At 38.9% G+C, this 144,179-nt stretch overlaps 5 protein-coding genes, 2 long non-coding RNA genes and 1 other non-coding gene across 10 annotated transcripts in view; 2 read left to right on the forward strand and 6 right to left on the reverse strand.

The window, feature by feature from the left end:
* urad (ureidoimidazoline (2-oxo-4-hydroxy-4-carboxy-5-) decarboxylase) overlaps positions 1–7,771 on the reverse strand; it is an 8,390-nt gene extending 619 nt beyond the window's left edge. The window contains exon 1 of the mRNA XM_061896190.1: positions 7,501–7,771. Coding sequence (XP_061752174.1) covers positions 7,501–7,675 — 175 coding nt within the window. The 5' untranslated portion in view covers positions 7,676–7,771. The remainder of the gene's footprint in view (positions 1–7,500) is intronic.
* A 16,504-nt stretch (positions 7,772–24,275) lies between these two features.
* On the reverse strand, positions 24,276–48,614 carry im:7150988 (Golgi-associated plant pathogenesis-related protein 1). Of its 2 annotated transcripts, XM_061896203.1 has the most exons (7): positions 48,459–48,614; positions 46,199–46,540; positions 39,464–39,619; positions 39,190–39,399; positions 37,889–37,966; positions 37,608–37,757; positions 24,276–24,789 (listed from the first exon to the last, which is right to left on the reverse strand). In XM_061896203.1, the coding sequence occupies exons 3-7, from the start codon at positions 39,468–39,470 to the stop codon at positions 24,683–24,685; spliced, it is 552 nt and encodes a 183-aa protein (XP_061752187.1). In that variant the 5' UTR covers positions 39,471–39,619; positions 46,199–46,540; positions 48,459–48,614; the 3' UTR covers positions 24,276–24,682. The 2 variants fall into 2 exon arrangements, with proteins under 2 accessions (XP_061752187.1, XP_061752196.1); XM_061896212.1 differs by lacking the exons at positions 46,199–46,540; positions 48,459–48,614 and having other exon boundaries at positions 39,464–40,062.
* A 374-nt stretch (positions 48,615–48,988) lies between these two features.
* LOC133550130 (uncharacterized) lies at positions 48,989–57,961 on the reverse strand. Its single transcript, XR_009806242.1, has 2 exons — positions 57,546–57,961; positions 48,989–50,801 (listed from the first exon to the last, which is right to left on the reverse strand). It is a non-coding gene; the product is annotated as an uncharacterized LOC133550130 (long non-coding RNA).
* Positions 57,962–66,144: 8,183 nt separating this feature from the next.
* LOC133550135 (early estrogen-induced gene 1 protein-like) lies at positions 66,145–106,170 on the reverse strand. The gene is made up of 12 exons (XM_061896232.1): positions 106,019–106,170; positions 105,708–105,903; positions 84,436–84,556; positions 80,861–80,890; positions 77,059–77,175; positions 76,715–76,761; positions 76,442–76,593; positions 73,947–74,051; positions 73,569–73,761; positions 70,723–70,844; positions 70,539–70,608; positions 66,145–70,478 (listed from the first exon to the last, which is right to left on the reverse strand). Exons 2-12 carry the CDS (start codon positions 105,848–105,850, stop codon positions 70,433–70,435), a joined length of 1,146 nt encoding a protein of 381 aa, XP_061752216.1. The 5' UTR covers positions 105,851–105,903; positions 106,019–106,170; the 3' UTR covers positions 66,145–70,432.
* LOC133550144 (uncharacterized) lies at positions 70,073–76,998 on the forward strand. Its single transcript, XR_009806243.1, has 3 exons — positions 70,073–70,624; positions 73,869–74,072; positions 76,310–76,998. It is a non-coding gene; the product is annotated as an uncharacterized LOC133550144 (long non-coding RNA).
* Positions 106,171–106,604: 434 nt separating the features above from the next.
* Positions 106,605–106,676, forward strand: trnae-cuc (transfer RNA glutamic acid (anticodon CUC)). Its single transcript has one exon. It is a non-coding gene; the product is annotated as a tRNA-Glu (tRNA).
* A 5,469-nt stretch (positions 106,677–112,145) lies between these two features.
* On the reverse strand, positions 112,146–140,170 carry p2rx7 (purinergic receptor P2X, ligand-gated ion channel, 7). 2 transcript variants are annotated; one of them, XM_061896250.1, is made up of 13 exons: positions 139,970–140,170; positions 139,702–139,849; positions 133,687–133,758; positions 133,389–133,461; positions 129,290–129,410; positions 126,379–126,459; positions 124,151–124,286; positions 123,803–123,939; positions 118,988–119,078; positions 117,196–117,261; positions 112,919–113,023; positions 112,733–112,840; positions 112,146–112,667 (listed from the first exon to the last, which is right to left on the reverse strand). In XM_061896250.1, exons 1-13 carry the CDS (start codon positions 140,077–140,079, stop codon positions 112,182–112,184), a joined length of 1,734 nt encoding a protein of 577 aa, XP_061752234.1. In that variant the 5' UTR covers positions 140,080–140,170; the 3' UTR covers positions 112,146–112,181. The 2 variants fall into 2 exon arrangements, with proteins under 2 accessions (XP_061752234.1, XP_061752241.1); XM_061896257.1 differs by having other exon boundaries at positions 129,290–129,386; positions 139,970–140,168.
* A 2,966-nt stretch (positions 140,171–143,136) lies between these two features.
* The window catches only part of gstt1a (glutathione S-transferase theta 1a), a 32,202-nt gene continuing 31,159 nt past the window's right edge, over positions 143,137–144,179 (reverse strand). Inside the window, exon 5 of the mRNA XM_061896269.1 lies at positions 143,137–143,434. Coding sequence (XP_061752253.1) covers positions 143,234–143,434 — 201 coding nt within the window. The 3' untranslated portion in view covers positions 143,137–143,233. The remainder of the gene's footprint in view (positions 143,435–144,179) is intronic.

Consider the following 144,179-nt stretch of genomic DNA (forward strand, 5'->3'; position numbering starts at 1 on the left):
AATGTCTCAAAGGACTGTACAAACCATTACGACTACGACATCCTCGGAAGAACCCACATAAGGGCAAGGAAAACTCACACCCAGTGGGCAGGGAGAATTCACACCCAGTGGGACGCCAGTGACAATGATGACTATGAGAAACCTTGGAGAGGACCTCATATGTGGGCAACCCCCCCCCTCCAGGGGACCGAGCGGGTCTAACATGATACCGTGAAAGTTCAATCCATAGTGGCAATGGTAAATAAAAACAGAATACAATGAATTGCAAATCCTTTTCAACTTATAGTCAATTGAATGGACTGCAAAGACAAGATATTTAATGTTCCAACTGAGAAACTTATTTTTTTCAAAATTTTACCCATCCCGGAATATCCCGAAAAAAGGCTTTAAAGTGACTGATTTTCGCTATCTGCGAAGCCCCCGTCCATTTTCCTGTGAGGTCATCCAGTGATGCCAATACAAACAACATGGCGGATACCACAGCAAGATATAGCGACATTAGCTCGGATTCAGACTCAGATTTCAGCGGCTTAAGCGATTCAACAGATTACGCATGTATTGAAACAGATGGTTGGAGTATGGAGGCAGATAGCGAAAACGAAATTGAAGAAGAAACTGAAGCTATTGAGCGAATAGCTATTGACGCTATTCGGCCATGTCTGCCTTAGCATCGCCGGTAAAATGTGCGGACCAAACGATCGGGACTTTCGCATTGACACTGGAGAAACTTAAATCTGTCGATTGGTAAGTGTTTGTTTGGCATTAAATGTGGGTGGAGGGAAACGCTGGATGCAAATACAGCTACAAATGTACATACAGCTAGCCTAAATAGCATGTTAGCATCGATTAGCTGGCAGTCATGCTGCGACCAAATATGTCTGATTAGCACATAGGTCAATAACATCAACAAAAGTCACCTTTGTGATTTCGTTGACTTTATCGTTGGAAATAAATCTGCTTTGAGTATTTGCAAATAATCATTAACTTAGAATTGAATGGCAGCAACACATTGCAAAAATGTTGTCACAGGGGGCATTTTTACCACTGTGTTACATGGCCTTTTTTTTTAACAACACTCAGTAAAGGTTTGGGAACTGAGGAGACACAATTTTGAAGTGGAATTCTTTCCCATTCTTGCTTAATGTACAGCTTAAGTTGTTCAAAAGTCTCCTTCGGCTATTTTATGCTTCATATTGCACCACACATTTTCAATGGGGGACAGGTCTGGACTGCAGGCGGGCCAGGAAAGTACCCGCACTATTTTACTACGAAGCCACGCTGTTGTATCATGTGGTTTGGCATTGTCTTGCTGAAATAAGCAGGGGCGTCAATGAAAAAGAGCTTGCTTGGATGGCAACATATGTTGCTCCAAATGCTGTATGTACCGTTCAGCATTAATGGTGCCTTCACAGATGTGTAAGTTTACCCCTGCCTTGGGCACTAATACACCCCCATACCATCACAGATGCTGCCTTTTACACTTTGCGCCTAGAACAATCCGGATGGTTCTTTTCCTCTTTGGTCTGGAGGACACAACGTCCACAGTTTCCAAAAACGATATGAAATGTGGACTCGTCAGACCACAAAACACTTTTCCGCTTGGCATCAGTCCATCTTAGATGAGTAAAGGTTTGGGAACTGAGGAGACACATTTTTTGAAGTGGAATGATTTCCCATTCTTGCTTGATGTACAGCTTAAGTTGTTCAACAGTCTCCTTCTGGTATCACAGAGATGGCCGAAAACTTATTTTTAAACATGTAATCTTGGAAAAAAAAATACATATGTACACATATATATGTATATATGTATATATATATACATATATATATATATATGTATATATGTATATATATATATATATATATATATATATATATATATATATATATATATATATATATATATATATATACAAATGTGTGTGTGGGAAAAATCACAAGACTACTTCATCTCTACAGAACTGTTTCATGAGGGGTTCCCTCAATCATCAGGAGATTTTTCTCCTGATGATTGAAACTTTTCTCCTGATGATTGAGGGAACCCCTCATGAAACAGTTCTGTAGAGATGAAGTAGTCTTGTGATTTTTCCCACATACATATTGCGCTCTACCACGGTATCGAGCACTATTCTCTGGATAATCCAATCAAGACATATATATATATCCATCCATCCATCTTCTTCCGCTTCTCCGAGGTCGGGTCGCGGGGGCAGTAGCCTAAGCAGGGAAGCCCAGACTTCCCTCTCCCCAGCCACTTCGTCTAGCTCTTCCCGGGGGATCCCGAGGCGTTCCCAGGCCAGCCGGGAGACATAGTCTTCCCAACGTGTCCTGGGTCTTCCCCGTGGTCTCCTGCTGGTTGGACGTGCCCTAAACACCTCCCTCGGGAGCCGTTCGGGCGGCATCCTGACCAGATGCCCGAACCACCTCATCTGGCTCCTCTCGATGTGGAGGAGCAGCGGCTATATATATATATGTATATATATATATATATATATATATATATATAGCTACACACATTCATGATAAATCTTTATTTATAATTGAATCACTTGTTTATTTTTCAACAAGTTTTTAGTTACTTTTATATCTTTTTTTCCAACTAGTTCAAGAAAGACCACTACAAATGAGCAATAGTTTGCACTGTTATACAATTTAATAAATCAGAAACTGATGACATAGTGCTGTATTTTACTGCTTTATCTCTTTTTTTCAACCAACAATGCTTTGCTCTGATTGATTGATTGAAACTTTTATTAGTAGATTGCACAGTACAGTACATATTCCGTACAATTGACCACTAAATGGCAACACCCGAATAAGTTTTTCAACTTGTCTAAGTCGCGGTCCATGTAAATCAATTCATGGTAATGCATTAGAGCATGGGTGTCAAACTCTGGCCGGCGGGCCAAATTTGGCCCGCCGTGTAATTTCATTTGGCCCTTGAGGCAATATCGAATTAACATTAGAGCTGACTCGCCGCTGTAACACCGCATTCACCGCTAATACTCATACTCGTCAACCCTCCCGATTTTCCCGGGAGACTCCCGAAGTTCAGTGCCCCTCCCGAATTTCTCCCGATTTCCACCCGGACAATAATATTGGGGGCGGGCCGTAAAAGCTCTGCTTTTGGCATTCTCTACATGTCGCCACGTCCGATTTTCTTCCATAAAAACAGCATGCCGGCCCACTCACATAATATGTGCGGCTCATACACACACACAAGTGAATGCAAGGCATACTTGGTCAACAGCCATACAGGTCACACTGAGGGTGGCCGTATAAACAACTTTAACACTGTTACAAATATACGCCACACTGTGAACCCACAGCAAACAAGAATGACAAACACATTTCGGGAGAACATCCACACCGTAACACAACCGAACAAATACCCAGAACCCCTTGCATCATTAACTCTTCCGGGACGCTACAATATACACCCCCGCTACCAACAAACCCCGCCCCAACTCAAACCCGCCGCCGAAAAGAGGCTTTCAATTTGTATTTTTATTTTATTTGATATGCCATTGATATTTTTTAATTATTATTATTTAAAACTCGATTTTGCATGCACTATAAAGTTATATAAGCCTTGCTTGGTCAATATTAGATGCAAAACTTGTTTGGGTCCCTTCGTTCAGTTTTAAATGTTGGCCCACTCTGTATTTGAGTTTGACACCCCTGGATTAGAGGGTACTTGAATTAAAAAAATGTTCACAGGGGTGACATCACTGAAAAAAGGTTGAGAACCACTGTTCTAGAGGAAAGTTCTGTGGTCAGATACTACAATAAATTAGCTGTTTGACCATAATACCCAGCAATATGTTTAGAGGAGAAAAGATCCACTATGGACTGGATTCTCACTATTATGTTAGATTCACTATGGACTGGACTCTCACTATTATGTTAGATCCACTATCGACTGGACTTCCATTATTATGTTAGATCCACTATGGACTGGACTTCCATTATTATGTTAGATCCACTATGGACTGGACTCCCACTATTATGTTAGATCCACTATGGACTGGACTCTTACTATTATGTTAGAGCCACTATGGACTGGACTCTCACACTATTATGTTAGATCCACTGTGGACTGGACTCTCACTTTTATGTTAGATCCACTGTGGACTGGACTCTCACTATTATGTTAGATCCACTATGGACTGGACTTCCATTATTATGTTAGATCCACTATGGACTGGACTTCCATTATTATGTTAGATCCACTATGGACTGGACTCCCACTATTATGTTAGATCCACTATGGACTGGACTCTTACTATTATGTTAGATCCACTATGGACTGGACTCTCACTATTATGTTAGATCCAGTATGGACTGGACTCTCACTATTATGTTAGCTCCACTATGGACTGGACTCTCACTATTATGTTAGATCCACTATGGACTGGACTCCCACTATTATGTTAGATCCACTATGGACTGGACTCTCACTATTATGTTAGATCCACTATGGACTGGACTCTCACACTATTATGTTAGATCCACTATGGACTGGACTCTCACTTTTATGTTAGATCCACTATGGACTGGACTCTCACTAAATTATGTTAGATCCACTATTGACTGGACTCTCACACCATTATGTCAGATCCACTATGGACTGGACTCTCCCTATTATGTTATATCCACTATGGACTGGACTCTCACTATTATGTTAGATCCACTATGGACTGGACTCTCACTAAATTATGTTAGATCCACTATTGACTGGACTCTCACACTATTATGTCAGATCCACTATGGACTGGACTCTCCCTATTATGTTATATCCACTATGGACTGGACTCTCACTATTATGTTAGATCCACTATGGACTGGACTCTCACTATTATGTTAGATCCACTATGGACTGGACTCTCACACTATTATGTTAGATCCACTATGGACTGGACTCTCACACTATTATTTTAGATCCACTATTGACTGGACTCTCACTATTATGTTAGATCCACTATGGACTGGACTCTCACTATTATGTTAGATCCACTATGGACTGGACCCCCCCTATTATGTTAGATAATAGGACAATGACCCCAAACACACATCAAAAGTGATAAAGAAATGGCTAAATCGGGCTAGGATTAAGGTTTTAGAATGGCCTTCCCAATGTCCTGACTTAAACGTGTGGACAATGCCGAAGAAACAAGTCCATGTCAGAAAATCAACACATTTAGCCGAACTGCACCAATTTTGTCAAGAGGAGTGGACAAAAAAATTCAAGCAGAAGCCTGTGGATGGCTACCAAAAGTGAAATTTGCCAAGGGACATGTAACTTATTCACTATGGTTATATATGTGATCGCGTCCAATGGTTCTGGACTTGACCATGGTATGTGAATTTTAGCCAAGTAGTAGTCTTATTTGTAAATGGGACATTGAAACTGTCGTTCGAAGGCTCACCAAAGTGGAGATGTGTTTGGCTTCATCGGCATGGAAACGATAGTCTGCCATGGCGATTTATATCAATTATATATATATATATGACATCTCATGGACAAAAATAAGACCTTCTGGAGGAAACAAAACAAAAAATTCAGCTGTTTGGCCACAATAGCCAGCAATATGTTTGGAGGAGAAAAGAAGAGGCCTTTAATCCCAGGAACACCAAACCTACTGTCAAGCATGGTGGTGGTAGTAGTATTATGCTCTGGGCTTGTTTTGCTGCCAATGTAACTGGTACTTTACAGAGAGTAAATGGGACAATAAAAAACCAGGATTACCTCCAAATTCTTCAGGACCACCTAAAATCATCAGCCCGAAAGGTTGGGTCTTGGGCGCAGTTGGGTGTTCCAACAGGACAATGACACCAAACACACATCAAAAGAGGTAAAGGAATGGCTAAATCGGGCTAGAATTAAGGTTTTAGAATGGCCTACCCAATGTCCTGACTTAAACGTGTGGACAATGCTGAAGAAACAAGTCCATGTCAGATTTAGCTGAACTGCACCAATTTTGTCAAGAGGAGTGGACAAAAAATTTCAAGCAGAAGCTTATGGATGGCTACCAAAAGTGAAATTTGCCAAGGGACATGTAAGCAAATATCAACATTGCTGTATTTATACTTTTGACCCAGCAAATTTTCAGTAGAGCCATAGTAAATTCAAGACGCTGAGATCATTATCCATGCGTTTGTTACGTCTCGCCTCGATTACTGTAACGTATTATTTTCGGGTCTCCCCATGTCTAGCATTAAAAGATTACAGTTGGTACAAAATGCGGCTGCTAGACTTTTGACAAGAACAAGAAAGTTTGATCACATTACGCCTGTACTGGCTCACCTGCACTGGCTTCCTGTGCACTTAAGATGTGACTTTAAGGTTTTACTACTTACGTATAAAATACTACACGGTCTAGCTCCAGCCTATCTTGCCGATTGTATTGTACCATATGTCCCGGCAAGAAATCTGCGTTCAAAGGACTCCGGCTTATTAGTGATTCCCAAAGCCCAAAAAAAGTCTGCGGGCTATAGAGCGTTTTCATTTCGGGCTCCAGTACTCTGGAATGCCCTCCCGGTAACAGTTCGAGATGCTACCTCAGTAGAAGCATTTAAGTCTCACCTTAAAACTCATTTGTATACTCTAGCCTTTAAATAGACTCCCTTTTTAGACCAGTTGATCTGCCGTTTCTTTTCTTTTTCCACTATGTCCCACTCTCGGTCCGATCCGGTGGCCATGTACTGCTTGCCTGTGTATCGGCTGGGGACATCTCTGCGCTGCTGATCCGCCTCCGCTTGGGATGGTTTCCTGCTGGCTCCGCTGTGAACGGGACTCTCGCTGCTGTGTTGGATCCGCTTTGGACTGGACTCTCGCGACTGTGTTGGATCCATTGTGGATTGAACTTTCACAGTATCATGTTAGACCCGCTCGACATCCATTGCTTTCCTCCTCTCTAAGGTTCTCATAGTCATCATTGTCACCGACGTCCCACTGGGTGTGAGTTTTCCTTGCCCTTATGTGGGCCTACCGAGGATGTCGTGGTGGTTTGTGCAGCCCTTTGAGACACTAGTGATTTAGGGCTATATAAGTAAACATTGATTGATTGATAAAAGAACCAAACTTCATGAATGTTTTTTGTGACCAACAAGTATGTGCACCTGGGGATAGGTTGATTGGCAACACTAAATTGGCCCTAGTGTGTGAATGTGAGTGTGAAAGTTGTCTGTCTATCTGTGTCCGCCCTGCGATGAGGTGGTGACTTGTCCAGGGTGTACCCCACCTTCCGCCCGATTGTAGCTGAGATAGGCGCCAGCGCCCCCCGCGACCCCGAAAGGGAATAAGCGGTAGAAAATGGATGGAAGTATGTGCTCCAATCACTCTATCACAAAAAAGTAAGAGTTGTGGAAATTATTGGAAACTTAAGACAGCTTTGACATTACGTTCTTTACAAGTGTATGTAAACGTTTCGACTAAAAGTGGAGAAGGGGTGAAAGAAGTGGTTTGATCAGGTGACCAGGTAGAAGTGTGCCACTCACCTGACTCGGGCAAAGCGTCAATGAAGTCCCCGATGGCGTCCTCCAAGGCGTCGATGCTGCCGAAGGGTCGCCGGGCCCACACAGCTGCGGCCACGATGGGACATTTCTCCACCACGTTGCCGAAGGTGGCGACAAAGTCCTCGTAGGAGAGTTGGTTGACCCTGGAGAGTTCCATGTTGTTCTCCGGGAGAGAACCGTGCAAGGCTGGGAGGTCAACGCACTTAGGACACGCCTCCTGTGTGGGTTCATGTTGGCCCCAAAAAAACAGACTTTAGAATGTTGACTCAGTCATGTTTTTAGAGGCAAATTGGAGAAGTGGCATGCATGTGCATGTTTTATCTACATGGTAAATATAAAGAGAATACAATGATTTGCAAATCTTTTTCAACTTATATTTAATTGAATAGACTGCAATGACAAGATATGTAATGTTTTGCAAAAAATCATAAAGTTAGTATTCAATGGCAGCAACAAATTGCAAAAAAGTTGTCAGAGGGGCATTTTTACCACTGTGTTAGATGGCCTTTCCTTTTAACAACACTCAGTAAAGGTTTGGGAACTGAGGAGACACATTTTTGAAGTTGAATTATTTCCCAATCTTGCTTAATGTACAACTTAAGTTGTTCAACAGTCTCCTTCTGCTATTTTAAGCTTCATATTGCATCACACATTATCAATGGGGGACAGGTCTGGACAAGGACTGGAATGCTAGAATTCTCACAATATTATGTTAGATCCACTACGGACTGGACTCTCACTATTATGTTAGATCCACTATAGACTGGACTCTCACTATTATGTTAGATCCACTATGGACTGGACTCTCACAATATTATGTTAGATCCACTATGGACTGGAGTCTCACAATATTATGATGGATCGACTACGGACTGACTGGACTCCCACTTTTATGTTAGATCCACTATGGACTGGACTCTTACACTATTATGTTAGATCCACTATGGACTGGACTCTTACACTATTATGTTAGATCCATTATGGACTGGACTCCCACTATTATGTTAAATCCACTATGGACTGAACTCTCCCTATTATGTTAGATCCACTATGGACTGGACTCTCACTATTATGTAAGATCCACTATGGACTGGACTTCCACTATTATGTTAGATCCAGTATGGACTGGACTCTCACTATTATGTTAGATCCACTATGGACTGGACAGTCACAATTATGTTAGATCCACTATGGACTGGACTCTCACTATTATGTTAGATCCACTATGGACTGGACTCTCACTATTATGTTAGATGCACTATGGACTGGACTCTCACTATTATGTTGGATCCACTATGGACTGGACTCTCACACTATTATGTAAGATCCACTGTGGACTGGACTTCCACTATTATGTTAGATCCACTATGGACTGGACTCTCACAATATTATGTGAGATCCGCTATGGACTGGACTCTCACTATAATGTTAGATCCACTATGGACTGGACTCTTACTATTATGTTAGATCCACTATGGACTGGACTCTAACTATCATGTTAGATCCACTATGGACTGGACTCTTACTATTATGTTAGATCCACTATGGACTGGACTCTCACACTATTATGTTAGATCCACTGTGGACTGGACTCTCACACTATTATGTTAGATCCACTATGGACTGGACTCTCCCTATTATGTTAGATCCACTATGGACTGGACTCTTACTATTATGTTAGATCCACTATGGACTGGACTCTTACTATTATGTTAGATCCACTATGGACTGGACTCTCCCTATTATGTTGGATCCACTATGGACTGGACTCTTACTATGATGTTAGATCCACTATGGACTGGACTGTCCCACTATTATGTTAGATCCACAATGGACTGGACTCTCACACTATTATATTAGATCCACTATGGACTGGACTGTCCCACTATTATGTTAGATCCACAATGGACTGGACTCTCACACTATTATGTTAGATCCACTATGGACTGGACTCTCACTATTATGTTAGATCCACTATGGACTGGACTCTCCCTATTATGTTAGATCCACTATGGACTGGACTCTTACTATGATGTTAGATCCACTATGGACTGGACTCCCACTATTATGTTAGATCCACTATGGACTGGACTCTTACTATTATGTTAGATCCACTATGGACTGGACTCTCACTATTATGTTAGATCCAGTATGGACTGGACTCTCACTATTATGTTAGATCCACTATGGACTGGACTCTCACACTATTATGTTAGCTCCACTATGGACTGGACTCTCACACTATTATGTTAGATCCACTATGGACTGGACTCCCCCTATTATGTTAGATCCACTATGGACTGGACTCTCACTATTATGTTAGATCCACTATGGACTGGACTCCCACTATTATGTTAGATCCACTATGGACTGGACTCTTACTATTATGTTAGATCCACTATGGACTGGACTCTCACACTATTATGTTAGATCCACTATGGACTGGACTCTCACTTTTATGTTAGATCCACTATGGACTGGACTCTCACTATTATGTTAGATCCACTATGGACTGGACTCCCACTATTATGTTAGATCCACTATGGACTGGACTCTTACTATTATGTTAGAGCCACTATGGACTGGACTCTCACACTATTATGTTAGATCCACTATGGACTGGACTCTCACTTTTATGTTAGATCCACTATGGACTGGACTCTCACTATTATGTTAGATCCACTATGGACTGGACTTCCATTATTATGTTAGATCCACTATGGACTGGACTCCCACTATTATGTTAGATCCACTATGGACTGGACTCTTACTATTATGTTTGATCCAGTATGGACTGGACTCTCACTATTATGTTAGATCCACTATGGACTGGACTCCCACTATTATGTTAGATCCACTATGGACTGGACTCTCACACTATTATGTTAGAGCCACTATGGACTGGACTCTCACACTATTATGTTAGATCCACTATGGACTGGACTCTCACTTTTATGTTAGATCCACTATGGAGTGGACTCTCACTATTATGTTAGATCCACTATGGACTGGATTCTCACACTATTATGTTAGATCCACTATGGACTGGACTCTCACTATTATGTTAGATCCACTATGGACTGGACTCTCACACTATTATGTTAGATCCACTATGGACTGGACTCTCACACTATTATGTTAGATCCACTATTGACTGGACTCTCACTATTATGTTGGATCCACTATGGACTGGACTCTCACTTTTATGTTAGATCCACTATGGACTGGACTCTCACTTTTATGTTAGATCCAGTATGGACTGGACTCTCACTTTTATGTTAGATCCAGTATGGACTGGACTCTCACTATTATGTCGGATCCACTATGGACTGGACTGTCACTAAATTATGTTAGATCCACTATTGACTGGACTCTCACTATTATGTTAGATCCACTATGGACTGGACTCTCACTATTATGTTAGATCCACTATGGACTGGACTCCCCCTATTATGTTAGATAATAGGACAATGACCCCAAACACACATCAAAAGTGGTAAAGAAATGGCTAAATCGGGCTAGAATGAAGGTTTTAGAATGGCCTTCCCAATGTCCTGACTTAAACATGTGGACAATGCTGAAGAAACAAGTCAATGTCAGAAAAGCAACAAATTTAGCCGAACTGCACCAATTTTGTCAAGAGGAGTGGACAAAAAAATTCAAGCAGAAGCCTGTGCATGGCTACCAAAAGTGAAATTTGCCAAGGGACATGTAACTTATTCACTATGGTTATATATGTGATCGTGTCCAATGGTTCTGGACTTGACCATGGTATGTGAATTTTAGCCAAGTAGTAGTCTTATTTGTAAATGGGACATTGAAACTGTCGTTCGAAGGCTCACCAAAGTGGAGATGTGTTTGGCTTCATCGGCATGGAAACGATAGTCTGCCATGGCGATTTATATCAATTATATTTATATATATATATATATGACATCTCATGGACAAAAATAAGACCTTCTGGAGGAAACAAAACAAAAAATTCAGCTGTTTGGCCACAATAGCCAGCAATATGTTTGGAGGAGAAAAGGTGAGGCCTTTAATCCCAGGAACACCAAACCTACTGTCAAGCATGGTGGTCGTAGTAGTATTATGCTCTGGGCTTGTTTTGCTGCCAATGTAACTGGTACTTTACAGAGAGTAAATGGGACAATAAAAAACCAGGATTACCTCCAAATTCTTCAGGACCACCTAAAATCATCAGCCCGAAAGGTTGGGTCTTGGGCGCAGTTGGGTGTTCCAACACGACAATGACACCAAACACACATCAAAAGTGGTAAAGGAATGGCTAAATCGGGCTAGAATTAAGGTTTTAGAATGGCCTACCCAATGTCCTGACTTAAACGTGTGGACAATGCTGAAGAAACAAGTCCATGTCAGATTTAGCTGAACTGCACCAATTTTGTCAAGAGGAGTGGACAAAAAATTTCAAGCAGAAGCTTATGGATGGCTACCAAAAGTGAAATTTGCCAAGGGACATGTAAGCAAATATCAACATTGCTGTATTTATACTTTTGACCCAGCAAATTTTCAGTAGAGCCATAGTAAATTCATAAAAGAACCAAACTTCATGAATGTTTTTTATGTGCTCCAATCACTCTATCACAAAAAAGTAAGAGTTATGGAAATTATTGGAAACTCAAGACAGCTTTGACATTATGTTCTTTACAAGTGTATGTAAACGTTTTGACTAAAAGTGGAGAAGGGGTGAAAGAAGTGGTTTGATCAGGTGACCAGGTAGAAGTGTGCCACTCACCTGACTCGGGCAAAGCGTCAATGAAGTCCCCGATGGCGTCCTCCAAGGCGTCGATGCTGCCGAAGGGTCGCCGGGCCCACACAGCTGCGGCCACGATGGGACATTTCTCCACCACGTTGCCGAAGGTGGCGACAAAGTCCTCGTAGGAGAGTTGGTTGACCCTGGAGAGTTCCATGTTGTTCTCCGGGAGAGAACCGTGCAAGGCTGGGAGGTCAACGCACTTAGGACACGCCTCCTGTGTGGGTTCATGTTGGCCCCAAAAAAACAGACTTTAGAATGTTGACTCAGTTATGTTTTTAGAGGCAAATTGGAGAAGTGGCATGCATGTGCATGTTTTATCTACATGGTAAATATAAAGAGAATACAATGATTTGCAAATCTTTTTCAACTTATATTTAATTGAATAGACTGCAAAGACAAGATATGTAATGTTTTGAAAAAAATCATGAAGTTAGTATTCAATGGCAGCAAAAAATTGCAAAAAAGTTGTCAGAGGGGCATTTTTACCACTGTGTTAGATGGCCTTTCCTTTTAACAACACTCAGTAAAGGTTTGGGAACTGAGGAGACACATTTTTGAAGTTGAATTATTTCCCAATCTTGCTTAATGTACAACTTAAGTTGTTCAACAGTCTCCTTCTGCTATTTTAAGCTTCATATTGCATCACACATTATCAATGGGAGACAGGTCTGGACAAGGACTGGAATGCTAGAATTCTCACAATATTATGTTAGATCCACTACGGACTGGACTCTCACTATTATGTTAGATCCACTATAGACTGGACTCTCACAATATTATGTTAGATCCGCTATGGACTGGAGTCTCACAATATTATGATGGATCGACTACGGACTGACTGGACTCCCACTTTTATGTTAGATCCACTATGGACTGGACTCTTACACTATTATGTTAGATCCACTATGGACTGGACTCTTACACTATTATGTTAGATCCATTATGGACTGGACTCCCACTATTATGTTAAATCCACTATGGACTGAACTCTCCCTATTATGTTAGATCCACTATGGACTGGACTCTCACTATTATGTAAGATCCACTATGGACTGGACTTCCACTATTATGTTAGATCCAGTATGGACTGGACTCTCACTATTATGTTAGATCCACTATGGACTGGACAGTCACAATTATGTTAGATCCACTATGGACTGGACTCTCACTATTATGTTAGATCCACTATGGACTGGACTCTCACTATTATGTTAGATGCACTATGGACTGGACTCTCACTATTATGTTGGATCCACTATGGACTGGACTCTCACACTATTATGTAAGATCCACTGTGGACTGGACTTCCACTATTATGTTAGATCCACTATGGACTGGACTCTCACAATATTATGTGAGATCCGCTATGGACTGGACTCTCACTATAATGTTAGATCCACTATGGACTGGACTCGCACTATTATGTTAGATCCACTATGGACTGGACTCTAACTATCATGTTGGATCCACTATGGACTGGACTCTTACTATTATGTTAGATCCACTATGGACTGGACTCTCACACTATTATGTTAGATCCACTATGGACTGGACTCTCACACTATTATGTTAGATCCACTATGGACTGGACTCTCCCTATTATGTTAGATCCACTATGGACTGGACTCTTACTATTATGTTGGATCCACTATGGACTGGACTCTCCCTATTATGTTAGATCCACTATGGACTGGACTCTTACTATGATGTTAGATCCACTATGGACTGGACTGTCCCACTATTATGTTAGATCCAAAATGGACTGGACTCTCACACTATTATATTAGATCCACTATGGAATGGACTGTCCCACTATTATGTTAGATCCACAATGGACTGGACTCTCACACTATTATGTTAGATCCACTATGGACTGGACTCTCACTATTATGTTAGATCCACTATGGACTGGACTCTCATTATTATGTTAGAGCCATTATGGACTGGACTCTCACTATTATGTTAGATCCACTATGGACTGGACTCTCACTAGTATGTTAGATCCACTATGGACTGGACTCTCACTATTATGTTAGATCGACTATGGACTGGACCCTCACACTATTATGTTAGATCCACTATGGACTGGACTCTCACAATATTATGCTGGATCCACTATGGACTGGACTGTCACTATTATGTTAGATCCACTATGGACTGGACTCTCACTATTATGTTAGATCCAGTATGGACTGGACTCTCACTATTATGTTAGATCCACTATGGACTGGACTCACACTATTATGTTAGATCCACTATGGACTGGACTCTCACTATTATGTTACAAACCCTGTTTCCATCTGAGTTGGGAAATTGTGTTAGATGTAAATATAAACAGAATACAATGATTTGCAAATCCTTTTCAACCCATATTCAGTTGAATGCACTACAAAGACAACATATTTGATGTTCAAACTCATCAATTTTTTTTTATTTTTTTTTGCAAATAATAATTACCTTAGAATTTCATGGCTGCAACACGTGCCAAAGTAGTTGGGAAAGGGCATGTTCACCACTGTGTTACATCACATTTTCTTTTAACAACACTCAATAAATGTTTGAGAACTGAGGAAACTAATTGTTGAAGCTTTGAAAGTGCAATTCTTTCCCATTTTTGTTTCATGTAGCGCTTCAGTCGTTCAACATTCCGGAGTCTCTGCTGTCCTATTTTACGCTTCATAATGCGGCACACATTTTCAATCGTACACAGGTCTGGACTGCAGGCAGGTCAGGAAAGTACCCGCACTCTTTTTTTTACGAAGCCACGCTGTTGTAACACGTGCTGAACGTGGCTTGGCATTGTCTTGCTGAAATAAGCAGGGGCGTCCATGAAAAAGACGGCGTTTGGATGGCAGCATATGTTGTTCCAAAACCTGTATGTACCTTTCAGCATTAATGGTGCCTTCACAGATGCGTAAGTTACCCATGCCTTGGGCACTAAGACACTTTTGCGGACAAAATACTTTTTAAAAAACAATTTGACAGACTTTATTTGTTTAAATTATATTGTTTTGTATAATATTGCTTTGTGTTTAATTTACTTAATAAATAACCATGACCTCATATTGTATGCCCTGTAGATTAAATATAGTAAACCACTCCTCAATACGTCATCAGCCTGATTTGCATAAGTGAAGTGAAGTGAATTATATTTATATAGCGCTTTTCTCTAGTGACTCAAAGCGCTTTACATAGTGAAACCCAATATCTAAGTTACATTTAAACCAGTGTGGGTGGCACTGGGAGAAAGTGGGTAAAGTGTCTTGCCCAAGGACACAACGCCAGTGACTAGGATGGCGGAAGCGGGAATCGAACCTGCAACCCTCAAGTTGCTGGCACGGCCACACTACCAACCGAGCTATACCGCCCACAAAGTACCTGAAGGGTGAATGGTGGTGGAAACACAAACCACCCACTTCTTTCAACTTTTGGTGAAAAAAGTCATATTGTCTCAAACAAACGGGACAAGCGGTAAAAAAAAAAAAAAAAATGGTTGGAAGGAAGTTAAAAGAAGAAAACAATACAAAAATATAGAACTGCGTGGGTAGGGAAGTTAGATGCACATTTTACCAGAAAATGGAGTAAATATCACGTTAATTCCTTCTGACGCTTCCGACGTGAATAAAACTTGACATTTTCCCGACTGCGTAATGTGGTCACGTGACCGCTTCGAAGAACTCCCGCCAAACGAGTGTCACGCGATAAAAGGCCCGAGGCGCTCAAAGTAGCGGCGAGAACAACACAAAAACACTCGCTATCTTATCAAATATCAAAATATACAGATGTAAACAGTTAGTCTTAGTCACAAAACGCCACACATTTTGGACACAACTAACCTCTCAAAGTTGCGAGGAGCAGCGACGGGGAAAAGGGGGAGGAGCTACGGAAACGGAAATTACGGAAACCTGGCAGGGAATGCTGTTACCGGAAGTAGTAATATAAACAAAACAGTAAATCGACATAAATAAAGATGTCTTTGGGATCAAAGTCACATAAATGCAATATAACACAATAAAGACATTTACAAGTAATAATATTGATCATTTTAACTCCGTTGGTAAATGTGCGTCTCTTTTGCAAAGGTGGTGTTATTTCTATGTGTTTTATGTATTTATTTACCAATCCATGTTGCCCGGAAGGTAGTTATTATTATATTTTACATATTTTTGTTGATACTAAAACTAATAATAATTATTACATATGACTGTGCAATGACATATGACTACACTGGTTCGATTTGTATCTAAAATTATTTTTATTTGTCTGCTAGTTTTGCGAAACACTCTCTTGATGACGTCACTTCCGGCATTTGCTTGCCAGACAAATCGGATTTTTTTTTTTTTTTTTTTTTACGGGATTAATCTGTCGCTGTCCTACACAACGCAGCGTATGAGCGATGCTGCAAGTTGTTTATAGCAAGTTAAGTTGATGTCAGATATGTTAAAAAGTACAAATGGCGCTGATTTGTAAAAAAAAAAAAAAAAAAAAAATGTACCGTCAGATTCGATTCTACGTGTACAAGGCGGACTGGTGTCGCCCTCTGCTGGACATTTTTTGCCACTACAGCTCAATTGTGGATGACATGGAATCAAATATTTGTACTATTTATTTGAGAAAATGTGAGTTATAATGCAAATACTGTATATACAAACACGTTAAGTATATTTTTGTATATTTATTTTTTTCTCAGTTTTTACTGGCATGTCTTCTAAGAAATGTTACGCTCATCCAAAGACGGTTCTAGGCAGGCAGAGAGGAGGGCACGGAGGGGGCTTTCAGGCACTCTTTAATTTGGTAGTTGTGTGTGTGTGTGTGTGTGTGTGTGTGTGTGTGTGTGTGTGTGTGTGTGTGTGTGTGTGTGTGTGTGTGTGTGTGTGTGTGTGTGTGTGTGTGTGCTCTTGTGTTTCTACCCTTCTTGAGACATGAAGAAGGAAAAACAGCTTCCATATGAGGAGGTGTGAACAAGTGATGATATATATGGTCCCAATAACCTTGCATCTAGTACAGAATGTCTCATTTGCACCCCTGCTCAAAATGAGGGTGGTCCCAAAAAGGAGGGATTTTTCAAATTGACTGTGTGTTGCTTTTAAAAGTGCTCCCCATTTGGTCAATATATGAAATAACAAGTGTGTGTAAAAAATGTGAAGTTCTTCCCCTCTGGTCAACATATGTAATAATAAGTGTTTGTAAGAAATTTAATTACGCCCCCTTTGGACAGAATTAATAAATGAAGGTGGCGATTTGTTCAGGGTGTACACCGCCTTCTGCCCGAATGCAGCTGAGATAGGCTCCCCCCATCCCCCAACCCCCCTCCAGCGACCCCAAAAGAGACAAGCGGTAGGAAATGGATGGCTGGGATGGATATATAAATATGTATATAGAGACATACTGTAAACTTGAAGTAAATAATGAAGATTAAAAAACAATTATGAAAAAAAAAAATAAAAAAATTATAATAAAAACTTTTTCTCACAAAACTTTTTTGTTAAATGGGAACAATTTCTCATATTCTTTCTGTTTCTGTAATATTGCAATATTTTCCCGTAAAATTATGACTTTTTTATGTATAAGTATTACTTTTTAATGCAAAATGATGACATTTGTCATATAAAATTCAGACTTTTATTACAATATTGCCAATTCGTATGTTGTACTTGTAAAACAGTGACAATTTTTTTATAAAAATATGACTTTTGTCATAATTTTGCATAGTAGAATTCCCATTATTACTATAATATTGCCCAAATGTTAAAGTTTTTTCATACATATTGTGACTTTTGCCGAGTAAAATTGCGACACATAGCTGTTGTCTACAACTACTATTTGTGTTACTGCCCTCTGTTGGCTGGATAATGAACTGCAACAACCTACCCGGTCCAACACCGGCACTGAGTTGAAAATCTCTCCAGTGTGTATCCACATGTGTACTTTCAAATAGTAATTTTGGGGGGGAAAAAACTTTACCACAGACTGAACACATATAAGGTTTCCCCCAGTGTTTGTTCTCATGTCTTTTCAAATCACCATTTTTTTTGTTAAACCTTTCCCACAGACTAAACATATATAAGGTTTCCCCCCCAGTGTGTGTCCGTGTGTGCAATCTCAAATCTTGACTTCGCATGAAACATTTCCCACAGACTGAACATATACAAGGTTTTTCCCCAGTGTGTGTTCTCGTTGCTTTTAAATCACCAATTTTTGCTAAACCTTTACCACAGAATGAAGATATATAATGTCGTCGTCCCCCCCCCCCCCCCCTGATAATTTTCCTCAAATGTTGACTTCCATGAAACATTTCCCACAAACCGAACATATATAAGGTTTTTCACCAGTGTGCATTCTTATGTGTCTTATCAAACCTGTTTTCTGGGGGAATCATGAATTGATTAACGTGGACCCCGACTTAAACAAGTTGAAAAACTTATTGGGGTCTTACCATTTAGTGGTCAATTGTACGGAATATGTACTGAACTGTGCAATCTACTAATAAAAGTATCAAAATCTTTTACTACAAACTGAGCACATGAATAGTTTCTCATGTGTCTTTTCAAAACACCATATTTTGTTAAACCTTTACCACAGACTGAACATATTTATTTTTTCCCCCAGTGTGTGCAATCTAAAATGTAGACTTCGCATGCAACATTTCCCACGGACTGAACATATATAAGGTTTTTCCCCAGTGTATGATCTCGTGTCTTTTCAAATGATCATTTTTTGTTAAACCTTTACCACAGACTGAACATATACAGGGCATTTCACCGACGTGTATTGTTGTGTGCTTTATCAAATGTTCCTTCCGATAGAATCTTCTACTAAAAAATAAACACTCAAATGTTTTCCTACAGAGTGTGTTCTTCTGTAATATCAGAACTCTATTTCGCACAAAACTTTTACCACATTTTCTCCAGTGTGTATTATTGTGTGTGTTGCCAAACAATCCTTCCGAGAGAATCTTTTAGGACAAACTGAGCACATGAATGGTTTTTCTCCAGTGTGTGTGTCTTTTCAGTTTACATGGGTATTTAAAGGTTTTGTTACAGTGACGACATTTCAAGTGTGTGTTGTCAGTGTGACATGTCCCCTTTTAACGTGGGGTGACTGCGGCTCCTCCACCTGCTCAGGGTGAAGGTATTTTTTCACAGGTGTCTGCCAGACACAAGAAGACAAACGCGTTGCTCAGTCAAAAAAGACATTGTCTTGCACCTGCATATGTTTTGATCATGTGTAAGGATCTGATCAGTCCCCACGTTGACATTCAAGATGTTGTAACCGTGCATCAGGGAATGACCGAAGCAATACAACAAAACCTTACATACAAACAAGACTGCTGCTCTTACACCCAAAGGACAAAACCGAACAGGACAAACAAATACAAGGCTCGAATTTAACCACGGCAATTCCCGCGACAAGATGGGCGACACGGCAGTGAGGCTGGATCAAAAGAGATGTCGGAGACGCTTTACTCAACCAAAAGTTACTTTATTACAAGCGAGCATCATTATACAGGACTGCAGTACCTGGAGTAGATCAAGTCGAAAAAAATGAGGCACTCCTATCTTGGAGGAGCCGAACCACAGTCTTATATTCCTTCTTGCTTTGTCTGGGTGTGTGTTCATTCAGGAGCGTACAACCTGACCATGTAAGGAGATGTTCATGTGCAAGGGACCGGAAAACAACCTCTGTATGTTGTGACTTAAAAGTTGACGTGAAGATAGACAAGGTGCAACTGTTGCGACTAATAATTACTCTAAAAACAGAATAAGTTAAGTTAATAAAAGGGAATTTAAATCAAAATGTATAAAAGTTCATAAGAAGGCTTTATTTATGTGGTTAAAAATTTAATTTCATGCCTTTTTGTTGGGTTTGTGGGCATGCTTTTGTTTTGAAGTGTCTCGATTGGTCTGTGAACGGATATAAGGAAGCTACTTCCGGGTATGAGTGAACATTTGTTTGATGCAATGAGAAGGGATAAAGAGAGAGACTGATGGTAACAAGGACGAAAAAGTGTCACAGGGACTTTCAGCGAGCCAGAAGATCACAATTTCCTCCTAAAAGAAGCATGCAGGCCAACGAGGTATTTGTCATTTCTGTGTGTGTTTTACTTCGGTGAGATGTTTGATTCACATTTTATTTTATTTCAGTTTTCACGGTGAATTGAAGGGAAAGAAAGCCTATTTGGAGGGAGTTACACAAGGAGTCTCTCCTCCAGGATAGCGCTATCACTTTTGCATTCCGAAGTCTGAATGTATCGCCTCTCCTCGTGAGACAGTTATGGTGAATGGGTTATACTCGTATGGCGCTTTTCTACCTTCACCCTTTGACACTATTTCCGCATTCATCCATACACACACACATTCACACACTGATGGCGGGAGCTGCCACGCAAGGCCCTAACCACGACCCATCAGGAGCAAGGGTGAAGTGTCTTGCTCAAGGACACAATGTGACTTGGTTGGTAGAAGGTGGGGATCGAACCAGGAACCCTCAGGTTGTTAGCAAGGCCACTCTCCAAACCGCACCAAGCCATCCCTAACTAACCCAGTCCACGTGTGAGAGTCCAACTAAGGCTCCTTAATTTATTATGAGCTCAAACATTATTTACTTAAGCCTGGTGGTTCGCTTTCTTTAAGTCGAATATAACATTCAACATATGTAGGACACAATATGAGTTCATTAATAATTCACTTCAATACCAACCTTTGTTTAAAACGGGTAAATATTTTGAGTTCGGAGTTACGCGTGAAGTTTCGAAAAAAATTATCGAACCAATCCGTTTACGAGGCTTCATCTGACCATTGAAAGAGTGCGATATTGTTTACATGTTTTAGTGGTTTTCAACTCGCGGCGCCATTCGTAGTTTTCGAGTGAAGAAGCCGGCGCAAAATGAATGTTTCCGAAACACTTAAACTTATTTAGGTAGCCCTTTTTGACTTGTTTTTTTTCTCATATTTTTAAGTATTATTACTATATTTTCTTTCCTTGATGTTGAAAGTGCCATGACTTTTGTGTCAGTTATAAAATGTATGTTTCTTGTTCAATAAAATTAAAAAACACCAAAAAAAAACATTAACCCAAAAATAAAAATAATAATAAAAAAATAAAACAAAGGTTTCCGGTCACGTGGAAACACTGCCCCCTAGTGACCACTTGGTGTAACTGCGTAATGATATTCATTAATTTGACATGTTTAACAACTGACGATTTTATCTGAGATAGGCACCAGCGCCCACCGCGACCCCAAAAAGGGACAAGCGGTAGGAAATGGATGGATGGATTTTGTTTTAGTAATCAAAGAAAGTTTCGCGGATAATCATATTTGTGTATTGGTGCAATATAACATGTTTTAAGTACAGTTTAGTACTCGTTTGGTGTCACTGCGTAATGATAGTCGTTAATTTGACATGTTTAACAACTGACAATTATACTTTAGTAATCAATTAAAGGTTCTTTGAATAATCATCTGATTATTAAAAGAGTTTGATAATGTTTACATGTTTTTTAATGTATTTTTTGAATGAAGCTAGCGCAAAAGGAACAAGTTTCCAGTCCCAGCCTGAATTTCCTAAGGGGGTTGCTCACGTGAAAACACTGCCCCCAAGCGACCACTTGGGGTAACTGCGCGATAGTCATTAATTTGACATGTTTAAAGGGGAACATTATCACCAGACCTATGTAAGCGTCAATATATACCTTGATGGTGCAGAAAAAAGACCATCTATTTTTTTAACCGATTTCCGAACTCTAAATGGGTGAATTTTGGCGAATTAAACGCCTTTCTGTTTATCGCGCTGGAAGCGATGACATCAGGATGTGACGTCGCCGAGGTAACACACCCACCATTTTCATTTTCAACACATTACAAACACCGGGTCTCAGCTCTGTTATTTTCCGTTTTTTTGACTATTTTTTGGAACCTTGGAGACATCATGCCTCGACGGTGTGTTGTCGGAGGGTGTAACAACACTAACAGGGAGGGATTCAAGTTGCACCACTGGCCCAAAGATGCCAAAGTGTCTGCCGCCAGACCCCCATTGAATGTGCCAGAGTGTCTCCACATTTGACCGGCGATGCTAAGGCAGACATGGCACAGAGATGTATGGATAACCTGCAGATGCATTTGCAACGATAGTCAACGAAATCACAAAGGTGAGTTTTGTTGATGTTGACTGCCAGCTAATCAATGCTAACATGCTACGCTAATCGATGCTAACATGCTATTTACCGGCGGTGCTAAAGCACACATGGTACATAGATGTATGGATAACCTGCAGATGCATTTGCAACTATATTACGTTTGCTTCCACCCACATTTAATGCGAAACAAACACTTACCAATCGACGGATTTAAGTTGCTCCAGTGTCAAAAGATGCGAAAGTCCTGATCGTTTGGTCCGCACATTTTACCGGCGATGCTAACGCAGCTATTCGGCCATGCTATGGCTATGAATAGCGTCAATAGCTATTCGCTCAATAGCTTCAGTTTCTTCTTCAATACTTTCATACTCCAACCATCTGTGTCAATACATGCGTAATCTGTTGAATCGCTTAAGTCGCTGAAATCCGAGTTTGAATCCGAGCTAATGTCACTATATCTTGCTGTGGTATTCCCATTGTTTGTTTACATTGGCAGCACTGTGTGACGTCACAGGGAAATGGCCAGTGTCTTCGCAGAGAGCGAAAATAAGGCACTTTAAAGCTTTATTTAGGGATATTCCGAGACCGGTAAAATTTTGAAAAAAACTTCAAAAAATACAACAAGCCACTGGGAACTGATTTTTATTGTTTTTAACCCTTTTGAAATTGTGATAATGTTCCCCTTTAACAACTGACAATTTTATTTTTAGCAATTAAAGAAAGTTTTTTTGAATAATCATCTGACCATTAAAATGATATGATAATGTTTACATCTTTTAATGTTTTTTTTTTGTATTTTGTGAGTGAAGAAGCCGGCGCAAAAGGAATGTTTCCGGTCCCAGCCGGGATTTCCTCAGGTGGTTGCTCACGTGGAAACACTGCCCCCAAGCGACCACTTGGTGTAACTGCGTAATGATAGTCATTAATTTGACATGTTTAACAACTGACAATTTAATTAAATACATTTTCTTTGAATAATCATCTGACCATTAAAAGAGTATGATAATGTGTACATGTTTTAATGTTTTTTTTTTTACTTTTTGAGTGAAGAAGCTGGCGCAAAAGTAATGTTTTTCGGGTCCCAGCCGGGATTTCCTCAAGTGGAAACATTGCCCCCAAGCGACCACTTGGTGTAACTGCGTAATGATAGTTATTAATTTGACATGTTTAACAACTGACAATTTTATTTTTTAGTAATTAAATACATTTTATTTGAATAATCATCTGACCATTAAAAGAGTATGATAATGTGTACATGTTTTAATGTTTTTTTTTTACTTTTTGAGTGAAGAAGCCGGCGCAAAAGGAATGTGTTTCCAGTCCCAGCCGGGATTTCCTCAGGGGGTTGCTCAGGTGGAAACACTGCCTCCAAGTGACCTTTTGTTGTAACTGCGTAATGATAGTCATTAATTTGACATGTTTAACAACTGACAATTTTCTTTTTAATATCCATCCATCCATTTTTTTACCGCTTATTCTCTATGGGGTCGCGGGGGGCGCTGGTGCCTACCTCAGCTACAAGCGGGCGGAAGGCAGGGTACACCCTGGACAAGTCACCACCTCATCGCAGGGCCAACACAGATAGACGGGGAACATTCACTCTCACATTCACACAATTTTATTTATAATAATTAAATAAATCTTTTTAAATAATCATCTGACCATTAAAAAAGTATGATAATGTTTCCATGTTTTAATGTTTTTTTGTATTTTTGGAGTGAAGAAACCGGCGCAAAAGTAATGTGATTTTGTAATTTTTTTTTTAGGTCATTAAAGGAAGTTTATTTTAATAACCATCTGACCATTAAAAGGGTGTGATAATGTTTACATGTTTTTTTGTGTGTGTGTTAAGAACCCGGCGCAAAAGGAATGTGTTTCCGGTCTCAGCCGGGATTTCCTCAGGTGGAAACACTGCCCCCAAGCGACCATTTGGTGTAACTGCGTGATGATTGTCATCATTTTGACATGTTTACAAACTGACAATTATATTTTAGTAATCAAAGAAAGGTTCTTTGAATAATCATAGTTGTGTAAAAGTGCAATATAGCATGTTTTAGGTACAGTTTGGTGCATTAAAGCTCATTTATAATATTTATGTAATATAAGGACTATTGCAGCTGAGTTTGTCTTTGTTGGTTTTTTTTTTACTTTTTTGTCCACCAGCCTAATGTGGAACTAGTGTAATGTCAATAATAGTTGTTTTTCTTTGACACATTTGTCACAGGCGTACAAAAAGTTGTTCCAGGTTTTCTACTGCTGTGTGCAGGTCTGTGCTGGCTGTCCTGCTGCCGTCTTGCAGGGAGTGTCATCTCCACTCACTTTGCAGGGAGTGTCATCTCCACTAGCTCCTCCCTCAACTGGAAAATGCAACACAATATCACAACATTTTATTCATTTAAAAAATATACCTAAAAAAAAAATATATATATATATATTTTGTTTTTTTTTACTGCTGCTATCCACAAAGAAAATACAGGTATATGAACATCTATTGAGAAGTAGTCCATTCAGGACAGGGGCGCTCACACTTTTTCTGCAGGCGAGCTACTTTTCAATTGACCAAGTCGAGGAGATCTACCTCATTCCTATTTATAATTTATATTTATTTATTTATGAAAGAGACATTTTTGTTAACAAGTTAATGGTGTTTAATGATAATACAAGCATGTTTAACACACATAGATTCCTTTCTTTCATGAAGACAAGAATATAAGTTGGTGTATTACCTGATTCTGATGACTTGCATTGATTGGAATTAGACAGTGGTGCTGATAACGTCCGCATTTTCAAATGGAGGAAAAAAAAAAGTCCTCCTTTCTGTCCAATACCACATGAAAGTGGTTGGATTTGGCATCTCATTTGTCCAACTTGCATACTCGTTTTTAAACACTTTGTTATGAGAGTAGCATATGTGTGTGGCCCTTTAATGTCTGGCAGCAGGTGAGTGACGTCAGTGACTGTGCGGGTGGGCAAGCAAGTGAGAAAGCGGTCGCTGAGGGCGGGGGAGAAATACATTGGCATCAAACTCCGTAGCTTGCTAGCTCGTGCACGCTAGCTTTCTGAGACTCTTATTTTGTTAGCACAGGCAGGATGAAGCAGGTCTTTTATGGTGAAGACAGGAACTGTGCAGTCGGTCTTTAGAGTTTTGACAGTAGGTACGGAGTCTCTAGAAATAAAATGTGTTTCTCTGCGTCCGCCCTGTTAGTGATTTTTTTCTTAAAAATGAGCTCGCAGCAGCCAGCTGTCATCTCACAAGATCCTCGGGTGCCGAGAATGTCAAACATCTGACGAAAGTGAAGTCTTGGTATGATTGATGATTGCTCATTTTTATGTATATTTTTTAATGCCTGGCTTGAGATCGACTGACACACCCTCCGAGATCGACCAGTCGATCGCGATCGACGTAATGGGCACCCCTGATTCAGGACAATGGACCTTGGATCAAAGAGGTTTTATAGAAACATTGCTATGGATTTTATTCAGAATCAGAATCAGAATCAGAAATACTTGAATAATGAAGAATTAATAATGTGTTTCTAGTTGTGATGCCGCAATCTGCAATGTTTGTTTAGCCCACAGCACATTCTACAAATACTGTTACAGGAAAAACACTACAGTGTAATGAAAGAGCAAAAATTGTGAAACGGAAGGAGGAAAAGTTGCAATATTTACACTAGGGTTTCATCTCCGTAATATCGCTAAAATTCGCTCCATTCCGTCCACTAAAGACGTTGAGATCATTATCCATGCGTTTGTTACGTCTCGCCTCGATTACTGTAACGTATTATTTTCGGGTCTCCCCATGTCTAGCATTAAAAGATTACAGTTGGTACAAAATGCGGCTGCTAGACTTTTGACAAGAACAAGAAAGTTTGATCACATTACGCCTGTACTGGCTCACCTGCACTGGCTTCCTGTGCACTTAAGATGTGACTTTAAGGTTTTACTACTTACGTATAAAATACTACACGGTCTAGCTCCAGCCTATCTTGCCGATTGTATTGTACCATATGTCCCGGCAAGAAATCTGCGTTCAAAGGACTCCGGCTTATTAGTGATTCCTAAAGCCCAAAAAAAGTCTGCGGGCTATAGAGTGTTTTCATTTCGGGCTCCAGTACTCTGGAATGCCCTCCCGGTAAAAGTTCGCAATGCCACCTCAGTAGAAGCATTTAAGTCTCACCTTAAAACTCATTTGTATACTCTAGCCTTTAAATAGACTCCCTTTTTAGACCAGTTGATCTGCCGTTTCTTTTCTTTTTCCACTATGTCCCACTCTCCCTTGTGGAGGGGGTCCGGTCCGATCCGGTGGCCATGTACTGCTTGCCTGTGTATCGGCTGGGGACATCTGTGCGCTGCTGATCCGCCTCCGCTTGGGATGGTTTCCTGCTGGCTCCGCTGTGAACGGGACTCTCGCTGCTGTGTTGGATCCGCTTTGGACTGGACTCTCGCGACTGTGTTGGATCCATTATAGATTGAACTTTCACAGTATCATGTTAGACCCGCTCGACATCCATTGCTTTCCTCCTCTCCAAGGTTCTCATAATCATCATTGTCACCGACGTCCCACTGGGTGTGAGTTTTCCTTGCCCTTATGTGGGCCTACCGAGGATGTCGTAGTGGTTTGTGCAGCCCTTTGAGACACTAGTGATTTAGGGCTATATAAGTAAACATTGATTGATTGATATACCGGTATTAGTATAGTACGCTGTACTAATGAATCAAACAAACGGTACAATACTCTGTTTGAAAAGTACCGGTTCGCCATATTTTTTATTTTATTTTTTAACAGGCATGACGGCGCGTCGTCGTCACGTGATGACAATGCCGGTTTTACGAGCAGAGGAGCATGTTCGGCAGTGCACGCACACTGAGTACTTACAAGCAGACACAGTGTGTGGACAAAAAAAGGGAGAACGGATGTATTTTGGTGCAAAAAGTAAAGATAAAGGTGAAGTCATAACACTGGAACGCCCTCCGGAAGAGGTGCTTTAAGACATGGCTAGCTAGCTAGCGGCTAACATCCATCCACAGTGTTTTAGCTGCTTCTAAATCACTAATCCTCGTCTCCATAACGACAAATAAACTGCGTTTTTTTAATACACGTATCGTTATCACTGGAGGACGACGAATAGCTAAACAAGCTTCACTACAAACCGTAGGAGGATACAATAGCTCACCGGCGTCACAATGTAAACAAACACCATGGGTGGTTCTACACCTGACATCCACTGTAATGATACCAAGTACAATAGCGTATCTAGTCGATACTACTATGATTACATCAATATTTATCATTGTCACAAAATCTTTTTTTTTTTTATTAACTGGCAACACTAAATTGGCCCTAGTGTTTGAATGTGAGTGTGAATGTTGTCTGTCTATCTGTGTTAGCCCTGCGATGAGGTGGCGACTTGTCCAGGGTGTACCCCGCCTTCCGCCCGATTGTAGCTGAGATAGGCGCCAGCGCCCCCCACGACCCCAAAAGGGAATAAGCGGTAGAAAATGGATGGATGGATGATATTATATTTATAAACTCAGGAAATATGTCCATGGACACATGATAACTTATGACCAATGTATGACCCTGTAACTACTTGGTATCGGGTTGATACCTAAATGTGTGGTATCATCCAAAACTAATGTAAAGTATCAAAAAAGAGAAGAATGAGTGATTATTAAATTTGAACAGAAATGCGGATAAAACATGTTAAAACAGAAAGTAAGCAGATAGTAACAGTAAAGAATTTTCTACCGCTTGTCCCTCATAATGTAGACAAAATAATAGGTAGATAATAGCTCGTCGGGACCCAGGATGGACCGCTCGCCTGTATCGGTTGGGGACATCTCTACGCTGCTGATCCGCTTGAGATGGTTTCCTGTGGACGGGACTCTCACTGCTGTCTTGGAGCCACTATGGATTGAACTTTCACAGTATCATGTTAGACCCGCTCGACATCCATTGCTTTCGGTCCCCTAGAGGGGGGGGGTTGCCCACATCTGAGGTCCTCTCCAAGGTTTCTCATAGTCAGCATTGTCACTGGCGTCCCACTGAATGTGAATTCTCCCTGCCCACTGGGTGTGAGTTTTCCTTGCCCTTTTGTGGGTTCTTCCGAGGATGTTGTAGTCGTAATGATTTGTGCAGTCCTTTGAGACATTTGTGATTTGGGGCTATATAAATAAACTTTGATTGATGATTGATTGATAAAAGACACAATATTTTACTGCATAAGTCAGCAGACTAATTAGGAGTCTTTGTTTGCTTACTTACTACTAAAAGACAAGTTGTCTGGTATGTTCACTATTTTATTTAAGGACTAAATTGCAATAATAAACATATGTTTAATGTACCCTAGGATTTTTTTGTTAAAATAAAGCCAATAGTCACATATTTGTGGTCCCCTTTATTTAGAAAAGTATCAAAAAGAATCAATAATATTTCTCCCATCACGACAATTAAAATGGTAGTGATGGAAAACATTTACATGCCATCGTATAACATTTTATATCTATATATAGTGTCCTTTTGTTATTTGCTCAGTCTCATTCCGAAAGTGTAAGTTGCTGAGAAAACACATTCTGTTAGTAAAAGCACATTCTGGCCAGGTCGCTGTATCTCTTCCTCCTCCACTCTACTCCCTTGAAACTAGCGACTCCCTAAGCCACGGGTGTCAAACTCTGGCCCGAGGGCCACATTTGGCCCGCCGTGTAATTTCCTCTGGCCCTTGAGGCAATATCAAATTAACATTAGAGCTGGCCGGCCGGTATTAAACAGCGGACATCGCATTCACCTCAATACTCATACTTGCCAACCCTCCCGATTTTCCTGGGAGATTCTCAAATTTCAGTGCCCTTCCCAAAAATTTCCAGGTGGGAACCATTCTCCCGAATTTCTCCCGATTTTCACCCGAACGACAATATTAGGGGCGCGCCTTAAAGGGGAACATTATCACCAAACCTATGTAAGCGTCAATATATACCTTGATGTTGCAGGAAAAAGACCATGTATTTTTTTAACCGATTTCCGAACTCTAAATGGGTGAATTTTGGCAAATTAAACGCCTTTCTGTTTATCGGTCTTTTAGCGATGACGTCAGAACGTGACGTCACCGAGGTAACACACCCGCCATATTCATTTCCACATTACAAACACCGGGTCTCAGATCTGTTATTTTTCGTTTTTTTCGACTATTTTTTAGAACCTTGGAGACATCATGCCTCGTCGGTGTGTTGTCGGAGGGTGTAACAACACTAACAGGGAGGGATTCAAGTTGCACCACTGGCAAGAAATCTGCCGCCAGACCCCCATTGAATGTACCAGAGTGTCTGTACCAGAGTGTCTTCACATTTGACGGGCGATGCTAAGACAGACATGGCACAGAGATGTATGGATAACCTGCAGATGCGTTTGCAACGATAAAGTCAACGAAACCACAAAGGTGAGTTTTGTTGATGTTGTTGACTTATGTGCTGATCAGACATATTTGGTCACGGCATGACTGCCAGCTAATTGATGCTAACATGCTACGCTAATCGATGCTAACATGCTATTTACGCTAGCTGTATGTACATTTGAAAATAGATACCCACATTTAATGCGAAACAAACACTTACCAATCGACGGATTTAAGTTGCTCCAGTGTCACAAGATGCGAAAGTCCTGATCGTTTGGGTGGTCCGCACATTTTACCGGCGATGCTAATAAGGCAGCCATGCTATGGGCCACTTCATTAGGTACACCCAAGCTATGGCTGAATAGCGTCAATAGCTATTCGCTCAATAGCTTCAATTTCTTCTTCAATTTCGTTTTCGCTATCTGCCTCCATACTCCGACCATCTGTTTCAATACATGCGTAATCTGTTGAATCGATTAAGCCGCCGAAATCCGAGTCTGAATCCGAGCTAATGTCGCTATATCTTGCTGTGGTAACCGCCATGTTGTTTGTATTGGCAGCCCTGTATGACATCACAGGGAAATGGATAGTGGTTTCGAAGATAGCGAAAATAAGGCACTTTAAAGCTTTATTTAGGGATATTCCGGGACCGGTAAAATTTTGAAAAAAAACTTCAAAAAAAATACAACAAGCCACTGGGAACTGATTTTTATTGTTTTTAACCCTTTTGAAATTGTGATAATGTTCCCCTTTAAAGACACTCTCTTTAACGTCCTCTACTACCTTTCGTCACGTCCGCTTTTCCTACATAGAGACAGCGTGCCGACCCAGTCACATAATATATGCGGCTTGTACACACACATACACACACGTGAATGCAAGGCATACTTGGTCAACAGCCATACAGGTCACACTACCATGAATTGGTTAACGTGGACCCCGACTTAAACAAGTTAAAAAACGTATTCGCGTGTTACCATTTAGTGGTCATATGTACGGAATATGTACTGAACTGTGCAATCTACTAATAAAATTTTCAATCAATCAAAAAACTGAGGATGGTCGTATAAACAACTTTGACACAGTTACAAATAGGCGCCACACTGTGAACCCACACCAAACAAGAATGACAAAACACATTTCGAGAGAACATCCGCACCGTTACACAACATAAGCACAACTGAACAAATACCCAGAACCACTTGCAGCACTAACTCTTCCAGGACGCTACAATACACCCCCCTGCTACTACCAAACCCCGCCCACCTCAGCTCAAAGCTTGAGCCCCAACATTAATGAACTAGCATCCAAGAAAAGATGCCAGGTACCTGGCTTGGGCACATCAGATTACATGAGTATGTCGCAAACTGAGCAGTAAAAAGGCCTAAATGGTTGTTTTATTCATTGTTATTTTATTTTCAAATGTATTAGCCTGTGGAAAAAGGTCATGTTGATATTTATCTCAAAAGGCTGTAAATAGAAAAGAGGCATTCAATTTTTTATTAATATTTTAATTCAATATGCCATTGATGTTTTTTGAAAGTTGATTTTGCACTATTGAGTTGCTTGTTCCTGATTCATTGTTAAAGCAAATCAGTGCAGCAAACTGAGCAATAATTAACGTTTTATTCATGCACTTTCTCTTGCTACCTCAAGGCTTGAATGTTTGATTCATTCATGATTATTTTATTTTCAAATGTATTATTAGCCTGTGGGAAAAAAAAGTTTATTTTGATATTTACCTCAGAAAAGAGGCATTCGATTTTTATTAAAATTGTATTTGCTATGACATTGATATTTTTGAATTATTATTATTATTATTTAAACCTCGATTTTGCATGTCACTATAAAGTTATATAAGCCTTGCTTGTTCAATATTCAATGCAAAACTTGTTTGGGTCCCTATTAAAAGGTTTATTTGTTCAACCTGGTCCCGAGGCTTTGTTCAGTTTTAAATTTTGGCCCACTTTGTATTTGAGTTTGACACCCCTGGTTTAAGCAGCCAGGTGCCTTTGTTGTATATTGCTGGTCTTATCATCCTCGTCCGGACCTGAGGACGACCAGGTGGTGTGAATGGACCAAACATGACGTCAGTGAGGATTTGTTGAACAAAAGCTATTATTGATCAAACGAACCTCGTCTCAGGTCCTGCAGGGAACTGTGAAGAAAGCCTGTCCGAATGATAACTCTCCTCCTGTACAACCCTAACTCTTTAAAGGGGAACATTATCACAATTTCAAAAGGGTTAAAAACAATAAAAATCAGTTCCCAGTGGCTTGTTTTATTTTTTGAAGTTTTTTTCAGAATTTTACACCTCCCAGAATATCCCTAAAAAAAGCTTTAAAGTTCTTGATTTTCCCTATTTGCGATGCGACTGTCCATTTCCCTGTGACATCATACAGGGCTGCCAATACAAACAACATGGCGGTTACCACAGCAAGATATAGCGACATTAGCTCGGATTCAGACTCGGATTTCAGCGGCTTAAGCGATTCAACAGATTTCGCATGTATTGAAACAGATGGTCGGAGTATGGAGGCAGATAGCGAAAACGAAATTGAAGAAGAAATTGAAGCTATTGAGCGAATAGCTATTGACGCTACTCGGCCATAGCATGGGTGTACCTAATGAAGTGGCCCATAGCATGGCTGCTTTATTAGCATCGCCCGTAAAATGTGCAGACCAAACGATCAGGACTTTCGCATCTTGTGACACTGGAGCAACTTAAATCCGTCGATTGGTAAGTGTTTGTTTCGCATTAAATGTGGGTATCTAGTTTCAAATGTACATACATCTAGCATAAATAGCATGTTAGCATCAATTAGCTGGCAGTCATGCTGCGACCAAATATATCTGATTAGCACATAAGTCAACAACATCAACAAAACTCACCTTTGTGATTTTGTTGACTTAATCGTTGAAAATGCATCTGCAGGTTATCCATACATTTTTGTGCCATGTCTGCCTTAGCATCGCCGGTCAAATGTGCAGACACTCTGGCAAATTCATTGGGGGTCTGGCGGTAGATTTGTAGCCAGTGGTGCAACTTGAATCCCTCCCTGTTAGTGTTGTTACGCCCTCCGACAACACACCGACGAGGCATGATGTCTCCAAGGTTCCAAAAAATAGTCGAAAAAACGGAAAATAACAGAGCTGAGACCCGGTGTTTGTAATGTGAAAATGAAAATGGCGGCTGTGTTACCTCGGTGACGTCATGTTCTGACGTCATCGCTAAAAGACCGATAGACAGAAAGGCGTTTAATTTGCCAAAATTCACCCATTTAGTGTTCGGAAATCGGTTAAAAAAATACATGGTCTTTTTTCTGCACCATCAAGGTATATATTGACGCTTACATAGGTTTGGTGATAATGTTCCCCTTTAAACCTCTAATCCTAACCCAAAAACCCTAACCCAACACTATATCCCTTGTGCAAATAGTCCCATCATCTTGTTTGATCTTAGCCAGGGTGCCAGCCTGTCTGGACTAAGCTGCGGCGTATTTGTGCCGGTGACGAGTCTAATATGTGCGTGAGCTAGGGCTTCGATATATCGCGGGTTTGTCTCAGTGCGATATAGAAATGACTATATTCTGGTATTCGAGTGAGGCTTTCCTCACTCGTTCTTGTCTCCTTCTCACTGAGCCATAAAACAAGCGCACCTTCTTACATATTTCACATTTCCTCTATGGCTTCTGGTGGGACGTCAAGAAAGAAGTGAAAGAGGCACTCAAGACCTCACCCGCTCTGTTGCTTGTCCCCCACGTCGACTATTTGTGGGTCCGAACCTATAGTCCAAAACTTTTTCCTGGGCCCAAAGCTATAAAGTGGCCTGCCATCCTGTCAATCGGACTATTTTCCTGCTGGCGCAACGATTTTGGTGGCCATCCATGAGAACCGATGCCAAGGAGTTCATCGCCACCTGCTTCGTGATTTTACCCTGATTTTACATGGGTTTGGACTTTATTAAAAGACTTCCGCCATCTCAAGGTTATTCTGTCATTTTTGTCGCTCTGCCCAAGCTTCCTTTTGCTTTAGACGCCGTCGACCTGATCCAGCATGTGTTCTGGCTGCACGACATTCCTGTGGATGTGGTTTACGGCCGGGGCCCCGCCTTACATGTCTGGAAGGAACTCTACAAAGCATTGTGGGGGGTAGCTGGCTGCCCAGCCTTAGGCTACCATTTACAAACCAACAGAAAAAATGTGGAGGCAACGATCTGCTGCGTGTGTCTCAGCTCCGGATGCCCTCGATCAGCACGATCCCGTAGTGAAATTCTGGAAGTGATAGACTTGTCCCTGGATCACGACCTACGGGATGTATTTAGCAAGGACTGACCTTTGTCAATACCTCCAAACAGACCATATGATTGCCGCATTAATCTCTGACCACAACACTCTGGAAGGTATTCTGTAGGTTCCTGGGGGCATCGCAAAACCTCTCCTCGGGCTTCCACGCTCAGACCTATGATCATACTGACCGGGCAAATCAGGATCTGGAGGGCGCTATTTGCTGCATTTGCCACCAGCAGCCAGTCTGCTGGGCTATCAACCTACCATGGATTGGTTACGGCCATAATACCCTGGTTAGCGCATCCGCTGGCATGTCACCGTCTCACTATGCCTATGGATCCCTACCGCCCGCCTTCCCTTCACTGGAGACGGAAGTTGCCGCTCCATCTGTGGCTGTCCACCTGCGCCGAGCATGCCAAACACGGTGTAATACTCTGACTGCTCTGTCACGCAACCAGTGCCTTGCCTAACGCCACCGAAGCACAGTACCGGAACACAAGCCTGATCAAAAGGTGGGTTTATCATCACGGGATATACCTCTTCATGTGGAATCTAAAATGCTTCAGCAAAGATTCATAGGTCCTTATCCCTTTGAGAGTCATCAAAACCGCTTCCCTTTACGTCTTCCAGATTGCCCCAGGTTACATCCCCTTGTCTTATTGTGGCGGTCCGCTCCCTGTACGATCAGTGCCAGAGCTTGGTCCGCATTGACGGCAGTAAGTCGAACACATTTTCAGTGAGGGTTGGACTCCGCCAAGGCTGTCCTTTGTCACCGATTCTGTTCATAACTTTTATGGACAGAATTTCTAGGCGCAGTCAAGGCGTTGAGGGGTTCCGGTTTGGTGACCGCAGGATTAGGTCTCTGCTTTTTGCAGATGATGTGGTCCTGATGGCTTCATCTGACCGGGATCTTCAGCTCTCGCTGGATCGGTTTGCAGCCGAGTGTGAAGCGACCGGAATGAGAATCAGCACCTCCAAGTCCGAGTCCATGGTTCTCGCCCGGAATGCAATGATCTGATATGGCTGATTTTAAGATTTCATGCCCAGCACCTCCAAGTCTGAGTCCATGGTTCTCGGTTCAGGGTGGAATGCCATCTCCGGGTTGGGGAGGAGACCCTGCCCCAAGTGGAGGAGTTCAAGTACCTAGGAGTCTTGTTCACGAGTGGGGGAAGAGTGGATCGTGAGATCGACAGGCGGATCGGTGCGGCGTCTTCAGTAATGCGGACGTTGTACCGATCCGTTGTGGTGAAGAAGGAGCTGAGCCGGAAGGCAAAGCTCTCAATTTACCGGTCGATCTACGTTCCCATCCTCACCTATAATCATGAGCTTTGGGTCATGACCGAAAGGATAAGATCACGGGTACAAGCGGCCGAAATGAGTTTCCTCCGCCGTGTGGCGGGGCTCTCCCTTAGAGATAGGGTGAGAAGCTCTGCCATCCGGGAGGAACTCAAAGTAGAGCCGCTGCTCCTTCACATCGAGAGGAGCCAGATGAGGTGGTTCGGGCATCTGGTCAGGATGCCACCCAAACGCCTCCCTAGGGAGGTGTTTAGGGCACGTCCGACCGGTAGGAGGCCACGGGGAAGACCCAGGACACGTTGGGAAGACTATGTCTCCCGGCTGGCCTGGGAACGCCTTGGGATCCCCCGGGAAGAGCTAGACGAAGTGGCTGGGGAGAGGGAAGTCTGGGTTTCCCTGCTTAGGCTGTTGCCCCCGCGACCCGACCTCGGATAAGCGGGAGAAGATGGATGGATGGATGGATAGATCCCCTTCCCAAGCCCGTTGCCGCAAGGCTGCACAAGCTCTGAAGATCTTCTCCAGCCACAGGCTTATTGTTGCATTTACCGTCAAGACCTGGAAGAGTACGGTGCTCTCCTGCCTTCTCTAGTATTTTGTCCCTTCTGTTGTTTCTATTCCTCCATGCTTCCTTTCTCGGCGGGAGGCGGCCTAATTGGACACACCTGATCCTGGGTATGACGTTAAACCACATCCAGGCATGAGATGGGAGGTTGTGTGTGGGGTTAGTGAGTCCCAACTAACGTCTATAAAATGCACACAACGAACCGTTTGCACCTTCTCTTGTGACTGGCGGGCGGTCAGCGCCATAAAGCTGAGCGGGTCCCTGGTTAAATGGGGCGCGGACAACCAACAGGACAGACTAAGTTCAACAGCCCAGTTAGGCAATTAGTCTAGGAGAAGGCTCTCTGATATAAAATACCCCTTCCGACCCGCACCAAGCCAGCGTGGAAGGTGTAGGCTAATAACCAGCATGAAAAGTATGCCAAATGGCAGAAACATGCTGAGGCTTTCGTCCAGCAGTGGACTGACAACGGCTGATGATGATGATGATCCTAATTTGTCACTATGCTATTGAAGCAGGGCTCAGGGCAGCTTTTCCCGTCCCATAACTTAAGTTAAAGTACCAATGATTGTCACACACACTAGGTGTGGTGAAATTTGACCCATCCCCTGGATCACCGCCTGGGAGGGGAGGGGAGCAGTGGGCAGCATCTGTGCCGCGCCAGGGAATCATTTATGGTGATTTAACCCCCAATTCCAACCCTTGATGCTGAGTGCCAAGCAGGGAGGCAATCGGTCCCGTTTTTATAGTCTTTGGTATGACTCGGCCGGGGTTTGAACTCACAACCTACCGATCTCAGGGCGGACACTCTAACCACTAGGCCACTGAGTAGTAACTAGCTTCCACGATTCTTCCACAGGTCAATAGTGATATTTTTTTTTACACTAATCTCTATTTTTGTTTAATCTTTTCTCCAGAGGTTGAGTCTTTATCTTCTGCGGACAAACAATTCCCAGAGTGTCCTGGCCGTTCGCTCGCCAACCGCTGGGAGTTCCATTGTGGACTGTATTTTAATGGTGTGCACTTTTTCCCCATCGACTTTTGTTTGGAATATTATTATCCAACTCTAACCAGTTGATCTGCCGTCTCTTTTCTTCTCCGCTCTGCCCCCATCTCCTGCGTGGAGAGGTCATCAGATGAAGAGCTAGCTGTTCAAAGTCGGTAGCCGGGGTCGGACCACTCCTCTGTGCATCCGTTGGGGACGTCTCTGAGCTGCTGACTTGTCTCCATTCAAGATGACCCCCTGCTGGCCCCATTATGGACTGGACCCTCACCTTATTAACTAGATCCACTCGACATCCATTACAACGACCCCCCACAGCTATGGTCCCCTCCGAGGTTTCTCATTGTGCCTATTGGGTTGAGTTTTTTTCTTGCCCTGATGTGGGATCCAATGTGGTTGTGGCTTGTGCAGCCCTTTGAGACACTTTTGATTAAGGGCTATATAAATAAACTTTGATTAAATGATTGATATTGAAGAAAAAAACACACTTTTTGCTCTACCTTGCCTCGCGTCTCTGCATCCCGGGTGCAACCAGTGACTAAGTGGTGACATAAACAATATCATGGCTATTCTCAGACCTAATGTTCTGCAAAGAAATATCAATTTGATCGATGATAAAAGTAATATTGCTGACCTGGTGGGAGGACATTTGCCATGAAGTGTCGCGGCCCGTTAATATTGCCAGCTGGTCGGTATTGGCCAACCACAAAGACCCGGTGGCCATCAGTTGCCATGCCGACTCCCAGGTGGACGCTTTCTTTCCACACGATCTGAGTAAAATGACCTGTGAAGAAGAAACACAAACTAGGTGGAAACACTGCAGCCCCAGTAATAGAATATTACAAACAAAACATGTTGACTTTGGACTTTTTCCCATGCATTTCTGGGGAATTGTTCAAATATGCAACTCCTTACCCGTGCCGCTACTAAACCCAGGTCTGCTCCAGTTGTAGTTGTTGACTTCACTGTACCAGGAATCTACAGCTTCTTTTCCTAGAGACGAGACACACAATGACATTCTTTAATGGCAAAGTGATTTTAACTGAGGGCCACATGGCAGTCATGGCTGCCATCAGAGAACCGTTTATAACAGTGAGGAATAAAGGGATATAAATGTATGAGACTACTAGGGTTGTCTCCATACCAATATTTTGGTACCGGAATATATACAGTATATATATATATATACAATGGGGCAAAAAAGTATTTAGTCAGCCCCCGATTGTGCAAGTTCTCCCACTTAAAATGATGACAGAGGTCTGTAATTTTCATCATAGGTACACTTCAACTGTGAGAGACAGAATGTGAAAAAAAATCCAGGAATTCACATTGTAGGAATTTTTAAGAATTTATTTGTAAATTATGGTGGAAAATAAGTATTTGGTCAACCATTCAAAGCTGTCACTGATGGAAGGAGGTTTTGGCTCAAAATCTCACGATACATGGGCCCATTTATTTCTTTCCTTAACACGGATCAATAGTCCTGTCCCCTTAGCAGAAAAACCGCCCCAAAGAATGATGTTTCCACCCCCATGCTTCACAGTAGGTATGGTGTTCTTGGGATGCAACTCAGTATTCTTCTTCCGCCAAACAGGACAAGTTGAGTTTATACCAAATAGTTATATTTTGGTTTCATCTGACCACTGCTGTATCATCCATGTATCCATTTTGGTATCAACTCAACTCGTCGTGTTATATATATATATATATATATATACATACAAATACGTGTGCGTGTGTGCGTGCTTTACATTCTATTGTAATTACTTTATTGAAATAACAACCCCAAGGCGCTGTATTGTACCGTTTTGGTATTGTCCTTGTAATCATTTCATGTTTTTGAATGTTTGTAAATGTGAACTTTATAAATAAGGGTATATTGTTGTTTTTTTAAAAGGAACAAAAAAAAAAACGTTCAGATGAACTTCCAACAAAGAATGACTTTATCAATGTTGTATTTTAGTCTGTAACAGAATAGTTTTAATTTCATTATTTGCCTGAAATAGAGAAAAAAAAATCATTTTTCAAAATAAAACATTTGATACTGAACATGAAATGAAATAAACTCGATAAACAATAATAGTTTAGCAACATTAACTCAATATAACTCAATATAAAATACTTTAACCTACAAAACGAAAATGAGCGGGGTTTGAAGCATGCACGATACTGATAAAGCATGGTGGTAACATAAAGTCGACTAGTAGAACATTCACCTGTCGGTTCAACGGCGGCCGAGCTCCACTTGGTGTAAATATTTTCTCCATCCGCGGTGTTGCTGTGCTGCATGGCGCCTGAAGCTAGCAGGCGATCCGCCCACGTCTGGGCCGCCGCGCTCACCTCCTGGCTGAGGGCCATGGGTGGGGAGCCGTGTACGGCCCGGTAAGCGTTGTGCGCCTCCAGGAAGTCCCGCTGAAAGCTTTCATCTGTCAAGCAGCTGAAAGTGAGTGATGTCGGCACGGGTGCATCACGGAGAGAGGCTGCACTCACCTGCCATTGCGTCCCAACAACAACTGGACACCGGAGTGCAGAGCAATAATGCTGTGATGAGAGTGCAGCGAGCTTTGCTTCTGCGCTGGTATTTGTGTAGCGTGGAGGCGGAGACAAAGCCACTGGGATCCTTTTTCCGGTCTAGTCACCTGAGGACTATGTCAAGCACATGCATTTATTTCTCTTTCAGGGTGTCCAAAGCAGCTCTTTTTCACATCGAAAAATACTATGAGAGAAAACAAAGTGGAAAAAAAGGTGAAATTTAACAAGAAAATGCTGACTCTAATCACAGAAAGCTGCCTTGTTTTTTGTCTTTAAAACTGTCATTTAAAAAAAAAAATAAATAATGAATCAAAATCAATGTTATGAATTATTGACCCATTGAAGGCTCCAATTACTTCACATCAAATATTCCACTTTGAAATAGTTTTTGTATGACAAAATCTATTTCTGTCGGTCGAGGTGGGTGGGGTTTGGGGGGTAGGGGTTTTGTGGTAGTGGGGGTGTATAATGTAGCCCGGAAGTGTTAGGGATGCATGGGATTCTGGGTATTTGTTCTGTTGTGTTTATGTTGTGTTACAGTGCAAATGTTCTCCCGAAATGTGCTTGTCATTCTTGTTTGGTGTGGGTTCACATTGTGGCGCATATCAGTAAGAGTCTTAAAGTTGTCTAAACGGGCACCCTCCGTGTGACCTGTATGGCTGTTGCGTGAGTCTGTAGAAGTCACATGCAACTGTGCTGACAAACTATCAGTTACGGTTGTAAAGGGCGTAAAACGCAGTGTCATCATAGCACGCCCTCATTATTGTTGTTAGGGCGAAAATCAGCAAACATTCGAGAGAATAGTAGCACTGAAATTCGGGAGTCTCCCGAAAAATTTGGGAGAGTTGGCAAATGTTATGTTGTCAAGCGGCATTCACATAAATCTTGCGGGCCGCGCTAACATAAAATTTTCACATTAACACCCTTGGTTTATAAACTTCTTACGCAGTGTTATTTCATTTTAAATTTGAAAAGAGTTTTGTGGCTCACATTATTCTATTTATTTTGTGAAACGGGTCAAAATGGCTCTTTGAGTGGTAAAGGTTGCCGACCCCTGCTCTAGGGTAAATTGGATAACACATGGCACACTGACAAAGCTGAACCTAGTTTTACTATAACAATCTACAAGGTTAATATAGGTTGCTTCTCTTTCTTCCCCTCAATTTTTCTGCGTTCTTTTGTGTCTGTAGCTATTGTTACGTATACGTTTTGTTGCATTTGAACAATTGTATTTTGGATAATAGAGGTAATTTATTGGTATTATTTCTATTGGTATTTGTATTTCTGTAGAGTAATAATGCTCATTGTCATTTCCGTAGTATTATTTATCTCGCTAAATGCTTCTTTGCTATCACTTTTACCATCATATTTGTACTTATCATAATCACTGATCTTGCTCTATTGTTGCTATTGTTGCGTTTGCTGTTGTTGTTTTAGTCTCTTTGTCTTATCCCCCTCTTGTCCCCACAATTTCCCCTTCTGTCTTCCTTTTTTTTTCTCTTTCTATCCCCTCCTGCTCCTCCCCGGCTGCACCAAATGATAATATAAACAAACACATTTAATAAAGTCAAATACAAATAAGGCAACAAGAAAAGTATCCTACGTTTCTCTTTTGTAAATCCGAACAGCCGATATGGGCATCAACATCTACTATATGATTATTTGCCTGAGAAACTAGACAGGAAAAAAAAAAAAAATAAAACACATATTAACATTGTTGACCTAGGGCCAGGGTCGGCAACCCGCGGCTCTTTAGCGCCGCCCTAGTGGCTCTATGGAGCTTTTTCAAAAATATACGAAAAATGGAAAAAGATGAGGCAAAAAAAAACAACATATTATTTGTTTTAATATGGTTTTTGTAGGAGGATACAAATGACACAAACCTCCGTAATTGCTATAAAGCACACTGTTTATATTAAACATGCTTGGCCCTAGTGTGTGAATGTGAGTGTGAATGTTGTCTGTCTATCTGTGTTGGCCCTGCGATGAGGTGGCGACTTGTCCAGGGTGTACCCCGCCTTCCGCCCGATTGTAGCTGAGATAGGCGCCAGCGCCCCCCGTGACCCCGAAAGGGAATAAGCGGTAGAAAATGGATGGATGGATGCTTCACTGATTCGAGTATTTGCCGAGCGCCATTTTGTCCTACTAATTTTGGCGGTCCTTGAACTCACCGTAGTTTGTTTACATGTATAACTTTCTCCGACTTTCTAAGACGTGCTTTATGCCACTTTTTTTTGTCTCATTTTGTCCACCAAACTTTTAACGTTGTGCATGAATGCGCAAAGATGAGTTTTGTTGACGTTAATGACTTGTGTGGAATGCTAATCAGACATATTTGGTCACCGCATGACTGCAAGCTAATCGATGCTAACATGCTATTTAGGCTAGCTTTATGTACATATTGCATCATTATGCCTCATTTGTAGGTATATTTGAGCTCATTTAGTTTCCTTTAAGTCCTCATAATTCAATTTATGTCTCATGACACACTGTCTGTATGTAATACGGCTTTTACAGATGAATTTGTTTTTGTATTTTTGTTCCAATATGGCTCTTTCAACATTTTGGAAAGGGAAACTGGGCAACACACGGCACACTGACAAATCTTAACCTAAATACTATAACAATCTACAAGATTAAAATACTATAACAATCTACAGCTTCTCGTTCTTTTCCTCCATTTATTTGCTTTCTTTTGTATTTCAAGTTATCATTTCTCTTTGCAGCACCTGTCAAGTTTCATCCGACTGAGTGAGGAGCGTTGTGTCGCATAATTGTGCATATCTGTGTGTGGCAGTCCATGAGAGTGTGTTACGTCTCGCTCTGTAGGTCCGGAGGTCGCTCCGCTCGGCGGTCACGGAAGGGAGTTCTACTTCCAGGCGGTGTTGAAAGGGCAAGATTGTGTACGTTCCACTGCACTGGTCTCACTAAGATGTTTATTTTTGCAGATAACAACAACAGCAAAACCATCTTTGCCGCAATTTGTTGAATCTTGACTTGAATAAAAAAAACAGAACGTTGCCTTCCTACAGACTCCTTTTGTTTGCAGACACTCAGAGGAAACATCAACACAATCAGATGAGAAATTTGATCTTCTCACACGGCTTTTAATCTGAGTGTTTTGTTTTTATCGGAGCAAAGACTGGAGGCTTTTTTCTCTTTATGCTGTGACGCTTGAAACGTTTTGTTCCTACAGTGTCTCCCTCAAATGATCTATTTTAGGTCTTCTTTTTTTAATATGTACAAAACCTTAAAAGCAGTGTGTGGAGGGGGGCGTGGTCAGCGGGCCTGCCGCGGAGCGGGGTGTGTAAGGACCGGCAGGTGAGTAGATTGCCCAGCTGGGACTGGTTATCTAATCACCTGTCGCCTTTATTAGCAGCAGCCGGGCCGAGATACGTTGTTGGAGTTGGAGCGAGAGATAGAGAGACAAACGCTGGAGAGCAGAGTAGAGGAACAGGAGAGGCTGGGACTGCTGAAGCGTGGACGTAATGAAATATTGTTGAATCCTGAATACCAGGCTCTCGTGCAAGTGTGTGGTAATCAGAAGAACCCACTAGAAGGCAATCTCTACAAAGTGAAGTTGTCACTTTGTAAAGGTAAATAAAAAGAACATACAATGATTTGCAAATCCTTTTCAACTTATATTCAATTGAATAGACTGCAAAGACAAGATATTTCATCTTCACACTGAGAATCTTCATATTTTGGGGGGGAAATAATCATGAACTTAGAATTTAATGCCAACAACACAAAAACGTTGTCACAAGGACGTGTTTACCACTTTGTTACATGGCTTTTCCTTTTAACAACACTGAGTAAAGGTTTGGGAACTGAGGAGACACATTTTTGAAGTGGAATTATTTCCCATTCTTGCGTCCGGGGTCTGCGTTGTGGTATTTTAGCCTTCATAAAGCGCCACACATTTTCAATGGGAGACAGGTCTGGACTACAGGCAGGCCAGTCTAGTACCTGCACTCTTTTACTTTGAAGCCACGCTGTTGTGACACGTGGCTTGGCATTGTCTTGCTGAAATAAGCAGGGGCGTCCATGATAATGTTGCTTAGATAGCAACATATGTCTCTCCAAAACCCGGATTGTACCTTTCAGCATTAATGGTGCCTTCACAGATGTGTAAATTACCCATGCCATGTGTCACGGTCCGGACGCATTCCGATGCTGCAGCAAACGGCTGCAATCAATCAGCAGTCTGCACACCTGAAGCCGCACTTCTTAAGCCAGTGCAAACCTGCGTTCTGGGCCAGAACGTAGCTACCCGTACAGTAAGCAGACATCTCTAGTTCTATGCTTACTCTCTCTCTCTGTGTGTTTTATCCTCCTCCGTGTTCATTTGGCTCGTGTTCCTGTGTCGTTTCAGCAGCATTCCTCCGTTTCCTGATAACGAGATGTGTGTCTCGTCTCCCCGTATTCCCTCTGGTTCCCTGGCTGCCCTTTTGGATCTCGACCTCCCGCCCGAAAACGGACTTGCTCCTGCCTCTGACCTCCCGCCTGTCCCTGGATCTCAGAGCTTGCCTCGCCCTCTTGGACTTCCGCACCTCGCTCAACACTCCTGGTGAGACGACTCAGTTAATCGCTACACTTATTCACACCATACACATATTTGGATTATGTTTCACACTTCATAAAATTGTTATTAATAAATACAGCTAAAACGACGTCCCTACATATGTACCGTCTCCTTTTTCTCTGATGTACCATAACACTTCGGGCACTAATAAACTCCCACACCATCACAGATGCTGGCTTTTGAACTTTGCCTCTAGAACAGTCCAGATGTTTCTTTTCCCCTTTGGTCAGGAGGACATCCCGTCCACAGTTTCCAAAAACAATTTGAAATGTGGACTTGTCAGACCACAGAACACTTTTCCACTTTGCATCAGTCCATCTTAGATGAGCTCAGGCCCAGCGAAGCGTTTCTGGGTGTTGTTGATAAATGGCTTTGGCTTTGCATAGTAGAGTTTTAACTTGCACTTGCAGATGGAGCGACCAACTGTAGTTACTGACAGTGGTTTTCAGAAGTGTTCCTGAGCCCATGTGGTGATATCCTTTACACACTGAGGTCCCTTTTTGATGCAGTACTTTCTGAGGGGTCCATGGTCAAGGTCCTCTTCTTTGTAGTATTTATATGCTTCCACTTGGCAGAGTCCTCAGGAGACACATCATTAATTTGACCAGTTACACTGCTAAATTTGGAATACTCTACTCTATTCCATCTCCTCCCATCTTTTTAATCATCCTCCATACCTCCCCAACAGGCGTTCTTCTTCCTGTTTACTCAAAAAGATGTCTCCAAATTGCCCGTTTAGTTTCATGCACTGTTCTTCTTGCCATTGTTTTTAAAAGTGAATAAAACAAAGTGAGCAAAATCAGTTTATTTGCTGCTGCTGTTCTCACCAGCACACTTGTGTTTCTTACACTGGTACTTAGAAGACAATCTTCCACCACACACACTGCAACTCAACACTTTCTCTCCGGTGTGTATTGTCATGTGTACTTTCAGATCCCGATTTTGTGTAAACCCTTTACCGCACACTGAACATTTAAAAGGTTTGTCGCCGGTGCGCAATTTAGTGTGTTTTCTGAAATTCCCTTTCTGGGAGAATCTTTTACCGCAAAATGAGCACATGAATGGTTGTTCTCCGGTGTGCGTTCTCATGTGTATTTTCAAGTCATCTTTTTGTATAAAACCTTTAGAACAGACTCGACATTTGAATTAGTGAATTATATTTTATATAGCGCTTTTTCTCTCAAAGTGCTTTACATAGTGAAGCCCAATATCTAAGTTACATTTAAACCAGTGTGGATGACACTGGGAGCAGGTGGGTAAAGTGTCTTGCCCAAGGACACAACGGCAGTGACTAGGATGGCGGAAGCGGGGATCGAAACTGCAACCCTCAAGTTGCTGGCATGGCCACTTTACCAACCGAGCTATACCGGTTCCTCTCCGGTGTGTATTTTCATGTGATTTTTAAAATGATGACTTTGGCTAAAACCTTTACCACAGACTGAACATTTAAAGGGTTTTTCCCCGGTGTGCATTCTCATGTGTATTTTCACGGTGGGAGAGGGGTTAGTGCGTCTGCCTCACAATACGAAGGTCCTGCAGTCCTGGGTTCAAATCCAGGCTCGGGATCTTTCTGTGTGGAGTTTGCATGTTCTCCCCGTGAATGCGTGGGTTCCCTCCGGGTACTCCGGCTTCCTCCCACTTCCAAAGACATGCACCTGGGGATAGGTTGATTGGCAACACTAAATTGGCCCTAGTGTGTGAATGTGAGTGTGAATGTTGTCTGTCTATCTGTATTGGCCCTGCGATGAGGTGGCGACTTGTCCAGGGTGTATCCTGCCTTCCGCCCGATTGTAGCTGAGATAGGCGCCAGCGCCCCCCGCGACCCCGGAAGGGAATAAGCGGTAGAAAATGGATGGATTTTCAAATTTGCCTTCTGAGAGAAGCTTTTGCTGCAAACTGAGCACATGAATGGTCTTTCTCCGGTGTGCGTTCTCGTGTGTACTACAAAGGTTGTTCGGTCACAAAAGCTTTTGTTGCATCTTGAACAGGTAAAGGGTTTTTTTCTCCGGTGTGCTTTCTCATGTGTGTTTTGAGATGACCACGGTGGTTAAACGTTTTGCCACAGTGAGAGCATTTCAAGTGTGTGTTGTTGGTGTGACATGTCTTACCAGCTATAAAGTCGTCATCCTCAGTGTCATCATCTTCTTCATCATCATCATCATCAGTGTCAGGAGAGTGAGATGTCGTGTCGTCACTATCTGATGGTGGAGCTATGTCTGCTAATGATCCTCCACAGTGGTCTCCATCAGCTTCTGTTATGTGTTCATTCGGGCGGGATCTGGCCCCTCGCCTTCTTTTTTAAAGTGAGGAGGCCGTAATTCCTCCTCTTCCTCTTTAATTTGTGGGAAATGTGGCTCATCTTCCCCCTTTTTTTTGAGGGGGCCGTCGCTCCTTCTGCTCCATCCTGGAAAACGAGTTGTGCTGCTCAGAGATATGTTCTTCACAGATGTCTGCAGAAGACAAACGCATCCTTTAGAGAAGTCCAGCTTTACTCAGTCCCACAAAGCATTGTCCTACACCTCTGATAAGGTCTCTGCCAAGTTGACAATCAAGATGTCATAACTAGGGATGTCCGATAATGGCTTTTTTGCCGATATCCGATATCGACCAACTCTTAATAACCGATACCGTTATATACAGTCGTGGAATTAACACATTATTATGCCTAATTTTGTTGTGATGCCCCGCTGGATGCATTAAACAATGTAACAAGGTTTTCCAAAATAAATTAACTCAAGTTATGGAGCATTATGAGGTTGAGGTGGGCCGGGTTGAATTAGTGCTGCAAGGGGTTCTGGGCATTTTTGCTGTTGTGTCTATGTTGTGTTACGGTGCGGATGTTCTCCCGAAATGTTTTTGTCATTCATGTTTGGTATGGGTTCACAGTGTGGCGCATATTTTTAACAGTGTTAAAGTTGTTTATACATCCACCCTCAGTGTGACCTGTATGGCTGTTGACCAAGTATGTGTTGCATTCACTTGTGTGTGTGAAAAGTCGTAGATATTATGTGATTGGGCCGGCAAGCAAACGCAGTGCCTTTAAGGTTTATTGGCGCTCTGTACTTCTCCCTACGCCTGTGTACACAGCAGCGTTTGAAAAAGTCCTAAATAAACATTGGGGCCCACATTGTGGCGCATATTGGGGACTTAGTGGGGTCCCAGTGGGACCACATTAGGGCCCATTGGGACCACATTGGGGCAACATTGGGACCACATTGGGGCAACATTAGTACCTCATTGGGACCACATTGGGGACCACATTGGGGCCCACATTGGGACCACATTGGGGCCAGCATTGGGGGCCACATTGGGGTCATGTAGAACCACATTGGGGTCACATAGGGGTCACATTGGGGCCACAGTGGGACCACATTGAGGCCACATTAGGACCCCATAGGGGCCATATTGGGACCACATTAACACCTCATTGGGACCACATTGGGACCACATTGGGGCCACATTAGTACCTCATTGGGACCACATTGGGGACCACATTGGGGCCCACATTGGGACCACATTGGGGCCCGCATTGGGGGCCACATTGGGGTCATGTAGAGCCACATTGGGGTCACGTAGGGGTCGCATTGGGGCCACAGTGGGACCACATTGAGGCCACATTAGGACCCCATAGGGGCCATATTGGGACCACATTAACACCTCATTGGGACCACATTGGGCCCACATTGGGACCACATTGGGGAAACATTGGGGTCACATTGGGACTACATAGGAGCCCGCAATGGGGGCCACATTGCGGTCACGTTGGGGTGACATTGGGGCCACACTGCGGCCACATTGGGGCCCGTGGTGGGGCCCGCAGGGGGGCCACATTAGGACCATATTGGGACCAAATTGAGCCCACAATGGGACCACATTGGGGCCACATTGGGGCCACATTAGGACCCGATTGGGACCACATTGGGGTCACATTGGTACCCCATAGGGACCAAATTGGGGCCACAGTGGGACCACATTAGGACCATGTTGGGACCCATTGGGGCCAAATTGGGAGCACATTGGGGTCTCATTGGGGACACATTAGTGCCACATTGGGGCCACATTGGGCCACATTGGGGCTATATTGCCTGTGCGCATTGACACAGGAGTCTGATAAAAATCACATTTTACTCGCAGTGTAAACAGTCAGCTGGAAAAAACCTGATCTCCATAAAATGTGATTTGGGCCACTTTGGCCTGCAGTGTAAACGTAGTCTTTGTCGTATCCACTATTGTTTGACTCCTTCTTATTTTAAACAGTAACATTTTGTGACTATTGGAAAATAAAACAATTGATTCTTGGGCGTACAAGGAGATGAAGCTGGCGTACCTCTAGTGGGACCCGTACCACAGTTGGAGTGTTGTGCTTACTTGGACTGGGACCAAGCTGGGAGGACTCAGGTGGTTTGTGGCCATGGTCTTCACAGAGACCACAGTCAGTGGAAACCTGGTCAGGTCAGCCTCCTCCTGTCCTAGAAGACACTCTTCCTCCTGAGTGATCCAGACCTCGGCCTCTTTGATGTGGGCGGGCTGTGGCTCCTCCTCTTCCTCTTTTACATGAGGGGGGTGTGAATCCTCCTCTTTAATATGTGGGTGCTGCTGGACATCTATTAGGTAAATGGGTTAATAATATTCAAGCGGTCATATCTCAAACACTTCCTTGTGGTCTACATGACATGTAAAGGTGGTTCTTTGCTCTAAACTTTGCAAAGATGATGTTCTACACACCCTTTTCTAGCTAACTATGTCTTAAACCACTTCTTCTTGAGGGCGTTTCAGTGTTATAACTTCACCTTTATCTTTACTCTTTAAGCCAAAATGCGACCATTCGCCCATTTCTGTCTACATTAAGTGTCTGCTTGTAAGTACTCCGTGTGTGCGTGCTGCCGAACATGTTTGGATAGGATAGGATAGGTCTTTATTGTTATTGCAACAAGTACAACGAAACTATGTTTTCAGCACAAACCCGTTCAAGATTAGACAAACAAAGGATGTACAGGGTTACAGAACAGGATCGCTAATGGGTCGCCAATAGTAAAAGGTGGAAAAAAGGTAAAACGCTGGGGAAGAAGATGAGTAAAAAAATATATAATCTAGACTAGGGGTGTCAAACTCTAATACAGAGTGGGCCAAAATTTAAAACTGAACGAAGCCGCGGGCCGAGGTTGAACAAATTAATCCTTTAATAGGGACCCAAACAAGTTTTGCATTGAATATTGACCAAGCAAGGCTTATATAACTTTATAGTGACATGCAAAATCAAGTTTAAAATAATAATAATTAAAAAATATCAACGGCATATCACATAAAATAAAAATACAAATTGAATGCCTCTTTTCGTTTGCGGGTTTGAGTTGGGGCGGGGTTTGGTGGTAGCGGGGGTGTATATTGTAGCATCCCGGAAGAGTTAGTGATGCAAGGGGTTCTGGGTATTTGTTCGGTTGTGTTTATGTTGTGTTACGGTGCGGCTGTTCTCCCGAAATGTGTTGGTCATTCTTGTTTGCTGTGGGTTCACAGTGTGGCGTATATTTGTAAAAGTGTTAAAGTTGTTTATACGGCCACCCTCAGTGTGACCTGTATGGCTGTTGACCAAGTATGCCTTGCATACACTTGTGTGTGTGTATGAGCCGCATATATTATGTGAGTGGGCCGGCATGCTGTTTGTATGGAGGAAAAGGGGACGTGGCGACATGTAGAGAACGCCAAAGGCAGTGCTTTTACAACCCGCCCCCAATATTATTGTCCGGGTGGAAATCGGGAGAAATTTGGGAGGGGCACTGAACTTCGGGAGTCTCCCGGGAAAATCGGGAGGGTTGACGAGTATGAGTATTAGTGGTGAATGCGGTGTTACAGCGGCGGGCCAGCTCTAATGTTAATTTGATATTGCCTCAAGGGCCAAATGAAATTACACGGCGGGGCAAATTTGGCCCATGGGCCAGAGTTTGACACCCATGATCTAGACTGAGTTCCTAAGGGAGCCTAGTCTGGAGTGGGAAAATACCTCCATGCCATGCACACATAAACATGTTACATTTAATCATATGTGTGTGGGTGTGTGTGTGTGTGTGTGTGTGTGTGTGTGTGTTGAGTATGCCCATTGTCTTGGTTGTGTTGTTGTAGTGTCCATAGGCCTGGAACCGTTTTACATGCAAGCAAAAGTTCGACTCCAGGTGTCGTTGAGGAGGGAGGGAAGTAAAAAGTGTCCATCATTGAAGTGTCCTCTGGGATGTTTTCAGAACAGCCTGCTCCTGTTGTTGCAGCGTCAAGGCCGTTCGAGGGAGTCAAATCGTAGATTAAGTTGTTTTTTTTCCGCGAGCAGACATTACGATGGCTTGTCTATTCTATTTGTACATGTTGGCTTTCATGTCCAATTTTTCCTATTCAACCAGCTTCTCCATGATGTGATCCATCTTGCGATTCAGTTCAGAAATCGCCACAGTCTGTGATCCCACAGCCACGCCCAAACTTTCCTTTTCAACAAACAGGCTTTGGGCCCTTAGAGTGTCTGCCATCGTCTTGTCAATTTGACAATACACCAGAGCAATGCCCAGCTCAATCAGCAGGTGCCCCGCGATCACGGTTCCAAATAGGTAGATGTCTTCCACGTCCTCGATGGAAAGGACTGAAAGGCACATGATTCTCCATTTGTCCCAGGAATCTCTCACTTACCCCGCAGCAATGGTTCCATCAGGGCAGCCTGGCTCCATCGAACTTCTTTTCCTCGTCGAAAAGAAAAAAAAACATTCAATTGACAAATGCTCCTTTGCATGCTAACTTTAAAGCTAATTCCCGCTAAAGTCACCAATCATGATATCAAACACATTTTCCTTCTGAGAGGAAGAAGTTGCTCATACAGACATCCATCAAGTCCCTGGTGGTCTAGTGGCTAGGATTGGTCCCTCATATTGCTGTGTTCTGGGTCCGATTCCCGGTCAAGGAAAATAGCCTTTTGGCAACAAGCAACCTTTACAGGGGAATTAGCTCAAATGGTAGAGCGCTCGCTTAGCATGTGAGAGGTAGCGGGATCGATGCCCGCATTCTCCAGTGGAACATTTTAGAGTTTGTGGGCCGACCCCATGTGTGCACGTCAGTGAAGTCTGTATGACGGGGACACCTGGAAGTGGGCGTGGCCTTCAGGATACACACACTGTAGTATTACTTTTAAGTACTGCAGCAACACTCTTACTAAAATATAAGACGCTGAAATAGTCCAAAGTCTGGACTTTTGCAGACTGACTGACGTTTGTGTGATTGTGTCTGATAGCAGCTAGCTTAGCGTGTCTTGGAGGGGAATTGGCTCAAATGGTAGAGCGCTCGCTTAGCATGTGAGAGGTAGCGGGATCGATGCCCGCATTCTCCAGCGGAACTTTTTCGACGGGGAATAAACAAGCAGTTTAGCATATGAGAGTTAACTCAAATGGTAGCATGCTAGCTTAGCCAGGTAGCAAGATTGACAACTGCGTTCTTCACACGAAAACACGGTCTGAGACTTGTTGTTGTCAAACTTCAAGGTCAGCCATGTTTTTAGGGACACACATTATTCACCACTCAGAAATAGTTGCTAAAATGTCAAGATACATGACCGGGAATCAAACCCAGACCAAAACGGTGAGAACGCCGAATACTAATCACTAGACCACCAGGGACTTGATAGCTGTCTGTCGTACATGAAGGAAAACGTGTGTGATATCATGGTTGATTACTTTAGCAGAAATTAGCTTAAATGTTAGCATGCTATCTTAACATGTGAGCTGCTATCACTATGTAGCTAACAACTATGATATTACAAATAAATAAATAACAAATGTTCAGTATTACATGACACTTCTTAAACAGTCCAGAGACCAGACTGAAGAATTCGGCCATCGATCTCGCTAACTCTCACATGTTAAGCTAGCATGCTACCATTTAAGCTAATTTCCGCTAAAGTCATCAATCATTATATCACACACGTTTTTCTTCATGTACGACTCCACCTCTGAGAGGAAGAAGGTGCTCATACAACACAGTGATTGTGTCTGATAGCAGCTAGCTTAGCTTGTCTTGAAGGGGAATTAGCTCAAATGGTAGAGCGCTCGCTTAGCATGTGAGATGTAGCGGGATTGATGCCCGCATTCTCCAACAGAATGTTTTTAGCAACTCACATTATTCACCACTCAGACATAGTTGCTAAAATGCAAAGTTCCCTGACCCGGAATCGAACCCAGAGAGCGACGATGAGAGCACCGAATCCTAACCAGTAGACCACCATGAACTTGTTGGATATTTGTTTGAGCAATGTCTTCCTCTCAGAAGTGGAGTCGTACATGAAGTAAAATATGTGTGATATCATGATTGATGATTTTAGCGGGAATTAGCTTTAATTGTAGCGTGTTAGCTTAACATGTTAGAGTTAGCGAGATCAATGGCTGAATTCTTCAGTTTGGTCCCTAGACCGTCTAAGAAGTCTCATGTAATGCTGAACATTTGTTATTTATCTATTTGTAATATCACAGTTGTTAGCTACACGGTGATAGCAGCTAGCAGTCCAAAAAAACGCCGTCTGCTCCACACACAGTAAGTCTTTACTATCGTCCAGCATTCTGTTTTTGTTTACGTGCTACCAGATCAGTTTTAGTTTCGTTTTGCATAGCCTTCCCTAAGCTTTATTGGTTTTTTTTTAGCGGCACTCACCTTTTGTTTGTTTTTATTTTAAGCATGAGATACCCTTTGACCTGCACGCTGACGCCTACATATCGTCCTGGGCATGATGTTAAAGTGCATCCGGCAGTGGAGGCTCCTCTAAGGGGTCTTGGGGCACTAGGTGGTTAACCCCTTTACTACTGTTACCCCAGGTGGGCCTTGGCAAAGGCCTAGTACCTGACTGCCCCCTAGCCAGGAATACGATGAAGACCTCAACGGCAGAGCAGGCGGAAGACGGTAGATTTAAGAACTAACACAACGGCGTAAGATGGCTGCAGCAGAAAAGGTTCCGCAGTCGTCTTGGACTCAATTCTACTGGACCCTGACCAGGTTCTGTCAAGGATTGTGTGGTGACTGTCTGTGCACCAGTCTCCCCACGTTAAACTAAGACAAGCACAGTCATCCTCCATAAAAGGGATACACCCCTACCGGGAGGGTCATCATACTCATTTGAGTGACCGCCCATGATGATGGCGATCAGACAAACCGAGTCCCGACATTTACAAAGCAATTAGCTACTTGCTGCCACCTACTGATATGGAAGAGTATTACATGGTTACTCTGCAGAGCTCTAAACAGCACCGACACATTTGCATATTATTATTACTGGTTTGTAGGGCTGCGAATCTTTGGGTGTCCCACGATTCAATTCAATATAGATTTTATTATAAATAAAAAAAATTCGATTAAACGCGATTTTCGATTCAAAGACGATATTGTTCCAATTCAAAACGAGTCTGTATTCATTCAATACATAGGATTTCAGCAGGATCTACCCCAGTCTGCTGACATACAAGCAGAGTAGTAGATTTTTGTAAAAAAGTTTTTATAATTGTAAAGGACAATGTTTTATCAACTGATTGCAATAATGTAAACTTTTTTTTAACTATTAAAGGAACCAAAAATATGACTTATTTTATCTTTGTGAAAATATTAGACAGTGTGTTGTCAAGCTTATGAGATGCGATGCAAGTGTAAGCCACTGTGACACTATTGTTCTTTTTTTTTTATTTTTAAAAATGTCTAATGATAATGTCAATGAGGGATTTTTAATCACTGCAGTGTTGAAATTATAACAAATATTGATACTGTTGTTGATAATATTCATTTTTGTTTCACTACTTTTGGTTTGTTCTGTGTTGTGTTTGTGTCTCCTCTCAATTGCTCTGTTTATTGCAGTTCTGAGTGTTGCTGGGTCAGGTTTGGTTTTGGAACTGGATTGCATTGTTATGGTATTGCTGTGTATTGTTTTGTTGGATTGATTTGAAAAAATAAATAATAAAAAATAAAAAAATATATTTTTTTTTAATGAGAATCGATTCTGAATCGCACAACTTGAGAGTCTCGATTCGTATTCGAATCGATTTTTTCCCACACCCTTACTGGTTGGCAAAAAATATTTTCAACCATCCATCCATCCATTTTCTACCGCTTATTCCCTTTTGGGGTCGCGGGGGGCGCTGGCGCCTATCTCAGCTACAATCGGGCGGAAGGCGGGGTACACCCTGGACAAGTCGCCACCTCATCGCAGGGCCAACACAGATAGACAGACAACATTCACACTCACATTCACACACTAGGGCCAATCAACCTATCCCCAGGTGCATGTCTTTGGAAGTGGGAGGAAGGCGGAGTACCCGGAGGGAACCCACACATTCAGGGGGAGAACATGCAAACTCCACACAGAAAGATCCGGAGCCTGGATTTGAACCCAGGACTGCAGGACCTTCGTATTGTGAGGCAGACGCACTAACCCCTCTCCCACCGTGAAGCTATTTTTTCAACCAAAATAAGTAAAATTACATATTCTCCCACGGCACACTAGTGTGCCGCGGCACAGTGGTTGAAAAACACTGCGTCCTAGCCCATAACATCACAGCGTGTGGACTACTTTGCTTGTTGAAAGGTTATTGACAATTAATGTTTACTTTCACTCGTAGATGCAATTAGGTCAGGATCAGGGAGTGAAATTAGCCATGAAACAATGAAAATATATTTGGAGACTGTGTGAGTTTTGTGTAAACATATTGATACACATTGTTACAACCTCTTATAAAAATGTAGTGTCTGAAACGGTTTGGTGTTCATGAACTATACTAAAGGCCTACTGAAATGAGATTTTCTTATTTAAAAGCAGGTTCATTCTATGTGTCATACTTGATCATTTCGCGATATTGCCATATTTTTGCTGAAAGGATTTAGTAGAGAACATCGACGATAAAGTTTGCAACTTTTGGTCGCTAATAAAAAAGCCTTGCCTGTACCGGAAGTAACAGACGATGTGCGCATGACGTCACTGGTTGTAGAGCTCCTCACATTGTTTACAATCATGGCCACCAGCAGCTAGAGTGATTCGGACCGAGAAAGCGTCAATTTCCCCATTAATTTGAGTGAGGATGAAAGATTTGTGGATGAGGATAGTGAGAGTGAAGGACTAGAAGAAGAGAAAAAATGACGAGGGCAGTGGGAGCAATTCAGATGTTATTAGACACATTTACTAGGATAATTCTGGAAAATCCCTCATCTGCTTATTGTGTTACTAGTGTTTTAGTGAGATTATATAGTCATACCTGAAAGTCGGAGGGGTGTGGTGACCGCCAGTGTTTCTGAGGGAAGCCATGGAAGAGCCAAGAAAGTCGCAGCTGCCTCTTTGACAGCTGCAGGAGGAACGACACAAGCTCCGCTCATGTCTACGGTAAGAGCCGACTTATTACCACAATTTTCTCACCGAAACCTGCCGGTTGACGTGTGGTAGAGAACCGTGTTCGCTTGACCGCTCTGTTCCATATTAATACTTCACAACAAACAAAGAAACACCGGCTGTGTTTGTGTTGCTACAGCCGGCTGCAATCCACCGCTTTCCACCAACATCTTTCTTAATTGAAGTCTCCATTATTGATTAAATAAATTGCAAAAGATTCAGCAACACAAAAGTCCAGAATACTGTGTAATTATGCGATAAAAACCGACTACTTTTAGCCGTGATCGGTGCTGGGAGAACATGTCCGCTACCACCGGTGACATCATGCGCACGCGTCATCATTCCGCGACGTTTTCAACAGGATACCTCACGGGAAATTTAAAATTGCAATTTAGTAAACTAAAAAGGCTGTATTGTAATGTGTTACAATGTTAAAGGCCTACTGAAACCCACTACTACCGACGAAGCAGTCTGATAGTTTATATATCAATGATGAAATATTAACATTGCAACACATGCCAATACAGCTGGTTTAATTTACTAAATTACAATTTTAAATTTCCCGCGGAGTTTCTTGTTGAAAACGTCACGGAATGTGTTTGTGACGTTATTGGTTGGAGGGGACATTTTAGCCCAGCACCATTTACAGCTAAAAGTCGTCTCTTTTCATCGCATAATTACACAGTAATTTGGACATCTGTGTTGCTGAATCTTTTGCAATTTGTTCAATTAATAATAGAGACTATAAATAAGATTGCAGCTGCCTTTAGCACCGAAACACAGCCGGTGTTTGTTTGTTGTGAAGCTTTAACACAGAGCGGTCAAGCGAACATGTTTCTCTACGTCAACCAGCAAGTTTTTGGATGGGAAAATTGTGATATTAGGTCAGCTCTTACCGGAGACTTCAGTGGATTATGGGACCTCCTGCAGCAGCTGTCAAAAAAGCAGCTGTGATCTTGGCTCCTCCATGGCTTCTCGCAGAGACACTGGCGTTCACCGCAGCCATCCGACTTTTAGGTATGACTTTTACAATCTCACTAAAATACTATTAACACAATAAGCAGGTAAGGGATTTTCCAGAATGATCCTAGTAAATGTGTCTAATAACATCTGAAACGCTACAACTGCCGCCGCCCGGAGCCGTCACTTTTTTTTGTCTTTTTTTTTTTAAGTGCCTCACTCTAACTTTCCTCATCCACGAACCTTTCATCCACGCTCAAATTAATGGGGAAATCGTCGCTTTTTCGGTCGGAATAGCTCTTGCTCCTGGAGGCAAGGATTATAAACAATGTGAGGATGTGAGGAGCCCTCACACCGATGACGTCACGCGCACATCGTCTGCTACTTCCGGTAAAGGCAAGGCTTTTTTTATTAGCGACCAAAAGTTGCGACCTTTATCGTTGATGTTCTCTACTAAATCCTTTCAGCAAAAATATGGCAATATCGCGAAAATGATCAAGTATGACACATAGAATGGACCTGCTATCCCCGTTTAAATAAGAAAATCTCATTTTATTATTTTGTGGGTTCTTCCGAGGATGTTGTAGTCGTAATGATTTGTGCAGTCCTTTGAGACATTTGTGATTTGGGGCTATATAAATAAACATTGATTGATTGATTGATTAGGCCTTTAATATTTCATCATTGATATATAAACTATCAGACTGCGTGGTCGGTAGTAGTGGGTTTCAGTAGGCCTTTGAATCAAGTGAGGTGAAGTGAATTATTTTTATATAGCGCTTTTCTCAAAGTGACTCAAAGCGCTTTACATAGTGAAACCCAATATCTAATTTTTACATTTAAACCAGTGTGGGTGCCACTGGGAGCAGGTGGGTAAAGTGTCTTGCTCAAGGACACAACGGCAGTGACTAGGATGGCAGAAGCGGGGATCGAACCTGCAACCCTCAAGTTGCTGGCACGGCGGATGCTCTACCAACCGAGCTATTCTGCAGCATGATGCTCAAAGCAGTGCATCATCCTGAAAATACAATTCCCCTTCCTACAACATATTTAAGAATAGTGTCCGTAATGAAATATGAAGTTAGTAAACATGTAAGACTAAGAAGTAGACAAACCAGTTCTGTATGACACAACTTGACGTTTCTCGCAAACTGCGTCCAGTAGTTGACGTTGTCGCTCCTTCTCTTTTGTGGGAGAAAGTTCCTCCTCGTACTCTGCTATCATTCTCTCGCACATTTTCACACAATCACAACATTTTACTCTCATACTTGTTAGTTAGCCGCTAACAAGCTAAGCTAACTAGCAAGCTAAGCTAACTAGCAAGCTACGCTAGATTAATTAGCAAGCTAAACTCGCACAAAAAGTAGCAAAGTGCGCTGAGACTAATGTGTCCGGACACTTACAAATATTCACATTTCTTACTCCAAAAAAATACATCTATTAGTACATGTACGCGCTGATTAAACACACATAACTAATGTCAACACGACGTTTTTTTCGTCAGACGCCATCTTGCTTTTCCTCATCCTGTTTTGTCCGCGCGCAGTCTTGTCAGATCTCGCGAGAGAAACAAGCAACGGGCTCAATTTCTTCTTCTCACTAACGACTCGAAAGGTTTATACCGCCACCTACTGTCATGTAGAAGGTAGCGAACTAAACACCAGGTGAGGCATACATACTTTTTTTTCTTCTTTTTTTTAACTTAAATTCATATGTGCAGCTCTAGTAATTTTTGATTTAGGTTGCACATTAGAGTTACAGGAATAAAAGGGAGTTGTTCGCTTTCATAAAAACGTTATCATAATGATATTCCAATATGATAAATGGGTCCAAAAAGTATTTGATAAAGTTGTTATTAAATACTTTTTGGTCTCATTTGCTTTTAACAAAATACATCAAGTATTGTGAGTGTATATTACCTTTCTGTATTTGTATCTGAAGCAATAGCTATCCTCTATGAATACGTACTTTGTTTGATCACATTCATTTTGTCTTAAAGTGTAGTTTAGAGAAGTACCGTATTTCCTTGAATTGCCGCCAGGGCGCTAGTTAATTTAAAACCTATTCTCACTCCTGCGCTTACCAAAGGCATGCGGTAAAAGTAAGCATGCGCTAATTATTTTAAAACCTCTTCTCACTGCGGCACTTACCAACGACATGCAGTAAAAATTTGAGTGTGATGTAAGCTTGGACCTTAAATAAAGGATGGGGCGAGGTACACCCCTTTGTCCACAACTGCATGAGCAAATAGTCAAAAAGTTTAAAAACAACGTTTCTCAAAGTGCGATTGCAAGAAATTTAGGGATTTCAACATCATAAATATTTCCTTTAATTGCCGCCGGGGCGCTAATCAATTTAAAACCTCTTCTCACTCCTGCGGTAAAAGTAAGCATGCGCTAACTATTTTAAAACCTTGTCTCACTCCAGCACTTACCAAAGGCATGCAGTAAAAAATTGAGTGTGATGTAAGCTTGGACCTTAAATCCTACTGAATAACTCTTAATCTTCTTCTCTTTATGCGATTTCAAATTACCGGTATTGAAATCAGCCCCCTCCATTTTGAAAATGATGACAGGGGAAGTGTCACTCGTGACGTCACGAGTTTGAGCAGGCGGTAATTCTAAGCATGCACTAATTATTTTGGGAAGCGAGTTTGACCCGGCAGTAATTCAAGGCAGGCGCATACTATATGCGGCAATTCAAGGAAATACGGTATTTCATCTTGGATACAGTATATAATCCTCAATATTGGCAGACACATTCATTTAATTTATTTAATTCCAAGAAATTACACAATATATTTGCAAAAATCACCCACAAACGCTGGCTTACTCTAATAAAAATGCCATGTTTGTTATAAATACAGTAAAAAAAAAAGACAAGAAAAAAAGTCTGGCTTCTGCTGGAGAGACCTGTGTTTGCTAGCTTGAGCGCCCCCACTTCTCCCAGTGTGGCGAGTCAGAGTACTGCTGAGGCCTTGAACTGCAAGTTGACAATATATCGCCCCCTACCTTGAGGCAGAGGTACTTGCTGCCTCATGGCCCGCCTTTTCCTCGTGGCAACAAGCATGCGGCTCCTCTTAGGCACACCCCAAATACACACTGTGTGTAGCCGTGGAGGCACCGCCTGGGTCTGCCTCACTTCTCGTCTACTGCGTTGTTTTGATCAGGAAACACAAAATGTCCACGATTTTGACAATTAAAATTACCAAAATATACAGGAACCACACCAAAATCACATAGAAAGCACAAACCAAATGAGAAACATTCAAACTTATTTTATTTTTATTACTTTGTTTTGGAACATCTCATTGTTAAGCCACCTGGTGGCAGATGAGGCACTGCCTCACTTGTCTCCCCTGACAGCACGTCACTGACTGCAAGTATATACTATATATAATGTATAATGTAGTAATAGACACCTTCATAACAATATGTAATATGTACAATATACACACTGCAAGTATATATGTATAATGTAGTAACAAACACCTTCATAACAATATGTGTTTTATATAACACACTGGAAGTATGTATGTATGTATGTATGTATATATATATATATATAGATATATATATGTGTGTGTGTGTGTGTGTGTGTGTGTGTGTGTGTGTGTGTGTGTGTGTGTGTGTGTGTGTGTGTGTGTAATATAGTAACAGACACCTTCATAACAATATGTAATATGTTTTATATAACACACTGGAAGTATGTATGTATGTATATGTATATATGTGAGTGTGTGTGTGTGTGTGTGTGTGTGTGTGTGTGTGTGTGTGTGTGTGTGTGTGTGTGTGTGTGTGTGTGTGTGTGTGTGTAATATAGTAACAGACACCTTCATAACAATATGTAATGTTTTATATAACACACTAGAAGTATGTATGTATGTATATATGTGAGTGTGTGTGTGTGTGTGTGTGTGTGTGTGTGTGTGTGTGTGTGTGTGTGTGATATAGTAACAGACACCTTCATAATAATATGTAATACGTTTTGTATACACAATGGAAGTATATATATATACACACATACAGTGGGGCAAAAAAGTATTTAGTCAGCCACCGATTGTGCAAGTTCTCCCACTTAAAATGATGAAGTGAAGTGAATTATATTTATATAGCGCTTTTCTCCAGCGACTCAAAGCGCTCCACATAGTGAAACCCAATATCCAAGTCACATTCAAACCAGTGTGGGTGGCACTGGGAGCAGGTGGGTAAAGTGTCTTGCCCAAGGACACAACGGCATTGACCAGGATGGCAGAAGCGGGAATCGAACCTGCAACCCTCAAGTTGCTGGCACGGCCGCTCTACCAACCGAGCTAAACCGCCCCGTACTGTAATTCAATTTTTGATGTATTTTTATCTTGATAGATCGAACTTTAACACCAATGAGTTGAATGATGAACATTATCACAATGATTTATGTAGAAAATATAAATAATAACAAATAAAGATAGAATACTATTAACCGCAACATGTGAGTGTAAAAAAAACACGACGACATTATGACTTGAACATTTTCAGAATGTGCTTGTTCTATTTTTAAACAAAGAAAACAATCTTAAATTGTCGTTATTTTATACCAAAATGGATACATGGATGATACAGCAGAGGATTGGGAGAATGCCATGGTGTCAGATGAAACAAAACTAGAACTTTTTGATATAAACTGAACTCGTCGTGTTTAGAGGAAGAAGAATACTGCGTTGCATCCCAAGAACACCAAACCTACTGTGAAGCATGGGGGTGGAAACATCATGCTTTGGGGCTGTTTTTCTGCTAAGGGGACAGGACGATTGATCCGTGTTAAGGAAAGAATGAATGGGGCCATGTATCGTGAGATTTTGAGCCAAAACCTCCTTCCATCAGTGAGAGCTTTGAATGGTTGACCAAATCCTTATTTTCCACCATAATTTACAAATAAATTCTTTAAAATTCCTACAATGTGAATTCCTGGATTCGTTTTTCACATTCTGTCTCTCACAGTTGAAGTGTACCTATGATGAAAATTACAGACCTCTGTCATCATTTTAAGTGGGAGAACTTGCACAATCGGTGGCTGACTAAATACTTTTTTGCCCTGGCCTGAAGACTTTGCCCTTCTTTACTGTGCAATGCGTCGGCTTAGTGGTTGTTTTGTTTCCCCAATATATGAATCAGCGCATTCATAATCGGTTCGCAGCGGAGTGTGAAGCGACTGGGATGAGAATCAGCACCTCCAAGTCCGAGTCAATGGTTCTCGCCCGGGGGAGAGGTCTTGCTCCAAGTGGAGGAGTTCAAGTACCTCGGAGTCTTGTTCACGAGTGAGGTAAGGGTGGATCGTGAGATGGACAGGCGGGTCTTTGCAGCATCAGCAGTAATTCGGGCCCTGCATCGATTCGTCGGGGTGAAGAAGGAGCTGAGCCGGAAGGGAAAGCTCTCAAATTTACTGGTCGATCTTCATTCCCATCCTCACCTATGGTCATGAGATTTGGGTTATGACCGAAAGGAGAAGATCACGGGTAGAAGCGACCACAATTAGTTTTCTCCGTCGGGTGGTGGGCTCTCCCTTAGAGATAGGGTGAGAAGCTCGGAGTAGAGTATAGCTGCTGCTCCTCCACATCGAGAGGAGCCAGCTGAGGAGGTTCGGGCATCTGGTTATCCTGGGGAGGTGTTTAGGGAATGTCCGACCGGTAGGAGACCACGGGACAGACACAGGACACATTGGGAAGACTATGTCTCCCGGCTGGCCTGGTAACGCCTCGGGATCCCCTGGGAGGAGCTGGACTAGGTGGCTGAGGAGAGGGAAGTCTGGCCTTCTCGGCTTAGGCTGCTGCCTAAGAAAATGGATGGATTGATGGGTGGATGGATGGGCATTCATTATGACACCGGGGTGTTTTTATGGGTGTGGGCTGTCCGGTTTTTAGGACGCACCAGTCTCTGTATCAGGGTGTTGCCTGGTTTGAAGTGTACTGGGACGTTGTGTTGGTTTAAAATCTACTTCCACCTGGTAATAGCCAGACTTCCAATACATGATGGAGAACCTCTTCGAACCAGTCCAAGCTAAGGCTTCCTCTACTTTGGGCAATCGGGTGCCACTATTCTTCATTTTGACCACAATGAGGGGGGAAGCAAAGGGACTTTCTGATGTCTTGAAGGGGAACATTATCACAATTTCAAAAGGGTTAAAAACAATAAAAAAAATCAGTTCCCAGTGGCTTGTTGTATTTTTTGAATTTTTTTTCAAAATTGTACCGGTCTCGGAATATCCCTAAATAAAGCTTTAAAGTGACTTATTTTCGCTCTCTGCGAAGACACTGGCCATTTCCCTGTGACGTCATACAGTGCCGCCAATGTAAACAAACAATGGGAATACCACAGCAAGATATAGCGACATTAGCTCGGATTCAAACTCGGATTTCAGCGACTTAAGCGATTCAACAGATTACACATGTTTTGAAACAGATGGTTGGAGTATGAAAGTATTGAAGAAGAAACTGAAGCTATTGAGCGAATTCATAGTCATAGCATGGCCGAATAGCTGCGTTAGCATCGCCGGTAAAATGTGCGGACCAAACGATCAGGACTTTCGCATCTTTTGACACGGGAGCAACTTAAATTCGTCGATTGGTAAGTGTTTGTTTCGCATTAAATGTGGGTGGAAGGAAACGTAATATAGTTGCAAATGCATCTACAGGTTATCCATACATCTCTGTGCCATGTCTGCTTTAGCACCACCTGTAAATAGCATGTTAGCATCGATTAGCGTAGCATGTTAGCATCGATTAGCTGGCAGTCAACATCAACAAAACTCACCTTTGTGATTTCGTTGACTATCGTTGCAAATGCATCTGCAGGTTATCCATACATCTCTGTGCCATGTCTGCCTTAGCATCGCCGGTAAAATGTGGAGACACTCCGGCACATTCAATGGGGGTCTGGCGGCAGATTTCTTGCCACTTTCGCATATTCGGGCCAGTGGTGCAACTTGAATCCCTCCCTGTTAGTGTTGTTACACCCTCCGACAACACACCGTCGAGGCATGATGTCTCCAAGGTTCCAAAAAATAGTCAATAAAACGGAAAATAACAGAGCTGTGACCCGGTGTTTGTAATGTGTTGAAAATGAAAATGGTGGGTGTGTTACCTCGGCGACGTCACATTCTGACGTCATCGCCTCCAGCGCGATAAACAGAAAGGCGTTTAATTCGCCAAAATTCACCCATTTAGAGTTCGGAAATCGGTTAAAAAAATAGATGGTCTTTTTTCTGCAGCATCAAGGTATATATTGACGCTTACATAGGTCTGGTGATAATGTTCCCCTTTAATGATATTAACATGTTACAACACTTAAATACTTACTGGTACTTCTGTAAGTAGACGATCCTAAATTTTTGTTTAGTACGGTAGCATCGCTAACCCAACAAGGGACTCCTTCCAGTAGCTCCACCCACTCAGCTGATGACTTTATGCAATTCTTTAGTAAGAAAATTGAAGTCATTAGAAAGGAGATTAAAGACAATGCGTCCCAGCTACAACGGGGTTCTATTAACACTGACACGATTGTATATACGGCGGATACTGCCCTCCAAAATAGTTTCTCTCGTTTTGAGGAAATAACATTAGAGGAATTGTTACAACGTGTAAATGGAATAAAACAAACAACATGTTTACTTGACCCTCTTCCAGGGAAACTGATCAAGGAGCTCTTTGTATTATTAGGTCCATCAGTGCTAAATATTATAAACTTATCACTTTCCTCGGGCACTGTTCCCCTAGCATTCAAAAAAGCGGTTATTCATCCTCTTCTTAAAAGACCTAACCTCGATCCTGACCTCATGGTAAACTACTGACCGGTGTCTCACCTTCCCTTTATTTCAAAAATCCTCGAAAAAATTGTTGCGGAGCAGTTAAATGAACACTTAGCGTCTAACAATCTATGTGAAACCTTTCAATCCGGTTTCAGGGCAAATCACTCGACGGAGACAGCCCTCGCAAAAATGACTAATGATCTATTGCTAACGATGGATTCTGATGCGTCATCTATGTTGCTGCTCCTCGATCTTAGCGCTGCTTTCGATACCGTCGATCATAATATTTTATTAGAACGTATCAAAACACGAATTGGTATGTCAGACTTAGCCCTGTCTTGGTTTAACTCTTATCTTACTGATAGGATGCAGTGTGTCTCCCATAACAATGTGACCTCGGAATACGTTAAGGTAACGTGTGGAGTTCCCCAGGGTTCGGTCCTTGGCCCTGCACTCTTCAGCATCTACATGCTGCCGCTAGGTGACATCATACGCAAATACGGTGTTAGCTTTCACTGTTATGCTGATGACACCCAACTCTACATGCCCCTAAAGCTGACCAACACGCCGGATTGTAGTCAGCTGGAGGCGTGTCTTAATGAAATTAAACAATGGATGTCCGCTAACTTTTTGCAACTCAACGCCAAAAAAACGGAAATGCTGATTATCGGTCCTGCTAGACACCGAACTCTATTTAATAATACAACTCTAACATTTGACAACCAAACAATTAAACAAGGCGACACGGTAAAGAATCTGGGTATTATCTTCGACCCAACTCTCTCCTTTGAGGCACACATTAAAAGCGTTACTAAAACGGCCTTCTTTCATCTCCGTAATATCGCTAAAATTCGCTCCATTATGTCCACTAAAGACGCTGAGATCATTATCCATGCGTTTGTTACGTCTCGCCTCGACTACTGTAACGTATTATTTTCGGGTCTCCCCATGTCTAGCATTAAAAGATTACAGTTGGTACAAAATGCGGCTGCTAGACTTTTGACAAGAACAAGAAAGTTTGATCACATTACGCCTGTACTGGCTCACCTGCACTGGCTTCCTGTGCACTTAAGATGTGACTTTAAGGTTTTACTACTTACGTATAAAATACTACACGGTCTAGCTCCATCCTATCTTGCCGATTGTATTGTACCATATGTCCCGGAAAGAAATCTGCGTTCAAAGGACTCCGGCTTGTTAGTGATTCCCAAAGCCCAAAAAAAGTCTGCGGGCTATAGAGCGTTTTCCGTTCGGGCTCCAGTACTCTGGAATGCCCTCCCGGTAACAGTTCGAGATGCCACCTCAGTAGAAGCATTTAAGTCTCACCTTAAAACTCATTTGTATACTGTAGCCTTTAAATAGACTCCCTTTTTAGACCAGTTGATCTGCTGTTTCTTTTCTTTTTCTTCTATGTCCCACTCTCCCCTGTGGAGGGGGTCCGGTCCGATCCGGTGGCCATGTACTGCTTGCCTGTGTATCGGCTGGGGACATCTCTGCGCTGCTGATCCGCCTCGACATCTCTGCGCTGCTGATCCGCCTCCGCTTGGGGTGGTTTCCTGCTGGCTCCGCTGTGAACGGGACTCTCGCTGCTGAGTTGGACCCGCTTTGGACTGGACTCTCGCGACTATGTTGGATCCATTGTGGATTGAACTTTCACAGTATCATGTTAGACCCGCTCGACATCCATTGCTTTCCTCCTCTCTAAGGTTCTCATAATCATTATTGTCACAGACGTCCCACTGGATCATTATTGTCACCGATGTCCCACTGGGTGTGAGTTTTCCTTGCCCTTATGTGGGCCTACCGAGGATGTCGTGGTGGTTTGTGCAGCCCTTTGAGACACTAGTGATTTAGGGCTATATAAGTAAACATTGATTGATTGATTGATAGACCTGGAAATGATCAGTTTTTAAAGCCACACAAAGTAAAACATTGTAAGAGTAGATTTTTATTGTTTAAAGTGACTTCTCCAACGAAAGTTGCGTCATTCTCTATAACTCGTAGTATCTTTGTTATTATACAATATTACAATTTCTAGAAGGAAAGCGGGAGTCAAAGGGTGTGCTCGTAGCTATCCTCCGGTCTGAACCATCACAGAATACTGAGACAAAAATAGAAACGTGTGCTTTTAGAGAAGAAGTGTGGTGGCATTAACCCGACAAGGCCAGAAAAGACCATCAGTGGTTTGTCCCTAAACGACGCAAACTCAAACAAAACGTGTCAGTTCACTAATAAAGAAAGCAGCGCCACAAACACAAAAAAACTGCAGCTTGGCTTGGAAAACCTCGCAAATTGTAAACAGGAAACAAATCCTTACTGGAACTCTTTTTGAGTGGAAATGTACGGTGGCTGACAGACACAAAAAACCCTAAAAACCACTAAAACTGACAAAGTCCACAGGTTCACGTGGGGGGGGGAAACAACAGTTAGGCAGGCTACTAGGAAGTTAGCCGAGCTGTCAGGTGTTAGCCAGCTACGCTACCAGGAAAATAGACATTTAAGCTATTAGGAAGTTGTAGCCCGCTACGGATCGAGTAAGTTAGCCAAGCTACCGGGATGTGAGCCAGTTTTGCCACTAGAAAGTTAGCCAAGCTACCAAATGCTAGCTAGCTCGGCTACCAGGAAGTTAGCCAATCTGCCAGTTGATAGCCAGCTAGACTACTAGGATGTTATAGCCAGCCAGGCAACTAGTAAGTTAGCGAAACTACCTGGAATTGAGCCAGTTTGGCTACTGGGAAGTTAGCCAAGTTACCAGGTGTAAGCCAGCCAGACTACTAGTAGGTTATACAGCTATGCTTCTAGGTAGTTAGCCAAGCTGCCAGAAAGTTAACACAGCTACGTTACCAGGAAGTTAGAAAAGCTATGCTACCAGGAAGTTAGCCAATCTGCCAATTGTTAGCCAGCTAGGCAACTAGTAAGTTAGCGAAGCTACCAGAAAGAACCAGTTTGGCTACTGGGAAGATAGCCGAGTTACCAAACGCTAGCTAGCTATACTACTAAATTTTAGATAGCTTGGTTACCAAAAAGTTAGCCAAGCTTCCAGGTGTAAGCCAGCCAGACTACTAGGAAGTTAGCCAGCTAAGCTTCTAGGTAGTTAGCCAAGCTGCCAGGAAGTTAGCCAAGCTGCCAGTTGTTAGCCAGCTAGACTACTAGGAAGTTATAGAGCAGGTTTGGCAACTGGAAAGTTAGCCAAGTTACCAAATGTTAGCTAGCTAGGCTACCAAATGTTAGTTAGCTAGGTTACCAAAAAGTTAGCCATGCTGCCAGTTATTAGCCATCTAGACTACAAGGAAGTTATAGCCAGCCAGGCAACTAGTAAGTTAGCGGAACTACCAGGAATTGAGCCAGTTTGGCTACTGGGAAGTTAGCCAAGTTACCAAATGTCAGCTAGCTAGGCTACCAAATGTTAGTTAGCTAGGTTACTAAAATGTTAGCCAAGCTTCCAGGTGTAAGCCAGCCAGACTACTAAGAAGTTAGCCAGCTATGCTTCTAGGTAGTTAGCCAAGCAGCCAGGAAGTTAGCTAAGCTACGTTACAGGGAAGTTAACAAAGCTACGCTACCAGGAAGTTAGCCAATCTGCCAGTTGTTAGCCAGCTAGGCAACTAGTAAGTTAGCAAAGCTACCAGAAAGAGCCAGTTTGGTTACTGGAAAGTTAGCCAAGTTACCAAATGTTAGCTAGCTAGGCTACCAAATGTTAGTTAGCTAGGTTACCAAAAAGTTAGCCATGCTGCCAGTTATTAGCCAACTAGACTACAAGGAAGTTATAGCCAGCCAGGCAACTAGTAAGTTAGCGGAACTACCAGGAATTGAGCCAGTTTGGCTACTGGGAAGTTAACCAAGTTACCAAATGTCAGCTAGCTAGGCTACCAAATGTTAGTTAGCTAGGTTACTAAAATGTTAGCCAAGCTTCCAGGTGTAAGCCAGCCAGACTACTAAGAAGTTAGCCAGCTATGCTTCTAGGTAGTTAGCCAAGCAGCCAGGAAGTTAGCTAAGCTACGTTATAGGGAAGTTAACAAAGCTACGCTACCAGGAAGTTAGCCAATCTGCCAGTTGTTAGCCAGCTAGGCAACTAGTAAGTTAGCGAAGCTACCAGAAAGAGCCAGTTTGGCTACTGGGAAGACAGCAGAGTTACCAAATGTTAGCTAGCTATACTACCAAATTTTAGATAGCTTGGTTACCAAAAAGTTAGCCAAGCTTCCAGGTGTAAGCCACCCAGACTACTAGGAGGTTAGCCAGCTAAGCTTCTAGGTAGTTAGCCAAGCTGCCAGGAAGTTAGCCAAGCTGCCAGTTGTTAGTCAGCTAGACTACTGGGAAGTTATAGCCAGCTAGGCAACTAGTAAGTTAGCGAAGCTACCAGAAAGAGCCAGTTTGGCTACTGGGAAGATAGCAGAGTTACCAAATGTTAGCTAGCTATACTACCAAATTTTAGATAGCTTGGTTACCAAAAAGTTAGCCAAGCTTCCAGGTGTAAGCCAGCCAGACTACTTGGAAGTTAGCCAGCTAAGCTTCTAGGTAGTTAGCCAAGCTGCCAGGAAGTTAGCCAAGCTGCCAGTTGTTAGCCAGCTAGACTACTAGGAAGTTATAGAGCAGGTTTGGCAACTGGAAAGTTAGCCAAGTTACCAAATATTAGCTAGCTAGGCTACCAAATGTTAGTTAGCTAGGTTACCAAAAAGTTAGCCATGCTGCCAGTTATTAGCCAACTAGACTACAAGGAAGTTATAGCCAGCCAGGCAACTAGTAAGTTAGCGGAACTACCAGGAATTGAGCCAGTTTGGCTACTGGGAAGTTAGCCAAGTTACCAAATGTCAGCTAGCTAAGCTACCAAATGTTAGTTAGCTAGGTTACTAAAATGTTAGCCAAGCTTCCAGGTGTAAGCCAGCCAGACTACTAAGAAGTTAGCCAGCTATGCTTCTAGGTAGTTAGCCAAGCAGCCAGGAAGTTAGCTAAGCTACATTACAGGGAAGTTAACAAAGCTACGCTACCAGGAAGTTAGCCAATCTGCCAGTTGTTAGCCAGCTAGGCAACTAGTAAGTTAGCGAAGCTACCAGAAAGAGCCAGTTTGGTTACTGGGAAGATAGCCGAGTTACCAAATGTTAGCTAGCTATACTACCAAATTTTAGATAGCTTGGTTACCAAAAAGTTAGCTAAGCTGCCAGGTGTAAGCCAGCCAGACTACGAGGAAGTTAGCCAGCTAAGCTTCTAGGTAGTTAGCCAAGCTGCCAGGAAGTTAGCCAAGCTTCCAGTTGTTAGCCATCTAGACTACTAGGAAGTTATAGCTAGCTAGGAAACTAGTAAGTTAGCAAAGCTACCAGGAATTGATAAGTTTTGATACCGGGAAGTTAGCCAAGTTACCCAATGTTAGCTAGTTAGGCTACCAAATGCTAGTTAGCTAGGTTACTAAAGAGTTAGCCAAGCTGCCAGTTGTTAGCCAACTAGACTACAAGGAAGTTATAGCCAGCTAAGAAACTAGTAAGTTAGCGAAGCTACAAGGAATTGATAAATTTTGGTACCGGGAATTTAGCCAAGTAACCAAATGTTAGTTAGCTAGGCTACAAAATGTCAGTTAGCTAGGTTACCAAAAAGTTAGCCAAGCTGCCAGTTGTTAGCCAACTAGACTACAAGGAAGTTATGACCAGCTAGGCAACTAGTAAGTTAGCGAAGCTACCAGGAATTGATACATTTTGATACCGGGAAGTTAGCCAAGTTACCAAATGTTAGCTAGTTAGGCTACCAAATGTTAGTTAGCTAGGTTACCAAAAAGTTAGCCAAGCTGCCAGTTGTTAAACCTGCCAGACTACTCAGAAGTTAGCCAGCTAAGCTTCTGGGTAGTTGGGAGTTACCGCGAGTTTGTCCCCGTCAGCCATCGTGAAAAAGAGCTACAAAAACGTGTTTTTGGTAGAGATTTGAGTGGGGAGAAAAAACGTGTAAAATCTTTTAAAAGGCAAGACAAAAACATCTTGTTTGTGTTGAAAACAAAAGGTGTGTACTTTCATGTGTCTTGGTGCGGCTGCTCCACCAGGGGGCAGCAGAGATTCGACATGAACTTTGAAGAAAAGGCCACACCTTTAGCTAGCGGCAACAAGAATGTGAAGACACAAAATGGCTTCCCCTGACCGTCACTAGCGAGCCCGTCTACGCGAGGCGCTTCAGGAGAGAAACCTGTACGGACACAAAGTGCTTCAGGGGTGAGACGCTCGTGACCAGCGTTAAAGTGCGGACTTCAGTGGCTCTCGATCACCACGGGCTCGTAGCCCCCCGCCGAGACCCTGGGGAGGACGGCGCACGTCAGTCGGCGCCAAGTTTTCAAAGCGGAGAGGCCAACTCACCTGTTCCCCAGCCGGATGGCGCTGAGCGCGGTGCTGCCGTCTCTGTTGACGAACAGACGCAGGTTGCTGTCTGCACGGACACACAGGTGCACTTCTTTTTACGCTTGTATGTCACTTTAAACACGGCCTCAGGCTTTGATTCCACAATGGAGCAGAACATTTGTGTCATCTGCTCCTGGCCCACCTTCAGTGTTGCTAACGTCGGCAAAGTTTTGGCTTTGGACAATTTTCTCCACGATGTCGTCGGCGTCCATGCGGGTGTCGTTCACCCAAGATGGCCGACTTTCCACCGAGTCCTGCTTCCTCCTACGACAGGAGGGGAGAAATGATTAAAATAAAGAAAGTACAATAAAAAATAAATACAATGAAGTCAGTAAAATTAAGTGAATTAAATCAAATGGAATAAAAATAAAATACAATATAATAAAAAAAATATAAATTAAATCAAATAAATACATAAAAAAATTAAATCAAAGTGAATGAACAAAATTCAACTAAATAAAATTGCATTAAAATTTTAATTTAAAAAAATGAATTAAATACTAATTAAAATAAAATAAAATAACACATACAATTAAATAAATAAATACATTAAAAAGTAATACAATTGGAGTGAATGAACACAGCTAAACTACATAGAATAGGATTGAAATGTATTTAAATGAAATAAAATATTAACTTAAGTAAAATAATAAATACAAGTAGTTCAAATAAATACATCAAATACATACAGTTCAAATAAATAAAATAGAATTAAAATATTAACTTAAATTTAAAAAAGTAATACATAAAAGTAGTTCAAATAAATACTTAAAAAAGGTGTACAATTAAAGTGAATGTACTCAATTAAATCAAATACAATAAAAATAAAATACAATCTAATTTCAAAAATGTATACAATTAAGGTGAATGAACTTAATTAAATCAAATAGAGTGAGAATAAAATACAATTTAATTAAAAAATAATTAAATTAAATAATTGCATAAAAAACAATAAATTAAAGTGAATTAACACAATTCAACTAAATAGAACAGGATTCAAATTTATTTAAGTTAGATTAAAAAATATTTATTAATTTAAAAAAAATAATACAATTAAAGTGGATGAACACAGTTAAACTGAAGAGAATAGGATGAAAATAGATTTAAATAAAATAAAATGTTAACTTGAATAAAATAAAATACATAAAATTTGATCAAATAAATACATAAAACATTAATACAATGTGAATGAACTCAAATAGAGTAAGAATAAAAGACAATTTAATAATAAATAATCAATAATTACAAAAAAAAACAATGAAACAATTAAAGTGAATGAACACGATTCAACTAAATAGAATAGGACTAATATTGATATTAATTAAAAATAATGAATAAAGTATTTCAAATTAAATCCAATAATACATAAATCAAATAAATACATAAAAAATGTATATAGTTATACTGAATGAACACAGTTAAACTAAATAGAATAGGATTCAAATGTATTTAAATTATATATAAAAAAACAATAAAATATTAAGTTAAATAAAATAAAAACAAAATTAGATCAATACTTTAAAAATTAATACAATTAAAGTGAATGAACACAGTTAAACTAAATAGAATATCACTAAAATGTATTTACTTAAATAAAACATCAACTTGGACCCCAACTTAAACCACTTGAAAAACTTATTGGGGTGTTACCATTTAGTGGTCAATTGTACAGAATATGTACTGAACTGTGCAATCTACTAATAAAAGTTTCGATCAATCAATCAATCAATCAATCAAACTTAAATAAAACAAAATACATCAAATTTGTTAAAATTAATACATAAAAAAATAATGCAATGAAAGTCAATGAACTCAAATCAAGTAGAGTAAGAATAAAATACAATTGAATTATAAATGAATTACATTTTAAAAAGTATACAATTAAAGTGAATTAACACAATTAAACTACATAGAATAGGATTACAATTTATTTAAATCAAATTAAATATTAACTCAAATAAAATGAAATATAAATAAAATTTGATCGAATATGTACATGAAAGATTGAGACAATTAAAGTGAATGAACACAGTTAAACTAAATAGAATATGATTTAAATTGATTTGAATAAAATAAAATATTAACCTAAATAAAATACAATAAACACAATTAGATCAAATAAATGTTAAAAATTAAAGCAAATAAAGTGAATGAACTCAATTAAACAAAATAATGTACAAATAAAATATAATAAAATTAAATAAGAATAAATATAATTAAATAAGACAGTTGTATTAAAAAGTATTACAATTAAAGTGAATGAATATAATTAAATTAAAAAAGAATAGGAATAAAATACATTTGAAATAAATAAAATACAGAAAATAAAATAAATAAAATGAGACAAAACGAATACATTAAAAGCTAATACAGTTAAAGTGAATGAAGAAAATTACATAGAATGGAAGTAAAATCATCTACGACAAAACATCATGCAATTAAATAAATAAAACATACAGTAATAATACATAGGCTGAAATTAAATGAATGCTATTAAATTGAATACAATAGCACTGCAGTTAAATTAAATACAAGAAATACAATTAAAATAAATAAATACACTCAAATTAAATAAATAAAATAAAACTAACTATACTGAAAATGAATAAATACATTAACATCCATCCATCCATTTTCTACCGCTTATTCCCTTTCGGGGTCGCGGGGGGCGCTGGCGCCTATCTCAGCTACAATCGGGCGGAAGGCAGGGTACACCCTGGACAAGTCGCCACCTCATCGCAGGGCCAACACAGATAGACAGACAACATTCACACTCACATTCACACACTAGGGCCAATTTAGTGTTGCCAATCAACCCCCTCCAGGTACTCCGGCTTCCTCCCACCTCCAAAGACATACATTAACATAAAAGAAATAAAATAACTAAATAAAAATGAACAGATTTAAAGTAAATGAACACAATGACATGAAATGCAATAACAATAAATATAATTAAATAGATTATATGAATAAGGTCAAAGCAGGTACCTTGGAGGCCTGTTGGTGTGTAGGATGGGCCTGGGGGGCCGGGGGGGTCTCTCCAAGCGCCCCGCCTCCTTGTCTCCGTCCCCCTCGGCAGTCAAGGTCCCCGGCCCCCCCGAGGTGCTGCTGCCGGTGGAGGTGTTCCTGCGGTGGGTCAGGTCAGACAAGCTGGAGGAGCAGGAGTGCTCTGTGCTGTAGCCTGCAAGACCCAGGACACCCCATAATATTCACCATAACAACATGGCTCGCTAGCTTGCACGGAGGAGCTAAGCTAAACCTTGAACCTCCACAATTGTCATTATGCAGGACCACGAGGGCCCCAAGCAGGGTGACCACATAGGTGTCCACACAGATGCCTGACGGCGTGAATGATGGGAAAGAAACCTGAGATTCTGCTGTGCTGGCTGGCGTAGCTGGAGTTCCTGGAGTGGCCCGACTGGAAGACTTCTCCCGGACTGCAGGGGTTCCCTTCAGGGTCTTCCAGGAGACCTGAGGACAGCAAAAGTAGAAGTTTGTCTTCAATGATTTCTATTATTATTCTGTTATTAACACTCACTTGACAGTAACTTGTTAATACTCATAGTGCTACAAATAGTACTACAAATGTCACTGCAAATAGTGTTACAAATAGTACTACAAATGGTGTTACAAATAGTGCTTCTAATGGTACTACAAACAGTACTACAAATAGTGTTACAAATAGTGTTACAGATGGTGCTACAAATAGTGTTACAAATAGTTTTACAGATAGTACTACAAATAGTACTGCAAATAGTGTTACAAATAGTACTAAAAGTGGCACTAGAAATATGACTGGAAATAGTACTAGAAATAGTGTTATAATAGTGTTACAAAAAGTACTACAAATGGTGTTACAAATAGTACTACAATTAGCCATACAAATAGTTTTACAGATAGAGGGACAAATAGTACTACAAATAGTGTTAGAAATAGTACTAGAAGTAGTACTATGAATAGTAATAAGAAGTACTAGAAATACTACTACGAATACTACTAGAAATAGTGTTACAAATAGTACTAGTAGTAGTAATAAAAATATTACTGGAGATAGTGTTACGAATAGTGTTACAATAGTGTTATAATGATGTTACAAAAAGTACAACAAATAGTGTTAAAATAGTACTACAATTAGCCATACAAATAGAGGGACAAATAGTACTAAAAGTAGTACTAGAAATACTACTAGAAATAGTCCTAGGAATAGTGTTACAAATAGTACTAGTAATAGTATTAGAGATAGTGTTACAAATAATACTACGAATAGTGTTACAAATAGTACTGCAAAGAGTACTACAAAGAGTGTTAGAAATAGTAATATAAATAGTACTAAGAAGGACTACAAATACTACTACGAATACTAATAGAAATAGTGTTACAAATAGTACTAGTAGTAGTATTAAAAATATTACTAGGGATAGTGTTACGAATAGTGTTACAAATAGTACTAAAATAGTGTTAGAAATAGTACTAGATGTAGTACTATAAATAGTACTAAGAAGTACTAGAAATACCACTATGAATACTAATAGAAATAGTGTTACACATAGTACTAGTAGTAATATTAAAAATATTACTAGAGATAGTGTTACGAATAGTGTTACAATAGTGTTACAAATAGTACTAAAAATAGTGTTACAAATAGTACTACAAATAGTGTTAGAAATACTACTAGAAGTAGTACTATAAATAGTACTAAGAATTACTAGAATACTACTACAAATACTAATAGAAATAGTGTTACAAATAGTACTAGTAGTAGTATTAAAAATATTACTAGAGATAGTGTTACGAATAGTGTTACAATAGTGTTACAAATAGTGCTACAAATAGTGTTACAAATAGTACTACAAATAGTGTTAGAAATAGTACTAGAAGTAGTAATAGAAATAGTACTACAAATAATACTAGAAATATTATAAGAAATAGTGTTACAAATACTACTAGTAAGAGTATTAAAATAGTACTAGAAACAGTGTTACAAACAGTGTTACAAATAGTACTACAAATAATGTTACAAATAGTACAACAAATAGTAATACAAATAATGTTACAAATTCTACTATATGTAGTACTAAGTAGTACTAGTTTTATTACTACAAATACTACTAGAAATAGTGTTACAAATAGTACTAGCAATAGTATTAGAAATAGTGTTACAATAGTGTTACAAATAGCACTACAAATAGTGTTACACATACCTCTACAAATAGTGTTACAAATAGTTCTACAAATAGTGTTACAAATTGTACTACAAATAGTGTTGCAAATAGTACTACAAATAGTGTCACAAAGAGTGTTTCAAATAGTACTAGCAATAGTGTTACAACAAGTGGTATAATAGTATTACAAATAGTGTTACAAATAGTGTTATAATAGTGTTACAAATAGTACTAAAAATAGTGTTACAAATAGTACTAAAAGTAGTACTAGAAATAGTGTTACAAATAGTATTAGTAATAGTATTACAAATAGTGTTCAAATACTGTTATAATAGCGTTACAAATAGTAATACAAATAGTACTACAAAGAGTGTTACAAATACTATTAGAAATACAACTAGAAATATTGTTACAAATAGTACTAGTAATAGTTTTAAAAGTAGTACTAAAAATAGTGCCACTGTAGAGTTCAACACAAGCAGTGCGCCCCCCAGCGGTTGTGAGACGTATAACGATGACATAATATCTAGCAATGTGATGACATCATTGTTTTTCTCTCTCCGGCAGACAAGGTTCAACACGGCGGACCTTCAGAATGTTCCAGTGGGTCTTGGTTGGATTCCGAAAAAAACTCTGACATGTAAATATTGCACATGTTGTTGAAAAAGGTCAAAGAAATAAATGATAGCGGGGCGTTACCCGAGCTGACGACGGAGGGTCGAGGTTTGGGGGTCCGGCCCAGGGAAATCCCTCCGGCCGGCCCGGGTTGGGCGGTCCCCTCCCCCTTGCAGTCCAGCTGCAGGGTGTGCTCGCGTCCCGGGATGGAGATGGACTTGGCGGTGCTGGGAGGACTGTGGGTGGGCGGGTTTACACACACGTTTAGCGAGCAAAACATTCCCGCTCGGCTAAAGGTCGGAGGTCACGGGGAGGCTGATTTGAGGCTGGGGGAGGAAAAAAGAAAGAAGAACTCACGTTTTGAAGCAGGGGTCTCCTGACAGGAGGGTCATCCCGATGATAACCTGCAGGGACAAAAACATGTTACACAAACACGTCAGCGTGGAAACTACCCGCGGTGTGTGTGCGTGTGTGTGCCTTCCTGCTTCCTGCTTCCTGGGCCTCCTTCCTGCACTGGAACTCTTCAACGAGTACTTAGTTCCTGGAACACTTACTGCAAATGTAAACGTTGGCCCCTCCCCTTTCTGCCACAAGACGGCGACTGTTGACGTTTTGGGTACAACATGACCGTGTGTACGCCATTTCTGCCCCAAAATAAATAAAAAGGCCAATGGAGACATGGCCCACGGTCTTGTACTCGCCTTGAGTATGGAGTTGTCCTGCCGCGTGTTCTTGGTGTCGTATCCTTCCAGAAGGCAGCAGCGCACCGCCGAGCCCGAGCCCGCAAACTCCGCCATGTTGAGGTCTGTGAAGCCCAGCTGAAAGCAGGAGGAGATACTTTTGATTATTATTTTTTATGGGCCTGTTGCGATTATTATTATTTTTTATGGGCCTGCTGCGATTATTATATTTTCATTGGCCTGCAGTGATTATTATTTTTTATGGGCCTGCTGTGATTAGTATTATTTTTTGGGGCCTGCTGCGATTGTTATTTTTTATGGGCCTGCTGCGTGGCGTAACATGCTAAAGTTTCATGCTAGCTTTTGTGCTCATTTTGAATGTTTAAACCTAAAAATCATGGTTCCTAAAACTTCAGCATTAACTGTTTGCATGCTAACATAACAGACGTTAGCATACTTCCAAGATGGCGCCAAGTATCAAAAATCAGAATTCTTTAGGTTAAATTGTACAAATTATCTAAAAAGCTAGCAAAAAAACTTTAGCATGTTAACATTAGCCTGCTAAATATAAGAGACGTTAGCATGCTAATGTTCCCACAAGTATGCTAAGAGTTGACTTGTGACCGCATAGAGTTTTAGAAACCAAGATGGCGCCGAGTATCAAAATTAATGATTTTTAGGTTTAAACATATGAACTTGGCAAAAACGCCAGCATAAAATGTTTGTATGCTAATATAAGAGAAGCGAGAAACAATGTTAGCATGCTAACATTCACACAAGTATGCTCACAGTTGACGTGTGACCGCATAGAGTTTTAGAAACCATTATGTTTAGGTTTAAACATTCAAAATTAGCACAATAGCTAGCATAAAATGCTAGCATGCTAACGTTAGAGACATTAGCATACTTCCAAGATGGCGCCAAGTATCAAAAATCAGAATTCTTTAGGTTAAATTGTACAAATGATCTAAAAAGCTAGCAAAAAAACTTTGGCATGTTAACGTTAGCCTGCTAATATAAGAGACGTTAGCATGCTAACATTCCCACAAGTATGCTAACAGTTGACTTGTGACCACATAGTTTTAGAAACCATTATGTTTAGGTTTAAACAAACCAAATTAGCACAACATAAAATGTTAACATGCTAACGCAAGAAAAATTAGCATACTTCCAAGATGGCGCTGAGTATCAAAATTAATGATTTTTAGGTGTAAACATATAAACTTAGCCAAAACCCCAGCATAAAATGTTTGTATGCTAATATAAGAGAAGAGATAAACAATGTTAGCATGCTAACATTCACACAAGTATGCTCACAGTTGACGTGTGACCGCATAGAGTTTTAGAAACCATTATGTTTAGGTTTAAACATTCAAAATTAGCACAATAGCCAGCATAAAATGCTAGCATGCTAACATTAGAGACATTAGCATACTTCCAAGATGGCGCCAAGTATCAAAAATCTGAATTCTTTAGGTTAAATTGTACAAATGATCTAAAAAGCTAGCAAAAAAACTTTGGCATGTTAACGTTAGCCTGCTAATATAAGAGATGTTAGCATGCTAACGTTCCCACAAGTATGCTAAGAGTTGACTTGTGACCGCATAGAGTTTTAGAAACCATTATGTTTAGGTTTAAACAAACCAAATTAGCACAACATAAAATGTTAACATGCTAACGTAAGAACAATTTGTATACTTCCAAGATGGCGCCGAGTAACAAAATTAATTATTTTTAGGTTGAAACATATGAACTTAGCAAAAACGCCAGCATAAAATGTTTGTATGCTAATATAAGAGAAGCGAGAAACAATGTTAGCATGCTAACATTCACACAAGTATGCTCACAGTTGACGTGTGACCGCATAGAGTTTTAGAAACCATTATGTTTAGGTTTAAACATTCAAAATTAGCACAATAGCTAGCATAAAATGCTAGCATGCTAACGTTAGGGACATTAGCATACTTCCAAGATGGCGCCAAGTATCAAAAATCAGAATTCTTTAGATTAAATTGTACAAATGATCTAAAAAGCTAGCAAAAAAACTTTAGCATGTTAACATTAGCCTGCTAATATAAGAGACGTTAGCATGCTAACGTTCCCACAAGTATGCTAACAGTTGACTTGTGACCGCATAGAGTTTTAGAAACCATTATGTTTAGGTTTAAACAAACCAAATTAGCACAACATAAAATTTTAACATGCTAACGTAAGAAAAATTTGCATACTTCCAAGATGGCGCCAAGTAACAAAATTAATTATTTTTAGGTTTAAACATATGAACTTAGCAAAAACGTCAGCATAAAATGTTTGTATGCTAATATAAGAGAAGCGAGAAACAATGTTAGCATGCTAACATTCACACAAGTATGCTCACAGTTGACGTGTGACCGCATAGAGTTTTAGAAACCATTATGTTTAGGTTTAAACATTCAAAATTAGCACAATAGCTAGCATAAAATGCTAGCATGCTAACGTTAGAGACATTAGCATACTTCCAAGATGGCGCCAAGTATCAAAAATCAGAATTCTTTAGATTAAATTGTACAAATGATCTAAAAAGCTAGCAAAAAAACTTTAGCATGTTAACATTAGCCTGCTAATATAAGAGACGTTAGCATGCTAACGTTCCCACAAGTATGCTAACAGTTGACTTGTGACCGCATAGAGTTTTAGAAACCATTATGTTTAGGTTTAAACAAACCAAATTAGCACAACATAAAATGTTAACATGCTAACGTAAGAAAAATTAGCATACTTCCAAGATGGCGCCGAGTATCAAAATTAATAATTTTTAGGTTTAAACATATGAACTTAGTAAAAACGCCAGCATAAAATGTTTGTATGCTAATAAAGGAGAAACGAGAAACAATGTTAACATGCTAACATTCACACAAGTATGCTCACAGTTGACGTGTGACCGCATAGAGTTTTAGAAACCATTATGTTTAGGTTCAAACATTCCAAATTAGCACAATCGCTAGCATAAAATGCTAGCATGCTAACGTTAGAAACATTAGCATACTTCCAAGATGGCGACAAGAACCAAAACCAGGATTCTTTAGGTTAAATTGTACAAAATATCTAAAAAGCTAGCAAAAAACTTTAGCATATTAACGTTAGCCTGCTAATATAAAAGACATTAGCATGCTAACGTTCACACAAGTATGCTAACAGTTGACATGTGACCGCATAAAGTTTTAGAAACCATTATGTTTAGGTTTAAACATTCAAAATTAGCACAACATAAAATGTTAGCATGCTAACGTAAGAGACATTAGCATACTTCCAAGATGATAATAGAGCAGGGCCCCGGGCCCTTCTGTAGTGGCAAAGTTGGGCCCCAAGGTCAAGAAGGTTAAGAACCCCTGGTTTTGGCTATCGATGGTATGTTGTCTAACCAGGAAATGCATTTCTTCCAGGAAGCTGAATGTGTTATGTTGCGCCCTACAAAGTGTTTATATTGTAAGTAGTGTGATTGTTTGGTTTTATTAACAAATTTGGAGGTGTTAAAATGGCCAGACTTTTTTTTTTTATTATTGCTATCGATGACGTGTCTATGGGGATATGTCTCGATACGGTTTTATCACCCAGTCCTAATTTGAGATGAACTCTGCAGTGAAAGGATGCCATTCTTCAGTTGAAGGGTTTTTATTTTTTTCCCAGAAGCTGTTTTTAAATAGGTGAGCCTGCCAGGAAGTGGACTTCCAAGGAGGGAAATCGGCTAAATTTAGTCCCAGCTTAGGAACAACAACAATAAAAAAAAAATAAAAAAGGAAGTGTTGCGTGGTTGTGGTCATGTGACGCAGGGGGAGGGGCTTACCTTCGTGTATGCTTTGCCTCCTTTCTGCTCCTGCAGGGGAAAACAGCAAAAAGTTTTTAAAATGCATCTCTTTGTTTGAAGCACTAGTTTGGACCATATTTTCATGTACTTGAAAATCAGTCTTTGCTTTGAAAATCAACTTTTATCTTGAAAATCAGTTTTTACACTGAAAATCAACTTTTATCTTGAAAATCAGTTTTTACACTGAAAATCAACTTTTACCTTGAAAATCACTTTTTACATTGAAAATCAGTTTTTAACTTGAAAATCTGTTTTTAACTTGAAAATCAGTTTTTGCCTTGAAAATCAACTTTTATATATAAATACAAAACAAAAAAATAACTAACATTGTTATAAAATTTGATGTCTATCAATTTGCTTGAAAAAAAAAAAAAAATGTAATCCAAAATTTTGACCGGGTTAAGTTGATACTGAAAAATTAAAATTAATATTTTTAGGTACACTCCAAACAAAACATTTTTTAGATTTTACAGTAAAAAAAAAAAACAGCAACTCAGTCACCAGAATTTTACTGTAAAATATGCAGTTTTTTAAACATCTCACGATACATGGAAAAACAGTACCAATTGTTTTTTTACAGAAAAAATGGCAGCTTAGTCATCAGAGTTTTACCGTAAAATATACTTATTTTTACAACATATCACAGTAAAATGGGAAAATTGAGTACCAATGTTTTTTTTTTTTACAGAAAAATGACAGCTTACTCATCAGAATTTTACTGGTTTAATTTTATGGGCCTGCTGCGATTATTATATGATTATGGGCCTGGTGAGATTATTGTTTTTTATGGGCCTGCTGTGATTAGTATTATTTTTTTGGGCCTGCTGCGATTATTTTTTTTTATGGGCCTGTTGCGTGGCGTAACATGCTAACGTTTCATGCTAGGTTTTGTGCTGATTTTGAATGTTTCAACCTAAAAATCATGATTCCTAAAACTTCGGCATTAACTGTTTGCATGCTAACATAACAGACGTTAGCATACTTCCAAGATGGCGGCAAGTATCAAAAACCAGAATTCTTTAGGTTAAATTGTACAAATTATCTAAAAAGCTAGCAAAAAAACTTTAGCATGTTAACGTTAGCCTGCTAATATAAGAGACGTTAACATGCTAACGTTCCCACAAGTATGCTAACAGTTGACTTGTGACCGCATAGAGTTTTAGAAACCATTATGTTTAGGTTTAAACAAACCAAAATGTTGTTTCTAAACAACATGTAATTAATTATACATTTAAAAACTGTGCCCATGTTATTTTAATAGGAAAAATGACAGCTTAGTCCCCAGAATTTTACTGTAAAATATACTTTTTTTTTTTTTCATCATCTCACAGTAAAATGGAAAAACAGTAGCACTGTTTTTTACGGGGAAAAATGGCAGCTTAGTCGCCAGAATTTTACTGTAAAATATACTTTTTATATACAACATATTACAATAAAATGGAAAAACTGTACTAATATTTTTTTACGGAAATAATGGCAGCTTTGTCACCAGAATTTTACTGTAAAATATACTTCTTTTTACAACATATTACAGTAAAACGGAAACAATACCACTGTTTTTTTACGGGGGGAAATTGCAGCTTAGTCACCCAAATTTTACCTTAAAATATACTGTGTTTTCTTTTTTGCTGTTGTTTTTTTTTTTTTTTTTTTTTACAGAGTATTACAGTAAAATTTAAAAAAAAAAACTGTTTTTTACGGGGGAAATGGCAGCTTAGTCACCAGAATTGTACTGTAAAATATACCTTTTTTCAACATATTACTATAGAATGGGAAAAAGAGCACCAATGTTTTTTACGGACAAAATGGCAGCTCAGTCACCAAAATTTTACCGAACAATATACTTTTTATGTACAACATATTACAATAAAATGGGAAAACAGTAGCACTGTTCTTTTATGGGGAAAACATGGCAGCTTAGTCACCAGAATTTTACTGTAAAATATGTAGTGTTTTTAAACAACAGGTAATTAAGTATACATTTATAAACAGTGCCAACGTTTTTTAATAGGAATAAGGGCAGCTTAGTCAACAGAATTGTACTGTAAAATATACTTTATTTTTAAATTTTTTCAACATATTACAGTAAAATGAAAGAGAGTAGCACTGTTTTTTACGGAAAAAATGGCATCTTAGTTACCAGAATTTTACTGTAAAATATACTGTGTTTTCTTTTTTGCTGTTGTTTTTTACAGCATATTACAGTAAAATGAAAAAAAAAACTGTTTTTTTAATGGGAAAAATGGCAATTTAGTCTGACTGTAAAATAAAAAATGTTTTATCTATTATCTATACACAAAATATTACAGTAAATAGGAAAAACAGTGCTATTGTTTTTTATGGGGAAAACGGCAGCTTAGTCACCAGAATTTGACTGTAAAATAAAAAATGTTTTATACATACACAAATTATTACAGTACAATGAAAAACAGTATCACTGTTTTTTTACGGGGGGAAATACAGCTTAGTCACCAGGTTTTACTGTAAAATATACAGTGTTTTCTTTTTTGATTTTTTTCTACATATTACAGTAAAATTAAAAAAAAAATGTTTACAGAAAAATGACAGCTTAGTCACCAGAATATTACTGTTATATATATATATATATATATATATATATATATATAAATATATATATTTATTTATTCATTTATTTTTTTTTCTATAAATACACATCATAATAACATTTAAAATGGAAAAACAGTACCACTATATTTAATGGGAGAAAAAAGACAGCTTAGTCACCAGAATGTTACTGTAAAATAAACATTGTTTTCTTTTTTTTAAAATGGCAGCTTAGTCACTAGGATTTTGCCGTACAACACACTGTGTTTTCTTTTTTGCTGTTGTTGTTTTTTTTTACAGCGTATTACAGTTAAATGTAAAAAAAAACATTTTTATGGAAAAAATGGCAGCTTAGTCACCAGAATTTTACTGTAAAATATTATATATATATATATATATATATATATATAATATATATATATATATATATATATACACATACATACACACATACATACATACATACAGATATATATATATAGATATATATATGTAGGTGTGGGAAAAAATCACAAGACTACTTCATCTCTACAGATCTGTTTCATGAGGGGTTCCCTCAATCATCAGGAGATGAAATATTACAGTAAAATTTAAAAATGGTACCACTGGAGGTAAAGTGGTAGCTTGTTGTGTTTCCATTTCCAGAAACACGCCATAAAAACAAGTGTGGTAAAAAAAAAAAAAAACATACAAAAAACGACAGTAGTTTTTTCAATTGACAGTAATATACTTTGTACATTTACCATCAAATCTATTTTCATTATAGTTTCATGCAAAATCTGATATTCAAGTATTTATTTTGACCAAAAATGGTTTGTAAAGAATGCTAACAAAAAATGTATTGTAATATTATGGGTCTAAAATATATGCAGTACATATATATTTGAATGAATGTAACCACTCATGTATTTGTGGGGGGAGCGCCACAGGTAAATAAACTCCTTATGATGGGACCGTCCATCAGCTGGTGTGACAAAGAATGTTTTTACCTTCCTGACAGACACTCTGCACACGGAAGGGTCCAGCACTCCCGTGTGTGGGTTGGCGCTCATCTTGGACACGAAGGAGAACCTCTTCCTCCAGCGCACGCAGTTCTCCCGGACCTCCTGTCTGTGTACAAGAACATTGAAACGTTATTATTCATCTCCTGGACCTCCTGTCTGCACACAAGAACATGCAAACGTTATTTCGTCGTCACACTGAGGAAACACAACATTGTTTGAGTTTGTTTATCCACAGCCGTTGCCCGGCAACCGGTGCCATAACGATGGCGAGAAGGTTTGTTTCGGAGAACAAAAAAGGTGACGTCCCCAAGGGGTCGTCATGGAAACATAATCAGGAAGTGTTTGCCTGTGGTGTCGCTGCGTAAATAATACACACAAAAACTTTGTTTGTGACCGCAAAGAAAAACCTGTGTGAAGATGGCCGCCCACCTTCTGTGTTGCAACAGTTATTTGTCTGTTACGGTTTCAACATTGTTATAGTTTTTATGTTATTAAAGTGTAATTACGGTGTAATTATTCATAACAGTCCCCCACCTAGTCAGCATCTCCCCAAACGTGTCCCATTCCTTTGTGCTACAACAGTTATTTATATATTATAGTTTTTGTTGTTAACTATTATAGTCTTGATATCAACATGTATGTGACTGGCATCTAATGCTATCAGCTTGTTTTCACCTAGTATCACTATGATCTAACTTGATATCAACTTGTTTGTGACTGGCATCTCATGCTATCAGCTTGTTTTCACTTAGTATCTCTATGATCTAACTTGATATCAACATGTTTGTGACTGGCATCACATGATATCAACTTGTTTTCACCTAGTATCACTATGATCCAACTTGATATCAACATGTTTGTGAATGGCATCACATGATATCAACTTGTTTTAACCTCGTATCTCTATGATCTAACTTGATATCAACATGTTTGTGACTGGAATCACATGATATCAACTTGTGTTCACCTAGTATCACTATGATCCAACTTGATAAACAAGTTTGTAACTGGCATCACATGATATCAGCTTCTTTGCACCTAGTATCCCTATTATCCAACTTGGTATCAACATGTTTGTGACTGGCATCACATGATATTAGCTTGTTTGCACCTAGTATCACTATGATCCAACTTGATATTAACATGTTTGTGACTGGCATCACATGATATTAGCTTGTTTGCACCTAGTATCACTATGATCCAACTTGATATTAACATGTTTGTGACTGGCATCACATGATATCAACTTGTTTTCACATAGTATCACTATGATCCAACTTGAGAACAACTTGTTTGACTGGCATCACATGATATCAGCTTGTTTGCATCTAGTATCACCATGATCCAACTAGATAACATGTTTGTGACTGACATCACATGCTATCAACTTGTTAGCATCTAGTATCACCATAATCCAACTAGATATCAACATGTTGTGACTGGTATCACATGATATCAACTTGTTAGCACCCATTATTACTATGATCCAACTTGATATCAACTTGTCTGTGACTGGCATCACATATCAACTTGTTTTCACCTAGTATCACTATGACCCAACTTGATAAACATGTTTGTGACTGTCATCAAATGATATCAACTTGTTAGCCCCTAGTATTACTATGCTCCAACTTGATATGCTCTTGTTTGTGACTGGCATCACATGATATCAACTTGTTTTCACCTAGTATCACTGTGATCCAATTTGATATCAACGTGTTTGTGACGGGTATCACATGATATCAGCTTGTTTTCACCTAGTATCACCATAATCCAACTTGATATCAACATGTTTGCAACTGACATTGCATCATACTACTTTAGTTAGCGCCCAATATCAACATGTTTAAACTTGATATCAACTTGTTTGTGACTGATATCACATAATGTAAACATGTTAACACCTAGTGTCAATATGATCCAATTTGATATCAACTTGTTTGTGACTGGCATCACATGATATCAACTTGTTTTCACATAGTATCACTAAGATCCAACTTGATATCAACATGTTCGTGACTGGCATCACATGATATCAACTTGTTTTCACATGGTATCACTATGATTCAACTTGATATTAACATAGTGTACCTGGCATCGCATGATATCAACTTTCTAGCACCTAGTATCACTAAGATCCAACTTGATATCAACTTGTGACTGGCATCACATGATATCAACTTGTTAGCGCCTAGTATCACTAAGATCCAACTTGATATCAACTTGTTTGTGACTGGCATCACATGATATCAACTTGTTTTCACATAGTATCACTGTCATCCAACTTGATATCAACTTGATTGTGACTGGCATCACATGATTTCAACTTGTTTTCACTTAGTATCACCATGATCCAACTTGATATCAACTTTTTTGTGACTGGCATCACATGATATCAACTTGTTTTCACATAGTAAAAGATCCAACTTGATATCAACTCGTTTGTGACTGGCATCACATGATATCAACTTGTTTTCACATAGTATTACTAAGATCCAACTTGATATCAACTTGTTTGTGACCGGCATCACATGCTATCAGCTTGTTTTTACTTAGTATCACCATGATCCAACTTGATATCAACTTGTTTGTGACTGGCATCACATGATATCAACTTGTTTTCACATATTAAAAGATCCAACTTGATATCAACTTGTTTGTGACCGGCATCACATGCTATCAGCTTGTTTTCACTTAGTATCACCATGATCAAACTTGATATCAACTTGTTTGTGACTGGCATCACATGCTATCAGATTGTTTTCACTTAGTATCACCATGATCCAACTTGATATCAACTTGTTTGTGACTGGCATCACACGATATCAGCTTGTTTTCACTTAGTATCACCATGATTCAACTTGTTTGTGACTGGCATCACATGATATCAACTTGTTTTCACATAGTAACACTAAGATCCAACTTGATATCAACTTATTTGTGACTGGCATCACGTGATATCAACTTGTTTTCACATAGTATCGCTGATATACAACTTGATATCAACTTATTAATGACCGGCATCACATGATATCAACTTGTTTTTGTTTTCACATAGTATCACTTTGATTCAACTTGATATTAACATAGTGTACCTGGGATCGCATATCAACTTGTTAGCACCTAGTATCCCTATGATCCAACTTGATATCAACATGTTTGAGACTGGCATCACATGCTATCAGCTTGTTTTCACCTAGTATCACTATGATCCAACTATTAACATGTTTGTAACTGACATTGCATCACATTACTTTTGTCAGCACCCAGTATTAACATGTTTTAACTTGATATCAAAGTGTTTGTAACTGCCATCGCATGATATCAAAATGTTTAGCACCTGGTATCAACATGTTCAAACCTGATATCAAAGTGTTTGTAACTGCCATCGCATGATATCAACATGTCAGCACCTGGTATCAATATGCTAACTTGTTGAAGAGTCTATGCGCAGTCAGTCACATGACAGGAAGAGAAAACGCACACGTGTCACTCCCACTTCCATCCCATGATAGGCGGCCCGTCTCCACGGCAACCGCTTTGGTCCTTGCAGTTTAAAGGCTGAACATGGCTGGGAAACTAAGCTCTTAAACACACACACGCACACGCATGCGCACGCACACAGTAACTGTTGCTGCTCACGCCCCTCCCCTCCCCCCACGGCTGCCATTGTGTGCTCTACAAGGAAGCTCTGTTAGCTCGCACTCGCTAACTCGCCTCAGTTGTTCCCGTTGCAATACAGAAATGATCCGTTCCAGAGTCAAACTGCAGCCAATATAAAAGCTTAACTCCGGCTTTTCATGTTTTTGCACTCACTTTGTTGTCTCTCCCATGCACCTTAAATGCACCACAACTGATTATGCTGATGCTAATGATATCGAATAATCACCAAAAAAAAAAAAAATGCTACCATTAAATGTTAGCATGGAAATACATAAAATGTTAACATAGGATAATTTTGCATGTTTCTAATATGGTGCTATGTAACAAAAGTCATGATTCTTTTTTTTTGGTATTAATAATAAAATTAGCTAAAACACTGATATAAAACATTAGCATGCTAATGTTAGCATGATGACAAAATAACATTTAACATACATCCAAGAAGGTGGCAAGTATAAAAAAAAGCAATGATTTAGGTTTAAAATAATAACATTTGCTAGAATGCTAGCATAAAATGTTAGCATGCTAATTATGGATTGCTAATATATACCATACATCTATGATAGCACCAAGTATTAATAGCCATGATTTTTTTATTTTTTTAATGTTTTTTAGGTATAATCTAATAAAATGAGCTAAAATGTTAGCATCAAACACTGCCATGCTGACGTTAGCATGATGTCATACAACAAGTTTGCGTATTTCTAAGAAGTCGCCAAGTATCCAGTAGGTTTAAATGATTAAAATTGGCAAACATTCTAGCATAAAATGTTAGCATGCTAATACAGGATAAGTTGGCATACCTATAAGGTAGCGCCAAGCTTTAAAAAACATAATTTTTAGGTTTAAATGGGGAAAAAAATGGCAAAATTGATAGCATAAAATGATAGCATGGTGGCAAGTATAAAAAAGCAAAGATTTAAGTTTAAATTAATGAAATTTGCTAAAATGGTAGCATATAACATTAGCATGCTAATGCTGGCATGCTAATATATACACCATACTTCTATGATAACGCCCAGTATTAATAGCCATGATTTGTTTTTGTTGGTGTTTTGTTTTGTTTTTTCTTTTTTTGTTTTTGTTTTTTAGGTTTAAACTAAAAAAAATTGCTAAAATGCTAACATCAAACATTACCATGCTGACGTTAGCATGATGTGATGGAACATGTTTGCGTATTTGTAAGAATTTGCCAAGGAGGTTTAAATGAATGAAATTGGCAAAAATGCTAGCATAAAATGTTAGCATGCTTATATCGGATAAGTTGGCATACCTAGAAAGTATCGCCAAGTATCAAAAAACATAGTTTTATTTAGGTATAAACAAAAAAAAATGTACTAAAATGCTAGCATCAAACATTTTCATGCTGACGCTAGCATGATGTTATAGAACAAGTTTGCGTATTTCTAAGAATTTGCCAATTATCGAGTAGGTTTAAATGAATAAAACTGGCAAAAATGCTAGCATTAAATGTTAGCATGCTAATACGAAATAAGTTGGCATACCTTTAGAAGGTAGCGCCAAGTATAGAGAAAAAACAATTTTTAGGTTTAACTGGGGAAAAATTTTTGGGCAAAAATGCTAGCAGAAATTGTTAGCATGCAAATACATAAAATGTTAATGTAGGATAATTTAGCATGATCCTAATATGGCGCCATGTAACAAAGGTCATTATTTTTGTTTTTGTTTAAATTAATAACATTTGCTAAAACACTGATATAAAACATTAGCAAACAAATGTTAGCATGATGACATAAGAACATTTAACATACATCCAAGAAGGTGGCAAGTATAAAAAAGCAATGATTTAGGTTCAAACGAATAAAATTTGCTAAAATGCCAGCATAAAATATTAGCACACTAATGTTGGACTGCTAATATCTTCATACAAATATGATAGCGCCAAGGATTAATAGCCATGATTTTTTTTAAATTGGCAAAAATACTATAAAAAAAATGTTAGCTTGCTTATACAGGATAAGTTAACATACCTAAAAAGTAGCGCCAAATATTAAAAAAAAAAAGTTGTATTTTATTTTAGGTATAATCTAATAAAATTAGCTAAAATGCTACCATCATACATTACCATGCTGACGTTAGCATGATGTCATAGAACAAGTCTGCGTATTTCTAATAATTCGCCAAGTATCGAGTAGGTTTAAATGAATAAAACTGGCGAAAATGCTAGCATAAAATGCTAGCATGCTAACACGGGATATGTTAGCATACTTATGAGGTAGCGCCAAGTATCAAAAAACATAGTTTTTTTTAGGTATAAACTAAAAAATTGTTAAAATGCTAGCATCAAACATTACCATGCTGATGTTAGCATGAGGTCATAGAATAAGTTTGCGTATTTTTAAGAATTTGCCAAGTATTCAGTATGTTTGTATGGATAAAATTGGCAAAAATACACGCATAAAATGTTAGCATGCTTATATGGCATAAGTTGGCATACCTATTTGGTAGCGCCAAGTATCAAAAACCATATTTTATCAGTTTAAATTACTCAAATTGGCTAAATGCTAGTATAAAATGTCAGCATGCTAATACGGGATAAGTTGGCATACCTATAAGGTAGTGCCAAGTATCAAAAACCATAATTTTTAGGTTTAAATGGGGAAAAAAATTGGCAAAAAATGCTAGCAGAAAACGTTAGCATGCTAATGTGGGCCTGCTAATACAAACCATACTTCTATGATAGCGCCAAGTATTTATAGCCAACATTTTTTTAAGTTGACATCCCTATTAGGTAGCGCCCAATATGAAAAAAATATTTTATGTTATTTATTTTTTCAATTTTAATTTTTTTCTTTGTCTTGAAAAAGGGAGTTTTTTGTCATGAAAAAGGGAAGTTTTTTGGGTTGGTGCACTAATTGTAAGTGTATTTTGTGTTTTTTATGTGGGTTTAATTTTTAAAAAAAAAATTTAAATGAAAAAAATAATTAATTAAAAAATTCTTCTGTGGCCCGGTATCAATCGAGCCGTGGCCCCGTGACACTAATAAGGTGCCATGTATCATGTGATTTTTTTGTTTTGGTTAAAAACAATAAAATAAGCTCAAACACTGATATAAAATGTTAGCGTGCTAATGTTAGCATGATAGCAGGAAAAATGAGTGTACTTCTAAGGTGGAAGCAAGCGTAGCGAAAGGGCAGCTCTTATCGGGGAAGTTGTCCATTTGTTAGGAGGAACATTCCTGAGCAGCAGTCGCTTTGTGGGGTCTCCATGGCGATCTGGCGGTGTGACGCTCTCCCGTTGCTATAAAAGGTTAACAAAGTTCGAGAAGGTCCGTGGTGAGGGTCTAAAAGTCAGTCATCCCCCGGGCCGGCCCACCGAGATACGCCGAGTGCTGAGGAAGACTTTGGATCACCTTGCCAACACAAGCTCTTCATGGGTCAACAAAAGAGAAACATAAAATGTTTGGTCGGGAAGTCAATGTGCTAAAATGCTAGCATAAAACGCCGCTAATGTCAAAATGCTAACGTAAGAAAAAGTAGAACATTTTTAATATCATTTAAAGTATCAAGAGCAATGATATTCAAATTTAAACAAATACAATTTGCTAAAATTTTAACACAAAAAGCTAACATGCTAATGTTAGCATGATAACATAAGAAAAAGGATCGTACTCTTATTATGGTTTAAAGTATCACAAGCCGTGATATTTAGGTTAAAACTAAGACCATTCGCTAAAACGCTAGCATTAAACATTGACATGGTAATGTTAGCATGCTAATGTTAGCAGGATAACATAATAAAAAGTATCATGCTTTTATCATGGTTCAAAGTATCACAAGCCATGATATTTAGGTTTAAACTACGACAATTTGCTAAAATGCTAGCATGAAACGTTAGCATGGTAATGTTAGCACGATAACAAAAGAAAAAGTAGCATACTTTTAATGTGGTGCCAAGTTTTACTGGCCGTAATATTTAGGTTTGAACAAATACAATTTGCTAAACTGCTAGTATAAAATGTTAGCCTGCTATAATTAGCATGCTAATATAGGATAAGTTAACATACTTCTAAGATGGCGAAAAGTATCATAAGCCAGGATTTTTAGGTTTAAAAGAATAAAATGAGCAAACATTCTATCATAAAATTTTAGCATGCTAATTTTACCATGACAAAATAAGAAAAAGTAGCATACTTTTATTATGGTTTAAAACAGGGGTCACCAAGATGAGTAGCCCGCTGGCCGATTCTAAAAATAGCTCAAATAGCAGCACTTACCAGTGAGCTGCCTCTATTTTTTTAATTTTATTTATTTACTAGCAAGGTGGTCTCGCTTTGCTCGACATTTTGAATTCCAATAGAGACAAAACTCAAATAGAATTTGAAAATCCAAGAAAATATTTTAAAGACTTGGTCTTCACTTGTTTAAATGAATTCATTTATTTTTTTACTTTGCTTCTTATAACTTTCAGAAAGACAATTTTAGAGAAAAAATACAAAATTAAGAAGGATTTTAAGATTTTTAAACATATATAGCTTTTTACCTTTTAAATTCCTTCCTTCTCTTTCCTGATCATTTAAATAAATTTTCAAGTAAATATTTCTTTTTGTATTGTAAAGAATAATAAATACATTTTAAATAAATTCTTCATTTTAGCTTCAGTTTTTTCAACAAAGAATATTTGTGAAAACTTTCTTCAAACTTATTACGATTAAAATTCAAAAAAATTATTCTGGCTAATCTTGAAAATCTTTACAATCAAATTTAAATCTTATTTCAAAGTCTTTTGAATTTCTTTTAAAATTTTTGTTCCGGAAAACCTAGAAAATTAATGATTTGTCTTTGTTAGAAACAGCTTGGTCCAATTTGTTATATATTCTAACAAAGTGCAGATTGGATTTTAACCTGTTTAAAACATATAATCAAAATTCTAAAATTAATCTTAAATCAGGAAAAATTACTAATGATGTTCCATAAATTATTTTTAAAATGTTTTCAAAAAGATTTTTTTCGGTAGAATTTTTAATTTTAAAGAGTCGAAATTGAAGATAAACTATGTTTCAAAATTTAAGTTTCATTTTTTTTCCTGTTTTCTCTTCTTTTAAACCGTTCAATTAAGTGTTTTTTTCAGCATTTATTCTCTACAAAAAACTTTACGTTAAAGGAAAAAAAAAGTACGATGGAATGACAGACAGAAATACCCATTTTTATATATATATATATATATATATATATATATATATATATATATATATATATATATATATATATTTACCGTATTTCCTTGAATTGGCGCCGAGGGCGCTAATTAATTTAAAACCTCTTCTCACTCCTACGCTTACCAAAGGCATGCGGTAAATGTAAGCATGCGCTAATTATTTTAAAACCTCTTCTCACTCCGGCACTTACCAAAGGTATGCAGTAAAAATTGGAGTTTGATGTAAGCATGGACCTTAAATCCTACTGAATAGCTCTTAATCTTCTTCCCTTTATGCGATTTCAAATTACCGGTATTGAAATCAGCCTCCTCCATTTTGAAAATGATGACAGGGGAAGTGTCACTCGTGACGTCACGAGTTTCACCAGGCGGTAATACTAAGCATGCGCTAATTATTTTGGAAAGCGAGTTTGGCCCGGCAGTAATTCAAGGCAGGCGCACACTATATGCCCTGCGGCAATTCAAGGAAATACGGTATTTATTAAAGGTAAATTGACCAAATTGGCTATTTCTGGCAATTTTTTAAAGTGTGTATCAAACTGGTAGCCCTTCGCATTAATCAGTACCCAAGAAGTAGCTCTTGGTTTCAAAAAGGTTGGTGACCCCTGGTTTAAAATATCACAAGTCATGATATTGAGGTTGAAACTCAGACAATTCACTGAAATGCTAGCATAAAACGCAAGCATGGTAATGTTAGCACGCTAATGTTAACACAATAACATGAGAAAAAGTAGCATACTTTTAATATCGCGCCAAGTATCCCAAGCCATTAAACGAATAGAATTTGCAAAAATTGTAGTCTAATATGTTAACATGCTAACGTTAGCATGATGACATAGTGATAGTTGGCAGACTTCTAAGAGGGCGCAAAGTATCGAAGGCCATGATTTTTAAGTTCATACCAATAAAATTGTAATTAATGCTAGCGTAAAATGTTAGCATGCTAATATAGGATAAAATAACATCCTTTTAAGATGGCGCAAAGTATCATAAGCCCGAATTTTTAGGTTTAAAAGAATAAAATTAACTAAAATTCTATCATAAAATGTTAGCACGCTTACGTTATCATGATGACAGTGATAGTTTGCAGACTTCTAAAATGGTGCAAAGTATCGAAGGCCATGATTTTGAAGTTTATACCAATAAAATTGTCAAAAATGGTAGCGTAAAATGTTATTATGCTAACATATAATAAAAAAAACATCCTTTTAAGATGGCCCAAAGCATCTTAAGCCAGGATTTTTGGCTTTAGAATAATAAAATTAGCTAAAATTCAATAATAAAATGTTAGCATGCGAACATTAGCATGAGGACATAGTGATAGTTTGCAGACTTCTAAGATGGCGCCAAGTATCGAAGGCCATGATTTTTAAGTTCATACCAATAAAATTGTAATTAATGCTCGCGTAAAATGTTAGCATGCTAATATAGGATAAAATAACATCCTTTTAAGATGGCGCAAAGTATCATAAGCCAGAATTTTTAGGTATAAAGGAATAAAATTAGCTAAAATTCTATCACAAAGACATGCACCTGGGGATAGGTTGATTGGCAACACTAAATTGGCCCTAGTGTGTGAATGTGAGTGTGAATGTTGTCTGTCTATCTGTGTTGGCCCTGCGATGAGGTGGCGACTTGTCCAGGGTGTACCCTGCCTTCCGCCCGATTGTAGCTGAGATAGGCGCCAGCGCCCCCCGCGACCCCGAAAGGGAATAAGCGGTAGAAAATGGATGGATGGATGGAAAATGTTAGCACGCTTACGTTATCATGATGACAGTGATAGTTCGCAGACTTCTAAAATGGTGCCAAGTATCGAAGGCCATGATTTTGAGGTTTATACCAATAAAATTGTCAAAAATGCTAGCGTAAAATGTTAGCATGCTAATATACGATTAAAAAAAAACATCCTTTTAAGATGGCCCAAAGCAACTTAAGCCAGGATTTTTGGCTTTAAAATAATAAAATTAGCTAAACTTCAATAATAAAATGTTAGCATGCGAACATTAGCATGATGACATAGTGATAGTTTGCAGACTTCTAAGATGGCGCCAAGTATTGAAGGCCAGGATTTTGAAGTTTATACCAATAAAATTGTCAAAAATACTAGTGTAAAATGTTAGCATGCAAATATAGGACAAAATAACATCCTTTTAAGATGGCGCAAAGTATCATAAGCCAGGATTTTTAGGTTTAAAGGAATAAAATTTGCTAAAATTCTATCATAAAATGTTAGCATGCCAACGTTAGCATGATGACAGTGATAGTTTGCAGACTTCTAAGATGGTGCCAAGTATCGAAGGCCATGATTTTGAAGTTTATACCAATAAAATTGTCAAAAATGCTAGCGTCAAATGTTAGCATACTAATATACAATTAAAAAAAAACATCATTTTAAGATGGCCCAAAGCATCTTAAGCCAAGATTTTTAGCTTTAGAATAAGTGATGAGGTGGCGACTTGTCCAGGGTGTACCCCGCCTTCCGCCCGATTGTAGCTGAGATAGGCGCCAGCGCCCCCCGCGACCCCAAAAGGGAATAAGCGGTAGGAAATGGATGGATGGATGGATAATAAAATTAGCTAAAATTCTATCATAAAATGTTAGCATGCTAATGTTAGCATGATGACATAGTGATAGTTTGCAGACTTCTAAGATGGCGCCAAGTATCGAAGGCCATGATTTTTAAGTTTATACCAATAAAATTGTCAAAAATGATAGAGTAAATGTTAGCATGCTAATATAAGACATAATAACATCCTTTTAAGATGGCGCAAAGTATCATAAGGCAGGATTTTTAGGTTTAAAGGAATAAAATTAGCTAAAATTCTAATATAAAATGTTAGCATGCTAACTTTAGCATGATGACAGAGATAGTTTGCAGACTTCTAAGATGGTGCAAAGTATCGAAGGCCATGATTTTGAAGTTTATACCAATAAAATTGTCAAAAATGCTACCGTAGAATGTTAACATGCTAATATAGGATAAAATAAAATCCTTTTAAGATGGCGCAAAATATCTTAAGCCAGGATTTTTAAGGTTTAAAAATAATAAAATTAGCTAAAATTAAAATATACAATGTTAGCATGCTAATTTTAACATAATAACATTACAAAAAGTAGCATAACATTTTTACAAATGCTAGCATAAAACGTTAGCATGCTAACATAGGACAAATTAGCGTACTTCCAAGATGGTGCTGAAGTCAACTGGTCAGCTTTTATTTATAGAAAAAGGACTGACTTGAAAAGCTTTTATTTTGTAGCTACAGGAAGCCCCGACACGCCTTCTGTTCTACAGATGACAGAAACATCAGTGTTTTTCCCCACAGGAACCAAAATAATTCATCTTGTTTCAATCAAGACACACACGCGCACACGCACATACACACACGCGCGCACACACACACACACGCGCACAAACACACGCACACACACAAAATATGCAAATAAGGTGACAAGCAAGAAGAAAACAGGAAGCAGCTGTTTAAAGGTGGCTGATCCAAGCTAACCTCTCATCCACAACGTGTGCTCACTTCCTCCTCTGCATCGTTCTTTTAGGCGCCATCATGGCCGCCACACCGCCGCCACGCTTCGTGACCAGCACAACAACTCCTCTCAGGGTCGCCACGGCAACAACAACACGACAAGCGGCGGGAGTGGCGGCTGACCGGTTGAGATGCAGACAGTAACATAAACTTGATATCAAAATGTTAGCACCTGGAATCACATGATATCAACATGTTTACACTGGCATCACATGATATCAACATGTTGGCACCTGACCTCACATGAAATCAACATGTTAACACCTGGCATCACCATGTTTAAACTTGATATCAACATGTTTACACTGGCATCACATGATATCAACATGTTTATACTGGCATCACATGATATCAACATGTTAGCACCTGGCATCGCCATGTTTAAACTTGATATCAACATGTTTACACTGGTATCACATGATATCAACTTGTCTGCACCTGGCATTACATAATATCAACATGTTTGAACCTTGCATCACATGATATCAACATGTTGGCACCTGGCATCACATGTTATCAACATGTCTGCACCTGGCATTACATAATATCAACATGTTTGAAGCTGGCATCACATGATACCAACATGTTGGCGCCTGGCATCACATGATATCAATATGTCTGCACCTGGCATTACATAATATCAACATGTTTGAACCTTGCATCACATGATATCAACATGTTGGCACCTGGCATCACATGATATCAACATGTCTGCACCTGGCATTACATAATATCAACATGTTTGAAGCTGGCATCACATGATATCAACATGTTGGCACCTGGCATCACATGATATCAATATGTCTGCACCTGGCATTACATAATATTAACATGTTAGCACCTGGCATCACATAATATCAACATGTTAACACCTGGCATCACCATGTTTAAACTTGATATCAACATGTTTACACTGGCATCACATGATATCAACATTTTAGCACCTGGCATCACCATGTTTAAACTTGATATCGACATGTTTATGAATGCATCACATGATATCAACATGTTAGCAGCTGGCATAAACAAGTTTAATCTTGATATCAACATGTTTGTACTAGCATCACATGATATCAACATGTTACCACCTGGCATCAAATGATATCAACATGTTAGAATCTGGCATCACCATGTTTAAACTTGATATCAACATGTTTGTACTGGCATCACATGATATCAACATGTTAGCACCGGGCATCACCATGTTTAAACTTGATATCAACATGTTTATACTGGCATCACATGATATCAACATGTTAGGACCTGGAATCACCATGTTTAAACTTGATATCAACATGTTTGTACATGCATCACATGATATCAACATGTTAGCACTCGGCATCACCTGATATCACCGTGTTCAAACTGAATATCAACATGTTAGCACCTGGCAACAACAAGTTTAAACTTGTTATCAACATGTTTATACTGGCATCACATAATATCAACATGTTAGCCCCTGGCATCACATGATATCAACATGTTAGCATCTGGCATCCCCGTGTTTAAACTTGATATCAACATGTTTATACTGGCATCACATGATATCAACATGTTAGGACCTGGCATCACCATGTTTAAACTTGATATCAACATGTTTTTACTTGCATCACATGATATCAACATGTTAGGACCTAGCATGACCATGTTTAAACTTGATATCAACATGTTAGCACCTGGCATCACATGATATCAACATGTTAGCACCTGGCATCATCATGTATAAACTTCATATCAACATGTTTATAATGGCATCACATCATATCAACATGCTAGCACCTGGCATAAACAAGTTTAATTTTGATATCAACATGTTTATACTAGCATCACATGATATCAACATGTTAGCACCTGGCATCACATGATAACATTTAGCACCTGGAATCACCATGTTTAAACTTGATATCAACGTGTTTATACTGGCATCACATGAAATCAACATGTTAGCACCTGGAATCACATGTTAGCACCTGGCATCACCATGTTTCAACTTGATATCAACATGTTTATACTGGCATCACATGATATCAACATCTCAGCACTTGATATCACCGTGTTCAAACTGGATACCAACATGTTAGCACCTCCCATCAGATAATGTTAGCACCTGGTATCACCATGTTTAAAATGGATATCAACATGTTTATACTGGCATCACATGATATCAACTTATTGGCACCTGGCGTCACATGATATCAACATTTTAGTACCTGGAATCACATGATATCAACATGTTAGCACCTGGCATCAAATGATATCAACATGTTAGCACCTGGCATCACATGATATCAACATGTTAGCACCTGGCATCACCATGTTTAAACTTGATATCAACATGTTTATACTGGCATTACATGATATCAACATGTTAGCACCTGGCATCACCATGTTTAAACTTGATATCAACATGTTTACACTGGCATCACATGATATCAACATGTTATCACCTGGCATCACCATGTTTAAACTTGATATCAACATGTTAGCACCTGGCATAACATGATATCAACATGTTAGCACCTGGCATCAACAAGTTTAAATTAGTTATCAACATGTTTATACTGCCATCACATAATATCAACATGTTAGCACCTGGCATCACATGATATCAACATGTTAGCACCTGGCATCAACAAGTTTCAACTTGATATCAACATGTTTATACTGGCATCACATCATATCAACATGCTAGCACCTGGCATCAACAAGTTTAATTTTGATATCAACATGTTTATACTAGCATCACATGATATCAACATGTTAGCACCTGGCATCACATGATATCAACATGTTAGCACCTGGCATCACATGATAACATTTAGCACCTGGCATCACGTGATATCAACATGTTAGCACCTGGCATCACCATGTTTCAACTTGATATCAACGTGTTAGCACCTGGCATCAACAAGTTTCAACTTGATATCAACATGTTTATACTGGCATCACATCATATCAACATGCTAGCACCTGGCATCAACAAGTTTAATTTTGATATCAACATGTTTATACTAGCATCACATGATATCAACATGTTAGCACCTGGCATCACATGATATCAACATGTTAGCACCTGGCATCACATGATAACATTTAGCACCTGGCATCACGTGATATCAACATGTTAGCACCTGGCATCACCATGTTTCAACTTGATATCAACGTGTTAGCACCTGGCATCACCATGTTTAAACTTGATATCAACATGTTTACAGTGGCATCACATGATATCAACATGTTATCACCTGGCATCAACAAGTTTAAACTAGTTATCAACATGTTTATACTGCCATCACATAATATCAACATATGAGCACCTGGCATCACATGATATCAACATGTTAGCACCTGGCATCAACAAGTTTCAACTTGATATCAACATGTTTATACTGGCAACACATCATATCAACATGTTAGCACCTGGCATCAACAAGTTTCAACTTGATATCAACATGTTTATACTAGCATCACATGATATCAACATGTTAGCACCTGGCATCACATGATAACATTTAGCACCTGGCATCACCATGCTTAAACTTGATATCAACGTGTTTATACTGGCATCACGTGATATCAACATGTTAGCACCTGGAATCACATGTGAGCACCTGGCATCACCATGTTTCAACTTGATATCAACGTGTTAGCACCTGGCATCACCATGTTTCAACTTGATATCAACGTGTTAGCACCTGGCATCACCATGTTTAAACTTGATATCAACATGTTTGTACTGGCATCACATGATATCAATATCTCAGCACCTGATATCACCGTGTTCAAACTGGATACCAACATGTTAGCACATCCCATCAGATGATGTTAGCACCTGGTATCACCATGTTTAAAATGGATATCAACATTTTTATTTTGGCATCACATGATATCAACTTGTTAGCACCTGGCATCACCATGTTTAAACTTGATATCAACGTGTTTATACTGACATCACGTGATATCAACATGTTAGCACCTAGAATCACATGATATCAAGATGTTAGCACTTGGCATCACCATGTTTAAACTGGATATCAAGATGTTAGCACCTGGCATCACCATGTTTAAACTTGATATCAACATGTTTGTACTGGCATCACATGATATCAACATCTCAGCACCTGATATCACCATGTTCAAACTGGATACAATCATGTTAGCACATCCCATCAGATAATGTTAGCACCTGGTATCTCCATGTTTAAAATGGATATCAACATGTTTACACTGGCATCACATGATATCAACTTGTTGGCACCTGGCGTCACATAATATCAACATTTTAGCACCTGGAATCACATGATATCAACATGTTAGCACCTGGCATCAAAAAGTTTAATCTTGGTATCAACATGTTTATACTAGCATCACATGATATCAACATGTTAGCACCTGGCATCAACATGTTTAAACTTGATATCAACATGTTTCTACTGGCATCACATGATATCAACATGTTAACACCTGGCATCACATGATATCAACATGTTAACACCTGGCATCACATGATATCAACCTGTTAGCACCTGGTATCACAGGAGATCAACATGTTAGCACATGGAATCACATGATATCAACATGTTAGCACATGATATCAACATGTTAGCACCTGGCATCAAAAAGTTTAATCTTGATATCAACATGTTTATACTAGCATCACATGATATCAACATGTTAGCACCTGGCATCACATGATATCAACATGTTAGCACCTGGCATCAACATGTTTAAACTTGATATCAACATGTTTCTACTGGCATCACATGATATCAACATGTTAACACCTGGCATCACATGATATCAACATGTCTACACCTGGCATGAAATGATATCATGTTAGCACCTGGTACTACTACCATGGCTAAACTTGATATCAACGTGTTTGTTTCGGCTATTTGTGGCGGGAAAGAGTAGGAACCACCGGGTCACATGGTTTGTGTGGGCGGGGCTTCACATACAAAGACATGGATTGTCACATGTCACATAACACTAATCAGTGCCAGACACCAGAGAGAGCGAGAGAGAGAGCGAGAGAGCGAGAGAGAGAGAGAGAGAGCGAGAGGCCTGCAGATGATAAGGAGGTGGTTATGTAAGAATAACCTATGAGTGGTCGGGGGAAGGGAAAGAAGATTTAGCTTGGAAAAATACTTCCATGGAGGAAGAAGAACAATAATTATACATCCAACTTTGGAACGCTCACACAACGTGTGTTTTGTAAACTTATGCTGTCTTTAAGTTGAAGTGGAGTGATCATTGGTTTTTTGGTGACACCTACTGGTCTCAAATGAATGAAGTTGGGCTGAAGAGGAATGATGCGGACACGCTTGTTACTGAATATTTGTAATACTTCTGATACCAACATGTTTGCACCTGCCATCCCTTGATATCGACACACACACACACACACACACACACACAAAATAGCAGGTGTAAAGGTGTTGATATTGAAAGATAGCATTTGCAAACATTCTGATATCAAGGGAGAGTAGGTGCAAACGTGTTGATATCAAGAGATACCATATGCAAATGTGTTGCTATCAAAAAATAGCAGGTATAAACATGTTGATATCAAAAGATAGCAGGTGCAAACATTGATATCAAAAGATAGCAGATGCAAACGTGTTGATATCAAAAGATAGCAGGTGAAAATGTGTTGATATCAAAAGATAGCAGGTGTAAATGTGTTGATATCAAAAGATAACAGATGTAAACGTGTTGATATCAATGGAGAGCAGGTGCAAATGGGTTGATATCAAAAGGTACTAGGTGCAAATGTGTTGATATCAAAATATATCAGGTGCAAATGTGTTGATATCAACAGATATCAGGTGCAAACATGTTGATATCAAAAGATAGCAGGTCCAAACATGTTGCTATCAAAAGATAGCAGGTGCAAACATGTTGATATCAAAAGATAGCAGGCGCAAACGTATTGATATCAAAAGATAGCAAGTGCAAACATGTTGCTATCAAGTGTGATATCAGGTGCAGGTATGTTGATATCAAGTATGATACCAGGTGCAGGTATGTTGATATCAAGTATGATATCAGATGCTGGCATGTTGATATCAAGTGTGATACCAGGTTCTGGCATGCCGATATCAAGTATGATACCAGGTGCAGAATATTGATATCAAGTATGATATCAGGTCCTGCCATGTTGATATCAAGTTTGATATCAGGTGCAGGTATGTTGATATCAAGTATGATATCAGATGCTGGCATGTTGATATCAAGTGTGATACCAGGTGCTGGCATGTTGATATTAAGTATGGAACTAGGTCCCAGCATTTTGATAAGTGTAATACCATGTGCTGGAATATTATTATTAAGTATGATACCAGGTGTCCGGATGTTGATACCATGTATGATACCACGTGCTAGCATGTTGATATCAAGTGTGATACCAGGTTCTGGCATGCCGACATCAAGTATGACAACAGGTGCAGAATATTGATATCAAGTATGATATCAGGTCCTGCCATGTTGATATCAAGTTTGATATCAGGTGCAGGTATGTTGATATCAAGTATGATATCAGATGCTGGCATGTTGATATCAAGTGTGATACCAGGTGCTGACATGTTGATATTAAGTATGGAACTAGGTCCCAGCATTTTGATAAGTGTAATACCATGTGCTGGAATATTATTATTAAGTATGATACCAGGTGTCCGGATGTTGATACCATGTATGATACCATGTGCTAGCATGTTGATATCAAATATGATACCAAATGCCCGCATGTTGCAATCAGGTATGATACCAGGTGCCAGCATGTTGATATTAAGTATGATACCAGGTGCCAGCATGTTGACATCAAGTGTGATACCAGGTGCTGGAATACTAATATCTAGTATGATACCAAGTGTCCGGATGTTGATACCATGTATGATACCAGGTGCTAGCATGTTAATATCAAGTATGATACCAAATGCCCGCATGTTGCACTCAAGTAGGATACCAGGTGCCAGCATGTTGATATCAAGTATGATACCAGGTGCTAGCATGTTGATATCAAGTATGATACCAGGTGCGAGCATGATGATATCAAGTATGATAGTAAGTGCCAGCATGTTGTTATCAAGTCTGATTCCAGGTGCTGGCATGTTATCAAGTCTGATACCGGGTCCCGGCATGTTGACATCAAGTGTGATACCGGGTGCTGGAATGTTAATATCAAGTATGATACCAAGTGTCCGGATGTTGATACCATGTATGATACCAGGTGCTAGCATGTTAATATCAAGTATTATACCAGGTGCCAGCATGTTGATATCAAGTATGATACCAGGTGTGAGCATGATGTTATCAAGTATGATACTAGGTGCCAGCATGTTGTTATCAAGTCTGATTCCAGGTGCTGGCATGTTATCAAGTCTGATACCAGGTGCTGGCATGTCGATATCAAGTATATTATCAGGTGCTAGCATGTTGATATCAAGTGTGTTACCAGGTGCTGGCATGTTGATATCAAGTATGATACCAGGTGCTGTAATATTAATATCAAGTATGGTACTAAGTGCCTGGATGTTGATATCAAGTATGATACCAGGTGCTAGCATGTTGATATCAATTATGATACAAAATGCCCGCACGTTGCTATCAAGTGTGATACTAGGTGCCAGTATATTGATATTAAGTACGATACCAGGTGCCAGCATGTTGATATCAAGTATGATACCAGGTGCTGGCATGTTGATATCAGGTATGATACCAGGTACCGGCAAGTTGTTATCAAGTATGATTCCAGGTGCCGGCATGTTGGTGTCAAGTATGATACCAGGTTCAGGCATGTCGATATCAAGTATGATACCAGGTGCTGGAATATTGATATCAAGTATGATACCAGGTGCTGGAATATTGATATCAAGTATGATACCAGGGGCTAGCATGTATATAGCAAGTATGATACCAGGTGCTGGAATATTAGATTAGATAGATTAGATTAGATAGTACTTTATTTATTCCGTCAGGAAAGTTCCTTCAGGAAAATTACAATTTTCAGCACAATCCCATTCAAGATCAGACAAACATTACAGGGAGACAGAACAGGATCGCTGACCCCTTACAAAAAAGACGACATACAGGTAAACAGGGGGGGTATGGGAGAAAAGAATAGAAGATTAAAATAAAATTTAAAAATTTTTTTTTAAAAAAAATCGGTTTTAGCCTGGGCCCTGGAGTGGGGGTGCAGACTTAGCCCAAGGGGGGGAAAAAAATAAATAAATAAATAAAAATAAAAAAATTAAAATAAAATTGTTGTGTTGTATTGATATAAAGTATGATACCAGGTGCTGGAATATTGATATCAAGCATAATACCAGGTGCTAGCATGTTGATATTAAGTATGATACCAGGTGCTGGCATATTATCAAGTATATTACCAAGGGGCAGCATGTTGATATCAAGTATGATACCAGGTGCCAGCATGTTGATACCAATTATGGTTACAGGTGCTGGCATGTTGTTATCAAGTATGATACCAGGTGCTGGTATGTTGATATCAAGTATAATACCAGGTCCAAGCATGTCGATATCAAGTGTGATACCTGGCACCAGCATGTTGTTATCAAGTGTGATTCCACGTGCTGACATCTTGATATTAAGTATGATACCATGTGCTAACATTATGGTATCAGTTGCAAACATGTGGATATCAAGAGTAAATATGGTACCTGGTGCCAACATGTGATACCGAGGAAGATCTGAACAAACAAGTCTTGAACTGGTCTTGAACTGGTCTTGAACAAGTTGGGAAATAAATGGGAAATAAACTGATAGAGTGTTGATTGGTGTTGTGTTGGAACAAAAATGAATGTTTAGCATGTTTAGATAGCATGTTTAGGTTAGCATGTTGAGTCGGGGTCTGACCTGGAGGACGTGGCCGTAAAGTCTCCGTCCAGCAGGCGGACTTTACAGAAGAGGACTCCGTTGACGAACGGAACCGCGCTCAGCTCCTCCAGCGTCAGATGAGTCTGGAACTTGAATTTCTTCTTTTTCGCGAAGAACGCCATCGTTGTTGTGCGCGGACTCTTGTTTCACCTCGACTTCTTCTCGACGCAGGAATCTGCGAACAAATCAAAGTTGCTGGTGGGTCGAGAACAGCCACTTGTTGAACTTTGTTGTAGCCGAGAAGAAGAGAAGAGAAGAAGAGAAGAAGGGAAGAAGGGAAGAAGAGCCACCTGGAGACATCGCGGCCGCCGCTTGGTCCGTCAGAGAAAATGACACAAAATAAGACTTTTTTTTCTCTCCGGACAAGACTCAACAAGCATCAAGCTCGCTAAGCACAACAAACAACTTCCGCTTTATCTCTTTTCAAAGTAAGAGCGTTAAGGTAAGAGTGTTAAAAACGCAGTACGCTTTAATGTGCTCGTTTTTAACGCCAACAATGAAACATCATCGATCATTCAAGCACCAGGTTGTCTTCGTGTCGACTTATCCTCGAAGTCGTTTCATTTGTCGAATCACCTTTGTTTTATATTTTAAAAAGAAATGACATGGTTGCTGTGAGTCATGCTGACTTGATTTAGTCGTCTTTACCGGCGGCCTCCAAGTGGTGAAACAGCGTCCTCAGGCGGTAGATATGTGTAGGTGCTCATTTGGCAACTTTCTAAAACGACAAAAATAAATCACATGCAGCTTCAAACATTAACGACAAGTTGAAGCATTTGAACTCATGCTTGTGTTTTCTACCATACTGCTTTAGACACGTCCCACTAACACTCAGGCTTTACTATAAGTAAACCAATTTGCATGCATCTAATCGTGTCCCTGGTGGTCTAGTGGTTAGGATTCGGCGCTCTCACCGCCGCGGCCCGGGTTCGATTCCCGGTCAGGGAACTTCCTTTTAAAATAAATTCCAATTGTTTACCATTTGTTGGATATGAAACACTTTTACGGTATTTCACAGAAAAAAATCCCGAATCTTACCTTAGTCAATTACGGTAAATGTAAAACCAAACGACGATACTGGGTGGTAGCATGTTAATATCAAGTGTGAAGACGGCAATGCTGGGTGTCAGCATGTTGATATCAAGTATGGATGAGGTGATACTGGGTGGTAACATCTTATCAAGTGTGAATATGACGATACTGGATGGTAGCATGTTGCTTTCAAGTGTGAATATGGTGAAACTGGGCAGTAACATGTTGATATCAAGTGTGAATATGACAATACTGGGCGGTAATATGTTGATATCAAGTGTGATTATGGGGATAATGAGTGGTAAAATGACGATATCAAGTGTGAAGAAGACAATACTGGGTGGTAAAATGTTGATATCAAGTGTGAAGAAGACAATAATGGATGGTAAAATGTTGATATCAAGTGTGAATGAATATGACGATACTGGATGGTAGCATGTTGCTTTCAAGTGTGAATATGGTGAAACTGGGCAGTAACATCCTGATATCAAGTGTGAATATGACGATACTGGGCGGTAATATGTTGATATCAAGTGTGATTATGGGATACTGAGCGGTAAAATGACGATATCAAGTGTGAAGAAGACAATACTGGGTGGTGAAATGTTGATATCAAGTGTGAAGAAGACAATAATGGGTGGTAAAATGTTGATATCAAGTGTGAAGAAGGCAATACTGGGTGGTAACAGATTGATATAAAGTATGAATGAATATGACGATACTGGATGGAAGCATGTTGCGTTCAAGTGTGAATATGGTGAAACTGGGCAGTAACATGCTGATATCAAGTGTGAATATGACGATACTGGGCGGTAATGTGTTGATATAAAGTGTGATTATGGGGATACTGAGTGGTAAAATGACGATATCAAGTGTGAAGAAGACAATAATGGGTGGTAAAATGTTGATATCAAGTGTGAAGAAGACAATACTGGGTGGTAAAATGTTGATATAAAGTATGAATGAATATGACGATACTGGATGGCAGCGTGTTGCTTTCAAGTGTGAATATGGTGAAACTGGGCACTAACATGTTGACATTAATTGTGAATATGACGATACTGGGTGGTAATGTGTTGATATCAAGTGTTATTATGGGGATACTGAGTGGTAAAATGACGATATCAAGTGTGAAGAAGACAATACTGGGTGGTAACAGTTTGATATAAAGTATGAATGAATATGACGATACTGGATGGTAGCATGTTGTTTTCAAGTGTGAATATGGTGAAACTGGGCAGTAACATGCTGATATCAAGTGTGAATATGACGATACTGGGCCATAATATGTTGATATCAAGTGTGAAGAAGACAATACTGGGTGGTAAAATGTTGATGTCAAGTGTGAAAAGATAATACTGGGTGGTAAAATGTTGATGTCAAGTGTGAAAAGACAATACTGGGTGGTAAAATGTTGATATCAAGTGTGAAGAAGACAATACTGGGTGGTAACAGTTTGATATAAAGTATGAATGAATATGACGATACTGGATGGTAGCATGTTGTTTTCAAGTGTGAATATGGTGAAACTGGGCAGTAACATGCTGATATCAAGTGTGAATATGACGATACTGGGCCGTAATATGTTGATATCAAGTGTGAAGAAGACAATACTGGGTGGTAAAATGTTGATGTCAAGTGTGAAAAGACAATACTGGGTGGTAAAATGTTGATATCAAGTGTGAAGAAGACAATAATGGGTGGTAAAATGTTGATATCAAGTGTGAAGAAGACAATACTGGGTGGTAACATGTTGATATAAAGTATGAATGAATATGACGATACTGGATGGTAGCATGTTGCTTTCAAGTGTGAATATGGTGAAACTGGGCAGTAACATGCTGATATCAAGTGTGAATATGACGATACTGGGCGGTAATATGTTGATATCAAGTGTGATTATGGGATACTGAGCGGTAAAATGACGATATCAAGTGTGAAGAAGACAATACTGGGTGGTAAAATGTTGATATAAAGTGTGAAGAAGACAATACTGGGTGGTAAAATGTTGATGTCAAGTGTGAAAAGACAATACTGGGTGGTAAAATGTTGATATCAAGTGTGAAGAAGACAATAATGGGTGGTAAAATGTTGATATCAAGTGTGAAGAAGACAATACTGGGTGGTAACATGTTGATATAAAGTATGAATGAATATGACGATACTGGATGGTAGCATGTTGCTTTCAAGTGTGAATATGGTGAAACTGGGCAGTAACATGCTGATATCAAGTGTGAATATGACGATACTGGGCGGTAATATGTTGATATCAAGTGTGATTATGGGATACTGAGCGGTAAAATGACGATATCAAGTGTGAAGAAGACAATACTGGGTGGTAAAATGTTGATATAAAGTATGAATGAATATGACGATACTTTATGGTAGCATGTTGCGTTCAAGTGTGAATATGGTGAAACAGTGCAGTAACATGCTGATATCAAGTGTGAATATGACGATACTGGGCGGTAATATGTTGATATCAAGTGTGATTATGGGGCTACTGAGTGGTAAAATGACGATATCAAGTGTGAAGAAGACAATACTGGGTGGTAAAATGTTGATATCAAGTGTGAAGAAGGCAATACTGGGTGGTAACATGTTATCAAGTGTGACTATGATGATACTGGGTGGTAACATGTTATCAAGTGTGACTATGATGATACTGGGTGGTAACAAATAACATCAAGTGTGAATATGGTGAAACTGGGGGGTAACAGGTTGATATAAAGTGTGATTATGACGATACTGGGTGGTAATATGTTGATATCAAGCGTGAATATGGCGATACGGTGTGGTAAAATGTTGATATCAATCATTCATTGGGTGATACTGGGCGGTCACATGTTATCAAGTGTGAATATGATGAAACTGGATGGTAGCATGTTGATGTCAAGTATGAACATGGTAAAACTGGGCGGTAACCTGTTGATATCAAGTGTGAATATGACGATACTGGGTGGTAATATGTTGATATCAAGTGTGAATATGGCAATACTGGGTGGTAAAATGTTGATATCAAGTGTGAAGACGGCAATACTGGGTGGTAACATGATGATATCATGTATGAATGAGGTGATACTGGGTGGTAACATGTTATCAAGTGTGTATATGACAAAATTGGGTGGTGGCATGTTGATATCAAGTGTGACTATGACGATGCTAGGTGGTAACATGTTGATATCAAGTGTGAATATAGTGAAACTGGGTGGTAGCAGGTTGATATGAAGTGTGAATATGGCAATACTGTGTGGTAAAATGTCGATATCAAGTGTTAAAATGGCGATACAGTGTGGTAAAAGGAGACGAAGCAGAAGAACGAGGAAGTTACAGCCATGGCGGCGCTGTCTGTAATAGAGTGATTCTATGTTATCTGTCGCCATCTCCTGGTGAATGTTGGCTATAGCGTTATGGGGTTGCTTTTTGATTGGCCAACGATTTACGTGGTGTTGTGCACCTGACGGCAAGTGACTCTCGCCAGTACGCAAATGGCAGAACAAAGGCTACTCAAATAGTGAAAGGTAAGTGTTGTTGTTGCTTTTTTTTTTGTAACCAGCATATCAATCATTCAATCATATCAATCATATCAATCATTCATTAGGTGATACTGGGCGGTCACATGTTATCATGTGTGAATATGGCGAAACAGTGCAGTAACATGCTGATATCAAGTGTGAATATGACGATACTGGGCGGTAACCTGTTGATATCAAGTGTGAATATGACGATACTGGGTGGTAATATGTTGATATCAAGTGTGAATATAGCAATACTGGGTGGTAAAATGTTGATATCAAGTGTGAAGACGGCAATACTGGGTGGTAACATGTTGATATCATGTATGAATGAGGGGATACTGGGTGGTAACATGTTATCAAGTGTGTATATGACGAAATTGGGTAGTGGCATGTTGATATCAAGTGTGACTATGACGATGCTGGGTGGTAACATGTTGATATCAAGTGTGAATATAGTGAAACTGGGTGGTAACAGGTTGATATCAAGTGTGAATATGGCAATACTGTGTGGTAAAATGTTGATATCAAGTGTTAAAATGGCGATACAGTGTGGTAAAAGGAGACGAAGCAGAAGAATGAGGAAGTTACCGCCATGGCAACGCCGTCTGTAATAGAGTGATTCTATGTTATCTGTCGCCATCTCCTGGTGAATGTTGGCTATAGCGTTATGGGGTTGCTTTTTGATTGGCCAACGATTTACGTGGTGTTGCGCACCTGACGGCAAGTGACTCTCGCCAGTACGCAAATGGCAGAACAAAGGCTACTCAAATAGTGAAAGGTAAGTGTTGTTGTTGCTTTTTTTTTTGTAACCAGCATATCAATCATTCAATCATATCAATCATTCATTAGGTGATACTGGGCGGTCACATGTTATCAAGTGTGAATATGGTGAAACAGTGCAGTAACATGCTGATATCAAGTGTGAATATGACGATACTGGGCGGTAACCTGTTGATATCAAGTGTGAATATGACGATACTGGGTGGTAATATGTTGATATCAAGTGTGAATATAGCAATACTGGGTGGTAAAATGTTGATATCAAGTGTGAAGACGGCAATACTGGGTGGTAACATGTTGATATCATGTATGAATGAGGGGATACTGGGTGGTAACATGTTATCAAGTGTGTATATGACGAAATTGGGTGGTGGCATGTTGATATCAAGTGTGACTATGACGATGCTGGGTGGTAACATGTTGATATCAAGTGTGAATATAGTGAAACTGGGTGGTAGCAGGTTGATATGAAGTGTGAATATGGCAATACTGTGTGGTAAAATGTTGATATCAAGTGTTAAAATGGCGATACAGTGTGGTAAAAGGAGACGAAGCAGAAGAACGTGGAAGTTACCGCCATGGCGACGCTGTCTGTAATAGAGTGATTCTACGTTGTCTGTCGCCATCTCCTGGTGAATGTTGGCTATAGCGTTATGGGGTTGCTTTTTGATTGGCCAACGATTTACGTGGTGTTGTGCACCTGACGGCAAGTGACTCTCGCCAGTACGCAAATGGCAGAACTAAGGTTACTCAAATAGTGAAAGGTAAGTGTTGTTGTTTCTTTTTTTTAGTAACCAGCAAGCACAGTACAGTTAGTAGAACAACCGTGTTTTTATTACTGTGTATTGGATAGGTTCCGTCTGAAATTCAACTATTTATTTTATTTATATATATATATGAGAAAATAAATATGTATAGCTAGAATTCATTGAAAGTCAAGTATTTCATATATATATATATTAAATATATATGAAATACTCGAGTTGGTGAATTATACTTGTCCACTCTTAACCACGCCCCCCGCCCAAAGTATGCCTTTAATGAACATGTATTCTAAATACTGGTGCGATACGATAAAGTCACGTGATGACAAAAGCGGTCAAGAAGATTTTATTGGTGTTTTCTAGCCTTGTGTTGTTTTGTTTGGGGCGGGGTTGAGGAGCGTGAAGCCGCTGTAGCGTCCGTCCGGGCTGGGGAACTCCTCCCTGATCCTGCTCACGCAGCAGCGAGGGATGGTGGGGCAGGCGGCGGCGGGCGGGACACCGAACCTCCAGGCCACGTACTGCTGGTAGGCGCAGTGTCGCAGGGTGGCGGTGCCGTGGCCGCGGGTGGAGGCAGGCGCAGGGGACAAAGGGTCCCTGTAGAGAAGCAGGGCCTCCAGCAGGGGGCGATGTAACACCAGCCGCTCAAAGAGCACGGACGAGGAGATGCAGGGACCCTCGCTCCGCCTGCAGCACAGCTCCTCCTGGGGGAGGGCGGAGGCGGTGCAGCGCCCACATCCACACCAAGAAGGCCGCTCAGCGTCGGGTTTGAGGACGGGCACGGGCCGAGGGTCAACTTGTGCTTGAAGAAGGACGGAGACGGCCATTGTCACGTGTCCCGCGTCCTCCTGGCGGGACAGGGAGCTCTTTAACGCCACCTGGTGGAGACGCCCCAGCACTATACTTTATTTACCCTTCTGGTCTCCACGGCAACCGTGTTGGCGTCCTGCAGGCGTCTCTTGAGGGACATTTTTACCAGGCGGATGTGGTCTTGGTCCAAATAGGACACACTCAGCACGTCCTGGGACAGAAACAGGCCTTGAAGACGACCACGCCCCCACCGTGCGACCACGCCCCCACGGCGCCGTCAAGCCCTCACCTTCTCGTCGTCCTCCACTAACTCCACCTTCTTCTCACCGTAGTTCTGGCCCACGTCTGCAGAGTAGCAGCTGGTCTGGATCAGCCAGTCCATCAGCACCGTTGTCTAGGCAACAGCACACAGGGGACGGTTAGCGCCGCTACCATCACAACACAGGAAGAACCTTCACAACAGGAAGCCTTTATTTGGGCATATGCCCATTTCAAAGTATAGCGGGTGCTAGCATGTTAATATCAAGGGACAGGTGCTAGGATGTTGATATTAAGGGATACCAGGAGCTAGTGTGTTGATATCATGGGATGTCAGGTGCAAGCATGTTGCTATCAAGGGATACCAGGTGCTTGCATTTTGATATCAAGAGATGCCAGGTGCTAACATGTTGATATCAGGGGATACCAGGTGCTAACATGTTGATATTAGGGGATACCAGGTGCTAACATGTTGATATTAAGGGATACCAGGTGCTAGCAAGTTGACATCAAGGGATACCAGGTGCTAGCATGTTGATATCAAGGGATACCAGGTGCTTTCATGTAGATATCAAGGGATACCAGATGCTAACATGTTGATATTAGGGGATACGGGGTGCTAACATGTTGATATTAGGTGATACCAGGTGTTAACATGTTGATATTAGGGGATACCAGGTGCTAACATGTTGATATTAAGGGATACCATGTGCTAGCATGTTGAAATCAAGGGATGTCAAGTGCTAGCATGTTGATATCAAAGGATACCAGGTGTTAGCATGTTGATAGCAAGGGGATACCACGTGCTAACATGTTGATATTAAGGGATACCAGATGCTAGTGTGTTGATATCAAGGGATGTCAGGTGCTAACATGTTGATATCAAGGGATACCAGGTGCTTGCATTTTGATATCAAGGGATATCAGGTGCTAACATGCTGATATTAGGGTATACCAGGTGTTAACATGTTGATATCAGGGGATACCTGGTGCTAACATGCTGATATTAAGGGATACCATGTGCTAGCATGTTGATATCAAGGGATGTCACGTGCTAGCATGTTGATATCAAAGGATACCAGGAGCTTGCATGTCTATATCAAGGGATACCAGGAGCAAGTGTGTTGATATCAAGGGATACCAGGGGCTAGCAAGTTGACATCAAGGGATACCAGGTGCTAGCATGTTGATATCAAGGGATACCAGGTGCTAGCATGTTGATATCGAGGGATGTCAAGTGCTTTTATGTAGAAATCAAGGGATACCAAGTGCTAGCGTGTTGATATCAAGGGATATCAGGTTCTTGCATGTCTATATCAAAGAATATCTGCTGCTAACATGTTGATATTAGGGGATACCAGGTGCTAACATGTTGATATCAAGGGTTACCAGGTGCTTGCATGTCTATATCAAGGGATACCAGGTGCTAACATGTTGATATTAGGGGTTACGAGGTGCTAACATGACTTGTCCAGGGTGTACCCTGCCTTCCGCCCGATTGTAGCTGAGATAGGCGCCAGCGCCCCACGCAACCCCAAAAGGGAATCAGCGGTAGAAAATGGATGGATGGATGGAGGTGCTAACATGTTGATATTAGGGGATACCAGGTGCTAACATGTTGATATCAAGAGATACCAGGTGTTAGCATGTTGATATTAAGGGATACCAGGTGCTAGTGTGTTGATATCAAGGGATGTCAGGTGCTAGCATGTTGATATCAAGGGTTACCAGGAGCTTGCATGTCTATAACAAGGGATACCAGGTGCAAGTGTGTTGATATCAAGGGATACCAGGTGCTAGCATGTTGATATCAAGGGATACCAGGTGCTAGCAAGTTGACATCAAGGGATGTCAGGTGCTAGCATGTTGATATCAAGGGATACCAGGTGCTTACATTTTGATATCAAGGGATGCCAGGTGCTAACATCACAGGATACCAGGTGCTTATATGTTCATATTAGGGGATAGCAGGTGCTAACATGTTGATATTAGGGGATACCAGGTGCTAACATGTTGATATCAAGGGATGTCAAGTTCTAGCATGTTGATATCAAAGGATACCAGGTGTTAGCATGTTGATATCAAGGGATACTAGGTGCTTGCATGTCTATATCAAAGGATATCTGCTGCTAACATGTTGATATTAGGGGATACCAGGTGCTAACATGTTGATATCAAGGGTTACCAGGAGCTTGCATGTCTATATCAAGGGATACCAGGTGCTAACATGTTGATATTAGGGGTTATGAGGTGCTAACATGACTTGTCCAGGGTGTACCCTGCCTTCCGCCCGATTGTAGCTGAGATAGGCGCCAGCGCCCCCCGCAACCCCGAAAGGGAATCAGCGGTAGAAAATGGATGGATGGATGGAGGTGCTAACATGTTGATATTAGGGGATACCAGGTGCTAACATGTTGATATCAAGAGATACCAGGTGTTAGCATGTTGATATTAAGGGATACCAGGTGCTAGTGTGTTGATATGAAGGGATGTCAGGTTCTAGCATGTTGATATTAAGGGTTACCAGGAGCTTGCATGTCTATAACAAAGGATACCAGGTGCAAGTGTGTTGATATCAAGGGATACCAGGTGCTAGCATGTTGATATCAAGGGATACCAGGTGCTAGCAAGTTGACATCAAGGGATGTCAGGTGCTAGCATGTTGATATCAAGGGGATACCAGGTGCTTGCATTTTGATATCAAGGGATGCCAGGTGCTAACATCACGGGATACCAGGTGCTTATATGTTCATATTAGGGGATAGCAGGTGCTAACATGTTGATATTAGGGGATACCAGGTGCTAACATGTTGATATCAAGGGATGTCAAGTGCTAGCATGTTGATATCAAAGGATACCAGGTGTTAGCATGTTGATATCAAGGGATACTAGGTCCTTGCATGTCTATATCAAAGGATATCTGCTGCTAACATGTTGATATTAGGGGATACCAGGTGCTAACAGGTTGATATCAAGGGTTACCAGGAGCAAGTGTGTTGATATCAAGGGATACTAGGTGCTAGCATGTTGATATCAAGGGATACCAGATGCTAGGAAGTTGACATCAAGGGATACCAGGTGCTAGCATGTTGATATCAAGGGATATAGGTGCTTTCATGTAGATATCAAGGGATACCAGGTACTAACATGTTGATATTAGGGAATACGGGGTGCTTATATGTTCATATTAGGGGATACCAGGTGCTAACATGTTGATATTAGGGGATACCAGATGCTAACATGTTGATATCAAAAGATACCAGGTGCTATCATGTTGATATTAAGGGATACCAGGTGCTAGTGTGTTGATATCAAGGATGTCAGGTGCTAGCATGTTAATATCAAGGGATGTCAGGTGCTAGCATGTTGATATCAAGGGATACCAGGTGCTTGCATTTTGATATCAAGGGATGCCAGGTGCTAACATGTTGATATCAGGGGATACCAGGTGCTTATATGTTCATATTAGGGGATACCAGGTGCTAACATGTTGATATTAGGGGATAACAGGTGCTAACATGTTGATATCAAGGGATGTCAAGTGCTAGCATGTTGATATCAAAGGATACCAGGTGTTAGCATGTTGATATCAAGGGATACTAGGTGCTTGCATGTCTATATCAAAGGATATCCGCTGCTAACATGTTGATATTAGGGGATACCAGGTGCTAACATGTTGATATCAAGGGTAACCAGGACCTTGCATGTCTATATCAAGGGATACCAGGAGCAAGTGTGTTGATATCAAGGGATACCAGGTGCTAGCAAGTTGATATCAAGGGATACCAGGTGCTAGCAAGTTGACATCAAGGGATACCAGGTGCTAGCATGTTAATATCAAGGGATGTCAGGTGCTAGCATGTTGATATCAAGGGATACCAGGTGCTTGCATTTTGATATCAAGTGATACCAGGTGCTTACATGTTGATATTAGGGGATACCAGGTGCTAACATGTTGATATGAAGGATATACCCATGTACTACATACATCTATGTACAACATACACCCATGTACTACATATTGTATACCCATGTACTACATATACACATGTACTACATATATAGATGTACTACATACACCCATGTACTACATATTGTATACCCATGTACTACATATACACATGTACTACATATATAGATGTACTACATACACCCATGTACTACATACACCCATGTACTACATACACCCATGTACTACATATTCAGATGTACTACATATTGTATACCCATGTACTGCATATTCAGATGTACTACATATACATATGTACTACATATTGTATAGCCATGTACTACACACGGTGGACTCACCAGAGCGTAGTAGGACAGTGTAGAGCCGATATAGACAACGAGCTGAATGATGCTGAACTTTCCTGCCTGGACAAATCAAAACAACACACTTGAAATTATATCAAGGATGACGTTTGCGATACTGAAACTAATAATTAAGGATGACGTGTGCGATACTGAAATTATTAATTAAAAAAAATAACGTGTACGATACTGAAATGATTCATTAAGGATGACGTATGCGATACTGAAATACTAAAATGATTCATTAAGAATGACGTGTGCGATACTGAAATTAATAATTAGGGATGACGTGTACGATACTGAAATGATTAAGGATGACGTGTGCGATACTGAAATGACTAATTAAGGATGACGTGTGCGATACTGAAATGATTCATTAAGAATGACGTGTGCAATACTGAAATAAAAAATTAGGGATGATGTGTGCGATACTGAAATGATTCATTATGATGACGTGTGCGATTCTGAAATGACTAATTAAGGATGACGTGTGCGATACTGAAATGATTCATTAAGAATGACGTGTACAATACTGAAATTTAAAATTAGGGATGACGTGTGCGATACTGAAATGATTCATTATGATGACGTGTGCAATACTGAAATGATTAATTAAGATGACGTGTGTGATACTGAAATGATTCATTAAGGATGACGTGTGCAATACTGAAATTATTCAATTTAAAAAAATGACGTGTATGATACTGAAATTATTTATTAAGGATGACGTATGCGATACAGAAATACTGAATTAAGAATGACCTGTGCGATACAGAAATACTGAATTAAGAATGACGTCAGCGATACTGAAATTAATAATTTGGGATGATGTGTGCGATACTGAAATGACTAATTAAGGATGACGTGTGCGATACTGAAATGATTAATTAAGAATGATGTGTGCAATACTGAAATTCATAATTAGGGATGACGTGTGTGATACTGAAATTATTTACTATGATGACATGTGCGATAATGAAATGACTAATTAAGGATGACGTGTGCGATACTGAAATGATTAATTAAGATGACGTGTGTGATACTGAAATGATTCATTAAGGATGTCGATTGCAGTACTGAAATTAGTTGTTAAGGATGACGCGACCCCAAAAGGGAATAAGCGGTAGAAATGGATGGGATGGATGGACGTGTGCGATACTTAAAATTAATAATTAAGGAGGAAGTGTGCGATACTGAAATGAATGATTAAAGATGACGTGTACGATACTAAAATGAATAAGGATGACGTGTGCGATACTGAACTGATTCATTAAGAATGACGTGTGATACTGAAGTGAATAATTAATGACGTGTGCGATACTGTAATGAATAATTAAGGATGACGTGTGCGATACTGAAATGATTAATTAAGATGACGTGTGTGATACTGAAATGATTCATTAAGGATGTCGATTGCAGTACTGAAATTATTTGTTAAGGATGACGCGACCCCAAAAGGGAATAAGCGGTAGAAATGGATGGGATGGATGGACGTGTGCGATACTTAAAATTAATAATTAAGGATGAAGTGTGCGATACTGAAATTAATTATTAAAAGATGACGTGTATGATACTAAAATGAATAAGGATGACGTGTGCGTTACCGAAATGATTCATTAAGAATGACGTGTGATACTGAAGTGAATGATTGATGATGACGTGTGCGATACTGTAATGAATAATTAAGGATGATGCGTACGATACTGAAATTAATAATTAATGATGATATGTGCGATACTGAAATGAAATATTAAGGATGACGTGTGATACTGATTAGAAATGTGAGCACCTGTCCAAAGACCAGGATGTCGAACCTGATGCCAAAAGCCTTGTAGAGCGTTCTCTCCTCCACGCCGTCCACCATGTTGTACTTTGCAAACCTGAACATGTGACATGTGTCATGTTAATACAGTATGTCTACTATGAGCATGCTGATATCAGGTGGGAACATGGTGATGCCAGACATTTCTATATCATATGAGAATGTAATGGTAACAGATATGTTGATATCATGTGGGAATATTATGATACTTGACATGTTGATGTCATGAGGATACCAAGTGCTAACATGTCGATATCAAGTGTAAATATGGTGAAGCCAGTTGCTAACATGCCAATATCATGTGTGAATATGGTGTTCCCAGGTACTAACATGCTGATATCAAGTTTAGCTCGAGTGATACCAGGTACTAAAATGTTAATATCACGTTTAGCTAGGGTGCTACGAGGTACTAACATGTTAATATCAAGTTTTGCTAGGGTGATACCAGGTACTAACATATTGAAATTAAGTTCAGCTAGGGTGATACCAGTTGCATACATGTTGATATCAAGTTTAGTCAGGGTGATACCAGTTGCATACATATTGATATCCAGTTTAGCTAGGGTGATACTAGTTGCTAACATATTGATATCAAGTTAAGCTAGAGTGATACTAGCTACTAAAATGTTGATATAAAGTTTAGCTAGGGTGATACACAGTTGGAAACCTGTTTATATCAAGTTTAGTTAGGGTGATACCAGTTGCATACAAGTTGATATCAAGTTTAGCTAGGGTGACACTAAGTGATAACATGTTGATATCAGGGTAAGTTTAGCTAGGGTGTTACCAGTTGTACACCTGTTTATATTAAGTTTAGTTAGGGTGATACCAGTTGCAAACATGTTGATATCAATTTTAGCTAGGGTGAAACTAAATGATAGCATATTGATACCAGGTATTAACATGTTGATATTAAGTTTAGCTAGGATGATTGATACCAGTTGCATAAATGTAATATCAACTTTAACTAGGGTGTTACCGGTTGGAAACCTGTTGATATCAACTTTAGCTAGGGTGATACTAGGTGCTAACATGTTGAAATCAAGTTTAGCTAGCGTGATTGATACCAGTTACATACATGTTGATAGCAAGTTTAGTTAGGGTGATACCAGTTGCATACATGTTGATATTAAGTTTAGCTACGGTGATACTAGGTGCTAACATATTGATATCAGGTCAAGTTTAGCTAGAGGGATACCAGGTACTAACATGTTGATATCAAGTTTAGCTAGGGTGATCGATGCCAGTTGCATACATGTTGAGATCAAGTTTAGCTAGGGTGATACCAGTTGGAAACCTGTTGATATCAAGTTTAGCTAAGGTGATACTAACATGTTCATATCAAGTTTAGCTCGTGTGATTGATAGCAGTTGCATACATGTTGATAGCAAGTTTAATTAGGGTGATACCAGTTGCATACATGTTGATAGCAAGTTTAATTAGGGTGATACCAGTTGCATACGTGTTGATAGCAAGTTTAGCTACGGTGATACTAGGTGATTGCCTGTTGATGTCAGGTCAAGTTTAGCTAGAGTGATACCAGATACTAACATGTTGATATCAAGTTTAGCTAGGGTGACCGATACCAGTTGCATACATGTTGATATGAAGTTTAGCTGGGATGATACCAGTTGGAAACCTGTTGATATCAAGTTGAGATAGGGTGATACCAGTTGCATACAAGTTGATATCAAGTTTAGCGAGGGTGACACTAAGTGATAGCATGTTGATATCAGGGTAAGTTTAGTTAGGGTGATACCAGTTGCAAACATGTTGATATCAATTTTAGCTAGGGTGAAACTAAATGACAGCATATTGATACAAGGTATTAACATGTTGATATTAAGTTTAGCTAGGATGATTGATACCAGTTGCATAAATGTAATATCAAGTTTAGCTAGGGTGTTACCGGTTGGAAACCTGTTGATATCAACTTTAGCTAGGGTGATACTAGGTGCTAACATGTTGAAATCAAGTTTAGCTAGTGTGATTGATACCAGTTACATACATGTTGATAGCAAGTTTAGTTAGGGTGATACCAGTTGCATACATGTTGATATTAAGTTTAGCTACGGTGATACTAGGTGCTAACATATTGATATCAGGTCAAGTTTAGCTAGAGTGATACCAGGTACTAACATGTTGATATCAAGTTTAGCTAGGGGGATCGATACCAGTTGCATGCATGTTGATATCAAGTTTAGCTAGGGTGTTACCAGTTGGAAACCTGTTAATATCAATTTTATTTAGGGTGATACTTGATGCTAACATGTTGATATCAAGTTTAGCTCGCGTGATTGATACCAGTTGCATACAGGTTGATAGCAAGTTTAGTTAGGGTGATACCAGTTGCATACATGTTGATATCAAGTTTAGCTATGGTGATACTAGGTGCTAATATACTGATATCAGGTCAAGTTTAGCTAGAGTGATACCAGGTACTAACATGTTGATATCAAGTTTAGCTAGGGTGATCGATGCCAGTTGCATTCATGTTGATATCACGTTTAACTAGGGTGTTACCAGTTGGAAACCTGTTGATATCAAGTTTAGTTAGGGTGATACTAGGTGCTAACGTGTTGATATCCAGTTTAGCTAGGGTGATACTAGTTGCTAACATGTTGATATCAAGTTTAGCTAGGGTGATCTGATCGATACCAGTTACATAAATGTAATATCAAGTTTAGCTGGGGTGTTACCAGTTGGAAACCTGTTGATATCAACTTTAGCTCAGGTGATACTAGGTGCTAACATGTTGATATCAAAGTTACCTCGCGTGATTGATACCAGTTGCATACATGTTGATAGCAAGTTTAGTTAGGGTGATACCAGTTGCATACATGTTGATATTAAGTTTAGCTACGGTGATACTAGGTGCTAACATATTGATATCAGGTCAAGTTTAGCTAGAGTGATACCAGGTACTAACATGTTGATATCAAGTTTAGCTAGGGGGATCGATACCAGTTGCATGCATGTTGATATCAAGTTTAGCAAGGGTGTTCCCAGTTGGAAACCTGTTAATATCAATTTCATTTAGGGTGATACTTGATGCTAACATGTTGATATCAAGTTTAGCTCGCGTGATTGATACCAGTTGCATACATGTTGATAGCAAGTTTAGTTAGGGTGATACCAGTTGCATACATGTTGATATCAAGTTTAGCTACGGTGATACTAGGTGCTAATATACTGATATCAGGTCAAATTTAGCTAGAGTGATACCAGGTACTAACATGTTGATATCAAGTTTAGCTAGGGTGATCGATGCCAGTTGCATTCATGTTGATATCAAGTTTAACTAGGGTGTTACCAGTTGGAAACCTGTTGATATCAAGTTTAGTTAGGGTGATACTAGGTGCTAACATGTTGAGATCCAGTTTAGCTAGGGTGATACTAGTTGCTAACATGTTGATATCAAGTTTAGCTAGGGTGATACTAGGTGATAGCATGTTGATGTCAGGTCAAGTTTAGCTAGAGTGATACCAGGTACTAACATGTTGATATCAAGTTTAGCTAGGGTGATCGATACCAGTTGCATACATGTTGATATCAAGTTCACCCAGCCTGATTGATACCAGTTGCATACATATTGATAGCAAGTTTAGTTAGGGTGATACTAGTTGCATACTTGTTGATATTAAGTTTAGCTACGGTGATACTAGGTGCTAACACATTGATATCAAGTCAAGCTTAGCTAGAGTGATACAGCGCCACCCGCAACCCCAAAGGGAATAAGCGGTAGGAAATGGATTGCTGGATGGATACCAGGAACTAACATGTTGATTGCAAGTTTAGCTAGGGTGATCGATACCAGTTGCATACATATTGATATCAAGTTTAGCTAGGGTGATACCAGTTGGAAACCTGTTGATATCAAGTTTGCGTAGGGTGATACTAGATGCTAACATGTTGATATCAAGTTCAGCTCGCGTGATTGATACCAGTTGCATACATGTTGATAGCCAGTTTAGTTAGGGTGATACCAGTTGCATACATGTTGATATCAAGTTTAGCTACGGTGATACTAGGTGCTAACACATTGATATCAGGTCAAGTTTTGCTAGAGTGATACTAGGTGCTAACACGTTGATATCAAGTTTAGCTAGGGTGATCGATGCCAGTTGCATACATGTTGATATCAAGTTTAGCTAGGGTGATACCAGTTCGAAACCTGTTGATATCAAGTTTAGCTACGGTGATACTAGGTGCTAACACATTGATATCAGGTCAAGTTTTGCTAGAGTGATACTAGGTGCTAACACGTTGATATCAAGTTTAGCTAGGGTCATCGATGCCAGTTGCATACATGTTGATATCAAGTTTAGCTAGGGTGATACCAGTTCGAAACCTGTTGATATCAAGTTTAGCTAGCGTGATTGATACCAGTGTCATACATGTTCATAGCAAGTTTAGTTAGGTTGATACCAGTTGCATACATGTTGATAGCAAGTTTAGTTAGGGTGATACCAGTTGCATACGTGTTGATAGCAAGTTTAGCTACAGTGATACTAGGTGCTAACATTGAGATCAGGTCAAGTTTAGCTAGAGTGATACCAGGTACTAACATGTTGATATCAAGTTTAGCTAGCGTGATCGATACCAGTTGCATAAATGTTGATATGAAGTTTAGCTAGGGTGATACCAGTTGGAAACCGGTTGATATCAAGTACAGCTAGGGTGATACTAGTTGCTAACATGACATAACCATGTGATGCTAAAAGTGACATCTTATTGGACGACTCTGAACACGTGGTATCATGTATTGTGACGTCACAGCACCTGAAGTTGAAGCCGGGGTAGAGGGTCTTGTTGCTGTCGTTCTCATCCAGCCGCCGGAAGGAGTAGGTGGGCAGGCAGCGGCGCGTCAGAAGGTCCAGGTTGCAGTCCCACTTAATCTGGATGCCTATGACGCCCCCCTGTGGTCAACAATGCAAGTGCAACCAGTGCAGGCGATTTACTATAAAAAAACACTTCATTGTTTCAATGTGGAAAAAAGTCTTTGTTCAGATAGAATGTAAATGAGCGCGTGTCACCTCCACGGCCATCTTGTTCAGATAGAATGTAAATAAATGCGTGTCACCTCCACGGCCATCTTGTTCAGATAGAATGTAAATAAATGCGTGTCACCTCCACGGCCATCTGAGAGAAGTTCTGCCCCGCCTGTCTCACCACATCTCCCAGTCTGAAGATGGGACACAAAGAGTCGTTGGCTCGCTGGCAGCTTCTCAAGTAGACGTCGTCCATCTCTGGAAGGATGTTCCTTCTACAAGACATATTTGTTATGACATGGTAGATGATATTTGTTATATGGTAGATTATATTTGCTATGATTTGGTAAACATGTGTTATGACATGGTAGATTATATTTTTATATGGTAGATAATATTTGTTATATGATAGATGTTATTTGTTATGATTTGGTAAACATGTGTTATGATATGGTAGATGATATTTTTATATGGTAGATGATATTTGTTATGGTATGGTAGATTGTATTTCTTATGATATGGTAGATAATATTTGTTATATGACAGATGTTTTTTGTTATGATTTGGTAGATATTTGTTATGATATGGTAGATTATATTTCTTATGATATGGTATATGATATTTTTTATGATATGGTAGATGATATTTGTTATGATATGGTAGATATTTGTTATGATATGGTAGATTATATTTCTTATGATATGGTATATGATATTTTTTATGATATAGTAGATGATATTTGTTATGATATGGTAGATATTTGTTATGATATGGTAGATAATATTTGTAATATTGTAGATTTTATTTGTTATGATATGGTAGATGATATTTGTTATGACATGGTAGATATTTGTTATGATATGGTAGATAATATTTGTTATATGATAGATGTTATTTGTTATGATTTGGTAAACATGTGTTATGATATGGTAGATATTTGTTATGACATGGTAGATTATATTTGTTATGATATGGTAGATGATATTTGTTATGATATGGTAGATTATATTTGTTATGATATGGTAGATGATATTTGTTATGATATGGTAGACAATATTTATTATAATATGGTAGATATTTGTTATGATATGGTAGATGCTATTGGTTATGATATGGTAGATTATATTTGTTATGAAATGGTAGATATTTGTTAGATATTTGGTAGATATTTGTTATAGTTCTTCCGAGGATGTTGTAGTCGTAATGATTTGTGCAGTCCTTTGAGACATTTGTGATTTGGGGCTATATAAATAAACATTGAATGATTGATTGATTCATGATATGGTAGATGATATTTATTATGATATGGTAGATATTTGTTATGATATGGTAGATATTATTTGTTATATGGTAGATGTTATTTGTTATGATATGGTAGATATTTGTTATGATATGAAAGATATTGGTTATGATATGGTAGACAATATTTGTTATGATGTGGTAGATTATATTTGTAATGATATGGTATATGGTACTTGATATGATATGGTAGATGATATTTGTTATAATATGGTAGATATTTGTTATGAGATGGTAGATGATATTTGTTATGATATGGTAGATATTATTTGTTAAATGGTAGTAGATAATTGTTATATAGTAGATGGTATGTTTTATGACATGGTAGATATTTGTTATGATATGGTAGATGATATTTGTTATGACATGGTAGATGATATTTGTTTTGATATCGTAGATAATTTTTGTTTTGATATCGTAGATTATATTTGTTATGACATGGGAGATATTTGTTACATGGTAGATGGTATTTGTTATGATGTGGTAGATGATATTTATTATTATATGATAGATCATATTTGTTATATGATAGATCTTTTTTATGATAAGGTAGATGGTATTTGTTGTGACATGGTAAAATATATTTGTTATGATAGGTAGATTATATTTGTTATGACATGGCAGATGATATTTGTTATGACATGGTGGATTATATTTGTTATGATATTATAGATTATATTTGTTATGACATGGCAGATGATATTTGTTATGACATGGTGGATTATATTTGTTATGATATTATAGATTATATTTCTTATGTTATGGTAGATGATATTTGTTATTTATATGATGGATGACATTTGTAATTGATATGGTAGATGATATGTTATACATGGTATATTATATTTGTTATGATATGGTAGATGATATTTGTTATATGGTAGATGATATATGGTAGATATTTGTTATGATATGGTAGATTATATTTCTTATGATATGGTAGATATCCGTTATGATATGATAGATGATATGTGTTATGATATGGTAGATATTTGTTATTATGTGGTAGATGATATTAGTTATGATGGATCGTGACACGACGCTCACATTTGGGACAAAAAGCTTCACCTGATAAAGTTGAAAACGGGAAAGCGAATGTTGTTTTTGATGAGCACCGTGAAGTTCTCAGCTGACGCCAACACTGCAGGCCTGCATACCACATTCATGTTAGCATGCTAGCCTACTGGAGGTTGCCTACAGCCACAGCTATGAAGGCTATATTTGTTGTATTTGTTAACTAGGCAAATGTTAACCATGCAAATTGTAGGTCTACCTTTACAAACATGCTGATATCACATGATAACAGGTAAAAACATGATGATACCAAATTTGAATATGGCGATACCAAGTACAAACATGTTGATATCACATGATACCAGGTTCAAACATGTTGATCACATGATACCAGGCACAACCATGATGATATCAAGTTTGACTATGGTGATACCAAGTGCAAACATGTTGATATCACATGATACCAAGTACAAACTTGTCGACATGAAGTTTGAATCTGTACCTGTTTTTAAGGGATACCAGGTGCTTACATGTTAATGTCATGCGATACCGGTCACAAACATGATAGCAAAGTGCCACAATGCTGTGTGAATATATTAAGACCTGGTGTGTTGGTACGAACATGTAGAGATACGAGGTACAAATATATTGATATCAAAGCTTAATATGAGGATGCAAAGTGATAACATATTGACACCAGGTGCAAACAGGTTGATACAAAGGGATACTAGTTGGAAACATTGATGTTTAAACATGGTGATAACAGGTACGAACATGTCGATTTCATGTGATGCCTGGTACAAACATGTTGATATCAAATTAGAAAATGGTGATACCAGGTGCTAACATGTCGATATTTTCCAATGCCTGTTACAAACATGTTATGAAATTAGAACATGGTGATACCAAGTACGAACATGTTACTATCATGTGATACCAGTTAAAAATATGTTGATATGAATTTATAACATGGTGATACCAGGTGCAAACATGTTGATATCATGTGATGCCAGTTATAAACATGTTCATACTATGTTTAAACAATGTGATGCCAGGTGCTAACATGTTCATATCATGTTTAAATATGGTAATACAAAGTGCTGACATGCTGATATCATCCGATGTCAGTAACAGATGTGATACGATGTGCTAACATGTTGATATTATGTGATCCCAGTAACAAACATGTTGATATCAAATTAGAACACGATGATACCAAGTGCTAACATGTTGATATTATGTGATCCTAGTAACAAACATGTTGATATCAAATTAGAACATGGTGATACCAGGTACTAAGATGTTGATATCACATGATACCAGTTAGAAATATGCTGATATCAAATTAGAAAATGGTGATACCGGGTGCTAACATGTTGATATCATGTGACCCCACTAACAAACATGTTGATATCAAATTAGAACATGGTGATACCAGGTGCTTACATGTCGATATCATGTGATACCAGTTACAAATGTTGAAATCAAATTAGAAAATTATGATACCAGCTGCTTACATGTTGATATCATGTGATGCCAGAATAAACATGTTCATATCATGTTTAAACAAGGCGATGCCAGGTTCTAACGTGTTAATATCAGTTGATACAGGTTAAAATCATGTTGATATCATGTTTAAACATAGTAATACAAAGTGCTGACATGTTGATATCATGCAATGCCAGTAACAAACGTGATGATAGGAGGTGTAACGTGTTGATATTTTGTGATACCAGTTACAAGTATGTTGATATCAAATTAGAAAATTGTGATACCAGGTGAAAACATTTTGATACGATGTGATCCGAGTAACAAACATGTTGATATCAAATTACAACATGGTGATATTGGGCACTAAGCTGTTGATATCATGTGATAACAGTTAGAAATATACTGATATCAAATTAGAAATGGTGATGCCAGGTGCTAACATGTTGATATCAAGTGATCCCAGTAACAAACATGTTGATATCAAATTAGAACATGGTGATACCAGGTGCTAACATGTCAATCACATGTGATAACAGTTACAAATAGCTTCTTACATGTTGATTTCATGTGATGTCAGTTATAAACATGTTCATATCAAGTTTAAACAAGGTGATGCCAGGTGCTAACATGTTGAGATAATTTGATACAAGTTACAATCATGTTGATATCATGTTCAAACATGGTAATACAAAGTGCTGAGATGTTGATATGAGTCGATGCCAGTAACAAACGTGATGATACGAGGTGTTAACATGTTGATATTTTGTGATACCTGTTACAAATGTGTTGATATCAAATTAGAAAATGGTGATACCAGGTGATAACATGTTGGTAATATGTGATCCTAGTAACAAACATGTTGATATTAAATTAAAACATGGTGATACCCGGTACTAACATGTTGATATCATGTGATACCATTTACAAATCTGTTGATATCAGCTTCTTACATGTTGATTTCATGTGATGTCAGTTATAAACATGTTCATATCAAGTTTAAACAAGGTGATGCCAGGTGCTAACATGTTGAGATAATTTGATACAAGTTACAATCATGTTGATATCATGTTCAAACATGGTAATACAAAGTGCTGATATGTTGATATCAGTCGATGCCAGTAACAAACGTGATGATACGAGGTGTTAACATGTTGATATTTTGTGATACCTGTTACAAATGTGTTGATATCAAATTAGAAAATGATGATACCAGGTGATAACATGTTGGTAATATGTGATGCTGGTAACAAACATGTTGATATCAAATTAGAACATGGTGATACCCGGTACTAACATGTTGATATCATGTGATACCTTTTACAAATCTGTTGATATCAAACTACAACATGGTTGTACGTGGTAATACCATGTTGATATCATGTGATATCAAATTAGAAAATGGTGATACGAGGTGTTGACATGCCGATATCATGTGATGCCACTTTAGCGTTTCTAATGCAAACAGGAAGTATACCTTGGAGGACGAGTCTTGGTCTCGATGGGACACCAAGCAGTCACCTCACACGTCCTCGTCAGCGCGTCAAACTTCACGCACGATCCCGTCTGGATTCCTGGGGAGGACAGCTTGATCCATTCTGATACAGGTAGTAGTAAAAGTGGTGACCATTCTGATACAGGTAGTAGTAAAAGTAGTGACCATTCTGATACAGGTAGTAGTAAAAGTAGTGACCGTTCTGATACAGGTAGTAGTAAAAGTAGTGACCATTCTGATACAGGTAGTAGTGAAAGTAGTGACCGTTCTGATACAGGTAGTAGTGAAAGTAGTGACCGTTCTGATACAGGTAGTAATAAAAGTAGTGACCATTCTGATACAGGTAGTAGTGAAAGTAGTGACCATTCTGATACAGGTAGTAGTGAAAGTAGTGACCGTTCTGATACAGGTAGTAGTGAAAGTCGTGACCGTTCTGATACAGGTAGTAGTAAAAGTAGTGACCATTCTGATACAGGTAGTAGTAAAAGTAGTGACAATTCCGATACAGGTAGTAGTGAAAGTAGTGACCGTTCTGATACAGGTAGTAATAAAAGTAGTGACCATTCTGATACAGGTAGTAGTGAAAGTAGTGACCGTTCTGATACAGGTAGTAATAAAAGTAGTGACCATTCTGATACAGGTAGTAGTGAAAGTAGTGACCATTCTGATACAGGTAGTAGTGAAAGTAGTGACCGTTCTGATACAGGTAGTAATAAAAGTAGTGACCATTCTGATACAGGTAGTAGTGAAAGTAGTGACCATTCTGATACAGGTAGTAATAAAAGTAGTGACCATTCTGATACAGGTAGTAGTGAAAGTAGTGACCGTTCTGATACAGGTAGTAATAAAAGTAGTGACCATTCTGATACAGGTAGTAGTGAAAGTAGTGACCATTCTGATACAGGTAGTAGTAAAAGTAGTGACCGTTCTGATACAGGTAGTAATAAGAGTAATGATCATTCTGATACAAATAGTAGTAAAAGTAGTGACCATTCTGATACAGGTAGTAGTGAAAGTAGTCATCATACTGATACAGGTAGTAGTGAAAGTAGTCATCATACTGATACAGGTAGTAGTGAAAGTAGGCATCATTATGATACAGGTAGTACTGAAAGTAATCATCATACTGATACAGGTAGTAGTGAAAGTAGTGACCATTCTGATACAGGTAGTAGTGAAAGTAGTGACCATTCTGATACAGGTAGTAGTGAAAGTAGTCATCATTCTGATACAGGTAGTAGTAAAAGTAGTCATCATACTGATACAGGTAGTAGTGAAAGTAGTCATCATACTGATACAGGTAGTAGTGAAAGTAGTCATCATTATGATACAGGTAGTAGTAAAAGTAATGACCATTCTGATACAGGTAGTAGTGAAAGTAGTCATCATTCTGATACAGGTAGTAGTAAAAGTAGTGACAGTTCTAATACAGGTAGTGATAAGAGTAATGATCATTCTGATACAAATAGTAAAAGTAGTCATCATTATGATACAGGTAGTAGTGAAAGTAGTCATCATTATGATACAGGTAGTAGTGAAAGTAGTCATCATACTGATACAGGTAGTAGTAAAAGTAGTGACCATTCTGATACATGTATTCTCTTTTTATTTACCATTTACACAACGTGACAACTTCACTGGTTTTGGCTTTTGTAGTAGTAGTAGTAGTAGTAGTAGTAGTAGTAGTAGTAGTAGCAGACGTCAAAGTAGTAGTAGTAGTAGTAGTAGTAGTAGTAGTAGCAGACGTCAAAGTAGTAGTAGTAGTAGTAGTAGTAGCAGACGTCATAGTAGTAGTTGTAGTAGTAGTAGTAGTAGTAGCAGACGTCATAGTAGTAGTAGTAGTAGTAGTAGTAGCAGACGTCAAAGTAGTAGTAGTAGTAGTAAAAGTAGTGGTAGTAGTAGTAGTAGTAGTAGTAGTAGTAGCAGACGTCAAAGTAGTAGTAGTAGTAGTAGTAGTAGTAGTAGTAGCAGACGTCAAAGTAGTAGTAGTAGTAGTAGTAGTAGTAGTAGTAGTAGTAGTAGTAGTAGCAGACGTCAAAGTAGTAGTAGTAGTAGTAGTAGTAGTAGTAGTAGTAGTAGCAGACGTCAAAGTAGTGGTAGTAGTAGTAGTAGTAGTAGTAGTAGCAGACGTCAAAGTAGTGGTAGTAGTAGTAGTAGTAGTAGCAGACGTCAAAGTAGTGGTAGTAGTAGTAGTAGTAGTAGCAGACGTCAAAGTAGTAGTAGTAGTAGTAGTACTAATAAAAGTAGTAGCAGTAGTAACACAAGTTGTTTTTTTATGTAATTTAACTATATTTATATAGCGCTTTTTCTGTAGTGACTCAAAGCGCTTTTATATAGTGAAACCCAATATCTAAGTTACATTTAAAGCAGTCTGGGAGGCACTGGGAGCAGCTGGGTAAAGTGTCTTGCCCAAGGACACAACGGCAGTGACTAGGATGGCGGAGCAAGGTTCGAACCTGGAACCCTCAAGTTCCTGGCACAGCCCATCTACCAACCCAGCTATACTGTAAAAGTAGTAGTAATACAATTATTATTATTAGTAGTAGTTGTAGTAGTAGTAGTAGTAGTCAAAAGTAATAATAGTACCAGTACAAATAATAGTTGTAGTGGTAGAAGTAGTAGTACTAGTACAATTAATAGTAGTAGTAGTCATAGTAGTAGCAATTGTAGTACTGGTAAAAGCGATAGTAATAGTAATCAAACTAGTAGCAAGAGTAGTAGTAGTCATTGAAGTAGTTGTGGTAGTGGTAATAGTAAAAGTAATAGCAGTAGTCATAGTAGTAATAGTCAAAGTGGTAATAGTAAAAGTAATAGCAGTAGTCATAGTAGTAGTCAAAATAGTAGTAATTGAAGTAATAGCACTACTGGCCAAAGTAGTAATAGTACTAGTAATAATAGTAGTAGTAGTAGTAGTAGTCACAGTAGTAGTAGTACTAGTAATAATAGTAGTAGTATTAGTCACAGTAGTAGTAATACTAGTGAGATAAATAGTAGTACAAGTAAAATTAATAGTAGAAGTAGTAGTAGTAGTCAAAGTACTAGTCAAAGTAATAGCAGTACTAGTAAAATTAATAGTAGTACCAGTAATATTAATAGTCGTCATAGTAGTGGTACTACAAAAGGTCATAGTAGTCATAGTGGTACTAGTAAAAGTAGTAGTAGTAATAAAATACATAGTAGTAGTAAAAGTACTAGTAGTAATAGTCATAGCAGTAGTAGTATTAGTAAAAGTATTAGTAGTACAAGTAGTATTGGTCAAGATAGTAGCAATTGTAGTATTAGTAAAAGTGATGGTAAAAGTAGTCAAACTAGTAGCAAGAGTAGTAGTAGTCATAGAAGTAGTTGTGGTAGTAGTAATAGTAAAAGTAAAAGCAGTAGTCATAGTAGTAGTCAAAATAGTAGTAGTTGAAGTAATAGCACTACTGGGCAAAGTAGTAGTAGTACTAGTAATAATAGTAGTAGTAGTAGTAGTCACAATAGTAGTAGTACTAGTAATAATAATAGTAGTATTAGTCACAGTAGTAGTAATACTAGTGAAATAAATAGTAGGTCAAGTAAAAGTAATAGTAGAAGTAGTAGTAGTTGTCAAAGTACTAGTCAAAGTAATAGCAGTACTAGTAAAATTAATAGTAGTACTAGTAAAATTAATAGTCGTCATATAGTGGTACTAGTAAAAGTAGTAGTAGTAATAAAATACATAGTAGTAGTAAAAGTAATAGTAGTAATAGTCATAGTAGTAGTAGTATTAGTAAAAGTATTAGTAATAAAAGTAGTAGTAGTCAAAGTAGTAGTAGTACTAGTAAAATTAATAATAGTAGTAGTCATATTAGTAGTAGTAGTACAAGTATTTGTAGTAGGAGTACTAGTAAAAGTAATAGTAATATAAGTAGTAGTCAAAGTGGTAGTAGTACTAGTAAAAGTAATAGTAGTACTATAAGTAGTAGTTGTACAAGTAATAGTAGTAGTAAAAGTAATAATAGTACAAGTCATAGTCAAAGTAGTAGCAGTAGTCGTAGTCAAAGTAGAAGTAGTCAAAGTAGTAGTAAAGTAATAGTAGTACTAGTAAAAGTACTAGTAGTACCGTTGCTGTGTTGGCTCCAGGTGCTTGTATCACAGTCGTTGTCATGACGACACAGGCGGCCACTGACGGGAGGCTGAAGACACAACATGACAAAGTTTGATGATGAAGATGAAGGTGATGACGATGATGATGAAGTTGATGATGAAGATGAGGGTGATGAAGATAAAGATGATGATGATGATGATGAAGGTGATGAAGATAAAGATGAAAGTGTTTAAGATGAAGATAAAGATGAAGGTGATGAAGATGATGGTAAAGAGGAAGGTGAAGATGATGATGATGAAGAGTAAAGGCGCACCTCAGCGCAGCGTCCTTGTCTCTGTTTGCTAGTCACGATCACGTTGGTCACTACTAAGAAGGACTTTTTGTCCTACCAAGAAACACACACAATAAACTACTGTGTCTGTGTGTGTGTGTTGCCATGGAAACACAGAGGTCACAGTGTCACACACACACAATCACACTATTCATCAGGATTGTCAAGAAGAAATAGTAACAATTACATCATTTTCATATATGATCACTTTAAACAAATGATGCCAGGTGCTAACATGTTGATATCATTTGATACAAGTTGCAATCGTGTTGATATCATGTTCAAACATGGTAATACAAAGTGCTGACATGTTGATATCAGCCGACGCCAATAAAAAACGTGATGATACGAGGTGTTAACATGTTGATATTTGGTGATACCTGTTACGAATATTTTGATATCAAATTAGAACATGTTAATATCAATCAATCAATGATTATTTATATAGCCCTAAATCACTAGTGTCTCAAAAGGCTGTAATACTATGTGATCCCAGTAACAAACATGTTGATATCAAATTAGAACATGTTGATACCCGGTACTAACATATTGATATCATGTGATACCATTTACATGTGATCCCACTAACAAACATGTTGATATCAAATTAGAACATGTTGATACCCGGTACTAACATGTTGATATCATGTGATACCATTTACAAATCTGTTGATATCAAACTAAAACATGGTTGTACCTAATAATAACATGTTGATATCATGTGATACCAGTTACATATATCTTGATATCAAATTAGAAATTGGTGATACCGGGTGATGACATGTTCATACTATGTGATCCCAGTAACAAACATGTTGATATCAAATTAGAACATGTTGATATCCGGTGCTAACATGTTGATATCTTGTGATATTATTTACATGTGATCCCAGCAACAAACATGTTGATATCAAATTAGAACATGTTGATACCCGGTACTAACATGTTGATATCATGTGATACCATTTACATGTGATCCCAGTAACAAACATGTTGATATCAAATTAGAACATGTTGTTACCCGGTACTAACATGTTGATATCATGTGATACCATTTACAAATCTGTTGATATCAAACTAGAACATGGCTGTACCTGGTAATAACATGTTGATATCATGTGATACCAGTTACATATATGTTGATATCAAATTAGAAATTGGTGATACCGGGTGATCACATGTTCATACTGTGTGATCCCAGTAACAAACATGTTGATATCAAATTAGAACATGTTGATACCCGGTACTAACATATTGATATCATGTGATACCATTTACATGTGATCCCACTAACAAACATGTTGATATCAAATTAGAACATGTTGATACCCGGTACTAACATGTTGATATCATGTGATACCATTTACAAATCTGTTGATATCAAACTACAACATGGTTGTACACGGTAATAACATGTTGATATCATGTGATACCAGTTACATATATGTTGATATCATATTAAAAATTGGTGATACCGGGTGATAACATGTTCATACTATGTGATCCCAGTAACAAACATGTTGATGTCAAATTAGAACATGTTGATACCCGGTACTAACATGTTGATATCATGTGATACAGTTTACACGTGATCCCAGCAACAAACATGTTTATATCAAATTAGAACATGTTGATACCCGGTACTAACATGTTGATATCATGTGATAGCATTTACAAATCTGTTGATATCAAATTAGAACATGGTTGTACACAGTAATAACATGTTGATATCATGTAATACCATTTACATATATGTTGAGATCAAATTAGAAATTGGTGATACCGGGTGATAACATGTTCATACTGTGTGATCCCAGTAACAAACATGTTGATATCAAATTAGAACATGTTGATACCCGGTACTAACATGTTGATATCATGTGATACCAGTTACGTATATGTTGATATCAAATTCGAAATTGGTGATACCGGATGATAACATGTTCATACTATGTGATCCCAGTAACAAGCATGTTGATATCAAATTAAAACATGTGATACCAGGTACTAACATGTTGATATCATGTGATACCATTTACAAATCTGTTGATATCAAATTAGAAACAAAATTTTGTGTGTGTGTGTGTGTGTGTGTGTGTGTGTGTGTGTGTGTGTGTGTGTGTGTGTGTGTGTGTGTTGCCATGGAAACACAAAGGTCACAGTGTCACACACACACAATCACACTATTCATCACGATTGTCAAGAAGAAATAGTAACAATTACAACATTTTCATAGATGATCACTTTAAACAAGGTGATGCCAGGTGCTAACATGTTGATATCATTTGATCCAAGTAGCAATCATGTTGATATCATGTTCAAACATGGTAATACAAAGTGCTGACATGTTGATATCAGACGACGGCAATAAAAAACGTGATGATACGAGGTGTTAACATGTTGATATTTTATGATACCTGTTACAAATATTTTGATATCAAATTAGAACATGTTAATATCAATCAATCAATCAATCAATCAATCAATGATTATTTATATAGCCCTAAATCACTAGTGTCTCAAAGGGCTGTAATACTATGTGATCCCAGTAACAAACATGTTGATACCCGGTACTAACATGTTGATATCATGTGATATTATTAACATGTGATCCCAGCAACAAACATGTTGATATCAAATTAGAACATGTTGATACCCGGTACTAACATGTTGATATCATGTGATAGCATTTACAAATCTGTTGATATCAAACTAGAACATGGCTGTACCTGGTAATAACATGTTGATATCATGTGATACCTTTTACATATATGTTGATATCAAATCAAAAATTGGTCATACCGGGTGATAACAAACATGTTATCAAATTAGAACATGTTGATACCCGGTACTAACATGTTGATATCATGTGATACCATTTACAAATCTGTTGATATCAAACTACAACATGGTTGTACACGGTAATAACATGTTGATATCATGTGATACCAGTTACATATATGTTGATATCATATTAAAAATTGGTGATACCGGGTGATAACATGTTCATACTATGTGATCCCAGTAACAAACATGTTGATGTCAAATTAGAACATGTTGATACCCGGTACTAACATGTTGATATCATGTGATACAGTTTACACGTGATCCCAGCAACAAACATGGTCATATCAAATTAGAACATGTTGATACCCGGTACTAACATGTTGATATCATGTGATAGCATATACAAATCTGTTGATATCAAATTAGAACATGGTTGTACACGGTAATAACATGTTGATATCATGTGATACCATTTACATATATGTTGAGATCAAATTAGAAATTGGTGATACCGGGTGATAACATGTTCATACTGTGTGATCCCAGTAACAAACATGTTGATATCAAATTAGAACATGTTGATACCCGGTACTAACATGTTGATATCATGTGATACCATTTACAAATCTGTTGATATCAAACTACAACATGGTTGTACACGGTAATAACATGTTGATATCATGTGATACCAGTTACATATATGTTGATATCAAATTAAAAATTGGTGATACCGGGTGATAACATGTTCATACTATGTGATCCCAGTAACAAACATGTTGATGTCAAATTAGAACATGTTGATACCCGGTACTAACATGTTGATATCATGTAATACAGTTTACATGTGATCCCAGCAACAAACATGTTGATATCAAATTAGAACATGTTGATACCCGGTACTAACATGTTGATATCATGTGATAGCATTTACAAATCTGTTGACATCAAATTAGAACATGGTTGTACACGGTAATAACATGTTGATATCATGTGATACCATTTACATATATGTTGATATCAAATTAGAAATTGGTGATACCGGGTGATAACATGTTCATACTGTGTGATCCCAGTAACAAACATGTTGATATCAAATTAGAACATGTTGATACCCGGTACTAACATGTTGATATCATGTGATACCAGTTACGTATATGTTGATATCAAATTAGAACATGGTTGTACACGGTAATAACATGTTGATATCATGTGATACCATTTACATATATGTTGAGATCAAATTAGAAATTGGTGATACCGGGTGATAACATGTTCATACTGTGTGATCCCAGTAACAAACATGTTGATATCAAATTAGAACATGTTGATACCCGGTACTAACATGTTGATATCATGTGATACCAGTTACGTATATGTTGATATCAAATTCGAAATTGGTGATACCGGGTGATAACATGTTCATACTATGTGATCCCAGTAACAAGCATGTTGATATCAAATTAGAACATGTGATACCAGGTACTAACATGTTGATATCATGTGATACCATTTACAAATCTGTTGATATCAAATTAGAAACAAAATTGTGTGTGTGTGTGTGTGTGTGTGTGTGTGTGTGTGTGTGTTGCCATGGAAACACAAAGGTCACAGTGTCACACACACACAATCACACTATTCATCACGATTGTCAAGAAGAAATAGTAACAATTACAACATTTTCATAGATGATCACTTTAAACAAGGTGATGCCAGGTGCTATCATGTTGATATCATTTTATACAAGTTACAATCGTGTTGATATCATGTTCAAACATGGTAATACAAAGTGCTGACATGTTGATATCAGCCGACGCCAATAAAAAACGTGATGATACGAGGTGTTAACATGTTGATATTTTGTGATACCTGTTACAAATATTTTGATATCAAATTAGAAGATGTTAATATCAATCAATCAATCAATCAATGATTATTTATATAGCCCTAAATCACTAGTGTCTCAAAGGGCTGTAATACTATGTGATCCCAGTAACAAACATGTTGATATCAAATTAGAACATTTTGATACCTGGTACTAACATGTTTATATCATGTGATACCGTTTACATGTGATCCCAGTAACAAACATGTTGATATCAAATTAGAACATGTTGATACCCGGTACTAACAAGTTGATATCATGTGATAGCATTTACAAATCTGTTGATATCAAACTAGAACATGGTTGTACCTGTTAATAACATGTTGATATCATGTGATACCAGTTACATATATGTTGATATCAAATTAGAAATTGGTGATACCGGGTGATAACATGTTCATACTGTGTGATCCCAGTAACAAACATGTTGATATCAAATTAGAACATGTTGCTACCCGGTACTAACATGTTGATATCATGTGATATTATTTACATGTGATCCCAGCAACAAACATGTTGATATCAAATTAGAACATGTTGATACCCGGTACTAACATGTGATACCATTTACAAATCTATTGATATCAAACTAGAACATGGTTGTACCTGTTAATAACATGTTGATATCATGTGATAACAGTTACATATATGTTGATATCAAATTAGAAATTGGTGATACCGGGTGATCACATGTTCATACTGTGTGATCCCAGTAACAAACATGTTGATACCCGGTACTAACAAGTTGATATCATGTGATATTATTTACATGTGATCCCAGCAACAAACATGTTGATGTCAAATTAGAACATGTTGATACCCGGTACTAACATGTTGATATCATGTGATACCATTTACAAATCTGTTGATATCAAACTAGAACATGGTTGTACCTGGTAATAACATGTTGATATCATGTGATACCAGTTAGATATATGTTGATATCAAATTAGAAAATGGTGATACCATGTTCATACTATGTGATCCCAGTAACAAACATGTTGATATCAAATTAGAACATGTGATACCAGGTACTAACATGTTGATATCATGTGATACCATTTACAAATATGTCGATATCAAATTAGAAACACACACAATAAACTACTGTCCGTGTGTGTGTGTGTTGCCATGGAAACACAAAGGTCACAGTGTCACACACACACAATCACACTATTCATCAAGATTGTCAAGAAGAAATAGTAACAATTACATCATTTTTATATATGATCACTTTTAAAATATGATCCATGATAGAAATGATCACTTTCAAAACGAGATCAATAACAAACATGACGTAATAGCAACAGAGTCACGTGTTCTTTCACCTGCGACAGTCCGCTGTAGTCGGCCACATCCCAGACCACGCCCCCCTGGCCGGGCAGGTGCATCCTGGCCACGCCCTTCACCTTGGCGGTGACGGAGCTGACCACCTGATCAAAGTGTTGGTACTTCCGGTTCCACAACATCATCAAGCTGACATGCGCACACAAGTCCGACTTTTTTAATCAGTGTCACGTGTTCTACATTCACGCTAATTAGCATCAATGAGTGGATGAATGGATGAGTGGATGAGTGGATGAGTGTGTGTCTGACCAGATGCCGAGCAGGATGGTTGCGTTCAGGCTCCACTTCAGCGACCCCAGCCGGACGCTGTGGATCCGGACCAGCTTGTTGGTTTCGTACGTGCACAGTGGGCATGCCATGGCGTGTGCGCGCTCCCGCTCGCGTGCACGAGGAGTGCTCCTCTTCCGGCCCTGCAGGCGGGTCACGTGTTCTGGGAGCTACGTCATCACGCGCCTTTGATTGGCAGGATGGAGAAGCGTTTGTAAATTAAGTTTGAAGTAAGTTTATCCGAAATCCATCAGTTTGACCGTTTTTAAGATAAGTTAGGGTTCATTTGCTCTTAAATGTATATATTTTTAATCACTTTAAGTTAATTTGCTCTTAAATGTATTTTTATCATTTTTAAGTTAATGTTAATTGGCTCTGAAATGTATCATACTTTTATCATTTTTAAAATAATTTAAAGTTAATTTGCTCTTAAATGTATTTTTATCATTTTTAAGTTAATGTTAATTGGCTCTGAAATGTATCATACTTTTATCATTTTTAAAATAATTTAAAGTTAATTTGCTCTTAAACATATGACATTTTAAAAATAATTTTGTTAATTTGCTCTTAAATGTATATTTTTTTATCATTTTTAAGTTAATGTTAATTTGCTCTTAAATGTATCATACTTGTATCATTTTTATAATAATTTAAAGTTAATTTGCTCTTAAATGTATCATACTTGTATCATTTTTATAATAATTTAAAGTTAATTTGCTCTTAAACGTATATTTTTTAATCATTTTTAAGTTAATGGTAATTTGCTCTTAAGTTAAGGTATAATTTTTAGAATAAGTTAATGTTAATTTGCCCTTAAGTGTATCATACTTTTATAGTTATTAAGTTACGTTTGTTAATTTGCACTTAAATGTATCATACATTTGTCATTTTTAAAATAAGTTTGCTAATTTGCTCTTGAATGTATATTTTTTAATAATTTTTAAATTAATGTTAATTTGCTCTTAGATGTATTTACTTTCATTGTGTTTTAAATAAGTTAATGTTAATTCGCACTTAAATGTATATTTTTTATATTTTTTAAGTTTATGTTAATTTGCCCTTAGATGTATCTTACTTTTATCATTTTTAAAATGATTTAAAGTTAATTTGCTCTTAAATGTATATTAACATTTTTAGAATAATTTTATGTTCATTTGTTTTTAAATGTATATATTTTTAATCATTTTTAAGTTAATGTTAATTTGCTCTTAAATATATCATACTTGTATCATTTTTAGAATAAGTTAATGTTAATTTGCCCTTAAGTGTATCATACTTTTATCATTTTTAATTTACGTTTGTTAATTTGCACTTAAATGTATCATACATTTGTCATTTTAAAATAAGTTTATTAATTTGCTCATGAATGTAAATGTTTTAATAATTTTTAAGTTAATGTTAATTTGCCCCTAAATGTTTCTACTTTTATTATTTTGAAAACAAGTTAATGTTAATTCGCTCTTAAAAGTACATTTTTATAGTTTTTAAGTTAAGTTAATGTTAATTTGCCCTTTGATGTATCATACTTTTATCAATTTTTTTTTTAATTTAATTTGCTCTTAAATGTATATTAACATTTTCAAAAATAATTTTATGTTAATTTGCTCTTAAATGTATATTTTTTAAATTATTTTTAAGTTAATGTTAATTTTCTCTTAAATGTATCTTACTTTTATAATTTTTAAAATAATTAAATGTTAATTTGCTCTTAAATGTATCATACTTGTATCATTTTTATAAGTTAATGTTAATTTGCCCTTAAGTTCATCATACTTTTATAATTTTTTAAGTTACGTTTGTTAATTTGCACTTAAATGTATCATACATTTGTCATTTTTAAAATTAGTTAATTTGCTCTTGAATGTAAATTTTTAAATAATTTTTAAGTTAATTTTAATTTGCTCTTAAATGTATTTACTTGTATTATTTTTAAAATAAATTAATGTTAATTCGCTCTTAAATGTATATTTTTATAGTTTTTAAGTAAATGTTAATTTGCCCTTTAATGTATCATACTTTTATCATTTTTTAAATAGTTAATTTGCTCTTAAATGTATATTAACATTTTTAAAATAATTTTAAGTTAATTTGCTCTTAAATGTATATTTTTTTAATAATTTTTAAGTTAATGTTAATTTGCTCTTAAATGTATCATACATATGTCATTTTTAAAATAAGTTTGTTAATTTGCTCTTGAATGTATATTTGTAATCATTTCATAGTTAAATTAATGTTCATTTGCTCTTAAATGAATCTTTTATTTTTAAAATAAATTCATGTTGATTCGCCCTTAAATGTATATTTTTATCATTTTTAAGTTAAGTTGAATGTATCATACTTTTATTTTTAAATTGAGCTTAAATTTAGTTACTCCTAAATCCAGCAGTTTTATCATTTGTAAAATAAGTTGTTAATTTGCCCTTAAATGTATCATGCTTTGCGGTAGGAAATGGATGGATGGACGGATCATTTTTAAATCAAGCTTAAATTAAGTCACTCCTAAATCCATCAGTTCTGTCATTTTTAAGATGTGTTCATGTTAATATGCCCTTAAATATATCACGTTTTTTTATCATTTTTAAGATAAATTAATGTAATCTATAAAGGTTATACTAATTTAAAGACACATTTTTCATTAAAAAAACTGATCTTCCTTCAACAAAGATTATATTAATTTTAATAAGGATGAATATTTAAAAAAACAACAACACTGGTCTTCCTCTAACAAAGATCATCTATTTAATTTGAGTAAAGGTGAATATTTAATAAAAACACTGGTCTTCTAACAAAGATAATCTATACAGATTATATTAATTTGAGTAAAGATGGATATTTAAAAAAATAAAAAATAAAAAGGTCTTCCTCTAACAAAGATCATCTATAAATATATTAATGTAAGTATGAATATTTAATAAACACTGGTCTTCCTCTAACAAATATAATCTGTAAAGATTCTAATACGAGGATGACTATTTTATAAAAGCACATGTCTTCCTCTAACAAAGATCATCTTTAAAGATGATATTATTGTAATAGATTAATATTTCATTTTAAAAAAACTTGTCTTCCCCTAACAAAGATCATCTGTCCATGTGACGAGCAGCTCGGATATATTTCCCTGCAGGAAATCAGTTGAGTCTCATCGGGAACAATTTTTGTCTCACTTTTATTTCTTAGACCATAGTTGTGTGCAGAGGTCACATGACCTTTCATTAATTATGGTCATGTGACGTGTGGCCACGCCCCTCAGGAGAACATCTTGGAGAACTTGGGTCGGAGCATTTCCATGCCTTTGCTCTGCTGCAGCGTCCGCGGCAGACTTCCCGTCGCCATGATGGCCTGGTCCACTTCGTCCAGCAGCTCCGCTCCAAACTCCGCCTTCAAGCCTTCCCGCCACGCCACCAGCTTGGGACGGCCCGCAAACACGTCCAGGCCGCTGCCCACGGGCTGCCGGGACGACGACACGTTTGTAAACATCGCACTTCCCGTTTAAAGACCTACTGAAAGCCACTACTACCGACCACGCAGTCTGATAGTTTATATATCAATGATGAAATATTAACATTGCAACACATGCCGATACGGCCTTTTTAGTTTACTAAATTGCAATTTTAAAATTTCCCGGTGAAGTGTCCTGTTGAAAACGTGGCAGAATGCTGACGTGTACCGCGTGACGTCACGGACTGTTGGGAAATATTAGCGCTGCGAACACACACACAGCTAAAAGTCGTCTGCTTTAACCGCATAATTACACAGTATTCTGGACATCTGAATTTTTTTGCAATTTGTTCAATTAATAATGGAGAAGTCAAAGTAGAAAGATGGAGTTGGGAAGCTTTTAGCCTTTAGCCACACAAACACACGGTGATTCCTTGTTTAAAATTCCCAGAAGTGAAGCTTTACTATGGATCAGAGCGGTCAAGCCAACATGAATCCCGACCACTTGTCAACCGACAGTTTTCGGTGAGAAAATTGTGGTAAAAAGTCGCCTCATCTTTTGCAATTTTTTCAATTGATAATGGAGAAGTCAAAGTAGAAAGATGGAGTTGGGAAGCTTTAGCCTTTAGCCACACAAACACACTGTGATTCCTTGTTTAAAATTCCCGGAAGTGAAGCTTTACTATGGATCAGAGCGGTCAAGCCAACATGAATCCCGACCACTTGTCAACCGACAGTTTTCGGTGAGAAAATT

Source organism: Nerophis ophidion, linkage group LG01 (genome assembly GCF_033978795.1).
Source record: "Nerophis ophidion isolate RoL-2023_Sa linkage group LG01, RoL_Noph_v1.0, whole genome shotgun sequence".
Taxonomy (NCBI): Eukaryota; Metazoa; Chordata; class Actinopteri; order Syngnathiformes; family Syngnathidae; genus Nerophis; species Nerophis ophidion.

Coding starts and splice junctions, on each gene's coding strand:
- im:7150988 (XM_061896203.1), bottom strand. Junction 37,758..37,888: donor TGGGTTTAGTAGCGGCACGG/GTAAGGAGTTGC, acceptor TCTTCTTCACAG/GTCATTTTACTCAGATCGTG. Junction 24,790..37,607: donor GGCAAATGTCCTCCCACCAG/GTCAGCAATATT, acceptor TGCATTTTCCAG/TTGAGGGAGGAGCTAGTGGA.
- LOC133550135 (XM_061896232.1), bottom strand. CDS start 105,850: ATGGCGTTCTTCGCGAAAAAGAAGAAATTCAAGTTCCAGACTCATCTG. Junction 84,557..105,707: donor TTTACGGCCACGTCCTCCAG/GTCAGACCCCGA, acceptor TCTTGTACACAG/ACAGGAGGTCCGGGAGAACT. Junction 70,845..73,568: donor CACACCAACAGGCCTCCAAG/GTACCTGCTTTG, acceptor CTCCTGTCGTAG/GAGGAAGCAGGACTCGGTGG.
- p2rx7 (XM_061896250.1), bottom strand. CDS start 140,079: ATGGCATGCCCACTGTGCACGTACGAAACCAACAAGCTGGTCCGGATC. Junction 133,759..139,701: donor ACTACAGCGGACTGTCGCAG/GTGAAAGAACAC, acceptor GTTTCTTGGTAG/GACAAAAAGTCCTTCTTAGT. Junction 126,460..129,289: donor ACCAAGACTCGTCCTCCAAG/GTATACTTCCTG, acceptor TGTGGTATGCAG/GCCTGCAGTGTTGGCGTCAG.